Source organism: Labrus mixtus, chromosome 11 (assembly GCF_963584025.1).
Source record: "Labrus mixtus chromosome 11, fLabMix1.1, whole genome shotgun sequence".
In the NCBI taxonomy this organism is placed as follows: Eukaryota; Metazoa; Chordata; class Actinopteri; order Labriformes; family Labridae; genus Labrus; species Labrus mixtus.
The window spans coordinates 10,267,976-10,412,154 of NC_083622.1; the positions used below are offsets into that span (position 1 = coordinate 10,267,976).

At 41.4% G+C, this 144,179-nt stretch overlaps 4 protein-coding genes across 14 annotated transcripts in view; 3 read left to right on the forward strand and 1 right to left on the reverse strand.

The window, feature by feature from the left end:
- Positions 1-26,285, forward strand: part of syngap1b (synaptic Ras GTPase activating protein 1b) — a 181,138-nt gene extending 154,853 nt beyond the window's left edge. For 7 of the 10 annotated variants that reach the window (XM_061049940.1, XM_061049930.1, XM_061049931.1 and 4 more), the window contains 4 exons: positions 1,115-1,326; positions 7,149-7,221; positions 15,308-15,369; positions 23,654-26,285. In XM_061049940.1, coding sequence (XP_060905923.1) covers positions 1,115-1,326; positions 7,149-7,221; positions 15,308-15,369; positions 23,654-23,771 — 465 coding nt within the window. In that variant the 3' untranslated portion in view covers positions 23,772-26,285. Of the gene's footprint in view, positions 1-1,114; positions 1,327-2,423; positions 6,001-7,148; positions 7,222-15,307; positions 15,370-20,703; positions 20,877-23,653 lie in introns of those variants that run through there. The other 3 variants (XM_061049934.1, XM_061049935.1, XM_061049936.1) reach the window with 3 other exon arrangements.
- A 3,808-nt stretch (positions 26,286-30,093) lies between these two features.
- On the forward strand, positions 30,094-51,861 carry smg5 (SMG5 nonsense mediated mRNA decay factor). Its single transcript, XM_061049907.1, has 22 exons — positions 30,094-30,518; positions 31,876-31,974; positions 33,696-33,819; positions 34,732-34,888; positions 36,762-36,851; positions 37,253-37,342; positions 39,364-39,442; positions 39,536-39,661; positions 40,426-40,494; positions 40,765-40,991; positions 41,802-41,939; positions 42,358-43,269; positions 44,133-44,302; positions 44,386-44,461; positions 45,604-45,779; positions 47,335-47,493; positions 47,711-47,770; positions 48,070-48,229; positions 49,174-49,264; positions 49,402-49,476; positions 49,563-49,701; positions 50,429-51,861. The coding sequence occupies exons 1-22, from the start codon at positions 30,454-30,456 to the stop codon at positions 50,510-50,512; spliced, it is 3,366 nt and encodes a 1,121-aa protein (XP_060905890.1). The 5' UTR covers positions 30,094-30,453; the 3' UTR covers positions 50,513-51,861.
- Positions 51,862-53,922: 2,061 nt separating this feature from the next.
- Positions 53,923-79,541, forward strand: paqr6 (progestin and adipoQ receptor family member VI). Of its 2 annotated transcripts, none has more exons than XM_061049943.1 (8): positions 53,923-54,150; positions 67,096-67,367; positions 70,698-70,825; positions 71,400-71,605; positions 73,818-73,944; positions 74,771-74,867; positions 75,409-75,553; positions 76,231-79,541. In XM_061049943.1, exons 1-8 carry the CDS (start codon positions 54,090-54,092, stop codon positions 76,506-76,508), a joined length of 1,314 nt encoding a protein of 437 aa, XP_060905926.1. In that variant the 5' UTR covers positions 53,923-54,089; the 3' UTR covers positions 76,509-79,541. The 2 variants fall into 2 exon arrangements, with proteins under 2 accessions (XP_060905926.1, XP_060905927.1); XM_061049944.1 differs by lacking the exon at positions 53,923-54,150 and adding an exon at positions 57,985-58,086.
- A 2,952-nt stretch (positions 79,542-82,493) lies between these two features.
- Positions 82,494-113,522, reverse strand: ntrk1 (neurotrophic tyrosine kinase, receptor, type 1). The gene is made up of 17 exons (XM_061049941.1): positions 112,806-113,522; positions 106,611-106,685; positions 105,634-105,705; positions 101,518-101,586; positions 100,068-100,222; positions 99,407-99,552; positions 97,985-98,123; positions 95,497-95,823; positions 95,149-95,166; positions 94,997-95,055; positions 94,795-94,897; positions 92,937-93,092; positions 92,490-92,620; positions 90,650-90,822; positions 87,616-87,856; positions 86,479-86,637; positions 82,494-83,859 (listed from the first exon to the last, which is right to left on the reverse strand). Exons 1-17 carry the CDS (start codon positions 113,000-113,002, stop codon positions 83,674-83,676), a joined length of 2,406 nt encoding a protein of 801 aa, XP_060905924.1. The 5' UTR covers positions 113,003-113,522; the 3' UTR covers positions 82,494-83,673.
- Positions 113,523-144,179: the final 30,657 nt, after the last annotated feature.

Consider the following 144,179-nt stretch of genomic DNA (forward strand, 5'->3'; position numbering starts at 1 on the left):
TCTGTCTGTCTGTCTGTCTGTGTGTCTGTCTGTGTGTCTGTGTGTCTGTCTGTGTGTCTGTCTGTCTGTCTGTCTGTCTGTCTGTCTTGTCTGTCTGTCTGTCTGTGTGTCTGTCTGTCTGTCTGTCTGTCTGTCTTGTCTGTCTGTGTGTCTGTCTGTCTGTCTGTCTGTCTGTCTGTCTGTCTGTCTGTCTGTCTTGTCTGTCTTGTCTGTCTGTCTGTCTGTCTTGTCTGTCTGTCTGTCTGTCTGTCTGTCTGTCTGTCTGTCTGTCTTGTCTGTCTGTCTGTCTGTCTGTCTGTCTGTCTGTCTGTCTGTCTGTCTGTCTGTCTTGTCTGTCTGTCTGTCTGTCTGTCTGTCTGTCTGTCTTGTCTGTCTGTCTGTCTGTCTTGTCTGTCTGTCTGTCTGTCTGTCTCTGTCTGCAGTAGAAATTGTTGTCTACAATGATGCTGTGTAAATGAATTAAAATAAAACCTGTAACAGCGACATCATTGCTTAGAAAACCTACATAAACTTTAGTTAGTTCAGAGAACCTCCACGATATGACCTCACAACGAGCAAAAAACAACACAGCTGTATTTCTGTTGTAGATGAAACTTTCTTTAACATATTTGCATTCATTTCATGAGAATCCGCTTTTCAGGGGTGCTAGTTGGCCTAGCGGTTAGATTGTGCACCACATGTACAGAGGCTGTAGCCCCTGAGCAGCGTGTGTGACTCTCTCTCTCTCTCTCTCTGATCCCCTGCTCTGTTAAATGTCCTAACTACGTAATTAAGGCATGAAAAGCCAAAACATCAAAATCTTTATAAACAGAAAAGTTTTTCCATGTTTCAACATCCAAAATTGTTTTGCACAAACTGATTTTTGTTTTTTATCTGACAGATGACTACTCAAATGAAAAGTGTCAATTTGAAAACATTTTATTTGACAGAGTAAAATACTTCATCAGCTGTTCTGTTTAATTGACTCATATAACCTTTATGCTCAGGTTGTACGGATTCTCGGGATATGAAGAAATTAATTCCCAATATGCATAACACCAATATCTGAACTGGCAGACACTCTTCAAAGGGTCAAACATTTCTAATTGGCGTTCTCTCCCTATCTCCGGCGCAGGTGAAGGAATACGAGGAGGAGATCAACTCCCTGAAGGCACGTCTGATGATGTCCCACAAAAAGCTGGAGGAGTACGAGCGCAGGCTCCTCACGCAGGAGCAGCAGACCAATAAGATCCTCCTTCAGTACCAGAACCGCCTCGATGACAGTGAGAGGAGGCTACAGCGACAGCAAGTGGAGAAAGACTCCCAAATTAAAGGAATAATTAGCAGGTAAATGGAGTCTGTTGTTTGGATGAAGGGCAAAAGACAGCTAAGACGTCACATGCTCTTTTATAGGGAAGCCTTTGGCTGGCCACAGACTTTGCTTTTGTTTATTGTGACGTCTTTGCTGCAGAATAGACTAAATGAGTTTCCTTCTAAACTGTGTGGGGACAAAAGTGGCTTGTTCTCTCAGAGCTTAAAATGCATTATCCTCCTTCTGAGGAGTGAGGGGAAGGCAGAGACGCTTGTCTAATACCTCACAACATTTAGCACATTGGTCCCTTTTTTAACTGGACTAAACTATAAACTCGAAGCAGTAATGTTTTCTCAAGATTCACTTATTGCATATTTGAAAAAGAGTCTATTTACAGGGGTTGTAGTCCAGCAGAGAATATTGCAGGGTAGGAGGTTGTTTGAGTTTTATTATGTACTCCAGCTCCGGGAAAAAGGCAGCGAGCTGAACTGTATATTGAAAGCCAAAGCTGCAGACATGTAATGAGTGACACATGAAATGAGACTATTATAAGAAAGATACGGATCTATATAATCTTTATAAGCATGCAGGGCATGTTCCCATGGCGGTTCGTTCTTTTGAACTGAGTGCAGCAGGACAAAGGAGACTGTGATTGTCCTCCGAGCTCATGTGCTGTAATAACCTCACAACATGGTTTGTTATTCAAGAGCTTCATATTTGTACGACTGCAGAGGAGAACTCCCGCTGAGTCCTAATTTATCGAGTGCTTGTGTGAAATCGTAATGGCTCAGTTCTCGAGCGCAGTCTCTAGTTTTTATCGATTGACCACAAAATTAAGTAGTTGATGGGAACAGAGAAAAGAAACATCGACCGTTTCTCAGTCGTATTCAGGCACAAAAAAAAACAACAAATGTTTGCTGTGGACTCCTTGAACTTGTTTGAATAGGACGGCCCATTACCAATGCTGCACTAATTCAGTCTGATTTACGTGGCTGTCACTGAGATAGAAACGAGGCTCGCTGAGGAAGAGAGGACAGTGTTTTCTTGTTTACGTCTTGTGATAGTCTGTGGTTCTGCAGGTGAAGGGTGGATATCTGTGACAGAGAATATTGCCACTTTTAATCCACTCCAGGAAAGAAGACATGGAATGAAGACAGAGACAGTCCTGCTCGTCTTCAAGTGGGAAATCATCTTTATCTCCCCAACCTTGTATATAAAAACCTCCTCCTAATCTTTGTGCTGATGCACTTGTCAGCTCTTTTTACGAACACAGCTTTTAACTGGATCTCGGGATCGTTTCACATGGTTCTGCTCAGCTTAGTATCTAATTGACTCTCCTATGAGATTGCAATGTAAAAAAAAAAAGGAACAAGACGATTGCATATTTAAGATAACTTCAGACTCATGTCGGCACTTTTTAAAGCATCACAGAGCAGTGTTTTGGACCTTCAGGCACAGGACGATGGAAGACCATGGTTAAATATCAGCTCTTCCATGTTCGCTGACGGACTGCTGATGTATCATGAACATGGGCGCTGAAACCTCTCCCCCCCCCTTTCGACATTCAGACGATGCTATGGTGTGACTTAAAGAGGGGCGAGAGTAACAGACAATAATGGAGATGGAGCATATGGGCACAAAAGGAAATATGCCACAATAATAGAGGAACTTTTTCCAGAGCACTTAAAGCCTAACCGTTGATTATTGCTCCCCTGGAGTAGAAGCTCAGCGTGAATGCAGTAAATCTGCTGCACACATGAAGATATGTGTGCAGGAGACGGATTCTCTCCGAGTCTTACTCTGGTTACTTGTGTGTCTTTTTATTATCTGACCACACAAGGGTGAAAAATAAGTAGCAGATCTGGATGCTTCCGAGTCAGTTTCACTCACAAATTCACTGAGCCAGATCATGTCATCAAATGAATTGCAAAGACGCATTTTGATTTTTAGTTGTAATGCATATATGAGCATTTTAATGAGTGCATAGCGTGTGTATGCCAAGAAGACATGGTCCCTGGCCATTGTTTCGGACAGATTGGGATACAAAGTCTTTGTGAAACTGCAAGTAAAACCATAGCCTTATGTTATATTTCAACTGAAGGGAACTCTATGTTCAATTTTATGTTCAGTTTTCCCATTTCAACACATTATGTTGATGCAAATGCAAGCTCAGGTTCTGCTATAGGGAGCGTCTGTGATCCTGAGCTCGTGGCTCCTGTGCAGGCTTGAAAATATCTCTTTTTATCTGCAGAACTGAAAACACTCAGCATCGCGATTGAAGTGTCAGAGAGGGTTTTTATTTCTTTCAGAGAAGCCTTAACGCTCTGTGCATACACTTTACACTTCAGCTCAGAGCAAATCTAACATCTGTCATCAGCGCAGATATTCTTTTATTTTCAACAATCTTATTTAAACCAAAGGAAAATGTGGATTTTTAGGTCATGCTAAGTTGAAATCCACTGAGTCCACTTTACCTGTAGCACCTTTAACTATATTTATTTTCCTTTAGGGTTAGAGTCCCATGAGTCGGCTACAGGCTGCCGTTTATTTTTGTCGAAAGATATGAATGAACTTTGCTCATTAGAATTATAATCTATTTATCTTCCTTAAAGGCAGGGTTGGTACATTTTTGGAAAAACTGGCATGACTTTGAAAGTAGCATTCCCTCAGTGCCCTGTCTGCACCCGCCCCCTCCCCTCTGCGCTCCCTCAAAAGCCACGCCCCCTCACTTACATGCAAGTGACCCACAGTATAAACTCTGTCGTCTGTGACGCTCTTTGAGTGTGGGCTAGTGCAGCAAGGGGTAGAGAGCGAGCAGGGAGACAGAAAGGCCTGATTGGTTCATCAGATTGGTACCTCGTGGCAGACATTTTTTACAGGCTCACAACTGCTACAGATGACAGATTTTCCTTATTCCTTTTTCAGAGCACATGAGTTATTCATTTCTGTCAGGACCTAAAGACAATTTCAACCAAAATCTTAAAAAGTGTATCTGGGGGAAAGTACCAACCCTACCTTTAAACTGCAAATGGAAAACAGATGAACAGTGGAGGGATGCAGCGAGGTCGCAGCAGGGTAAAGAGAACAGAATGGTATTTATTGTCATAATAATAAATATATATTTTTCACTATAATCCATAGCATATTAGAGAACATGATACAAGAGCCATAACGATAATAATATATGATATATATATATATATATATATAGAGAGAGAGAGAGAGATATGAATTTTATTGAGAGTGAGAGTTTAAATATTTTAACCTTGCAATAGCTAACTTTTTTAGCAGGAGAAGCGCAATAACAGATACAATAAGTCTCCGTGAGCCGTGTGTGCAGACGCACACTCAGGTTCCTGCTGACTGCTATTGTATGCATCTTGTGTACATAACGAAACAGTGACTTCCTGCCAAAAGCTTTTACCGGGTGCCATCCACAGTATATAAGACCTGGAATACTGTAAAGTGCAAAAAGAGCACAACAATGACAACAATGACAACAATGACAACAATGACGTGACTCTTTGACAAAAAGCGTATATTCTGCAGAGTGTGTGTTTTGACCTTCTGAATTTGTTTTTGGGCTTTTATCTTTATGGTGATTGTGAATTTATCTGCATTTTCAATGAACCGCTGCAATGCTTATTATTTATTTATTTATTTATTTATTAGAGCGCCAAATATCTCTTCTTCTTTCTGTATGATTTCGCTGTATATTCTTGGTGTGACTTTCTGACCTGCAGTCCGTCATCGGTGGTGTCCGCTGACATGGTGATCAGAGTAGTTCAAGAGAGTGAGACAGTACTGTCATTTACAATTATGCAGTTACAGTAAAATATTATGATTATTAAAAAAAAAGGGCAACCGTTTTTATTTTGTTTTCCTCAGAGATCATAGATACGACTCTGGTGTCAGTATATCCGCCTCTCTTTTGTAGCAGAGAATATACTGATAGGCTGTTTAAATCTTGCAAATGAATCTGTTAGTGGTGATGAGTTTTTGGCTTGATGTGTGTGTGTGATGCATATTGGTCTGATTGACATGGCTTGTAGCAACAGCCAAAGGTTTACAGCCACTTTTACACAGACCTGGGTCAAAGAGCTGCACATCATTCTCCGTTGGCATTTAATCAGATGGGAGGGGGTCAGCGGGGTCAGCATCAAACGCAGGTCGAGATGTACGCTTTCAGTCAGAGAGACGTACTCATGTTGCATTTGCCAAAACGGGAGAAAGTATTTGCAGCTGCTGTTTGATCCAGGTCTGTGGTTTCCTTCTTGTTTCCTTGCATCAACTTCTCATCTCGACTTTCTTTCTCTGTAGCAAAGTATTCCGACATCGTGACCTCATGTTGGTTAGATTTGACTACATGTACGACTTTGACCTCAAAAAGCAACAACACACTACTTGAAGTACAACTGGAGATATATAAAAAAAAACAACAAACAGCTTTTCTTTGGTTTCTTTGTAACATATCACCCACATGAATCATTGTCTGCCTCTTGAAGTCATGTCCGAATCTTGATGCTGTATGCCCATGTTACATTCCATTGTTTTTTGGGACAGTGCTTATATTTCTGTCTGTGCTTTGCAGTATGATTGATTCTTTTCTTTTCCCTTTTTGTACAAAAATAAATCAATAAATCAATAACACTCAACGCTGTACATTATTTATGGAATAAAACATCCAAACGCTTATGTTTGAAACTTCACCTGTGGATTTTTCGTTCTTTATTGTCCAACATGTGGCTCTCTGTGTTTTGAATAAAAATGATATAAATGTGCTGAACATCGTCTTGAGTGACACAGTACGACTTTCTTTTGGTGGTATATTCAATTCTGCATTGGAACAAGGTGGCAATTAAATGTTTCTGCAAATATTTGATTGGCTTAGTGCCCCGATGAACACACTATAGTGACAATCTTCCTGAATACTGGAGCCAGACCGATTTGCATAAACTTGCAAACTTACTCCATTCTGTGCATCATTATAAAGGGATTATATCGCAGCAGATGTATTTCATGTCATTAAATTGCCGGGGTGTTTACTCTTCTGACAAACGGATGGGAAGCCATGAAAAGTAATCTGATGAAATCTTTCAATCTAGAGAGACTTCTGACTTCAATTAGGCATTCATCACCACCACTACAATAGTCACAGTTCTGCCAGCGCGCTTTGTGTAACTGCAAGATAACCTTGTGTGTGTGTGTGTGTGTGTGTGTGTGTTTGTAATATCCTTGAATGACCCGATCTGGAGTAAATTCCCTGGCACTTGGATAATCGTGAGAGATGGGAAACCTGCACTGTGCGATGGCTCATGAAAACTGCAGCAAGTGAGCTCGCTCATATCTGCGAGCGCTGTCTTTGAAATGATTAGTCAAAGGATTTTCCTGCCCGTGCCTTGGTCAGTCCATGTTACATAAGACGGGCAATTCCCTGGGGATGTTCGGGGATGCGTTCGCCTCACGTAGCCCGGAGTAATTGTTCACATTTGGCCATAATTGCGCTTTTGAAAACACCTCAAATTGGGGAAAAAAAAAAAAAAGAAAAAAAGAAAAGCTTTGATGAATCCCACGAGGGGCAAGAAGAAAAAGAAAAAGCTCCACCAGTGAAAATTGGTTGCGCCTCAGAGAGCATGGCTCGGGTGTTTACTGCTGCTCAACATTTAAAAGAGTAAAGCTTCCCGTCAGGTTTGGGACACAGGTAACCAACATCTTATCACTGTGCTTCAGTTGGGACAGATGTGTGAGATGCATCTGCTCAACTTCTTGATAAGTATCACCTTGAATTCAATATAATCCTCCCTCTTTTTTGTGTCACCCTCCTGCCTTTCCCCTTCCCTCTATCTTTGTTTCCAAGACTCATGGCCGTGGAGGATGAGATAAGGGGAGGACCCTTGATTGAGCCAAAAACCAGGATTTTCGCTGATCAGGTCTGTGAGACTGCTTCTTCTCTCGTCGAGTCCGTGCGACGGCCCGAGCTGTCCTCTCTCTCTCTCCCCCCCCACCCTCCTCTTCCTCTCTTTTTACCCCTCCCTGCTACTCTTTTATTATTTTGTCTGCTTTGTGTGTGTGGTCCCTCTGATTGTCTTGCCCCGTCCCTGACCCGTCCCTGTGTTTTGGGTTTGAGTGCCATCTGTCCGCCAACATACCTGGGAGCTTTGAAGATCAAAGAGTGTTGCTGTTTGCATTCCTCGGCTCACCGCGCTCGAGATGTCTGACTCTAGCTGGGAGTTTGTGAGCATTTTCTCTGGCGTGTGGTGGTGATGACGGTGATGTGTCTGTCAAATGTTTCTGTCAAGCATGGCGATGGTCGGAAACCCGTTTTCACACATGATGCAGCACCGGACTTGCACTCAGGTTATGGAACAGCTGAGACCAGAGCTGTAGCGTGGTATTGATAGTGATGATGGTGCTGTTGTGTCTTCAGGCGCTTCTCTCTTTACTGCATTTCATTTCAAACTCTCAAACCCGCCCACTTTCTTATCCTGTCATATTGAACAAGCCATGCTGTAAAGATATCATTCTTATGAACACACGAACACACAAACATGAGAAAAAATAAGAAAACATAATAAGAATGGAATATGCAATGACTCATATCAAGTATGCAAAGAGATAAACGTCCAGATCTTGTAATTACACTAAGACACTTGCATGTAAAAAAATAAAACATCTGATATTCTAGAGGAGTGAGGAGTTGTTGATTATGTCCTGAGACTTTTTCTTAAGCAAAAGTAGAAAAATAAAAACATGGAAATAGTTTTACAAGGATGCAATAACATCAAAATGGACTTGTGAGAAATGACACATCATAATAATAAGTTGCAATATAATTCTGATCATTATATTGACTTCACTTCAATGTTGCAGCTGTCAAAGGTAAGACAATGTTTCATTTTTTTTAGACTGCTGGGTAGCTTCTGAACTTCCCCCTCGGAATACTTCACTATGACTATGAAAACCTTTATTGCCCCGCCTGGGTATTTGTCTTGCACCGAGAGCATGAAACCAAAACATTAGTGACCAACAACCTTACAAGGCAGCACATAAAAATGAATTTAAATAATCAGCTGTAAATATAAATGGACAGAGCCTGATTGACATCCGCCATATGTTCCTGCAGGGGGCTTTGGAGGTCTCCATGCTAGAAATGCTGACTCAGCTTAACTTTCAGTCAACCTAAAGACGGGCTGAGAGCTGGAGCTGAGGCGGGTTTTAAGCCTCTTGATCAGGGGTGGGCAACTTTGGTCACAGCAAGGGCCACATTCATTTAATTCTCACCGCCAGAGGGCCAAATTGTAGAATACAAAAACGATTACAGTCAATTATGTCTCAAATTTAACTAAACATATACCAGTGATCAAATATTATTATGGACATATTTCTGGTTTTCACGATATCATGGCAGATTTTGTCATGTTTTCGTCATGTTCCCAATTAATTGATATGTCAAAATTGACCTGAGGGCCACATTGAGGGTTGATGGGGGCCGCATGTGGCCCCTGGGCCGCCAGTTGCCCACCCCTGCTCTTGATAAACCGTTGTAAAAGCGCCCACCTGTTGATCAGGTCAGACAAATGCCTCTTATCCTTCAGAAAAATCAAAACTGATGAGTCATCAAAAAAATCACCCCCTGTACAGTGTGTACACATCATGATAATAACTAATCACACCAGTGTAGTTTTTGCACCAGGCTGCAAACATTTTAATTTCTGTTGTAAAAACAGGATTTTTAGAATGGGTGTGTATGTGGCTTCTGGTGCTTCTGCAGCCAGCCTCTAGTGGACACTGGAGGAACTGCAGGATGTTGCACTTCTGCACTGGCCTCCTTTTTCATCACCAGAGTTTGCCGCTTGATTAAAATACATAATTAAAAACATCCCATGATTAAATGTAAGGGGATTGATGAACTAAAACACGAGTCAAGCAAACAATGACCAAACTAACACACAGAGCTCTGGTGAGCCGCAGAGCAGCAGCTATAATAATTATTAATTAATATTAGTTAATTTTTTATTTGCGTAATACCCTAAATTTTCTAATTAAAGGGGTAAAGAGAACATCGCTTTACTTGTAGTGAAGTAAAAGTTGCACATTTTAAGATTGGATTAAGTGCTTGGTTCAAGTAGATATATATAAATAATTTCACCACTGGTCACCACTGTTGCCAGATTTGTGTGACATCAATTAGCCTTGTTGTATAAAAGCATCTTAGTCTGTTTGCATGATCAAACATGTACAGCATTAGAGTTTAGCCATTAGCTAATGCTACACTATAAGAAACAAACCATACGTTTTCAGTTTCCCCACAGACAAACTCAGATGCATCACTGAGAATACCACATAAAGGAATTATCAATGGATGATACCACACTCAGTCGCTGTGAGTTCATGAGACATATTAATGCTGATTGGAGCCTTCAAAGAGCTCATTTCTGTGTCAGAGGGTTCAAACGACAGCCTCACACGATGTCTTTCTACTTTCAACGGGTGCTGTTTGTGGATTATTGTCACTAAATTAATTGCATGAGAAATCAAAGAAACCCCTCACGGTAGAGTTCTCATTACCCATCCAAAAGGGAAGAGAGAAAAAATAATGAAACATGCCACGAGGGAAGAGCTGACAGATGCCTCTGAGCATAATGTGACATGTACTCTGAGAATCCCCACAAGGCTATGCATTTAGAAAAATATATAAATATATGCTCGGTGTAGCAAGTCCTTTCTTTTTTTTAAGTGAATGTTTTTAATGTAGCCCTTGATGTAGAGCTTTAATCAGTGTTTGGATTCATTCTAATTAATCTCTCTATCATATTGAGATCAGAGTTTTTGTATTATATACATATAGATATATTTATATGTACACACAACATGCATTTGTTGACAAGCTGAGGGGCGGTGTGAGAAGCTAAAGACCTACGTCGACTGACTAGAAGAGGACCCAAGTGCAGACTAGCACAGAATAATGTGTTTTACAAAAAGACCAAAAAGTCCAAGTTCAAAAAATCCAACAAAAAGTCCCAAAAACACAGAAAAAAGAAAAATCACAAAACAAGAAAGAGCAAAGAAGACTTTGAGACTGCTGTTCTAAGATTTCAAAGTTACATACTGTTGCTTTAGTCCCTAATGAGTAATGTAAACTGTTGTTTTAACGTACAAATATAGTCCAGTATCTCCCCAAATTCTGAGACATCAGGGTGTTTATTCCTGGTTATGGGTCGGCTAATTCTTGCTTGATAACTGTAAAGTTTGCTATGAGAAGATCCAGTTGCGATTCTAGAGTCTGTTGGGTCCCGAAGCAAGTCTGGCCCTCTTAGGGAAGTTTCTTACAGTCATTGCAAAATTATCAATTTTTTTGCTATGGTTTAAAGTTTGTCAGCCCTTGAGGGCCCCCTACTGGCCTGGGGCCCCAAGCAGTTGCCCTGCCTTGCCTGTTGACAAGCGGCGCCTCTGAGGAGATGAAACGCTTACGTTAGCTGCTCAGACGTAACTGAACCTAAGGAGTTATCAAACATGTTTTTACTTAAAACTCAGCCCCACGTCTCCTTTCTACTGTCACAACATAATTTTGTTCAAATCAGCAGTAATGAAAAGATAGCAAAGTGTCAATTTACTAAATACAATTTCAAACCTGGAACACAGCATTTAAGAACAAATATATAGTGAATTAGTCAAATAATCATCATATTAAACTAATCGTCACTCAACTATTTTACCAATCAGTGCAGCTCTCTGTCTAGGCTATTTGCATTTTCCTCTTTGCAAAATGTTCTGTTTTCTGTAAGCCCAGTTGGGTACCAGATGGATGAAGTTTGCAGCGTAGGTCGATAAACCGGGTGCCATAAAGTGTAGGCACTTTGGAAAAAATATGTCGGATCTGATTTAGTGCAGAATAGAACAGAAATGAATAGATAAACGCCAAGAGAGGCTCACGGCCCCTGTGAAGAAATTCAGCACTTTCAGAAGCCAAATGAATCATGACGAGTCTTTTTCATTGTCAGCAACTAAAGGTGTTGTACACTATTGTCGGAGCCTTCAGTGTTTAAGCAGACTCGGTATTATCAGCTTATTATTTATCTAAAGATGCGTCTGATTTTAGGTTGAAAGTATGTCATGTTTAAAATCCCCATTGTCCCAAAATAATCTGTAAACTGAAGAACTACTTTTGTTTATTATTCTATCTCCATGGCAACAGGTGCTGCTCTCTAAGATATAATTACAGATTTCCCTACATCCCTTACGTAACTTCATTTGTCTCCCTTTTATTCATGCCATTGTAGTAGATTCCTAATTTGATTACAGCCACACATTTAAAAAGATAATGCTTTCTATTCAGGCAACATCCATTATAACTAATATAAGAGTAAAACTGATGAATGAGGCAGAGAAGAGTCACATGGGGTTACACTGAGCAGCACATCTATGATTGAATTTTAGGGATTTATTTTGTGTAACTGCTGAAAACAAACTTTATTTACTCTGTTCAAAAGAAAAGAGTTGCTCTGAATGTGTTGCATCTTAATGTCTGTGTAGGTTCTCAGTCGTCCGGGTCATTGTAATTCATTTGAAAGCTTGATCCAAAGGCAACTGGACTGGTTGAAGATCTTGAAGACGTTTCAGATGTGAGTCATCCTCGATCATTAGCATGCTAATGATCCACAGAGGCTTACATTTCTAGCTCCGTCCACCAGATAGTTTAGAACTGAAGAAGCCTTTCGGAGGAGAGGCGACCATTTTTAGTCTAATTCATCAGTTGTTTAAAGTCTTTGAAGAACGTGAAAGGGTTACACCAGCGATTTCTTTTCTCTATTTCCTACCCTTTTCCCCTTCCTCAGCAGCAGCAACATATGGCTTTATATCCACCCGTGACAATTCAAACTCTCAAACTGCCTCGACAAAAATGTTTATTGGATTACAGAAGAGCACACAGCGCGCAGCAACCTGCTTAACATTCAAACTGAGCTGGAGGTAATCTTCAGTGTGGTGTTTAAAGGAGGAACGTGTTCCTAAATATCGGCACAACAAACCATAGAGAGTGAAAATCCCCTTAAAAACATGAATGTTTTATCTAAGGATAGGTTACGCCTCATGTGCTCCAGGGTTGTACGTTATTTTTTTCCTTTACCGAGGAAATCTGCACATATATATTGCACATTTAAGATCTTTAAGTGTGGAACAAACTATAAAGAAGGGCATCTATTTCTAAAGTTTAAGTATAATCAGACTGAGAATTCTTTAAAGTTTCATTTTTATGTCTTTGTTTACAGAAATTGGGGAGAGAGAAATTTGGGAATGTGGGAAAGGAGCCACAGGTCTGATTTGAACCCGGGTCGGACTATAGCCTCCGTAAACTCTCCGAGAGTTTTTTTTTTCAGGAAATGAGCAGTCAGAGAAAGAGCAAAGACATAAAAATCTTTGGACGAAAATGCAAAATGAAAAGTTCTCTAAAAATCTGACAGCGGAGGTGTTGTTAAAAAAATGAGTAGAAAAGCCCGTACAATTTCCAGTTTAACAACAGGAAAACAAGTCACACACAGAAATCATATAAAAGCTTTTTAAAAGCTTTATGTTGGCCCATATGTTAATTATTTAACCAGGAAAATATTCCCATTGATGTACAAAATCTATTTTTCAAGAGAGTCCTGGCCAAGACATACAATAAACAAATATTACATCGATCAACTAATAAGAATTATGCTCATTTTAGCTGGCATAAGGTTTACCATCTGTTAACATGTTAGCATGCTGCAGCAACGTTTTCTACTTCGCATTTAACACAGAAACAGCTGAGGCTGATGGGAAATGCCGTGAGAATTTTTGGTCTAAAGTCAAAATATTGGCGGAATTATATTTTGACTTGGTGCTATAAAATGTTAAGGGATTACCTGAGAGGGAACATTACACCACCTTTGTCAAACTTAAAATGTGTCTTATGTCACTTAAAAACCACAGTGATCGACCATATAGCTGCCTTTTGATGACAAAATGTAGATCCATCCATTAAAGCAACTTTTCCACCACACAAAGTCGATACATACAAATGATCTGCATGCAGCTAAGGTGCTTAATGCATTGATAGATGGTGCTTTACAGGCCAGTTTGGTGTAAAAGCTCCAGGGCCACAGAAACTGCAACATGTACAACAAGCAGGCAGTTCAGTCCAGTGTGATGAAGCTCTGCTTTATGTTGTGCGACTGGTGCACACGTGGGAGTGTAAATTAATGGGGAGTGAGAGGGGAGAGGCATGACGCCATTATTTCCTCAGGCCTCTGCTTCCTAACTTCTAAAACAACATCTCACACTTAATTAGACCTCACATTATACCACAGGTACAGGATGCCACAGTCTTTCCCACGGCTGTACCCTGATGCCTCCAAATGAAACATGCACTGCAAAAAACATTAATCTCTTCACACTGATACAGTTTGTATGCTGCACAAGTCACCGCTATATGATTTTTTAAAAGTGCACTTCAGCAACATTACTGCACGGTACGATACATTAAGTACATTTACATGGATTTGTGTATTTCGGTTCTGACCATAGTCAGGCGTTTACATGAAAATAAAAAACCTGGTTATTCACATCCATGTTTACATGATAAATACTACAGCAGTATCCCAGTTTCTGATTCCTGCATCTTACTTGAGGAGGAGTCTGTGATGTTATTTTTTTACAACACAAGAGAAGAATGGGACTATTTAGGCTTACTGGGGGCTTAGTACCCACATCATATTGCAGATGTGACGTTTCCACCTCATTTCCAGCAGTGAGAGAAGAGAGCTCCAGAAGTAAAACGCTCCTGTTGCCTTCGCCATGTTTCTTTTGCTGACTTAGCATCACTTAGCTAATGCCAGGATTGTGCAGGTAGTCAGTAGCTGTCAGAATCTGTATACATGCACAGATTCCTAATTTCTTTAGTAGTTCTCCAGGTAGCAAAATCGGGTCTCAAAAATCAAGATTTCTGAAATCGCGATATGATGTTTACATGCACAAAAGAAAAACAGACTACTTAAAAAAAATTATCAAAAGCGGGATATTTAAGTTCATGCAAACGCACTCATTGTCCCCTTTGGAAAATGTGTCTTGAAATGCTGCACACTTTTAGCTGCTTCCACAGTGGCATAGATAAAAAACACATGTAAACAAAAAAACACATAGCAATGAAAACAACAAACAATTGATATAAAACTTAAGATGTCTCTAAAAACAGAGTGTGTTCAGTTACATTAGAAATTACATTTTCAGTATTTTGAGTAGGATGAAGGTGCCCAGATCTTGCATTGACATTAATCATATACATGTTTCATTCATATACGATTTGCATACTTTTCACTTATTCATAAATGTCTGTTCTTTTTGAGTGTGTGTGGTGGAGTGTCTATTACAGTCAATGGCACAAATACTCCTCTGTCATTTCTCTGTTGTTCTTTGGATCAAGTGTATTAACGTATTATTGCTCTTTTTAAGGATGTGTATATATATATATATATATGTATCTCTGTGGATTAGAGGATTGCATGTTTGATATAAGCATGTCCTTAACTTTTCAAGGAAACTTTCAAGAGTCAGCTTCCCAAAGGATATTCGACTAATCAGCTGCTTGCAGATACAGATGTTGTTGTTTGGGCGACTTTTCTCTGCTTTTGGTCCGAAGCATGATTTCTCTTAATGATAAACAGCATGGCACGCTGCTTTATTGCTTTCAGGCTGTTGGGATGTCTGATAGCGTCGTGCGTGTATGACTGCCATTATGTCAAGAATGTGAGTGTGAATTAAAATGCATTTTTTTATGTATATTTATATGTCCTTTTTTCTGTTCATTTTTGTTGTGCATTTTGTCTCTATCGTTTTGGTGGCTGTTTTCCTCAACCCTCACTGCCCTTCTTATCCCAGATCACTGCACACAAGCCTTTCCCTCCCTCCCTCCCTTCCTACTTTGCTGTCAGCTTCCTCCTCCTGCCTCCTTTCCTCTCCTTTCCTCCTATGTTGATGAGATACGGTGATTTCTCTTAGGGGAGGCGTCAGTCCATCCTAGTGCAGCCCCGTCTCGCGCCCGTCCCACCCCGAGTATCCAGGTAATAAACAAACCGGCAAACTCTCACTCTCCATCCATAATCTGCTGCCTCTTTTCCACTTCTGCTGTTCTCTATGTGCGTCCCTGTCCATACGCAGCACCCTGTGAACTCACTGCAAGCCAACACACTGACAGGCCCACTGCCATTAATCTTCTCAGAAAAAAAAGACCTGTCACAGAAAGTTTGGGACAGAGGTTACTGATGGTTCTGAACGGCACGCCTCTGTGATGAATGAGTGACAACAACACATTTCAAAGATTTAAAGCTGCGCTAAAAAACTTGGCAGGGAGAGGTGTCCCTCTGAAATATATCTGGACTTTAGTACACATAAATCATGCAATGCAATATCAATAAATTTTACATTGCACCAGGCTGACCTGGGATCACTTTTTACTCAAGGATTTCAGATGTTCAAGGAAAAGCCTGTACTGTTAAAATGAGCAAATAAAAGTTGCTGCCGTTAAAAATGATCTTTTAGAGACTGTGTTCAACTTAGACAGCATTTTCAGCTTGACCTTGTTAGTGTGCTGTCGTTTAAGCAGGCACAGTGGCTGGCTATTTTTTTTCTAAGTTAGCTATCTTTTTAGCCTCACAATGATAACCGATGAATGTGGCAATGTGACTTAAAAAAGGGGTTCTGATTTGGCACTTCTGGTTAAAGAAGTAAGTCATTCATTTCTCACACAGACAACGAAACTTGACTCAAAGTTGGTGCATCTCTAAAGCTTGGATTGGCATCTTTTCAGTGCAAAAATGAAGCTAAATATTGTGTATTATGGAAACTTTTGGGTATCAATTATTTATCCCTTTCTAACCTCTCCAATCATATCTCCTTTATAGCACAAGATAATAGGAGCATTAGCTTAATGTTTAATGACACGAAAATGAAGATGTATGCAAACTTCTACACAGTTTAACTTGCAATGTTTTGGCAAATAGCCAATCAAAGTGTGGGATTTTTGGGGTGGCACCCTGGGGTGTCCATGGTAGGCAGAGGCCCCCTCGAAATCTGATTGGCCACCCCAGGGTGCCTCCCCAAAAACACCCCTCTGGACACGCCCCTGGTTAAAAGGCATATTTTTCAAAACACAAATAAAAAAAACATCTGATATGAACTCTCTCAGTGATTGAGGCAAGAAAAAAGGATGAAGATGAAAAAATGATCAGTCTAGTCATTTTCCAAAAATCACTGAATTTCAATCATCCTCATCTGTTATATTTAATAAATCTGAAAACTGTTGCAGGGGGGGAAATGTCAGATGGATATATTGACTGTCTAAACAGCCTTTGTTGACATTTTCCCCTGCAAAGATTGGTGATGAGTCAGTCATATGTCTGATTGTTAAAAGAAAGCAGGATGAGATTATTTGTTGAAGAACACTACTTAAACTTGAGCAGGATAAAAATCAGCAAAGAGATAAGTCTAACCGCTCTGTGGGCGCCAAAATCAACACAAACTAAAAGTTCCTCACAGGAGCTTTAAATATAATGTTTTGGGCCTGTTTACATGTTAAAGCCACAGTGAGCAGTTTTTAACTTGCTATGAAACTGACTGAAATTAATTGTGATGCCTTTTTATGACCTACAGAGGCAAAAGAGACCATCAGCGATAAGACTGATTATTTCTATATTCTATCATTTAATGCCTTTAACCACTGCCAGGGGGTAGGTGTCCGACAAAATGACTTACAGCATGTAAAAAAAACAGCCTTTGTTTTACACTTTCCACTGCAAATATTCACAACAATAAGTGATACCTTTCACTGTTAAAAGAAAGCCAGAAAAGATTTTTGGTCAGAAAAATACTACCTTTACCTCAAAAGGACAAAATCAGATAATAAAATGACGTGCCACTTTGTCCACAGGGGGCGCCAAAGTTCATCACAGGAGCTTTTAATACCTGAAAACCGGCCCTATTTCTAAATAGATTCTTATTAATCTACCTTTGTGAAAGTCTCTGGAATATTGTGTGGATTCCCTTTTATTAGAGATTTTAATTATTCCGCACTCAAACCCACATTTCCATTCACTTTGTCATCCCTCTCAGCACACCCTCAGACACACAACGGGAATTATGGGAAATCTCCGTATCTGACCCGATCCCTCCCTGAGGAACACTGATTAATGTACACATGTGGTTTTTTTTGTGTGTGTTTTCTGTGTTTTTCAGTGAGTCAGTGTTTCTGATACTTCTGTGTTTGTGTGTGTTTTTGTGCACCTGGACACATTATTTTGGTTGAATGATGGTGGAAGCCAGATGTTTCGGAGCGTCTGATGATGTGTGACATGCATACTAAGTTTTTTTTTTTCGTTTGTTTTGCATCAGAGTAAAAGGCTTTTCACCTGGCAAATTAGACATCTCAATCCACGTAGGGGTTCTTTTAATTTAACTGCATATATAAAATGATTTAAAGAGCAGGTTTTTATCCCTCATGAGGAGTTGGGAAATATTTCAAATTGATTGGAGATTGGAGGAGATGGGTAAGAACCTATGTGTACAATACTCTTATTTTGCATCATTATTATACATCTAACATTTTAGTATACTCCACTAAGTGTTTTGTGTTTCTGTCTCCAGTAAAAATAATCTCATAAACATTAAAAAAAACACTCATGTAAAGCTGTAATTGAATGCACCAAGTAATCAAACACTACAGCCCACAGAGAGTGAAGCGAGTTTGGTAAGTTAAAAAAAAGGATGTCAGTAAACATTGTTGCCCTGTCTTTGTTGAGCTGCTTGATTTCTGACTTTAATAGACATGTGTTTTGGTCTACACATGGATATTAAACGACACTGTTGGTTGTGTTTCAGAGAAACGAAACAAGTGTTAGTGGAGTCATGTTACTGGCATCCTGTAACTGTCTGTTACCATAACAACTGTAGCTGTTCGTAGCACCAGTTAGCAGCTGATGTATTCACTCATTTTGGTTCTGATTGAGAAGAGAAAAGGCCCGCTAATTCACATCAAATCTTGGGGTAATTTCCTTTTTTTTTTGTTCTTCTTTTCGCCTTTTTTTTTTTAAGTGAAACGGAAACACCCCACTCCACTCACAATGGACACACCCATCAGATACAGTTTATCCAGTGATAACTTGCTTCTTGATTCATTTTCTCTGCTGGATGCAGACCAAACTACCCCTCCTACTTCCTGTCCTCTCCCTCTACGGCACGTCATTTCATCCATATTACAATATTTCACACTTCTTCTATGCAAACATTAAATTGGTATTCAATGCCATACATTTTCCTAGGTGTGACGAAGGGAAAAAGCCTATTTCCAAGCTATCTTAGGGGCCTGTACGCTCTTTTACATCACGAGTGTAAGGTGTAATCATGTCTAGACACCACACAGATAATGTGCCAGGCAATATATATTAAGTGCAATTATTTCAAGAGGTTCTACCTTGGTCTGATGGTACAATTGTGATTTTCCAGCTTGCAAAAATGCTTCTATTCAAACCATCTTGCAGCAGCTCTCAGATGCTTTAAGCACCATCATGAATAGAGTCCTCCTAGTTGTCTATTGGCACAATAACCCGATTGTTTTCTCTTCCCACTGCTCCCACACAGATGTCAGTGAACAAGACTGGGAGTGAAGGCTTGCAAACAGACCTTGATATTAACTTATAATGAATTTAGTTTTTGCATTACTGTTATTCTGCGCCAATGTAAGTAAGATAGCAGAACCCATCCCTGACTTAGTCACTGATCGAAAGCTCCAACCCAGGATGTATGCCAATGAAGCAACTCATTGCTACGTGATCAATGGGTTTGGGTTAGAGCTTTTTGTTGATGAATTTGACAGAGGTTTGGTTTCCTGTGATGCTTTAAGATGCAATTACGTCTTGCTTTTTTTTAAATTTGGCACTCAGCTCTTTGTGTTCTTGCATGTTTAAGAAGCGAGCAGCTGCTACAGTATGGGCTGTTAAGATTCTTAAGGAAGCCATAATTCTCAGGGCCTGTGTCCACATAGTGTTTATTTCTCCTACGGGGCAGCTTTTTATCAAATTGACCCACTAAGGAAGAAAATGGTGCAGCAGCATGCAGCCACCTGAAGGTAAAGCGTAGCACCAACGTGCTTTTTGTGCTACCGCTTCTTCCACCACTTCTGCATCGTTCTTTTTTAGTCCTGTGATTCCTCCTGAGACCCCTTCTCGATAGGGATAGTCTCCCGCTGTGAGGTGCATGCTTGTGAGGTGGCAGTCCTCCTAAAACTTTCTAGAAACTTTTCAGCAGTTCATATGTGAAAACATATCGAGAAAGAAAACAAAACTTGTATGAGTTTCTACCAGAAAAAAGAGCTCTGATGTCTTCGATTAATCAATTGAATTTATATAGCCCCAAATTACTACAATAGTCACACTTTATATACAGAGCCAAATGAGTCGGTCTTGGGAAGGCAATTGGCAACAGTGGCAAAGTAGAAACTTCCTTAACAGGCAGAAACCTCGAGCAGAACCAGACTCATTGGTGGACAACCATCTGCTGCAACCAGAGACAGACAGAGCCCTCCTTAACGCTCTGCTAGAAGAAATTACATGTGGACACAAGCCCTTAGTTTAGAGTTATTTTAGCTACTTAAGCTTGCATATTTAAATACAGTAGAGTACAGTTTTACAAAGACGATTTGACAATCATTTCTACTCATTGGCAAAGAATGACTTACTTGACTTCCTGCCTTTTCCTGACACCTGTCACCCGACAAACACCCCTACTGCTACTCAGCCAAAGAGGATCAGGACCTTTTGACCTCAAGAGTTTTAATCCCCCTTCATCCCCTCTTTCCCCATGTCCCCTTTCCTGTGCTGCCATTTCTATTGGTGTATGTCATGCATCAACTTTGTGACTCATTTTTCTCTCTCTCTCTCTCTCTCTCTCTCTCTCTCTCCGCTCCCTGTCTTTCTTTCTATCTCTCTATATGTGTGATTCTTCAAATCCCTCATCACTTGTCCTTTACTTTCTGATTTCCTTCCTTTCTTTGCTTCTGCCATTGCTTTTTACATGTTCTCATCCCAACCGGTTCTTTGTATTTGTCCATGTTGACGTTTCCCACACGATTCACTCACATCTTTTTCTGGTGATTTTTTTCCTGCCTGTTCTCCTCTCATCTGTATCTCACTATGCTTACCTCCTCCCACACACTCACTCCTCTTCCAACATGTGATTTCTTCTTCTACATGTCACGTTATCTGCCTTGAATGGACACATCCTTTACAACAACTCCTCACATCCCTCCCCATCGCTCACTGAATGGCCTCTCTCCTACGACCATCTCTCCCCCCACTCCTCCCACTCCTCTTTCCCCTCCCCTCTCTCTCTCTCTATCTCGCCAGGAGACCCAGCTTTCCTCCCTGGGTTACGCAGACCCCGGTGTGAAAACTGAAGGTGGAGGGGGAGGAGGAGGAGGAGGAGGAGGAGGAGGAGGACAAGGAGGAGCGGTAACCAACGATCAAGGCCTCAGAGTCACTTCCTTGGGCATTTTCTCCGACAGCTCGCCCCACAATGGAGTCCTCCCCCAAACTGTAGACCCTCCCTCTCTGCCCACTCCTCATCAACATCCAAGTCAGAATGGAGAGCTCTGTGGCAACCAAACATCCTCCCCCATGACAACCTCACAGGCAACCGGCACCACAGCAACAGCAACTACAGGCATAGCAGAAGAAGGGGGAGTAGGTCAAACACAACACTGAGCCAAATCAGAGAGAGAGAGAGAGAGGCAACACAAAACTGTCCACGTTTTCGCCATTTAGCGAGACGATTATTTGAAAAGAATTCGCCTTAGATATTCTATTTCCCCTGGCGAGAGAGAGAAGAAAAAGTGTGTGGGAGACAATAGAAATCATTCAGCTACTGTACAGTGCATTACGTATGAACACACAACACAAAGGGCTCTTCAACGGACATTTGTTCTCTTGATGCTCACATGGAGTTTCAGTTAGTATCAGTCTTGCAGGACAAGATAATGATACCTTATGTTATACTGTTTGAATCAGTCAAACAAGCTGATATGTGAACATGTGCTCTGTGGCTTCATGAGAAATAAAACATGTGAAGAAAAAAGCACTATAAGACATCTTGCACCCCAAAGACTTCATAGTAGCCATTAGCAGGTGCTATAAGCTAGCTAGCTATAGCATCCTTTGACTCCCATGGATGTAGGTGCATTTAATACACCTATCCTGATCACGCCAGGCTGCAAATAGTTTAGGTAGGGATTTGCAGATGTAGTCTGGCTTTCTTAGTGCCTTTGAGTGTTTTTCAACAGGGTTTTCCAATAGAGTTAGCGCTGCTAGCAAGAGAAACGATCTGTGGGCAGAAAACAGAGATTCAAAGACACAAGATCAAGCGTTGTTGTAGAGTTTAAAAAGGAGAAATGGAAGATGTTTTTTGGGAACTTTTCTCTTCTTTTTTCAATCTAAGGGACTTCTTGTTTTTTTTTTTGGACTGAGCTCGTGCAATTTTTCTCTTCTCAATCTCAGAACCGATATGTGATAAACTGGTGCTAAACAGAAACAAATGGTGCCATTTTTTTCCAAGTCAAATGTCTGTGTCTGCCATAGCACTGCCTCTTTCATGATTCACTCACTGTCTTTTCTCTCTCTCTCTCTCCTGTAATTTGTCTCTGACAGGACTTTTCCCCTCCCCGATGTGTTTTCTCTGTGTCCTTTGTCGTTGTTTTATGTGCATCCTGTTGTTCTTATAGGGTTGTTGGGGTCTTCATATCTGTGTTTTAGAAGCGGTCTCCTCCAATCTCTGGTTTATTTACAGAAGAAAATGAGCTCCTTGGCTCAAAATAATTTGTGGATCTTTTTTTGAACAGGTTATATCAAAAAGCCTCAAAGTGCTATTTTCAGTTTACAGAGAGCCCCATTATTTAAACCTTGAACGAAGCTACTTTGACTTAAATTGATGGTTTTAAACCAATTTAAAAGTTATGTTTCTTTATCTTAAAAGGTGTCGGTCTGTTGTGTCCATGCACAAAAGATTAGTGTTGACATTATAAGTAATACAAATGCTGTAATGTCTTTTCTCTTTCCAATTTGACCAACATTTACATACTAAGTGCAGACAAATCTTAATAATTGAGACGTGTTTGTCTTTTGTTTTTTTAATTTGGGGCCCTTATCACATTTTACCATATTTTATCATGTCAGTAAAACAGTACTAATCAGTAATCAGTACTTATCATCTTTTCAATAATATATGTGAAAGACCATTTGAACCATTTAGTTTTGCTTAGCCTGCCATTAAGTGCCTGAAATTAAAATAGGCTATTCAGTATCTTGTGGACAGTAGTAGACTATAGTCATCAACCACCTGCATATTATGATGCCTTGCTTAGGCTGTGTCCATTTACAGAATATTTATTAGGTTATGACACACTTCCTCATGTTGATTTGAAAATTTGAAGCTTGATTTAAAATGAAAAATTTGCCAGTCTGAAAATGTTTGACATTTAAACAGATTTGAAGGATTTCCAAGTTAACTGTTTTAATCAATGGTCAATTTGAGAAAAATCGCAGGATGTATATTCTTGTGTCCAAAGCTGAACAACACAAGTCTTTGAAATGTTTGTAATGTGTTTCCATATTCCTTCATTTTGTGTCTGAACTGTTTCTTTGTAAGGTCTGTCTGGATGTAGGTTTGTTTTTTGTCTCTGTAGCCTCCACACACTGGTGTCGCTCTGAAACAACTCAGCTTGTCTAAACGTGTAGGTTTAACCAAGAAGCGTTGAGGAGTTTCTCATCAGCTTTGTGTCGGCCATCTTGCATTTCAAAGTGAAAAAAAACAACATTTACTTTGCAGTTAAAAGGTCAACATGGCCAATGCTAGTTTTTTTGTAGGCTAGTGCTAGCATATTAGCTAATCCTTCCAGTGAATGTTTAACTGTAATACCACCAAATGTTAATAATGCTCACAGTCTTACACAGGGTAAGATGTCTTATTTAGACAGCTTGTAGGGCTACCTTCTTTCTTGTTAAATAACTTCTATGGGAAGAAATGTTGGATCTAAAGTGAACGTGGTTTGAAAAATCAGTGTCTTTTTCAAAGATGATCCGTGATTGAGAAATTAACATTGCTGTGAAAATACCTCAGTGACTCAGGTAAACAAGCAGTTGCCTCAGAGCTGAACACAAAAACTATAAAAACTGAGATGAGTCCAGCTTTGGAAAGACTGCCACCATGCAGATACTCGCTCTCTAGCTATGCTTCAATAGCACCTGATCAAGCACCCTCCCCCGTTTCTTCTCTCTCTCTGTCTCCTTTTTTTTCTCCCCCTAGCCACTCTCAAAGCTTCATCGAGGACAATGTGGAACCTAATTGGCTGATGCACCATCGGCACTCCGCAGGGTGGCACGGCCAAATGTCCAGAGCCCTCTCTCGTGACGCGATTGGCTGACAAAGGGAGAACTTGGGGCATTGGTCCCATTCTCTTTGCCCAAGGGATGGTGCAGAGCCCCAGCGGACCATGTAAGGAAATGCTGGGATTTTTTTTTTTTTTTAATCTCACTTGGGCCCTCTCTTTCTGATTTGATAACAGGATATTTTTTTTAAATGTGTCTGACACCTGATTGGATCTACATTTAACTTTTAGGAGGTAGGCTGGACAGATATTGGCATTTGTTAGCCTGCCGAGCATGCAATGAACAGCTATGCAGTCTGATTACGGAGGAACACAAAGGCCAAGGAAGGCGTGATGCTCAAATTGAGAGAGAGGGGAAGTGTATTGTGGGTAAGATGTATTTCAAAGGTGCTTGACTTCTCTTGAAATTTCGGTCAAAGCTGATTTCCTTTCAATGCATTTATTTCCCTCTTTCTCTCTCTCTATCTCTAGTAGTCTTTTTAAAATTTAGCCTTTTTGATTCCTCGTCATCTATTCACTCTTTATCTCTCTAGGAAAGCATTATTTAACCACTTCATTTTAACTCCATTTTAGACACACTCGATCCCTTTCTCTATCTATAGTTTGAGCTCTTCTCTAAGACTTTGACTTTAAAGGAAACTAAATATGCACAGCCTAATACGACAAGTGAATCTGCTTCAGAACAACACTCTTGCTTCAACAAAGACTTTGAATAACCGGACAGAATGTTATTATTTATATTTCTATGATACTGCTTATTCTTACACTAGTATTTAACAGAAAACTATTCATCAGAAATCTTCCGGAGCAGATGTTTATTTATTGATATAGATAGAGGCCTCTATCTAATGGAAGTTCATGAATAAATAATCCATTTTATATGAACCAAGTTTTCTTACCGAGACAATCTTGTGGAGAGACTGTGACGAAAAAAAAAAAAAAAGGGACAAACTTGTGTTGTACCTACTCCCCTGACAGCAGTTTGCACGTTGCTGTGACCGGTGCCCTCTTTCCTTTTAGTTAAAATCACTTAAAACTAAAACGAACACAAAAAAGTGGACGGATGTTTCTTGCCCAACAATCGCCATGGAGCTCTCCATATGCGGACGATGTGACGCTATTGGGATGAGGACATTCTCGCAGATGTTTTTTCTTTTTTACTCCACTTCGACTATGTGTCTGTAGTTTTAACCAAGCAGAGGATGAACTCTTGGTTTCAGTGTGGCCACATTTCTGCAGTCTTTAATGCAGTAAACCCCCCCCCCCCCCCCGTTGATTTCTACGGATGGACTCCACTGACACCAGGCCGAGTTTAAATCCCTGCTCATGACTGAAACAGAGAGAGATATGTTAGAGGTCCTGCTGAAACGAGTGAATGTGTTTGTATATAAGTGTGTTTACTGGCTAAATCTATGTGTATATACTGGATAAATGTGTATATATGGTATGTCTATGTGTATATACAGTTTGTTTGTATATGCAGAGTGTACAGTTATTTTTTCCTCTAATGTTTCTCTCTCTTTCTATGAATAGGTCTTCTCAAGTTACCGATACTGAGGCATGGAAAGGTTTTTAAAACTTACCGAGCTATCAGAGGCACTTTGTGTGCAGACTTAGAATATCAGCCGGGTCTGTCACGTTCAGTACAGCTGCCTTCTTGAAGCTCACACACACACACGAAGACACTCGCATAATCTTAAGCTTGCACTCATTTTCTGACCAACTAAAAATGCTTTTCTAAGTAGATCTGGGTGACCAAGCAATGTTTGTACATATATAGACTAAGACCTTTTTTTGTTTTTCTCTTCAGAAACCTCCATCTGCATTTATTTGAAAAACTCTCGACCTGTTTTGAGTTCTTGCGTATCTGACTTTCACTTTAGGTTCCTATGGTAAATGTTTGCAACGGTTGTCGCTCAGAGTTATATATTTATTCAGACAACCCATATATATATTTCTTGAAATTTTGTTCCCCAAATTCTGCCTCTCATGGAGCCGTCTGACCTTTTTTTGTAACGAAACGGTTGGACCGGCAAATTCTTCCATGAAAGTATAACGTCATTATAACATTGCTTGTTTTTGTATAGGTCCTTACTAAATAAGTGTGCCTCCCCTCTTATACTTATACTCTTACTAACCTTAGATCCATTTACTCTGCTGGTCACTCATCTTCATACCCCCTTGACAAGCCATAGCCCCACCCCCCTTCCCAGAACTCCTCTATTGTTGTTTTACCAGGACAGACATTTGGGGATTTTGTGTATATTAATGGAAGAGTGGTGTTGAAGAGTGTATTGCAGTTGTATATGGATTTGTTATGAATGTGGATATTCTGATCATTGAATTATTATTGTAATAATGATAATAATTATTGCCACTTTTGTTGATTAATTCCTTTGATGCGGTTGATGAAGATGCCATTGTTCCTTTTTTTTTTTCTTTTGGAATACACCGGAATTTATATTTTTCGGGTGGGTGAATCTGGAGATAGAAATACGTAAATAAATTAATAAATAAACAAATAATTAAATTCTTAACAAGGTGTTGAAATGTGTGTTCTGTTTTTTACTGAGTCAACCTCCTGAAAACGTTCTCACTGGATTCTGTCAATGTATTCATTCATTTCAAATTAAGGGGTGACACTGATTATATCTCTTTCTCTTACCAACGTATCTCAAGAACCCCAAAGTGTTCCTAAAACTATTAAATACCTGACATCAACCTCAACCAATCTTTATTTGTATAGCGTCAATTCATAACAAGTGTTATCTCAAGACACTTTACAAAAACAGGTAAAAGACCTTACTCTTTGTTATGTTACAAAAGCAGGTAAAAGACCTTACTCTTTGTTATGTTACAAAAGCAGGTAAAAGACCCAGCTTAATCCATCATGAGTGTAACACTTTAGCAACATTTAGCAAAAGTTACAGTGGCAAGAGTAAACGTCCTTTTAACAGGCAGCAATCTTGGGCAAATCCAGGCTCATGACAAAACAGCCATCTGCCGAAACTGCGCAGGGTTTGAAAATGGGATAGGGGGGACATGGGATAAGATGCAGGAAGAGGGATAGAGAACATGCTTTACCATGAACTCAAAAGACCGCAGATAAAACATCTGGCTGCCAACATTTTTTTTTCAATGCAGCATCAAATATGTATTAATATACGCTGCTTCAATTAGTTCCCTATGAATGCACAAGAAAAAAAAAAAACGAAAGGTTTATGTTTGTGACATGTTTTCAAGAATTTACATCTCTAACATTCTTGAAAGTGTTATGTGCAGACTAAAGACTGGTGTTAGCCCACCTGGACTTGTAAATGGTAAATGGACTTGAGTTTGTTTAGCTGTACTAGCTTTTTTAGTCTTGTGACTACTCAAGGCACTTTCACACCTACACATTCACACACTGATGGCAGACGTTGTTGTGTAATGTGACCATCAGAAGTAACTAATCCCATTTATACGCAGACGGCAATGTAGCAGGAGCAAGGAGCTTTGGGTTAAGTGTGACACATCGTGTGACACATGTGGCTCCAGTTAGGGATCAAACCCCTGACCTTCCGGTTGAGAGACGACCAACTCTACCAACAGAGCCACAGCCGCCCCATGTTGTATCTAGATCGTGTAAGAATAAGAATATAAACATCAAACCCTTCTCTCAGGCTGCTGTTCGTGTTTTTTTATCATTTACTGAAACTGTCCACATACTTTTAATGCCGATAGCTACTAATATGCGACAATTCAGATGTAAAAATGGTGTCTAGTTGGTTAGATTTATATATCAAAAACTACCATTAATGTTTTCTGTTAGAGTCTGGTGTAGGCTGAAATAATAAGTCACCTTGATGGTCGGTTTCTCATGAGACTCATCCGATATTGCCTGGGTTAAGAGTTCTGTAGTTAACCCTTTCATCGACCCCTGCTCTGAAATGAAATTTGCCAAACTTTACAGCTACAACTTATCAACTCAGAGAATAAAGAAACAACATGAAGCAACTGGCAATGCTCACGAAATCCATGGTTACGAACGATCTGTTAACCGAATCTCTCAGTAGTAGGAAACTATAATTTGGTTAATGCATTATAGTCTTTAAGACCACAACTATAATTCAATTAGTGATATATTTTTGTATGTAAAATGTCAGAAACAACATAAAAAATGTCCTTCCAACCAAAACAGTATCTTTGGTTTATCCGATTAAGTTCACCAAAGCGTAAAGTATTTTATTTAGAATCAAGTGAGAAGCAGAAAATCTCACATGTGAGAAGGTGGTATGATGAAGATAACTATTGCTAATTGAATATCTTGTCAATGAAGCTTCAGCCAACAGCTCATTGGATAATCAGCTATTTCTCCTTCAATGTCAGGACTAGAATACAAGGACTACTTTATTTATGAGCTCACATTGTGCATGCACCTGAAACAAAGGTAAGGACGTTCATGAACTTTGAAGGTTGTACCTTTCACTGCTAGCAGGAGAAGAATCAAGCATATTTACTCTTATTATGTGTCTGAACCTGTGAAAAGATCACAGTTTAGTTTCTGCAGCTCAAGGTTGCATCACAGTGTTGTCCTTCTGCGTCTCAGGTCGATCATTCTTCTCGGTGAGCAGAGCGTTTCCTCTCTCTCTGTCAGGCTTAGTTGCCGAAAAGTGTGGATACCAGGCAGAGATCTGGGAGCTCGGGACCTGACTGAGTAGAGCAAGATTGTAATTATCCTCATCCTCCTACACTTAATCGCCTGCAGTTCCTCGGTGGGTTGGCAACTTCTGAGCCTGGACAGAGAAGGGAAACATTTAACACAGATAGAGGAGCAGCAGAGGAATCAGGAAGTGTGTGTGTGTGAGAATAAACAGAGCTGAGGGAAACAACCTCAGCATGCTCCACACCCAGGCATTCATTACATCCATGTAAATATTCTGCCTGATTAAACTCAGAACATCTTGTCACAATAAAAGAGTACCAATTACATTTACATTTTCATCTGCAGCAATGTAATGACGTGCCAAAAATGCAGAGAATATGACATTTACTTCCTAGAAGACATCATCACCCATACACAATTGCAACCAACTTCACCATTAATGAATCAGCACTAAAATAATACTTACAACATCCACCATGGTACCAATGTCCACATAGAAGAGTCAGTACATTTTAGGGAGGAAACATGACATTTCCTTTTTTTTTTCTATCACTGTTAATGCATTTAAAAGGGTGTAAAAAAATCTGTTATCTTTATCGACCTCTATTGGTCAACAGAAGGAATTACAATGACTATAATTTGCTTTCTGATGTACCTTGAGGGCACACGCTTCATAGAGCAAACATCATTCTGCCATCACAATTTCTTTACATTAACCCCATGTCCTTTGTAAGGAGGAATGAAAAGTAAGACGTGGAAATGATGGAAGGCACTGACATCTTCCAAAGTACATATAGAAAGGCAAATGTGCATATGGAAAAGAGTAAGGGTAAAAGGACAAAAAAATAATAAAAATAATAATGAAATTAAATAAATTAGTTGAAGAGTTGGGGTTTTTCTTGTAATCTGTATTCTTCTATTATACTGAAACGCTTCCTTTCATTTAAGGGCTTTATGTGGGACAGAAACTCATTAACAACTACAGAACTTGGGGTTTACCTTCATGTACCTGGGTTTGTGCATATATCATTTTCCAAGAATGAGAATAATGTTCACCGAAAAATCATTATTCTCATTGTTCATAATAATAAATCAATAAGTCCACATGAGTTTAATTGTTCTTGCCAGAAGGCTTCAGAGTACTTCCCAACCTTGGGGTCACGACCCCATGTGGGGTTGCCTGAAATGTTTCTTTTATTGAGCAATAAAAAAGACATTGTACATTAAAACATATTGAACACAGGCTACTCTGGGCCATAGCCAATGCCAAAACAAGAAACTAAAAGAGTCTCTGGCTGTGTCCGAAATCACTCACTCATTCCCTACTCCCTATTCACTATGTAGTGGATAGGGAGTGATTTCGGACACAGCCTCTGTCTGCCATCCAATGTGGAGAAATGTGAACACCCCTGCCTTTCTTCCTGTGTCCACAAGAGTATACACGAAAAAGCCTAAATGTAGTCTAAAATGAATGTTTATTTGCAACACAGTAAAACAAACTATAACACGATTGAAAACACATTAATTTGAACAAAAAGACAAAAATGTCTTTTGGAGTCTGGTCTGGGGTCGCCAGAGTTTTTTGTGAAGTCAAATGGGGTTCAGGAATCGAAAAAAGTTTCGGAACAACTGATTTAGGGGGATCTGTATAACTACCTGGCAACTGCTGATTAAAGCGTGTGACTACGTTCTGTATTCTCGCGATATCCAGGCGGTCACTGCCTGATAGGAATAATGGCCGCCTTCCTAGCAATGGCTGGAACAGGGAACAACACAAGAAGCATATTAGAGCGTTATAGCTGACCAGGAATAGCACAAATCACCGGCCCCCCCTCCAATCCGATTTTCAGAACGGATGGGTAGAGGGGGTACAGCCAAAGGACACGAGAAACGAAAGAGACTCGGAGGGAGAGGGAGGAAAGCTAACAGAGCTAGCGCTAGCTGGCTATCAACACGGTTGTCACTGCCGGGGGAACAAACCCGAGTAGCCCTGACAACTGTGTGTCGGGACGGCTGAAGGAAGCGGTGACCAGGCGCCGGAGCGTGTGATCAAACCCCGGTCCTGTAGCTAATATGAGTGGACCAGGGCAGGACAGCGAGCCAGAGGCGAAAGTCCTGCTCATAAAGAGGCTTTACAGGTAAGTTGGCGAGGCCGTTTCGCGTTGCTAGCCAACGGGCTAATCGAACGTTGTAGTGCTAGCCAATCAGTGTTCGCTAACAGGAAGAGTACAGCTATCTTCAACTCAGTGACCTGTCACGACCAGGAGAAACCCACAATCTCCACATTAAAGAAACACACAATCTCCACATTAAAGTCACTGTTATATCGGCTAAAACAAACCCGAGTGTGGGTTGTTATATCTTATCAAATGATGATTTAACTAGCTGTGTTTCTTACAATATATATATATATATATATATATATAGTATATAATATATTTATAATATTTATATATTTACATTTAATCTTTCATATTTAATTTACTACCATTTATGACTCTGTTCTTGCACATTTACATTTAATCTTTCATGTTTAATTTACTACCATTTATGACTCTGTTTTTGCACATTTACATTTAATCTTTCATATTTAATTTACTACCATTTATGACTCTGTTCTTGCACATTTACATTTAATCTTTCATATTTAATCTTCCTATTTAAGACTAGTAATGCTTAGTTAAATCCTGGTTGTATATATTCACATTCTTAATTTTGATATTTTTAGTACTTATTTACTTATATTTAATATTATATTGTGTTTAGATTTGCTAACATTGTGTTTTTTTACTCATATTGTGTGTTGGATAACCTGCTGCTGTAACGCCACAATTTCCCAGTTTGGGATCAATAAAGTAATTCTATTCTGTTCTATAACCGCTTGTTTTACAGAGAAATGAAACAGATAGTGATGTCACAGTCGTGAACGAGTTGAATTCATAAGTACCATATGTCACTTGTTATTTTTTTGTTAAATTAATACAAAGCATACTCAAAGGGTCATCATACAATGTAAGATGGATTGCAACAAACAAAAACTGCAAATTAGTGCTGCGCAATCCACCACATATGATAATAAATACATAATAAACACATCACAGGAAGTCTGACTCTATCGTCATACTTTATTTTCTTTTGCAAACAAGCGACGCTTTCTCACTGAGCATGCATACATTTGAAGTACTGGATGGAAACCTTGGGCATCATGTCCATGCGTTCAAACCATTTTTGATAGAGTGAAATTTTAGAAGCTCAGTCTGTGGGGACTTGGGTTGGGAACTGGAGTGTTGCCGGCTCCAGTCCCAGTATGGACTAAGTCTGTAGCTGGTCTGGTAGCTGGAAAAGGTGTCATATAATAAAGGATATCTTCTAAACATGCTGAATTGACTTACTTTAAAATTTGAGAAGATGAAGTAATTGTAGATAGTTTCTTTTTAGCTCACAGTTTTCAAATTGTCATTATTCTAATCCTTGCTTTTTTCAAACGGTACCCAGGGCTGTGGTGGAATCTGTGCACAAGCTGGATGTCATCATCGGCACCAAATCATCCTACAGAGAGGTCTTCAAGCCAGAGAACATCAGCCTTCGCAACAAGTAGGTCTACTTACATCAGCAGTTTGTGTGTGAAAGAAGACAGGAGTGTAACTTTGACTACACCTCACAGTATCTCTTGACAGACATGCTATCTACTTTTTGATGTCTGTCTAAATCTGGTTTACACTTGGCATACATCTAGAAGAAATTGGGTTCTTTGCAAGATAAAAATGATTAAACTGATAGGGCTTTCTCACTTGTAAAAACCTAATTTGCAGGAGAACTCATCTGACTTTATCTGGAGTTTCTCCTGCCAGCCTTCTAGCATTTTTTCCACATAAAGTCTGAGTGAGCTGATGTGAGAAAGCAGCAGGATATTATACTGGGAGAGGGTGGTGATATTTACATCATGGGATCACTGTACTGTGTATAGACTGTATGCATGTGACCGCTATGATCTCTGTGGACGTGATAAATCATCTTCATTATATTTTATGTTCCCCAGTATGTTCTTATCCGCTCTTTTGTTGACATTGTAATTCTGCTGGAGTATGCATAGCATTGCCATAAAGGCAAATATTCCCATTATAGCATCGACTCTAATGCTTTGTCTGCTACTTCTGCATCGCTTTGTTTGCGTTATGTCTTACCTAAGCAGACCCCCCCACCCCTGTCTTTCAGGGATAGTCTCCCACTGTGAGGTGCATATGTGAACAATGTCAGGAGAATTTCAGTAGCAGTCCTCCTGAATTGTAGATATTATCAGGGTGCAAATGTGAAAAGGGCTTAAGTAACTTTCTCAGTCTTACAGCCTGTGAATATGAGTGCATTTGCTATTTTCAAACTGGATATAATGAACCGGAAGCTCAGAAAAAGAAAGAGGAAGTTGGATGCAAATGTTAGAAAGAGGCTTGACTGCATGTCTACACAGACAGGAGGAGATTGTATCTCATCCAGCTCAGTGACTGTCAGCCAACATGTGTTCTTAAAAATTGTCTACATAGCCCTTTGTTGTTGTCAGGGCCTCGTATAGAACACGTAGTTTAATCAGTAAGAATATTAGTCTGAAGAATCTTTCATTTGATCTTATTTAACCAAATATATCAAACCTGTGCAGTTTCCAGCTTCTCACAGTGGGGAAATACTGATGTTTTGTTATATGCAATTTTGTAGCTCCGGTATTTAGATGCTTTCCCGAATAAAAAGTTCTCTCAAGAAGGCATGGTATATGTAGGAGCTGAAGTCATATATTTTAATTAAATGCAAATGTGATCATTTAGCACCTCAAAATTAGCATCATGTTATCGTTAAGTATTATATTATCCTCTTATGCTGTGAAGAATGGAAGAGGCAAGCAGTGAATCTGCTCAAAGAGGACAGAATATGTTGTGTACTTGACTATCAGTATTAACATAATCTTGCCTTTGGCTGCACACACAAAGTGGGGACTGAGATTTCACAATACTCCAGTGAACATCTCTGACTACTGAAACATTTCACACAGCCCCTATGAGTCACAGAATGACAGAAAAACTGTTATCACTGATGCAAAAAAGGATTTCTCTTTGTCCCATACTACCAGAATTTTCAGTTGTAGTAGAGTTGCAACTTCAGGCCATTGAATTGTGGTTATTGCACATCAATAATGTGCATTTTTGTGTTCGCCTCCCACTTGTTCATGCTAAACTAGGTTGACTCATTGGTCCACTTGTCAAACTGGTTATCCAACAACTTTTCCTTAATTCATGCATGTTTGTCTGTTTTGCTTTCTATGTTTTCAGGCTGAGGGAGCTCTGTGTGAAGCTGATGTTTCTCCACCCTGTTGATTACGGCCGTAAGGCTGAGGAGCTGCTCTGGAGGAAGGTTTACTATGAGGTCATCCAGGTTATCAAGACCAACAAGAAGGTAACTTAACCTGCTACAACTGTGGGGAAAAAAACCTGTTGGCAAGCACTTTGTCTGCTGTTAGCAGGCTTGACATTCTGGCCTTAACAAAGGTCAACTCTACAATGACATTTAGTATTTTGTGGTCACTGGCTCGTAGCGTAACTCATTGAGTTCCAAAAGTGTACACATGTTATGCATGGGTGGTCCCAGTGGAAATCAAACCCATGAAAATGTCACTACGGCTATTGGACCAACAAGGGAAGACCATCAAATGTTGCTTTAAATGATTCAAGTTTACCCGGCCAATTTTTAAAAGTATTTACCGGTAAGTCAAGAAGTCGCTTCATTGAGCATTTCACTGATTCTTTGCATTTAATGCATAAAATGAGCAACTGTGACTCATCATAGCTCTGGTTCCTTCTTGACGGTCATTAGTTTGACAGTTTAAATCTTGCTTCCTGGGGTTTTACTTCTCACCCACTGTTTTGCATTTACAGTTTCTGCTTTTTGTGCTAAATTGTCATGTAGGTATGTTTATTTTTGTTCCACCACTGTTAACAGAATCATGTGTGTGATGTAAGGACAGGAAGACCAATCAGTATTTTCAATGACGATTTTAGCTTCAAATATATTTTTTCTTATTATGTCTGGTGTTCTTATAACAGTGTATCCCTTTCCTTTAAATTGGTGAGTTTTCGAGTCTCACTGTAAACCTAAAATCTGTATTCACATTGCTCAGACAGATGAGACCAAAACAAACTTTTGAAAGTCCAAAAGAATCTCGGGATGATTAAAACGAGCTTCTTGTTCTGGTCTGATGTCTCCTGACTGCCTGAATCCATGTTCATGCAGCACCTTAATATATACCTTTATTAAGAGGGATGATTTCACTCCTCTCTCTTTTTTTTCTGACTCTTTCCTCCATGGTAGCACATCCACAGTCGCAGCGCTCTGGAGTGTGCCTACCGCACACACCTGATTGCCGGAGTTGGTTTCTACCAGCACCTGCTGCTCTACATCCAGTCACACTACCAGCTGGAGCTGCAGGACTGCATCGACTGGACCCACGTCACAGACCCACTGATTGGTAAGCCAAACAAAAAAAAACTCACGGACAAAGATACAGAAACAATATCTAATCTCCTAAGAATCTAACGCCTGCTGAGTGTTTGTCAGAGGTATCTGTGACATGCACACCAGCTGTCTGCTGAGATGATCATTTCTCTTAAAAATCTTGATCACTCATGGGCATTTTTCACTGAAGACATTTTAAGGGTCACACAGAAAAAAGCCTTGGTGTGATAATCAAACTAATAATTTCTCAATGCTGTTGTATTGTCCTGTTTTTAATACACTCTATTCAAGGGTGAAATTAACCTTAATCCGCTGACCATGGCTTCTGCATCCTTCGAAAGCATTTCTTGTGAAATGGGTGTAAATCCTGTTATATAAGGTATTATGAGTGTTTTGAAACTTGTTGATTCAATAATAAAACTGCACAGACTCACAGACCTCATTTGCTGCAGGTATTATTTGTACACTCTCCTAACACTTGAATCGTGTGATAACAGCAGGTGCACAAGTGGGGATCAGATGTCAGTGTTACCATGCATGATGCGAAGCAGACAAATGGGTTGAGAACTGCCAAGTAAAGCTATTGTCAGCGAGGACACACGGACAGGTGCAGGGTCACCCTGAAAGGTTTTTATTTATGACCTCTGCAGCCTGTTTTTAAGAGGGATGGGAATCATCCAGATAAATACGGAATTCTGGATTATAACACGTGAATCATCATGGATATACCTAAAATCACTTTTTGAAAGAAAGAGGGGTAATCAGCTGTTAAGTGAAATAAGGACAATTCGGAGCATATATACTAGAGGTGTGGGGGGGAATCGATACAGCATATCGCTATATTTTGTGTGGCGATACTATTCAGGGGCCCCCACGTATCTATATTTTTATTATATTAACAGCAAATGCGCTTTTTAATTTTTAAGTGCTGAAGGGGTTGCACTATTCATTTTGAACAAGTTGCATTGTTAAAAATTCCCGCAGTTGTTCAGTTGTCGATACATCTTTGTGTCCAGTGAAGTTCGACTAGACTGAAACACTAACAGTTCAGATTGAGAGGTGCATGCAGCCTGTAACAGGGTTTTACTTTGATCACAGTGTTGGTCAGTGTGTGGTTAGACTCCCATTGTGTAGAAATGAAAAGACAGAAGTGAGATGAATGGACTGAGATCAGAAACAGCTCTTGATTTAGTTTAATTTTGTGGACATAGCATGCAATGAAGAAAGTTGAATCACAATATACTGTATCCCAACTCTCAGTTTATCGCAAAATGTTTCAATGGCAATATTGTGAATTCTGAATCAAGTATTGTAATAATATATCGTGGAGCCTCCGATGATTCCCCCCCTAATACAGACTAAAATGTATGATGATGATGCCTAACATAAGGCCTGTGTTTAATTTAATTTTTAATTGCTCGATGACAAGTTCATACATTTTTTTTGTGACTCCAATAACATCCCTGATTCATCCTGTGCCTCTGACAAACTTTAGATGTGTGGTTTTATCTGTCGGCATTATATTGAACATGCTCCACAGATTAAATGTAGAGATTCAGATGACCCTCCACTGGGGTTTATACTTAGGGAGGAAATGGGGTGAAGGATCCCATCTTTCTGCAGGGAATGAAAATGTATCTTATAGAGGGATGTAGCCAGTAAAAAAATTCTTCTTTGCCTCCTGAAACATAAAACCTTTTAGACACTAACACCTCAGGGACGGAGAACCAGCGCTTCAAACAATCTGAGTGAAGGTTCTGACATTTGGACTCTACTTTTGCTTGATTTCAAGCTTGCTCTCATTTCTGTGACATTTTTATTTTTGGGTGAAGTGCACGAGATAAATGCTTGAAATGAGAAGAGCATTGTGTAATTGTTTCCCTCAGGCCGGAAGAAACCAGTGTCAGCCACCCCCAAGGAGATGGAGTGGGCACAGATGGCCTGTCATCGCTGTCTGGTCTACCTCGGAGATCTAGGTAATAACATGATTATAGAATATGCAGCGTTGCTCGCACAAGTGAGAGACGGCATGTGTAAGAAATGCAGCGTGGGAAATGTTGGCTTAAATACAGAATGTAATTGGCATGAGGCTGTTTGCTTGGTGAAGACTTATTTGATAATCAGATAGATGATAGGATTTGCATTGTTTTTACGTCTTTATACAGAAGCAGATTAAATTATTTCTGCACAGTTTTCTGTTTGTATTTCTCAAAAACAGACAATTGAAAAGATTTATTTCATACTTTTGTTTTTGACTTTTATGTAAAGGATTATGACGTATCTGTCGTTGTAGATATACTCATTTATTTATAAAAGCAAAGTAGCTGTATCTTGTTGTGAACATGAATGATTTACTTCATGATTGTTCACTTTTCAGCCCGTTATCAGAATGAACTTGCTGGCGTGGAGGCTGAGCAGCTGGCAGAAAGGTTTTACCACCAGGCCCTGTCCGTCATGCCACATGTCGGTAAGTGCCTGTAATTTAAGATCTCATGATACAGACCTTTGTTGTTCACTGGCTGAGGAAGAACTTGTGTTTCCTTCCAAGAACAGCAGGATGCCCCAGAACTTAAAGTCCAAGGAACTACTGTTTAAGAAAATAGGTTCCCTTTAGGCTAATTTATGCTTCATTACATATGAAAATAGATGTGCATGTTTTAAACACATCCCGACATTTAGTCTATATTCAGATGAAACAATTGAAGTATAATGGGTTATTTAAGAGCTTTAAATATGCTTATAGGTGGAAGGTGAAAAGTGAACTGAAGTTGAAAGTTGTTTTAAAAAGTGAGCATCACATCTCCTCTGCTGAAGCTCTTTTGTGGTCTCAAGTCTTGGCTTGTAGCAGTACAACAAACTAAATATAAATTGAGCAGAAAACATCTCAGGCTGTGCACAAAATCAAACGCTCATTCCCTCCTCCCTACTCACTATAAAGTGAGTTATATGTAGTGGACTACCATATATGGCGCACTCTTTGGCATAATTAAAAAATACTTTGGACACTACTCGCCCACTCGTCTGCTGCTGACTGTGACGTCATTGTAATCACGCAGCTCAAACGTGCAGCTTAACTCCGGCCGAGGATTAATAATAACTGTAAATAACTGCATGAATTTCAGTGATAACCTTTATCATACTGAGTTTATTTTCAAAAAAACAGTTCAAACAAATACATTCATTAAATATACTGAATTTTGAATAAATAATTAAACATACCAAAACTAATTTATTTGTGTTTACAGACTCTGGTCTCGTGTCTGTGATCAACATTAGGACAAACTACCGTTACTAACGCTGATGATCTTTTACTCTTTATCTGAACAGATCATAGATTAGATTCAGTTACATTACTCTAAATATGAATATTGTCTTTCTGTTTTTCACGCTGGTCGTTCGTCTGGGAGCAGTCGAGTGGAACGCCTCTCTCTGCTCATAAAAATCTTTGAACTGCAATGCATGATGGTATATATTGGATAGTGACCATCGGTAGTACACTACTTTTCACAATGCATTGTGGGATACAATGAGTGGACTTAATAAGATAAGCACTACAACATGGTCTATTCACTATACATATATATATATATATATTAGGGCTGGGCAACAATTAAAAGTTTTAATTGCGTTAATCGCATGAGTTCCTGTGATTAATCACGATTAATCGCATTGTTATACGCAAAATCCAATAATGAATTCAAAAGTAGTGTATAGCGCACTTTTATTGTAAATGTACTTCTCAACTTAAACAATGTAATCAAAGCAAATGAATACAAAACTAAAGCTTATTGCCACTGCAAGGGCATAATGTCATCCTGTTTGTTATATAAAAAAAAAACTGCCCAGAAAGGTTTTAGGCTAAGAGGTATAATGAAAATGTCGGGACGCCATTTTTAAAGTGGGGGAGAGTGTGACAGGTCAATTGAGAACATTGATGTTTATTGTTTGGTTATCGGGGACCCCACAAACAAATTTTTGTTGTACTTGTCATTTTGAAATTCTTTAGTTTATAATCTTTTTGAATTCATCTTCAAAGTTGCTAATGTTAATGTATTTTTCTGAACTGCAACATTATTCAAGCAGTTGATGTTGACATGTTATTAATTAAATGCGCTGCATAATGTACACCACAAGGTGGAGTCTGTGAGTGAGAAACAGTGACATGCAGGAGTTCAGTTAAAGTGAAGACAAGTGAAACTACCTTTCAGCGTCCGCCTGAGTTTCTGGCTGCAACATATTTTGGAGTACATATCAAGTACTCCGGTGATAAGAAAATTCAACTTTGCAGTTTCCTCTTTCCTGTGAGCGCTGCAGCAGTAAGCAACATACTAGGCTCGCTCACATATATATATATATATATATATATATGTATATATATAGTGCACTGAATAGGGAGAGATTTCGGACACAGCCCCTGTCATGGTTAAGCAGTCTTAAAATGAAAAATGTACCTGTTATTCACAAATATCTTCATCAATGTCTCTACAGGAATGCCTTTTAACCAACTGGGCACACTGGCAGGGAGCAAGTTCTACAATGTTGAAGCAACCTACTACTACCTACGCTGGTGAGGAGTTCATACACAAACCTGTTTGAGTTTTAAGTATTGAACCACTGGTTAATACGTGCAGAGTCTAAACAGATATTTCATCTGTTCCAGCATTCAATCAGAAGCCCCCTTTGAAGGGGCCTACGGCAACCTGAAGCGCCTGTTTGACAAAGCTGCTAAGATGTACCATCAAGTGAAGAAGCAGGAAATGAAGAAGTTGTCTCCATCACGACAAAGGTGAGGAAGGTTTAGGGGAGTCTGTACACCTTGGACTGGACACACATGATAATAAATTGGATTCCAGGGTAATCCAGATCAGTCCCGGTACGAGTTCTTACAGTGTATGACCTTAAATTTTAGGCAAAAGCAGTTTAAATTCATTCTCTCATACCAACATGCTCTCCACAAGTTCCTCTGAGGCCTCGTTAGGATATGAACCCTCTCTGGACGGCAGTGGGATAATAATTGTTGTTCTTTCTTTTCCTTGCTTGCCGCCTGGTTAATCTAAACACAATAAGTTGCCTTCTTTGTGCTGGCCTTCCCAGGGTAATTTTAAACTATAATCTTATCTTTAATCACACAATTACCAACTAGCTTGCCCTCCGTTAGAATCACAAAGGAACTCTGGAAGGAAGTGGTGGGATGAAGCAGCATCTGTCTGCAGACGGTTTTAGATAACGGATGATCCCTGTGGGGGAAATTAGAAAGTTGCAGCAACAAAAGTACCAAAAATCAGAAGGAGTACAAGACTACTTTGGACACAAATAAAGAAGTGTTGTGTAGAAACAGAAACCCATCTGGGTTTTTGGTGCTGGTATGATCAATACCAGCACCAAAAACCCAGATGGGTTTCTGTTTCTTCTTCTTATCCATTATGATCAGCTTTAGAAGTTCTGATTGGGTTTGCATGTTAAGATGCATTCATGCCAGTAATGTTTGATGGTATATTTGCACAATTAATTTATCATCATCAGTCATTTAACCATGACTTTTCTCTGCAGATCAAAAGACATTAAGCGTCTCCTGGTGAGCTTCATGTACCTTCAGAGCCTGCTGCAACCCAAGAACAGGTAAGTGCTCAAACAGTCACTCATCTCCCGGCTAGCATCAAGCATGTTCTTCTACTGTTTGAAATAAACCTTTGGCTTTACTGTATCTTAATCTTTGACTTTTTATTGGCATGTTTGGTTTTGGACCTCTTGCCTGCACTAGTGATATCTTAATCAAATAATTAATGATGTGAAGTTTGAATACAGCAGATAGAACAGAAATTACTGGCAAAGTGTTTCCTGTTCGTAATAATGGAGACTGTAGAAATAAGCATGTTTGTCTGCTCGTAGTTTAATGGAGACAGAGCTGACGTCACTCTGCCAGTCGGTGCTGGAGGATTTCAACCTGGTGCTGTTCTACCTGCCGCCGCCCCCGCAAGGTGCTGCTCACCACCCCCCCAGCGAGGAGGAGGAGGAGCCGCAGCACACCGAAAGCGCATGTCCGGTGTTGCCCGACACGCTCGTCTTCAAAATGGTGGTGACATGTCTGATGGTGGTGCACAGCCTGAAGAGGGGAGGTCAGTGTTTGTTTGATCTCAACTTTATTTTGATTGTTGCTGTACAGGATATAAAGACAATTACATTCTGTCCTTAAATGGCCTTAAACTCCCAAACAGCTTCTATGACAAGTCAAAAGTAATACGCACCCTGTCACATCAAACATTTCCCATCATGTTTACCGTTCACTTTAGCTATTTTCATTTACTTTTCAATCTGTTGCAAGTTCCCTTTTTTGGCAATTGTTAAGTTTAAAAGTTTTCAAAACATAAATATAACATTTGAGAATAATACTCCCAAGACAAACATGTTTATTGAAACGTTATTCTAGACTAACCAGAGCAATGTCAGTATTTCAGAGATGATCATTGTCGTTGAGGTTCCCTTGAAGTTATCGTTAAAAGAATCAAACAGGAAATGTACGTGGAATGACATTTCTCAGTTTAAAAAAAGTTTTAAAATCTCTATACACCTGAATGTATGACAGGTGCGTCAGAGGAGGGTAAAACTTAAAGGAACTGAGACAGGCTCCTGCACACTGGCTCGCTCTATGCTGACATATTTATTAGATCGTACAACACTTCAGTCTAACAGACCTACCTGATGAAAGTCGGTTAGACTGAAATGTTGTATGATCAGAGCGATATAACAAGTCTTTAACATAACAAATATTTGTGCAACAAGCTCACACTGACCCATTTATGAGTTTATCAGGATCATCATATGACGTGCTATAGGGAATGATATGATTAAGAAACTTTTGCACACATTACACATTTTTTTAATGATTTCTTTGGTCTTCTAACTAACTGTTGTAATTGTGTTTTCAGGATCAAAGCAGTACAGTGCATCCATCGCTTTCACTCTGGCGTTGTTCTCCCATCTGGTGAACCATGTCAACATCCGACTGCAGGCTGAACTGGAGGAAGCGGAGAGCCAGGTGCCTCCACTTCACACAGACGCTGCAGGTGAGAGAGGACACCCTCCATCTCTGTATGAGGAGAGAGGGAAATAAATGCTTACTGCAAGTTAGTTCAACACTTAAAAGAGAAATTCCTGATAAGTCAGCACAAAAGAGGAAATTTCTCAGCCGGTCACTGACACATGGATCAATGCAGCAACCTCAGTTTATCCTCATCAGCAACATCCTCTAAGATTAAAGTTGAAAAAGCTCTTTGTGGTTTAAAGGACAGTCTTTGGGGAGAACTACGAAGCTTTTTGATGAATTGACAAGTCAATAACAATTCAGAGTTTTGAATATTTATTGATAAGCTCTTTCATTAACGACCTGTCTGAAACAAAATGATGTTGTAATGTGATATATGCAGTTTTAAAGCAGCTTTAATGAAAGCATAAATCTAATTAAAATGTTCCTCTCTTGTCTAGATGACTTGGAGACGATGGATCCGGCGGCTCCATCAGCAGATCGATCTGAAGAGAAGCCTCTGCAGAACGGCTCCCTGGAGCAAGAAGATGAGGATGAGAAGGACGAAGATGGCTGTGAAAGAGTCGGTGCCAAAAAGCAAAGCAGTGTGGAAGAACAGCGAAAGATTGAAGAGGACAAGCAGAGACAGAAGAAGAAGTACACCCGCCTCTCTAGACTCCGCCGGCGCCGCTGTGCCCGCAAGGACACCCGAGGAGATGACGAAAGCGACCTGAGCGAAGGCTTTGAGAGCGAAGAAGATGAAGACGAGGATGAAGAGAGGAGGGGCCACACTGATTCAACAGGTGGCAACATGGCTGGAACACCCCCCAATCCTCCAACCATCAGGAAGGGGACTAAAAGAGACCCCCTGGCTGAGGAGGGCAGCTGGGGGAGTGGGTCAGAGGAAGAGGAGGAAGGAGGAACGGCGTTTGATGTAGAGACCGACTCAGACATGAACAGCCAGGAGTCTCGATCCGACCTGGAAGACATGGAGGACGCCGAAAACTCAGAAAACACAGAGAATCAGACAAAGGAGCACCAGGAGGAAGAGGAAGACGAAGAGCAACCCAAGGAAGAAGGAGGGGACAGAGACGGTGATACGCCTCCGACCACTAACGGGCCCCTCCTGCCCGGAGACTCTAGCATCAGCAGCAACCTCCAGGCCATGTCCTCCCAGCTCTTCCAGTCCAAGCGTTGTTTCAGACTGGCGCCGACCTTCAGCAACATGCTCCTGAAGCCTCAAGCTACGTCTCCCTCTGGTGTTCCCACCCCTATTGACTCGTCTGCTCCCCCCTCCCAAGAGACACCTCCTCCACCTGGGGATTCATTGTGCGATATGAACCCTGGAACCGCCAATGGAACAAATGAAAATGGTAACTATGTCGCATCCAGTCAACCTTTTTTGTGTCCCTCTTCCACGGTTTGTGATGATGGAAAATTTTTAAGAACTAGAAGTTGACACTCAGGCAGAAAAGTTTATTTTCAGTTTAATTCAAATTTCATGTTTTCACATGTGGACAAAACCAACAGAGTATGGAGATATCGATTTTGTTTCATACAAGTGTTTAGTTGGGGTGGGAATGCGTCTTTTGTCAGTGTTTAACAAATAGATTTTTTACATTATATTAAAGAAACAATCTGTAAGATATCTACTGAATCAGTTCCTAAAATGACCTTACTATATGATCAGACATTAAAGATGGCTTCTCTGACAACAATGCAGCAGCCAGTATGTCCTCCTTCTAACTTTAGATTCTGGTCCTGATTGATCTTGTTTGTTTAGATCAGAGAAGTAAGCTATTTTAATCCACCTCCACACAGCGGTTCTGGACGCCCCTCGGTTACATCAAAGCGTGTGTGTAGGATCTGTGATTTAAGACTCTCCAGGCTCATGGCTAAATATATACATTGGGACAACAGCTTACATTTCCTTAAAAGGAAATCTAAACCTGAAGTTTTGAGAGGTTTGACTCCCTACGAGCCATGAGAGCCGGGCTGAATCTGAAAGGCTAGCATCAAGCCTTATATTTATTGAAACAATATTTAGAATGTGTAAAATTAGAAATGATAGGATTAAGATTATATAGAAAGCAAAACAATATAAGCTGTTTCAGGTCACTTCTTCGGGAGGTTTTCTTGTTCAACTGTTTCTTTTAAATTGGATTTGTAAAGAAGTCAGTTTTACTTTGTTAAAATCAATCGTGTCTTGCCTTCTTTTATTTTTCTCCTCCTCTAGACCTGGACTCTGATTCTGAAGGTAGCCAACACAGTACTCCGTCAGTCCACAGTGAGAAAACCCTCTTAGAGAAGCTGGAGATCCTGACCAATCAGGGCTTGATCCAGGTGGTGAAGGTCTTTATTGATTGGCTTAGGACAAACACCGACATTATCCTCATGTGTGCACAGGTGAGGCGAACATAGTCCTGCATAAGTCTTTGTTACATTAACATTTAGAGGTCTTTAGTAACCAAACTGTTCTCTCTCTGCAGAGCTCTCAAAGCTTGTGGAACCGACTGTCCGTGCTGCTCAACCTGCTTCCAGATGGCAGCAAGATGCTCGAGGCTGGTGAGTTTCTGATAGACTGCAGTGCAGAGATATTTATACCCGAGTATCGCTCAGTCGTCACAGGACGGCGCAGCAGTGTCTCGTTTTTTATCCCCATTGGGTCCAAGAATGCCCGATGTGGAGACAGAACTAAACCATTAATATAAAGGAGAACTAGTCTCAAATGCTCTGAGCGTAATTTTTACTTTACCTTTTATTGAACCTTATTCCTTGTCTGAAAATATATTGATATATCTTAAAAACTCGATACATCACCCAGCCCCGTTCTGAACTTTTAATACTGATTGGCGGATTTTTTAAATCTGGGACCCAGAGCCAGATTAGCTGTTTCTCTCCATTTCCCGTCTTTATGCCCAGCTGGACTCAACAACATGCTGGTTAGAACTTCATGTTCAGCATCCAGATGCAAAGTGGGACATCAATCCGTAATGCGACTCCTTGGCGCAAAATCTAGTTTTTATTTACCAGCTTTTGCAAAACAGCATCTGAAAGAAATATGAGAGTAGTTATGTTAAAGTATGTTTGCCAACATGTATTTTTTGTCATTAGTTCTCTCATGTTTGATGTAATCTTATCTTTTATATCTGAATTCTGTTCACAGCTGCATGCTCTGATTTTGTCCCTGCACTTTAATTTAAAGGAGACATATTAAGAACCTGAGTAACTACCGACCCATGCTCTCTGTCACAGTGGGATTCTCTTAAAAAAAATCCCCTCCCCTCCCCTGGTATCTCCACCCATGGACTCCACCCCCAGACTAGAGCAAACTTTTGAGCAGGTCTGCTATTTTTATTCTCGCTACAGAGGAGTGATGTCTACGGGAAAACTGGGGGCGAGCTCATTGCATTTAAAGAGACACACACACCAAAACAGAGCGTTCTGAGAGAGCTGGTTTATACAGGGTCACAAACCTCCTCTGCTGCTTGATTCATGTTATATTTTGACCAAAGCACAGCACAGATGTTTCATTTAGACCACAGGGGACTGTTTGAAAAGGTGGAGAAGTGGGATAGTATGTCCTCTTTCACAAACAGTGCTGATGCTCCGCTTTCTCCCTGGATATTTGTCTCCGTGTGATTTCTTTACACGGTTACGACTTTGTCTACTGCCCGTTCATGTATTTATCTGTTTCTGTTCTGCAGAGCTCGGTCTAAACACAGAAGTGACAGAGCTCATTAATGAATGTGAGCATCCCGGTTTGGTCCAAAGTCTTCTGCTGCCCGAGGATTTGGCTCTGCGACACCTGCCTGCTCTCAGCGTAGCTCATCGCCGCCTCGATTTCAGCCGACGCAACCCCTCGCTCAGCCCCTTACAGGAGGTACACACACACACACCTACAACTCACACACATACTCACAACAAACAGGCAGGATACAGCTTAATAGCTTTTCAGTGTTGGTAAGACAAAACTCTGATAGGCAAACTTTCGCAGAACCACAACAATTTTGAATAAGTTAGCAAAGATAACAGTTTGTTTATCTTCACCATCCTGGAAGTCGACTAGTGCCAAGATTATAAAGGCCTTAAAGCAGATTTAATGAAACAAGCCTGAAACACTTAGACTGTGGTGATAATGATGATGAGTGTTTGAAATGATTATTGGCTCAACAGAGAACAAACTGCCAGCTGTTTCTTCACTTTCACGTTTGTCTAATGTGAAAGTGAACTATATATTTTGGATGTCAGGCTTTTCCTCTGACATAACAAGCTATTTGATGTAACCACCTTCGGCTGTTAGGAATTGTGATTACCGTCCTTGACCATTGTAAAGAACCGGCAGGTTTAAAACATGTTTCTGCAGCTTGACACCACCTGCAGATCTGTCTGTACCCATCCTGTTTTTAACTTCAACTCAGCAATTATTGGATAAATCAAATAAACTCTTTCCAGATGAGTTGATCATAAAAAGTATTTTTATGAAACCAACTCTTCCTCTAAGATTTATGTTTTTTTCTTTTGCTGACTAATCAAAAAATACTTCACCATCTGCAGTGTGATAATGTGAACTACTCAGCGTGGGTTAAGGGAGGGTCTCTCTTTCTCTTTCATTAAACGTTACGTTTGAAACATCATGTTGAAAGTTAACATATCTTAGATAGTTGTTTTCCTGGGGCGTCAATAGCCTAGTGGTTATGTTTCACGCCCCATGTACAGAGGCTAAAAGTCCTCGTCGCAGCGGAAATGGGTTCGGGATCCAACTTCGGCCCTTGCTGCATGTCACCCCAGACTCTCTCCTCATAATATTTTCTGTCTCTCTTCAGTTGTCCTCCACAGGCCAGAGGCCCAACAATATAACAAATATAAAGTTGTTGTAGTTAATAAGTGGCTAAAGAGTAACAACCAGAGTATTATTTTTGTCATTATTCTGACCTTTTAAGGATTAAGATTCTTCTAATCCCCAACTTCAACTTCATGTTCATTTTTTATGTGTTTATTGGGCAGGCAGCATGCACTAGGTTTATCAAAGCTTTTTCACTGATAGGATTTGACTCAACTGAATAAAGAAGCAAGCGTATAGAAACAAAACAACAAAGCTTGAGATGTAAAATCAAAACAATAACTTGAAAGAGGCTTAAACGTTTGTTTTTTTTAAGAGATGAAAACTGCTGAATTGATTGATAGCTCTCAGGATCATCCATATGTGCTTCAACTTTCACCTTACTTTAAGTCATTGGCTTTTTTCATGTAGAAAAATCATTTAAAGCAGCTTTAAACCTCCTTCTGTTTTTAGCTCAACTCAACTTTAACAGACAGTTTTAGACACTAAGACATATTCAGATTTATTTTCCCTTGGCTACTTGTTGGAGCTAAAAACTTACTCACACACAAATATGAAAGCATTAACATGATTTTCTTCCTCCTCTCTCCTTCAGTGTGTGGTGCGAGTGTGTTGCATCCGCAGCTTTGGCCATTTCCTTACAAATCTCCAGGGCAACGTGCTGCACTTCAACCCGGAGGCGGGCATCTTCACCAGCATCAGCCAGTCTGAACAGGACAATCTGGTGCAGCAGGCCAAGGCCCAGTTCCGAATGGTGAGTGACATCTGAACAATGACCGGACGAAAACCACCAGGGGGGTCTGGATCCAGTGAAGTCTCGTTAAGACTGTGTGTAGTTGTGTAACTGCTGACTCACTGAAATGTGCAGAAGGGAAGAATATTTATCTAATGATGTGCAACCAAAGGTTTTTGATCATGTGATCTCTTCTGATGATGACTTTTTTTTGTCCTCATCTTCATCTTTTGTCCAGGCCGAAGAAGAGGCTCGACGAAATCGCTTAATGAGGGATATGGCCCAGCTCCGACTACAGGTTAAGAATATGATTTTTTCCCATATTGAGCTCAGACAGCTCCTTGTTTTAAAGAGAGAGAAAATGTTTCAAGTTTGTTTTTGGAAATAGTTAGAAATGATGGATGTTTGGTAGAGAAGAATACATTCTAGGTTTAGGTGACATTAAAATGAACCAGTATGGATGAAAGCTTACTAAAATCATCAGATTGTGATTCTGTAAAAAAAAAAAAAAAGAGGTTTTATTTTATTTCTGTGAATTCTTTTTTTAACCCTCACATCATTTTCTTGTGTCTCTATTTTCCGGTTTGTTCCTTGCAGTTGGAGGTGTCGCAGCTAGAGGGCAGCCTTCAGCAGCCCAAGGCCCAGTCGTCCATGTCTCCCTACCTGGTGCCAGACACAGCTGCTCTCTGTCAGCATCTGAACCTCATCAGACAACTGGCGGGCAGCGGCTGCTTCATCATCATCATCCCACGGACGGGTCAGTGCAAAGCCTTCATCTTTTTAACAAGAAAATAAAAAACATCAATATTTGTTGTTTTCAGCCTCGGTTGTATTTAAGCAGTTTACCTTGGAAACACTTTACCTTGGAATATTAGACTGGCAGTTTTCTTTTTTTTTTACAAAAAGTCATTTAATAGACTACTCACAAACCAGTTTATGCTTCCTTAAACATGTAACTGGATGTATGCTTCCTTTAAAGACAAACTTCCTTTTAGCCTCAATATCCTCTCTTCACTAAAGTCGGGCGTCCACTGTGTGATTTCAGGACGATTTAGACCCGATGTTTGGGTCGTACGACTCTTTTGAAGTGGGTCCACATTTCAGCCCAATCGCCTGGCATCAGTTGTGCAGTGCACACTGCGGCACAACGGTCGATAACAGCCTGATCAGCTGCTTCCGACCGGTCGGATGATTTTCTGGCATGTTTGATATTTTGGTCGTCCGGCTGCACTCATTCGCACAGTGAGAGCAGAGCCATGAGCCGATTCCCAGGCTCCGGGACTTTTCCCCCCTGATTTCTTTACCTGCTTAAACTGACAGAAATCATCTAAAATCACCATGGCAACAGGAGGCATGCCTGTTTAATCTGTCTCCCCCCCCACCCCTCTCTTGTGTGTGTGAGTGTTTCTTAGGATGTTTGTAGCCGCACATGCATATGAGACATCTGAAAAAAAAAACCTCCATCAGTTTCCAGTGAAACTTGTGAACGCTTCGTACAGATTTGACTCGTACAGTGTGAGCGCTCAGGTTTACCCGACAATCAGGTCGTACAGTGAGAGCGGACATTCCACCGCGACTATTACACAATCATACGTCGAACTTCAGTTGAACTCTGATTCAGGTTTAGTCAATCTGAGTCAGTCTGTACCCCCGATGTGATCGTTTTCTCGGGTATTAATGTGGACTTACTCTGTGTTGTAGTGATCGATGGACTTGACCGGTTGAAAAAGGAAAACGCTGGTGCGAGGGACGGCATTCGCTTCCTGGAGTCTGAATTCCGTAAAGGCAACAGGTGGGTGTTTGTATGAACTGTTCATTGCTTTCTTTTTAGAAAAGGAAGTAGTGTCCATGTCTTATTTGACATTTTCAACACAAAACTAACTCCTCTTCCATCAAACTAAACGTTGACTTTCTTACATCCTCCTGTAGGTACATACGCTGCCAGAAGGAATCAGGTCGAAGTTTTGAACGAGATAAACTGAAGCGTCAAGACATCGAAGCCTGGTAAGATTTCTTCCCCTTCTACAATAAGATCTGTTTGTTTCCTGTCTAAATGATTCAATTAGTCTGACTCTTACAAAATGTTTTAGGCATTTATACAAGATGGTGGACAGTTGCCGCCAGCTGACCGTCTCCCAAAGCAACGGAGATGAAGACACGGCCGGCATGGTGACCATTCTCACCGGCCATCAAGTGGAAGAGCTTTGCACTCAGTCTGCAGCCATGAAGGTCAGAACCTGCACGGATCCTATTTACTGTCAACAAAGAACAAACCATCACTTTGGTTTGTTAGATTATAAAACAATAAACAATCAGGAGGTTGATATTTAGCTGACAAGTTTTAAAAAAGAATGAATTTCAGGTTCTTGTCTATGTTTACTACGTCGTCGTCTTCACTGGTTTATGTTTCCCACTGCTCTTTAACAAACACACATTTTGTCATGGTTAATATTACTACAAGAATCCATTTTTTTACGTCATACGAGACCACCGCCGTTCCGTCAGATTGGGAAAATCTCCCGCTGTGAAGAATATGAAAATAACTTATGACTGGAAACATGAGAGAGAGGTCTGTATGAGAAACAATTCCTAACAGTAGATTGTTTGCTGCATACAGACATGATTTAAAAGCTAACTCGTCCTAAGGTGAGAGGCGACTGGGATTGCGTTTCAGCTAAAAGTGTTCCCCTTCCATTTTGCTCTCCGCATAAACTGTTTAGCTCTCAACAGATGAAGCCCTTTAAAACTGCGGAATACTACTCAATCTACAAATGGAAACCAGAAACCTTGAGACACACAAATTAAATCACCGACATTTAGATTCTGCATCTTCCTACAGGATCTCTAATCTAAAAACAATATATATGTAGAAGCACAGGGTATAAATTGAGGACAGATTTTTTAAATCCTTGTTCTTTATTTATTTGAGTCTTATGTTTCTTCTCTGTCCTGTCAGACGGCGATCCAGGCGGTGGGCTCGGCGGGCATGGAGCTGAAGAACATCGTGGCGTTCTACCGGCAGTGGAAGGAGATCGGCTGAAGGGTCAAAGAGGGGGCAGCAGTCGGCGCTGCAAACAGCTGATCGATCACAACACTCGCTCCCTCTTTCTCTCTCCCACTCTTTTGCTCTGTGTGTATCTGCATCTCCAAAGGCATAAAAAAAACAACTCAAAAGAAAGCTGAATCGGAGGAAGGAGTTAAAAGCTTAGAGGGGTGGAAAAAGATATAACAGTGGAGTGAAAAAAAAAAGGAAAAGAGAAACACGGGCGGAAAACGGCGCTATAAGAAACAGCAGATGTCCCCACCTCCCACTCCCAATTCTAAACATATAGAGTGACCTCTAGTGGTCGGAGTGAGGAAAACGGTGGGGGAAGGCTCCACACAAGTTTTAAGTGCCCCTGGTTCACTACCTAACCAGGAATACACTGTATATGTTAGCAAACGAGTACCTATGTGTCGAGAGAGAAACAGCACACCGACATAAACACATTCATGCTCAGAAGAATCCATATAGATATTTAGAGCTGTGGTTTCTGTTCCCTCCTCCCCTCTCCCTTCAGTCTGTATTTGAGAAACAGGGTTAAGACGGGTCATATAGGGCTGCGTGTCAAAAGGTCGAGGGTGTATGACGACAACTTAGAGACAGAGAAAACACTCTCTGTTAACCTGACACCCGAGACTTCCCGCCTTACAAATCAAAGCAGGCGTCTCACAGCAGCTCGTAAACCTCCAGGAAGGTTTGAGGAGGACAAATGTACTCCTCTCCCGGACCGGTTTCTTTCCTCTGTGGCTTTTTAATTTTTTTTTTTATTTCATTTGGTTTTCTCTATTTGCGGTGTACTTTTTGTGACCAGTGACTTAAGTATTGTGCTATCTCTGTATGAGAAAAGAAAAAAAGATAAAACACTCGACAGGTGTTTCCCTGTTAAAGGTTTTAATTTGAATTTTATTTTTGTACCCAAATGTTTATTTTGCTTTCTGTAAGCTGAAACTGAATGAAATATGCAGGAATGTTTAAGGGAAAGGGTTGTTGTTGTGTCTTTATCCACTAAACAAGTAAACAAGTCTTTCAGTTCTGAAAGTTAAAAAACATGTAATCCAGAATTTATTTAACGTGTCGTGTTAGATGGAGGAGGGAGGTAGCAGCTGATTAGCCTCATGTTGTAGCTAGTGATCGGTGAGGCTCAGAAGAGAGGGGGGAGGGGGAGGGGGGCAGGCTGTCTCTCCCAGAGGAATGTGGGTTGTGTTTGGACCCCTGTAAACTCCTAAAATGTATCCCATCTACACTTCATCTCCATAGTGACTGTCCCATCATGCACAGTGCAAAAGAAAACCAGTATATGTGTGTGGCCATGCATTGAACAATAAAAAGAAACTCGTATAAGATGATCACTAGTTTCTCCCTGAGCTGTTGTCATTCTTTGTGTCCGCCAATGTGAAGAAAAAAAAAGGATGCCTCTACGTTGTGCTGCTTAAACAGAACAAAATTAAAAACATTGAAATGAAAACTTAAAAAGGTGAAGTCATCCAAAGCCCAGGAGCAGGGGCGAGGTGATAATGGCCCCACTACCACCCGACGTCCCTGACCCCCAGCCTCCACCATCGGACTGTGTCGTCCCCACTACCACCGCCGTCCTCATTCATGCACGACCTGCTCCGACCGCCACCTCAGCGGCAAGGAAGTGTGGACAACAGGAACACAAAGGAGAAATCCTTCCTGCATATCATCCCATCTCCCTCTATCCCATTTGTCTTAACAATGAATATGATCACCAAATGAGAGTTCCTCACAGGGGCTTTACACAACACATTCATAACATCCTATTTCCTGTTTTTAAAACTGGCTCCCTGCACATAAAGATACTCACAAGACACTAGATCAAGAGCAACAACCAGGGTGATCTACTGATACAAATGATTCATTACAGGTGAATCATAAAGAGTATTTCAGGAGGTTAATGCAAGATGAAAATACACCTTTAGTTGTCATTATCAAGAAATTAGCATTCATCTCAACCAGGTTAGATCACTGCAATGCTCTGGAAGCCGGGCAGTGGTGATTCTAGAGTCTGCGGGGGCCCCTCCAGCCAGCGTTCATCACCATTATGTCTGCCAGTGTCTTGTTGCTTTCTTGTCTGTCTTCTTTCCTCTTTCTTTTTTTCACTCCAACACAGATAATTTGTCTTTATTTTCCTTCAATTTCATGGACAAACTATATGCATGTGATGTTTAGCAGGGCATGGAGAGGGAGTGCTGTTTCTGACCGTCATTGCTAAAATGTGCACACTTTGAGCCCCTGCTGTGGTTTGAGTCCCCCCCCCCCCCCTCCTACTTGCCCGAGGTCCAGAGCAGTTGCCTGCCTTGCCTGTTGACAAGCAGTGCCTCTGAAGCCAGGCTATCCAAACAACCTGTGGGAACACTTCAGCTTATTCCAAGTTCAGACTCCTGCCTCTTACTAGAAAATGTGAACACATCACTGTGGTCCTCAAAACACCCCATTGGCTCCTCACTGTTAAAAACCTTTTATTAGTCCATAAAGCTCTCAATGGTTCAGCTCCTGAGTACACTTCTGACCTGCTCACAGACTACAACCCGAGGTTGGAGGTCTTTTAGCCGTACCCAGAATTTAATCAAAGTCCAGAAAGGGTGGCTTTAGTTACTGTGGTCCTTCTCTCTGGAACAAACTCCCTGCCGACCTGAGGTCCATCACAACGGTCTCTATTTTTAAAGCAAAACTCCAGACCTATCTGTTCTCCAAAGCATATAAATAGTAACTGTATTTTTTGTTTGTGTGAGAGTGTGATCCCTTGTGTAGTTATCGATGTTTACTTTGCGGGTGTGTCTTTATTGATTTGATTTCTGTGTCTTATTCATGACTGTGGAAACATTTTTTGTTGTTGTAAGCTGTGTTTTTCACCTCAGTGTAAAGCACATTGAGCTTACCTGTAGTGAAATGTGCTTCACACTTAATAGAATTTGAAACTTTTCTCGGTTTGATGTGATTGTTGATTTTTAGTTTCTGTTCTGTTGGTTGTACAAAACAAGCATTTTGGATTTGTCCTCCCGGGTCCACTTCACCATTTGGAGACAAAAAGGACTAACTGAGCATATTAACATTAAGAAAATAAATTAATAACCAAACTTGCCCTGAATCTAAATTCTATCCCTAAATAACCTGACCTCTCATCTCTGCGTGTGATGGGATCCGATCACATGCCTCGTCTCCCTAACTAGGTCTCCTGCTCCATTCTGTCTCTTTTTTTTTTGTTTTCTTCCGTCCCTTGTGTCCCTCTCTGTCCCGGGCCCCCTGCCCACCACTGACCGAGCACACACAGAATAACCAATCCCCTGGCAGCCTGGTCAGTGCCACCCCAACAGAAGACGCCTGGCATCGGTGCCGCTGGCCCAGTTTCTGCTGGGTAAGGGGGTTGTGAAAACCTCGCTGACCCAAGGCAGTCCTCTCTCTCTCTCTCTGTGAGCCTGTGAGGCTGTGGAGCTGCAGGGACTTCAGAGAGGACGGATCGGGCTGCAGGGACAGGATGAAACGTTTAAACATACAAAAAACCCATTAGTCAGATTAATAGCTCTTTGAGAAGCGTCTGTGGTCTGTCTGGGAGATGTCCATGCAGAGGTCTGTGCTCGCTGTGGGGAAATGTCTCGCCTGCCTGGAGTTCATGCGTGAGTAACATCTCAGTAATTGTCTTTTGGTGGCAGTTTGGACTTCATGTGCACCTTATTCATCATTTTTCTTGTCAAAAATCTTTTGAAAATCGTTTTTCATTTGGTTCAGAATGAATGCCACCCATGTTTGCTCTCATGTAAATGATGCTGCCACTCTTCCCCTTTCTGCTCTTGTGGTCTGAAAGTGAAAAAATAGTCTTTTTTTTGCCACATCCAATGGAAAAAAGTCTCAGCCCTGAGGGTGGGATTTCAACATTGGGGGTGCAGCAGTGTTTGTACTTGGCTGCTGCAGGAATGTGCAGAGGAAAAGAGGAGGAGGGGGCTGCTCTGTACAATAGGGACGAGGCCTTCCAGGGAAAAAATGAGGGAACCATAAGTTTTGTGTTCCTGGAAAGATTGATTTCTTCTTTATTTTGTCTCCTCTGCGCGCTGGAATCCATCTGAGCCAACTCACAAAGCTGAAAGGTCAGACCAGTTTTCTGAGTCCATACCGGAACCTGTGATAGTTTGACAGCAGCTTTTTTTCATCATAGCAGCACTGTGACTCAATGTTAATTTGTCTTTCTAGGAACTGTCGTAGTGTTTCAGTTAACTCACTCCCCTTCCTGTTACAAAGAGATCCTCGAGGTTTTTACGCGTAGCTCACTCCCATTCACAGGAACACAATGTGCCCTCGCCAAAAGTTACTCTGGAACGCTCAGGGGTATTAAAGGCGTGCTCCTAACTCTACAATAACAAACCCTGGCAGATAATACTGAAGCATGTCATAACTCTGGTGTGTTGTCACCAGTTGAGCACATTATCTTTGTTTGAGGGGAGCGTCCTGAGCCAACAATAATAACAATAATAATAATAATATAATAGATTAATACTCCAGAGGTAGCCATGTTCTTTTGAATGATGCCTTATGTAATGAGTTTAATCTGCTTTGCCAGGCTGCAAACTTAAGTAACTTATTTCATTTGTGCCTGAGCACTTTACAACATTAGCTACTGGTAGCATACTTTAATGCTAAATAAATAATACTGCTCAATATTGTGATAACTATATGACATGTGCTAAAAAAACTACTGTTGAAGAATACCTATTGGCATTTATTTATAGCTTTTTTTTCCACACGTTTCTACTGAATCCAAAAAGGGTTTTTTTACAACTAAATGGAGACCAATTATTTTTGAGATCAGCTGATAAATAGCATGAGCTTCATTCGACTGTTTTTGAAACTGTATTATAGCATGACTGTAATACAGAAGCCTCCATTCACCAGATGAAATGAACACATGCACATTTTATTGTGATAGATTCGGACATTTATGATGCATTTATTTATTTATGTTGTTTTTTTTTACTGTTTATTTTTTGGGGCTTTTTCAGCCTTTATTTAGAGATAGGACAGTGGGAGAGAGTGGGGAATGACATGCAGGAAACGAGCCACAGATCGGATTCGAACCTGGGCCGCCTGCATGGAGGACTACAGCCTATACGTACATGGGGCGCACACTACCCACTCTGCTAGTGTCCCCCTTGTGATGTGTTTATTGCAAATGCTCATATTGTGATTAGGATAAAATTGCAATTTATTGTGCAGCTCTGTGTTCGTCTAGATTACTCCATGTGTGTGTAAATAATGCTGATCTGAGATATGAAACACAACCAGTAGTCAATGTGCAAGCTGCCAGTCGAAAGGTGAATTTAAGCTTCTCTATAAATGAGTTCATGAATTTATAAATCTGACTCGAACCTCACCGCACGTCACTGGTCTGGAAGGATCCTGATCTGAACAGAACCACTGAACAGTAACACTAACATGACGATATCAGAGGAGCGTTGAGGATCATGTGAAGAGGACATGCAGAGACATTTAAGCAAAACATCGACGAGTACAAAGGTCATAAGAAGGTCTGAGAATTATGAGATTGTTTTCTTATTCTTCCATGCAGCCGAGCTTTCCCTTGAAACGTTCCCACTGAGACAATAAAGGTTTTATTTTCTCACTCTGCTATTTAAAGAACACTGAGTAGAAGATGCAGGCAGACTGATTTGGTTCTGGGAGTTATTAGTGGGCGTGTCATTGGTTTGGGACGCTAATTAAATTCTTGACCCAGAAGATGATCGTGATATCATCTGATATGTTGAGAAAATAACGGTGAAAATGAACGCCTTTTAAAAAGAAGTGCAGCCTGGAAGTATGAAGGAGTTGGAAGAAGGGGTTGGGGGGTCATTGAACTTCAACCAAATAGTTTGAATAGTTTTGTGAAGCGCTGCTTTTGTCGGGGCTTGTTTAGAACGAGTCAAAGTGAAATATCTTTTGGGTCCCTGAAGTGTTTAATGTCACGCTGCTCTGGGTTTGTATCGGCTTAAATGACAAGAAAAACACAACCTTTGTAGAGTTAAATGATCGGATAGACAGCTGTGCGTGTGACAGAATGGATGTTTGTGCTGTGCAGACGATAAAAAAACCCAAAAAAAACAGGAAGTCCTCCCCGGTGGTTAAGACAAAGGAATATCCTCATAAATTCACATGACGGCTTACGTCCACCGCAGTCTTGTGACGGTAGGAGAGAGTCAAAGGCAAACGCACTTCCAGTAACCTTAAGGAGATTTCCGAGAGGCCGGATCACTTTTGCTGAGTGATGTTGAGTAACTTCCTGTATTGAACCATCATGTCTGAGTGACATCACTGTTGGACTGCGATGAAGAAAGGGTCATTGCAGCATGTCTTTAGCATGTCAGCATTACAGCCGCGTCGGTTCAAGGCTAAAACAGCGACTTGATGGATCGCCAGGATGTCTTTGACAGACATCGATTGCAAACACAGATCGTCAGGGGAGAGATGACTTGTTTGTAGCAACTATAGGCTGAAATGTTAGCATGTTTTGGCCAGAATAATTGTTGTGAGAGTTAGCATGAAGGAGGGTTGGCTTTGGGACGCCTGAGCTGACTGCTGAGCTTTGCGGGCCTAACTTGATGAAACACCTGTGAATGGAGGTGTCCACTTGTTAACCCTGGTGATGTGTTGGCTCTTGCTGCCAATCTATAGTTTCACGGTTGAGTTGTGTGGACCATTAGTGTCCATGTGGTAGGGTAGAGAGTATCGTCAATACCCGGAGGGACTCATTGGCTGGGGTAAACACATCTTCTCCGAGAAACATCAACCAAACATCAAAATAAAGATAAAAGGGGGGCGCCAGAGGCCGGGTGGTTGGTTTGACACATCTCATGAACAGCTAGGGGCATGGTCCTTGAGGTGGGGCGGCCCCGGGTTTAAATCTGTCCTCCTATGGCTCCTTGCCTGCATGTTGTTCCCCACTCTCTGTCCTGTCTCTCTTCGATGGAGGCATGGACATGGTCTCCAGACACAGTCGCCACCACACGCGAGATGGAGCATTACCTTTGTACAAGTCCATATTTTATTTTTTTTATTACTCAAGGCCTATACCTATAAACATGCGATCAGCACTATACACCAATGATTGCCATCTCTGCCATGCAGGGAACAAGCTGACAAGACAAGCTAGATGAGCATCATGAAATACAAACAAAGCTCAAAGACGAGACATGAGCGTAAATATCTGAGACCTTTATAGTAAATGAAGCCAACTTGAGTGTTGGAAATGACAAACTACACATTGTTGTGTTTAAAACATCGGGACATCTTTCTTGTCAGTAGTTCGCGCGCACACATGGCTCGTGTTGTTGTTGCTCCAGCGGTCCACGTGAGCGCCGAGCAGCGCTTCTTACTGGCTCGCGCGGGGACGAGAGAAAAGGAGGCTGTTAGTGGAGACTGTCGACCCACACACACAATTACAAAACCGAAGGAGAGGAGGAAAGAAAAGACGGAAAGCGAGCCACACAATAAGCGCTGTTTCTCTTTCTAAACGGAGAAGTGTCCCGGAGAGGAATACTTCAACCTCCGCATGCCGGAGGGTCGCGGTAAGTCGGGAAAAACTTCAAATCTTAGCGTGACAAAAAACACGAAGGTGATGTTTTCCTCCCATTGTTGAAGCGAAGTTTTGAGTCGTTTCTGTGGAGGATGTTTTTTGTTGTTGTTGTTGTTGTTGTCTTGAGCTGTGACATAAAGCGTGTTTTGTTTTTGAAGGGTTGTACTAAATGAATTCCTGATAAGTCGTGTTTAACGTAAAGCGGTAAAAGAAGTGGCGATGAAAACACACATGGGGCTGAAGGAGACATTCCGGGTCATTCTGAGAATTGGCTGCATGTGACCATCGTGTTTTCCTCAAGGATTGCTCTGGAGATGTGTCCATTTGAAAAATAGCCCACACTTAGTTTTTTTTTTCCCTACTTGGAGATGTTTGGATTTCTTCCACATTGCTAGCATTTGACACATGGGCTTTGAAGGTTTTCTCCCCCCCCAGGGCTTACAGTTCATGGACGGGGAAAGTGCATCTTCTTCTTAATCAGGGCTGCACAATAAAACGCAATTTGAGCTTCTACATTAGACAACATGTTGATGAAGCATGGCTATTTTGATGAAGCTCCCTCTATCTATCAGCTATACCCTCAGATTAATTTGTACCAATTCATGGGTAAAAATGAAGAAAGAAAAGATATCACAGGCTCTTCCAATATCGTGCAGCCCTATTTTAAATTGTACACATCTATAATTTCTGTGTTTGTCACTCTCCAAAATTTGCATCCATATAGGCTAGATGAAAACTGCAGAAAGTAGGGAACTATTTGAATAAGCAAGTCTGAGAGAGAGCATGTTGGCTTGATACAGGAGCTCCTTGGGGTGCTGATCCTGTTCGCTTCTTTTTAACTATTTTAATAATGACTTAATATTTCTGTCAGAGCTCAACCAATATACTGAACAGATTATATTATAGGGCAGCTTTGGGCCTGCTGTATGTTTATCTTTATTTGCATGTTTTCTGATCGTAAGTGTTGATATGAAAACTTGAATATCAGCCGACCTAACCAAGAGCTGGAGCCAGGGCGGGTCTGAAGCCTCCTGAGTCCTGACAAACAGCTACAGCACACCTGCCCGTCAGTCAGGTCAGCACACAAGCCTTAGTATGAATACCTTTAAAAAAATCACCCCCCCGTACAGTGTGTGCTGAGGAGACATGAGCTAATCAGACCAATTACATATTTTGAATCCGGCTGTAAACATGTTTATTTCTGCTGTAAAAAAAAAAGGGAATTTTGAATGGGTGTGTATGTGACATCCCGGGCTTCAGCAGTCAGCCTCATGTGGGCACTGGCGGAACTGCAGGTTTTTGCACTTCTGCATTGGCTTCATTTTTTTAACGTCAGAGGTTGCCGCTCGTGTCATGGTCGTGGACTGAGAATCATTGGCCTTCATAGAAACTGATCGGTTAATCAAGAAATTACTCTGCAGGTTCATTGACAGATTATTATTTTGTTTCTTTTAGGATTTATTTTTTGGCTTGTTGCTTGCCTTTAAATGAAGAGAGTGGATAGAGTTGGAAATCAGTGAGAGAGAGAGAGAGAGTGGGGAATGACATGCAGGAAAGGAGCCAGCCAATGGTTGGATTTGAGCCCAAGCCGCCCGCTAACCTCCGTACATGGGGCGCACACACTAACCACTCCACCACCATGCGCCCCATTGACAGATTCTTTTTAATACACCTCGAAATAAAGCCTATTGAGAAACTACTGTTGATCGTACAGTTCAGACAAAACAGGATTTTCTTACGTATGAACGGGGATATTGTTTGTTGACTTTCAGGTGCATGTGCTGTAGTAAAGGAATGAAGCAGGGCGGTGGGGGTCGACGATAAACATGCCAAGGGCGTCATTCAGCAGCTTAAGTCATTGCTCTCACGTTTATATATGCATGACCTAAAAACTCTGTTGGCAACAAGTCTAACCTGGTTTCCATTTCACATATTGTTCCCTTCTATTTGCTCAAAGAAAACCAACAGTCCATGAACACCGCAGCCACAGGAGCACGCTGAGCGTTTGTTTGAAATGAGACGTGGGTTACATCTCAAAAAAAGAACAGAAGAATAGAAATGAATATGCTTTCTTAACAGAAAATCATTGTGTTCTTTGATGTGGAGGACGTGACAGTTCGGCTTCCTCTCATCTATTGTGATCCGTATAAGAACACGTAGTGGCCGTGTTACATAACCGTGTGCAGTCATTTGATGTTAGATGTAGACTCTTATTAGGAGAGGGGAAAGACGGAGGAGGACCACCTTTTTGAAAAACATTCCAGCATTACTTAATTCTGAACAGTGAAAAGAAAAAAAAGGAAGTTATGTAAAACAGGTCTTGTGAGAAGGTTTAGTAGATGTTCCTGTGTGCAGGGCGACCCTGATGAAGAGAGAGATACTAAAGTCACCTCAAATAATTCAAATTTAACCTTTTTGATAGCTTAATCAAATCCAGGACAGAAAATATGGCAGAGATGCCTTATCAGCAAACCCAGCCCAAACCAACTTGACAACTCAATCTAATTCAATATTCAATCCCTGAATTTAATAATTTGGTATATTTTTCTCTCACCAGAGCTAAAACCTCAGCATAGTTTTTCAATTTAGCCAAAATATTTTCCTAAGCCTTACAACCCCCTCCTACACCAAGAGGAAATATGTATTCAGTGAGGACACAAAATGCATGCATGCACTTAGACATAAATACTCAAAAGGTAAGCGCTTAACACTATTAACTTCAACCAGGATGTTAGCTAACCAAGTACACAAAGACGTAGGTCTTATGTTGCATACAACATGCTTCACAAAAGAAAAACTAAGGGATTTTCTTATGTTAGTTATTTTCTAACCACATGAATAATCTTCCAGCTGTGCCTCCTATGGATGGCCCTAGCATTTGCCTTTACTGCCTATATGCCGCGGGCCGGCCCTGCTTATCAGTGTACTTTCTTTTTCTTGCCAATCTATAAAACGATTTAATAAAAAAAAAGAACACAAGAGCAGCTGATCATTTTTTTCTATTTATAAACACTCACTTCAGCTCTACAGGATCTCTGCAGCCCTTTCAGAAGAGCATCAACCTTATCATAAATGCTCTGCTAAGCCCGGGCGTGGATGATTGTATAGCAGTCGTGGTGGAATCTCAGCTCACATAGTACGACTGAATCGTTTACGACCCACAACAACTGCTCACTATTTATGTGCTCACACTGTACGATCCGGCATCAAACAGGCTGTTGTTGCATCGGTGCTTTCAAATTCTGTGTGACACTTTGCGCAGTGGCAATCAGATGAAGAAGAAGCCCTGAAGACGGTGAAGTGGTGAAGTGGCTCTGCTCTCACTGTGGGACAGTGTGCAGTAGTACCACCAAAATATCAAACATGCCAGAAAATCATCCAACCAGTTGGGAGCTGCAGATCGGCAGTCATCGGCCGTCCTGCTCTCATGTAAATTGTACAACTAGTGAAGCGAGCGGGCTGAAATTTGTCCCCAATGGCAAAATCGGTTCGAAAAGGGGCTTTAAAGATCCAGGAATTAATTTGTACTCTTGTTACTTTTTTGTTTGTTGTTGTCTCTCTTGACTAACGGTCGGTAGTCTGACAGTTACTTCACAGACAATACTGGTCTGTAACTCAGCCAGAAGCATCTCACACGATGACTAATCCTTTTATTTATCTACCTTGAAGAACAGGCTCTCTTAATTGCCCTTCTTCTTGTTCTGTCTTTGCCAACAGGAAGGGTAACCAGGTAGATGTATCATGTTAAGGCATGTCCTCTCCAACTGTCTCTCTTTAGGGATCCTGGGAAAAACACTGGTGAAACACAGATTATGCAGATAGAATTAGTCACTGAACATGAGAGGTGACGGTTTGGTTTGGACTTCTGATTTGGGGATTCATGGTTTGGTACGAGTTCAGATCAAAAAGTCTCATATAGTCCCATAGTCTCCTGATGTGTGTATCTTCTGATTTGAGAATATAAAATGTACAAGACAATAAAACATGTGCCGTAAGAAGCAATGTGTTTATGATTTATGAAGTGTGCAGTCACATATGTTAGTGAACAGAGGGTGCAGAGGGTTCAGAGGGTTCATGCTCGATCACCGCACGTGTACACCAGTAAAGGTGGACGGACCGGCTTCTGTGCCCACAGGGATGGGACATTGCAACGAGACATGAGCACGTTTTAATACACACTCCAAGCTGCAGTCCTCCTCTACTCCTGAATCGTTTTCAGCTTAGGCTGTCGTGAACAAGTTCAGCAGGACTGTATTTGGCTGTGAAGCTTGATTTGCATATAGTACATACAAGCAGTAAAGAGAACTTGTGTCCATCTGTGTGGGATACATGTGTGCTCTCTGCATAGTCTTTCCATTGTCAGCCTGAGGCCAATAAAGACGTCCATTGAGAACGGTCACATGCAGACACCACGAGTTGAGTGGTTGGAAGAATTTCACAAAAAAGGAAGGAAGTGTTGTGTGTAGGTACTCCAGAATTTCTGCAAGGCTCACAGGTAACAACAGCCGTCTGGAAGTGAAAGAGAGATACAGATGTTCAGATCACAAGGACAGTCAGAGAAAATATCGTGCATGTCATTAGACTACTTTTCCTTCCTTGTCTGTTGAGTAAACACTCTAAAACGCATTATATCCACAATGCAAACATCCAGAACACAAAAAAGTGTCCTGTCAAGCTCGACTGAGTGCACACATTAAAGTCTTTAAACAGACACAAGATGTTTAAGGCTACAATTAACTGCTAAGTTCAATCACATATGTGTTTGGTCTGTCTCTGCTTCCCCATTGCAGCTCATAGGTTTCACTTTGATCAATGTGTGCACCTCCACTGGTCTGCTGCGCTGCGTCTCAGCTCCGTCCCAGCAGAGCGGATCAATTTGTTTCAGAGCAGATTGACCCTCGGTCTCACGATTTCAGCCATCCGGCGGTGCTGCTCGGATGCCTGTGCTCTGAAAGCAGCCTGTGGGTGTTGACGGACAAGGGAGCACAGAGCTGTACCCGAGCAGGGCGGACATGCAAGGCTCAGGCACCAGGGAACTTGGTTTAGGGTTAAGATCATGCTAGGCAAGCCATACCATGTCCAAGTTTGACCCCCCTAGTCCAGTCCATTTGAAGAGTGTGAGTACAGGTAACACTTCCTTGGCCCCGGCATGAGAGGGAGTTTGAACTTTTGAAGGGCAGGGGGGGTTCTTGGTGGGAGTAATGTTAAACTGTAGATGAACAGCGAGTTCAACCTGGACTCTGACAGCGGGGACGGCGAACGCAAGTTGGGTCAGGCTGTGAAATCCAAAATGCAAATATACTCATTGAACTTCCAGAGAGGTGAAGATAAACCATGAAAATTCACATTTCAAAAAACTGAGATGAATGAGAGAATTGAGCATTTTCTGAACAAAATACCACAACAGATTAATCAATAATCCAATAAATTGGTGATTAATTTGTTGGTTTACGACTATCATATGAGTGTTTGGAGCACCTTTTTTAAAGTCATATCCTGCTCAGTAACATGTGTTGTGAATTCTGGGAATAGTTCCTGCAGATCTCAGGGGAGAGAAAGCAGAGCTGAGGCTGGATGAATCAGTTATTCCATCAAGTTAGGAGGATGACTTCAGAAAAAGGGTGGGGATGAAAAGGAGCATATTTATGTCTGTGAATGATTGTATGATGCTTCCTGTCAACACTGACTGTAAAATCTTCAGTTTAATAACCTGTTTGTTTTGACAATCACAGGCTTCATTTGTTCTTAACTGGTGTGTTTTGTCTTGTGATGTTGAGCCTCGTCTAAAATAAATGAAGAGTGTTTTCGGTGACTTATTTTTGTGTGGTTGTGTTAAACTAGTTTGGTGTTAGTTGCATAGTCTGTAGAAAAAAGTTGGACGAAATGACAGGCTCACAACATTTGGAGCTCTTGCGCCGTGTGCAGCGGATCCGCAGAGTAGAGGAGGAAACACTAACTCAAGAGTCGCTTAACTTTCTATAACTTCTTTAAGCTAAAACGAGAATCTGTTCTGCTGTAGATTGTGCGCGACCAGAGTGATCTTGACCATTTTATCAGCCAGTTAAATGTGTGTTTTTGGTTAGCAGAAGGAACAGGATGTCAAAATCTGTCGCACAACTCTGGCTCCAAAAGATGTCACTTCACTTTTGTACAACCAGAGGAGGTGGAGACACGTTGTCTACATTTATATACAGCCAATGGACCGAGCCTTGAAACACTGATTAAGTTATGTTTGTGTTTTGTAGCTTTAGTTGAAGATTAAAAACACAGTGTTCATCCCTTCAGACTCTTTTATGTTTATTTATGTGTTTGTGTTTCAAGGGGAGTCTTCAGGCTTGTATTCCAACATAGAGCTTGTATAAGTTTGTGTTATGATTTCTACACTTATTGTTAGACAGCAGGTCATGAGAGGACACACTGACATACCTACCGGGTCAACGGAGGAGCCTCAGCGGATAAGCGTATCCTGATGTCACTTCAATGCACAGAACATTATTTTCTTGTTCATGTCAGACACGATTGAGTTAGCTGTTAAAAATCACTTCTTTCAATGTTCTGGCTCCTTGAAGGATGCAGTTGGCTTCATAGTCTTCCTCTTTTTCACCTTACAACCCTCATAGAGAGTTTTCATTTAATCTTCTCAAACTTTACTCACATAGACGTTACCGTTCAAATAAGTTTAACAACATGTAAAGAAACAAACAACTAAATATTAAAACCATTGGTGCCACATGATGCTAATGATCTGAATTCCAATGAGCATTTTTCCCTCACACTGCAGTGAACCCTGTGGCCTTTCTCAACTATTGTCATCCATGCAAGCTGTGGTCTTGTGTGTCGCTGTGTTTGTGCTCCTGCTTCTCCGTTCTCCGTGATGAATGCAGGATTTGTACCAGTGTGCATGCATGTCAGAGCTCTGGGTATTTGTGCTTGCTCCCCATGGCTACTTACTGCGTGTGTTTGTGTGTGTCAAAGTGTGTGGAGCCTCATTTCCATCCAGAGCAGCGTGTAACAGTCATCATTTGGCCCCCGTAGTCTGAAGGCTTCAGCCTCCACAAAGCTCACTTTGTCACAGTGAGCGGGCCGGGGGCCTGCAGCTGGGCCGCAGTAAGCCACCGTCAACCTCTTGTTGCTCGTACACTGCTGAAGGAGCCTCTCGCCTTGAGCAACGAGCTGTAATGACAGGAGAGACTCAGGGAAACGTCTGAACCTGCAGGTCTGGGAGAAATATTCAAACTCAGACAGGTCAGCAACACTGTGAAGCTTAAAGTCTAATGACAGCTCTGACTTTTTATTTAGGAATGTTATCTTCAAAGGAGGGAGAGATCTAGAAGAATTTAATGTCCGAAAATTGCACAAAATGTTCTGAAGTATGTTTGGATTAGGGGTGTGAATCCCCAGGTAACTCAAATTACGATAACCGAGATGTGGCCCATGATAACGATGATATGATACAGTGATAATAGATATATTACATCACATAATGACACATCACAATGTCTGATTAACTGAAGAATACAAAATGGCCAAAGAAGGTAATGTACAGAATTCATGTATGTATTCGTATTTATAATTAATTTTATGTTTGTGTCAGTTCTACCTCTTATCATGCTCAGTCTCTTCATATGAAAATCAAATTCTGTTTTTTCAGCAGCTCTTTATTTCTCAGAGGGAGCAGTTCTTGTCCAAGCCAGCCATGTTTTTTTTTTTACAGAAGCAGAGAGAAAAAGAAAAACTAACACCAGCTGTAGCTTCTCTAACACACATCTACTCTCACACCTCAAAGCCACTCAATCGTATTTAATGCTCCCCGAGTGTAAGAGGTCAACTCTTCTCTAATCTTCAATTGCATTACCAGCATTTATTTCGTTTTCCTTACCGTTGTGTTGACAGAAAAAAAAATCGTCGTTGGTGTAGTTTCTGTTTCGACATCATCCAGATTTCAACCAACTGTTTTTACGAAGGTGCTGGCGGGAAAAGGTCTGACACCCGCACCTGCTGAACTCTTCAGGAGTTTAGTGCATGTGTGAATGAGGCTAGTGTGTAAACGGGATGAATGCAGAGCTCGCTGTTTGAGTGTCTGGGTAGTGAGGCTGACCTCAGTTTGTTTTTGAAGAGAGACGTGCTGATATCTCTGTTTGGATGTGGTTCATTGTTTTCTTATTTATATGAAATGTATTTATATAAATACACACACACCTAATATTATGATGCCTGCTACTTTAAACACAGACTGCTTTTCTGAACTGTTACTGTGCACGCTTTTTAAACTTGATATAAAAAGTCATTATTTAGTATTTTTCTCTGTTAGATGTCGTGATGGTCCAGCAGTGGAGTTAAAACGTGTTCAGTGTCATTTTCACAGAGAAGGAATGATCTGTGAAAATATCTTCTGACACAAACATGTTCTTATTACACACATGCTTTCAGTCACTTCGCCCCTGCAATGTGACAATAGTGTGCATTCTTCAAATCGATGTCTGTGTCTGTCTCCAGCAGCCACAATAAGAGATTGTTCTCAGTGTCGGCTCCAGCTAACAAAGACATCGCACTCATGGAGCCTGTCATACAAACTCTGTCACTGATAGACCATTTATCAGAATCAGAAATACTTTTTTTAATCCCAGGGGAAAATTCAGTGTCCTGTGGATGTCATTTTTAGGACTAGGAGTAAATTATGGAGTATTTTGACTTTGTTGAGTTTTTACTTTAACCCTGCTGACTGTCAGAGTCCGGACAGAGAGAGGATTTTCACTTTGAACAGACAGACCTGTAGTCGTAGAAGACATAGAAGACCTCAGACCAGACTCTAACACCTAACCAGTCAAAGCAGAGCTGCAACAATTAAGAGAAAATAAATCGCTTATCGCTTAATTGTTTGGTGATTGTTCTAGCAAAACTGTCAAGTATTTGCTCGTCATTGCTTCCATACTTTAATGATTTCCTTGATTTCATTCTGTTTTTTCTGTTCTCATTGTGTGTTTGTTGTGTGTCTCTGCAGTGTTTCCAGTGTGGCGGGGGATCGGGGCCAGTGGTGGCATTGCAGGCGGGTGGAGCGAGGGCTGGGCACGCAGCTTGCGATGGGAGCCGGACATTCTGGGACAGAGGGTCCGGATCCCGGTGTTTGACTACCCCGTCTGGGTTGTCCTCTGTCGTGGTGGACAAGCGAGGCTGAGGGAGGTTTGTGAGAGAGGGAGGGGGGCCATCAGACTGCCCGCAGACATGCTGAGCATCAAGCTCCCCGAGCTCTTTCACATCCACCAGATCCCCAAGGTAAGAAAAGAAGGAGAACCTTTAAACAAGGTTTACAAAGTCCTCTGTCTGCCCTTCAGTGTTTAAACATAAACTGAGTAAAACATTGACCTAGTCTCAGTGACGTCACCCATTGGTGTCTGAAGCCAAACGATAACAGTCACCAAATGTGGAAATTCTAACTCTAAGTAACTTTGGATCAATCTAGAAACAGGCAAAGAGTTAAAGTTAAGGTGAGGCTTTGGCGTCCTGGAGCACAGCTACATCACATCCACCACTCAGTCATCTGAAGTCAAAGGACTAATTATGCAAATCTTTGAACTAGGCTGCAAACATGTTCATTCCTGCTCAAAAAAACATATTTTTTTCATGGGACCTAATTGGGATTCCATGGCTTTTGCAGGCCGCCTCAAGTGGGTACTCGAGACACTGCAGTTTTTGCACCGCTGCACTGACTCCAGGTCTGGTTTATAGGCATGATCAAATACATGATCAGAGTGGATTTAAAACAAGGAACTTCACAGACATGTTTTGAGGAGCTCTGAGGCTTATTTAAATTAGTTGAAAAGAAGGATAATATGTGACCTTTAATACTTCACTATGTTCGACGTTTACAGTTTCTTACAATCAGAGCGTTCATTGTCTGAAACGGCTTCCTGTTTCTCTTGTAAACATCATTAATGAGAGCAGTGAGAGTTAATGCAAGCTGTAAAGTTGTAGATCGTAAAAACAACACAATGAACGAAGAAGACAAACAAGAGGTGTAGAGGTGAGAGGAAAGGCAGAGAAACAATACACACAATACTTTTTACAGATTAATTATTAAGATTTCATATTCAAGACTTTCTGCTCTTTCTACTTGTTTTATTTCCTTTTCCTGATCGTACTTTAGGCCATAAATGTTTTTATAATCCCTTTACATCTTACACATGCGAGCCCTCGTATGTAATGCCAGGAATCTGTCAGGTTAGCCTGCCTGGATATGATGAGACATGAGGTGACAACATCTGAACATGTCGACCGGAGCATCTCATATAGGAACACATAAGTCATAAACATTATAGTTTTTATAGCTCTAGTTTTTAAATATCAATCAAAGTGTCTTCATATTTATGATACTGTAACGATGTTAATCATAACAGATTGCGACTTGCCATCTCATGTTTAGAAGATTTGCCAGGCGCGGGAAGTCGTCTAACACAAGTTATGTCTCAGTCTGTATACAAACAAATAAATAAATCAATATCATGCCATAAAGTGGTCTCTCACCGTGTCGATCTTCATGTTAGCTTTATATCTCAACTAGCATGTATTTACCCTCTTGTATGAAGCCATTTACCCACGGCCTATAATCACCATGGCAACAGTGGAACACATACACATATTCTGCATGCAAACGGTTTGCAAACAACCGGCTGAAGACTCTAGCAGAGTCATATTTGCACAAATTCCAGAAATATTTCTGCACCTTGTCAGTCGAGATGGTTGTTTGGCTTCTCACAACGTCTTTGTAAGAAGCCACCCTCTGCTTGTCAACAAATGCACGTTGTCTAAGAGAGGGATAGGTGTAACAACAGTGTGTCTTATGGCATTGCAATCGCACTCAGAGACCAAAAGTAAATGCTAACGTGCAGCTAACCAAATTCCTACATATTAGTCATATTCTATTGTTGCTTTAAACCATAACATGGAAAGGAACATTGTCTTGAAACGATGTGATTATCAAACTTTTATGGCATCCAGTAAGTGTACCGGCCTGTCGTCTTTCTCTTCCTCTTCTCATCTCTCAGTAGTAGTTGATTATAAACTGACACTGTCCTATGAGACTAAACATTCAGGCTGAAGCAGGAGAGATAGTGACTGTGATCCAGTAGCTGATGGGGTCGTCCTTCAACAGGAGGCAGAGTCCTGCAGTTCAGACATCTGTGTTGGCAGACGTCCACGTCTGTGTCCGCTGCACTGTCTCGATCTGTTATGATAATAAACAGTCGTTGTTGTAATAGTGTGATACCGCAGTCTCCAGTCAACAATTATGTGACCTTGATTTTGTGTCACTGGTGTTAAAATATTGGAGGTTTCATAGATTAGTGTGTATTTCAAACAAACTGTTTCACATGAGCTGACAGGATTTCTCTCTGCATCATCAGGCACCAACAACAAATACACAAGCTTAAGCAAAACAGGACGGATAAAATACAGATCTATCAGTTAATGATACATATATTAAATATATTGAGATTGTGGAGAACTACAAATATCTCTGCCCCTACCCCCATCACGCATGCTCTTCTTCTTGTCTTTTTATTTCCCCTTGTGGAACCATAAAGTAGGAACATGTATTTCTTTTAGAAAGTTGCTTAGAGGGTTACTATTAGATTTTTGCCTCTTTCCAAAATAAGTTCAATCATGTTTAGACGTTCAGTTTTGAAATGAGATATTAAAAAGACTGTTATTGTACATAGGGAATACAATGCATCGTATAAAATGTTCAAATCAAACGGTTGACATCAGATCGGTGAATTTGGACAAATATTGACATTGTCATCATCTTTGTTTATCTTCACATCGTCCTTCTCTGCACATTGAAGTACAACCCACCTGAGATGTTTTTGTGCAAAGGAAACCGGTTTCACTGCCTCATTCAAGTAAATGTCAGCAATGTGTGTGAATCTTATTAAGATCAGCTGTCGACCACACAGATAAGCATGTTGATCTCAGTCTGGGTGTTAGGGTCGTTTCAAGAGGTCAACAGAGAGTTCTCAGGGACTTTCATGAAGTTTAAAAAGTGTTATAGTTTCTTTTCTTGCAAAATGTTGGATTTTAAGTTATTTCTAAACCATAAATGGTGGACGATTTTAAAACTCCAAAAAGGAACCTGTGCCCAGAGGCTGCCGGTAGACCTTGTTTCATTTTGAGCTGTCACAGGCAAAAACAAAACCAAAAAATGTTTTGAAGGAGGCACCAGTTTAGCCAAGGTGCAGATGCTACAGTTCTTGCGGCCATACCAAGTACGAGTCTGACCCCGGCGATTGCTGCGTGTCGTCCCCCACTTTTTTCTCCCTACATTTCCTGCCACTCTTTACTTTCATATTACTTAGTTTGACTTCATTTAAAGGCAAAAAATGTCCGATAGATATCTTAAAATAGACTTCAGAATCACTTCTTATAAACAGTGTAAGCACAGATAATTTGTTTTAATCACAGTCCCAGTCTTCAGTGATGCTAAAAAGTTATAAAATCTACTCTACAAGCTACAGGTTTGCTGTCCTCTGACTGAACCCCCCCTCCCCCCCATAACTTGGACTCTATACAGTTTAGTTTCTCACCTGGACTCTCTTGTTTGTTCCTCAGGTGTTCAGAGAGGACAGCATCATCTCTGGATACCGTCACCCGCGGAGCTCAGCGCTGGACTGCGTCCTCAGCAGCTTCCAGATGAACAACGAGACCGTCAACATCTGGACCCACTTTCTGCCAACATGGTGAGTGCTACAACGTGGAAAATCTGTTAGTTTGTTTTTTACACTTTTTCAGCAGTTTCATCAAGTCCCAAATGCACAAAAACATTTGAAATTAAACACAGACAACTGGATCTACTGTCAAAAAATAAAGTTCTTGAAAGAAATGTATATAAAGTAAATCACAGACATAGTTTACATTTTTGCATACTTTTTTTTACAAACAAACTTTTAGTAAAGAACAGCTAACGTGTCAGGTGGTGTCAGTCATAACTAGCAGAAAAATGAACTTAGTTTTGTCCCTCCAGCTGGAGAAACATGACAGAGTTTGTAGAGATCAGTGGAGGTATTAGGGTCTTTGTTTAGTTTCTGAGGTGTGAAATAAGCTGGTGGGTTAAACAAATTTAAAGGTTTTAAAAAAGGCGGGAAAAACTTCAGTCTGAATCCTTAAAACATACGATGAGCCTGAATCATTTTAAGTTCAGGGTGTCAGAAAAGTCAGAGTACTACGCTGCTGAGAAGCGTGGGACGGGAAGAGTCTGATACACAAGAGTGTTGTCATTCAAATGCTGGAATATGACCGAAAGGTGCTTTGCAGGTACTTTCTGTGGCGTTTCTTCGTCCTCTGCTCCACCCTGAACTTCCTGACCGACAGCTACACCTGGCCCCTGCTGGTGTACATGCTGCTCATCTGCATCTACCCCTTCACCTCCAGCTGTGCTCACACCTTCAGCACCATGTCCCCCGAGTCCCGACACATCTGCTACTTCTTCGACTACGGAGCGCTCAGCCTCTACAGTCTGGGTGAGGAAAAGATACATCATGAGCTCAGAGAGGTTAAAGGTTCAATTCTCAGAGCGTGTAGTTAAAGTTTCACTTCCAGCAAAAGGATGACAACAAAAACTGCTTGAAGCTTCCTCTAGCATATTTTGAAATAATCTCTCCTTTTTTTTAAGTACAACAAGAATAGAAAGTTAATATTACAGAAATCCTGAAGGACATTTTTATTAGTGCAAACCTGTTTTATTTTTTTATTTCTCTTGAAGGAGTTTCAGTCGGACGCTGCAGTTATTCTGCATGTTCTCCTGCACTTCATCTTTTCACCTCTCATAAGTTGTTTACTGCTCAACTGTTTTAAAAGTCAAATAGATGCAACGGCGCTTTGAATGTCGTGTTATCAGTTTGATGTGAAGAGGGCATATCATTTCCATATCGCCTCCAACCGTGAGTACATATCTCTGCTCACACGTACACACTGAGAAATAATTTGCCTTGTGGTTTATTTCTTAGGAAATTTCCTTTTAAGAAACATCTCCCTGTCCATGTTGCCTTTTGTGAGCATTTACCTCCACATTTTGACAAAGAATTCTGACTTACAGGAATGAAGAGCTTAATGCAAACATGTTTTGCAATCCAGTTTTACATTTATTTTTTTAGATCTATATTGTCTGCCTTCTGTCTTTTCAAAGGTTATTTTTGGGGGGCTTTTTCCCTTTATTCAGAGATAGGACAGTGGATAGAGTCAGAAATCGGGATGACATGCGGGAAAGGAGCCACGGGCCGGATATGAACCCCGTCCGTCAGCTTGGAGGACCATAGTCTCCGTACATGGGGCGCACGCACTAACCGCTAGGCTACCAGCACCCCCCTGCCCTCGGTCTTTAAAAATGAAAGTCATTTTATTTAAAGGGAAACTCTTGCGCTTAAGCCCCTCAACTGATGGAGGTCGGTGCTCTCAGAGAAGAACCCGAGATGTAAGAGAATGACTCAATGGACTCCCTCACATAGGCAGTATCCAAAGAAAATACTGGAGCACATTAATCTCTTAAAATATATCGTCTTCCTCGGAGTCAAACAGTACAGGTACCGCTTGTAAAAAAATGGGTTAGGGTTAGGGGTTACCCTCCTACTCACAAAGAGTTGTCTCAGGTTGCTAAAAGTGGGAGGCACGCAGGCGTTTAAGTGAGCCGTACTTAATATAATGTTACTGTGTTTATAAACGTTAGTGTTTGCATTTCAGATTGTTAAGTATTCTGTTTGTCTTCATAGGTGTGTTTATGAGGTCTATACCACATATAGGATCTAACCTGCAGACCAGCAGACAAACATTAACCAACATGAACTTATGTTCCCGTCACAAACTGTGTGGTCCCCGACAGACTGATCCCTAATCTACCCCAAAGCTGCTTAGTGACTAAACGTTGCCTGTTTCAAATGTTCAGAAGTCTGTTTGAGGGATAAATAGCAGCAGGAGGGTTTCCTCACTGCAGGACCTTAACTAACATCAGAAACCTTAAAGTCAGAGTCTGCAGATCATCTCTCATCAACACTATGAGCTTCTTTTTATTACATTTCTTTGAATTGTTCCAGTACTAAAACTATACTTTAGAGGACATAGTCGTGCTTAACATTGAATGCAAACAGATGTATCAATTTAAATGAATTCTAAAAATTTTTTTCCTGCAAGGGCGACCCCAAGTGGTCATTTGAGGAAATACACCTAACTGCTCTTCTACTGCTCTTCTGCCTCGAGAACAACAATCTAAACCCTTTAAATACTTTAATAGTGGAGTGTTGATATGCTTATGCAAAACTTTAATTTGAGTGTATTTTAAATGTAAGGAAATTGTGATAAGAGGGTTGGGAATGACATGAAGGAAAGGAGCCACAGGTCGGAATCAAACTTGGGCCGTCCGCTTGGATGACTATAGCCACTGTACATTGGGCGCAACCTAAACGGCGCCAGGACATCTGCGCTCCATTTCAGTACCGTATTTAAGAAAACTTAGATGACAAAATATATGACAGGAAAAATGTTCTTTGATTTGATTAAAAGTCACAAAATGCAAAACAATGCATAGAAATACAATTAGTAGATTGGATGTAGATACATTCTACATACATTCATTCACACACAAAGACACCATGACCTTCATTTACTTGAATTTTAAGTCGGCAAAAACTTGTGCAAGAGAGGAAGAAATCTAAAAATGAACCTCTCTGTGTTTGTGTTCAGGTTGTGCCATAAGCTACGGATACTACGTCGTACCAGACAGCTGGGTGAACAGCTGGCTCCATCAGCATTTTGTCCCCATCGCCGTGGGAAACACGCTTTTCTGCACCAGTCTGTCCTGTTACTCCAGGTGAGAGGCTGCAGCATACATTATCTCTGCGTGGTTTGAAGGAATCGTACTTTCAGAAGTTGATGTAAAGTCAAATTATTCTGTAGGAGTTAAACAAGTTGTTTTCTCTGTAACATTAAGCCTCGAGGTTCAAACCATTGTAAACAGATGTCAGGGAAATTACTTGATACTTCACTGCTGATTATCTCCAGGCAGCAGGGTTTGATTCCTTTAATATGCCTGGAATAAAGGTTTCTCTCGGACTTCTTGTCAGACTTAAAAGTTGTCTGAAACTGCATTTACAGTGTCCTAAACATGTGCCTCCTAAACTCTCCTGTGAAACTCAGACAAGTTAAATTCTGTCAGGCTCAGCTGCTCTCAATCACACAGGGACTCACTGCAAGATTTTCCCTTCATGACATCACAAAGGGCAGTAACCCCTCCCCCAGGTGGGTGACACTCCCACAGCTAGGTGTTTGTTCTGCCCTCTGAGTCTGCCTTCTCACCGTAAACAATAGGACATGGAGCGAGAAAGCCAAAGTACACCCAAGCTCTTCCAGAGAGGGGGCATGGTCAGACACAGCTCATTTAGATTTAAAGGTACAGACACAGAAACAGCCTGTTCTGAGCAGGGCTGAAATAGAGGGGTTTATAGACATGATCAAATACAGGATCAGAGTGGATTTAGAACAAGACACTTCACACACATGTCTTAGAGAGCTGTGAGACTTATTTAAATTGGTGGAAAGGGAGTTTAATACGTTACCTTTAATGTAATAAAAACAGTACAAATGTTAAATGTCTCTAAAAATGTTTGCTGATCACTGCCCTCTGTGTGTCCTCACAGGTTTCTGGAGCTGCAGTTTCCTCAGAGAAGTAAAGTTCTGAGGACTGGAGCGTTTGTCGTTCCTTTTATATTCGACACTGTTCCTCTCTTCTACAGGGTGAGTGTTAATATCTCACATTTCTACTGTTGTAAACCTTTAAAATCACTGCAGGTGAACACTCTTCTCTGCTGCATTTGAAGCCTTAATTTCTCTTTGAACCTCTGTGTTTTCTTAAATCAAAATACGTTTGATATTTTCTGTGTGTTTGTGTTTGTTATGTAAGCGCTCGGAGCTGATTAGTGCCCGGCTTTAATTCTCTGAGCAGGACTTTGGCTCACTAACCCAGAAACTGATTTCCCTTCGTAATCTAATACAAATATATCGCTGCCATCAATTAATTCCCCTAATCAGTGTGATCATTAGTGTGTGCAATACAAAAAGCCATTTGTTTTCCCCTAACTAGGTCACAAATGTAGCTAACAATGCTGTATCCATCAGTGTGAATAACTCATTAGGATCAGGAGGAGTCCTCCAGGATAATCTTGAATTAGGCGTCCCTTCACATCTTAAAACTGTGTTCGTCCTCCTGTGTTGATTTAAGATAGATCTAATGTTTTGTGACTGATTGATGTGACATCTCCTCTTTGTTTTGGTGTAGATCCTCCTGTGCTGCGGGGGAAGCTGCAGCCCGAGCGACGCCTTATCCAGTCACTGCTACCACCTGCTCTTCGCCTTCCTCACCTGTTTCCTGTTTACAGCCCACCTCCCGGAGAGGTTGGCCCCGGGGCGCTTCGACTACTTTGGTATGTCCTTCATGATTGTTGATAAAAGTAACTAACGGTTCGGGCTTTGAATAATACTTCAAATGAAGGCACACTGACAGTGAATGCATCGCACTCGGGCTGTGTCCTAAACCGCATACTTTCATACCACACGTACTCCATGTGGCATCACGGAGTTTGATCCGAAATCATAGTATTTGATTTTTGTGTGTGAGAAATATCAGGATGTTTACTGGATCGGCCAGAATTTTAAAGTATGAAACCGGAACACACTGGCCCCACAATGCACTGCGGCTCTCAGACTGTCCAATCCCAGAGCTCGCCATCAAGCAAGCTAGCAATTAAAAAAATAATTTTACATGTTGAAAAATGACGTTGCTGGACCCGTGTTTTAGTATGTTTGTAACGGCATAATGACAGTCGGGTTAGTATGCACAAACTCGATATTTTGAGTATTTATTAGGCAGTATGGTTAGGCAGAGGTTTTTCACTTCTCAGCTTCTCTCTTACAGAAAAGTAATTCTGGTGGCTGACAGCGTTTGATCATTCCTGTTGTAAGGAACAGATGTCTCTGTCCTGCCATTCCCAACGTGTACATGTATTTAAGTTATTAAAACATTTGAGTTTTCTCTGCTGGCTTGTGCACCTTCTGATGACCACGGATACATTTTAAAACCAAGTGTTTTGTCCCCCACTAGGCCACAGCCATCAGCTCTTCCATGTCAGCGCCGTGGTGGGCACCCACTTCCAGATGGAGGGCGTGATAGCAGACATGATGTCACGGAGGGCGTTGCTTGTAGCCCATGGAGCCACGCCCTCCTTCCTGGGCACCATCGGAGCGCTGGTAGTCAGCCTCGTGTTGAACCTGGGCATCATCGGCATTTTCAGCGCCCCGCTGCTCTGGAAACCCTGCCACTCTAACTCCAACCAGCCGCACACGTCGACGATGACGACGTGTGACCGCAAGGAGCAGTGACAGCAGGTTTTTTTTTTGTCCTTCAATATGGCTGCTTCACTTTCCAAAGGAAAGGTTGGGTCTGCTCGTTTGGGACGACTTCACAGCTCAGAGAAGTTCTTCTTTAACTCCTACAGTTTTATAATCCAGAGGTAAAGATTTTTGAAACCGTGCTAAAGTTTGTTTCTAACGGCATTACACGCCTGAAGTATTCCTTCATGTGTCTGCACAGAGGCTGAGGACCCAGATGTTACATGCAGTCGATCTCATTTGTGGGATTCTGAAAACTTATATCTTGTAAAAAAAAAATAAAATAAGTGTTTAATTTATTTGAAAGTTTCCTCAGTTGTGCATTTAAAGAAGCTCTGGGTTGAAGGAAGCCTGCTGTCGCGACACAACTCTTCCAGAAAGTGCCTTTTTTTTTAAAGGTTCACTTTCTTTACAATGTTTACAGAGGATCACTACAAGGACTCGTTTAAATCTCAAACTGGAAATGTCTGTTATCACAGTTTGCAGGGATTCTATTTTGAATGAATGATTCTTCTTTATGGAAACACTAGACCAGGATCTCCTTCACTGTGTTCAGAAGGCCTTTTGAGTATAATCTTTCTAACTGGACTGCCTTGTTACTGCGGTGGTGCGTGTGTTTGTACAGCTACACTCATTCAACCCTACGTAATATCATGCAAATTGTGTTGCGGGCTCTTAAATATCCAACCTATTGATTCCACTCTGCACACACTGCGATTGATTTGCAGGCCAGTGGGCTTCTGTTTCCTTTTTTTTTTTTCTGATTGCCTGCCTTATTATGAACACAACAATCTGCCCTGAACAGGAGGAAGAGAAAAAAAAAAGAAAGAAACGTTAGAGCGCTGCGGTGGTGATTAGAAGACAGGTACCATTTTTGTAACAGAGCGTTTCCACGGCAACACTATAGTGGCCTCATGTCCCCTGAAGGTCTTGAGCAATTTTTTACATTTCTGAGCAAATGGCACCGTTTTTCTCTTGTTCGTCCGTCACATCTGAAGTCTTTTCTAGACATTTGAATTACTTGTAGCGCTTATAGCCCCCCGTAACTCATACAAATGTATCCCCTTTAGTAGCATGTGTATATTTCCATGCATGTTAGAGTTCCAACACTTGTGGTTCATGACAAGTTTTTGGTTGATTTAAAAAAGATATTGAGAAAAAAAAGTCACAATTAGCGGCTCTCCTCATGTACTGTACTTTATCTAATGACCCATTTATCACTGAAGTAATAACAGGCCACTTTATTTATAGTATCTGTTATTTTTATAACATCGGCGCTCCAATAATGCCTCTCTGTTTTTCAGGTGAAAGTCTGTTGCATTATGATGCACATTTTCTTATTTACTGACATTTATTTCTATAGAAAATGTCTGATTATCTGAGAATCAGGTTCAAATCATCTCAGATTTCTTCACTTGTGTTAAGAGGATCAAACGTTACAGACTGGATAGCGGCCAAATGACTCCATAAGATGCTGACATGACATCACTCACGATCATATCTTTAAAGTAGTTTTTTTCAGAGTCTGGAGGGAGACACGGGGAGAGGGGGGGGGGGTCTCACTCAACCAAACATCTCCAGTGTAGCACTGACATACTGTAGGTACAGATTTCAACCATTTCTGTTTCTTAATATGACAAATATTTGGAAGGCTCAAACTGTATAAAACCAGTTTAACAGCACTTACGGCACAAATGTTCACTTAATTCTACCTGTTTTAAAAAACACACTCCACGGGGGGGGGCACTGCACACACTCTCACTCACACACACACTCACACTCACTCACTCACACAATCACTCGCTCGCTCACACACTCACTCACACACACACACACTCTCTTACACACTCACTCACACACTCACTCACTCACCCAATCGCTCGCTCGCTCACACACTCACTCACACACTCGCTCGCTCACACACTCACTCACACACTCACTCACACACTCACTCACACACACACACACACATACACACACTCACTCACACACTCACTCACACACTCACTCACTCACACACTCACTCACACAAACGTCTTTTAGCGCGCGGGTTTAAAGTTGTTTAAGAGGGAAATCGTATGTGATATGAAGGGAATGAGGAGTGTTGGAAGTCGGACAAAGAGAGGAAGTGTAGAATCACAAAGAGCACACACACACACACACACACACACACTTTGTGTTAGAGCAGAGGAGTCGTTTAAGATGTTTTCAAGGTTAGCGTGCAGAGTAGAGGAGTCACTCCGTCTTTTTTATACGTCGCAGATAAAAACAGAGAAGTATTAACCCACGGTGTGGTTTCCGCCTGACTCTGTTTCTGTTTCAGCATCGATCTTTTTTCAAATTTCTCCACAGTCGTCACCACAACGATTTCTGAGTTTGACCACGTCGGTTCTTGAGATTGCACCATCACTCGATTGTGATGCAGGTTTTTTTCCATCGAAATGAAATAGTTTGGAGCTGGTTTATTTCTCAGCTGCTGCTTCAGACGTCGCCTCCCTCGCTGTGTGCCTGGGACTGTTTCAGCAGGGTGACGTCATGTAGACGGGTTCTGATAGAGTTTTTCTCTGAAATACATTTTAACCAGATTATCTTTGCCTAGATGAAAAAAAAAAGAAAACACCAGACCGGATCACTGTTACTGTGAAGGTGTGCAAACCTTCATCTGTGTTTCTCCTCAGTCAATACGATGCAGATGCAGGTTTTCATTTTCAGGAATTAAACGGACACATATCTTGTGAAAACTTCTTTAAAAACAAATGTTTGAAAACGTGAGAGGAGAGTAAAGATGAAGGCGGGATGAAAAAAACAATTGTTCAAAATAAACAGGGTTTATAAGAATAACTGGTGCCTTTTTTAAAAAATGTTTTATACAACCTTTTTTTGATATAATGCTCCATTCATTCCAACAACAAACTACTCGTTCAAATGTATAAATACGTGTTTGTTCTTTGCTGTGTATAATTTGTGATTTGCTACGTTGTTGTACTAGACTTGTGTAATAAATTAAGCCTTTTATAAATGTAACAGTTGTCGCTGGAGTCATTCCAAATGTCTTTGATTAGATTTTCACAGAAGCCCGATGAGGACACGCATCCATACATTTTTAATTGCACTTTCTTCTTCTGCTTGTTTTCTCTAGATCTCTCTACTCATGTATCTCGTATCCTCAGAGTTGTAACTTCACAAAACAAACTTGTCGCTGCCTGGACTATCACAGTCATCAGACCTGTTCTGATTTCTGGAATCACCGAAAACTGGAAAACCAGCGTTGTCATCACCGTGATAATGACAACAATAAGTTCAGATATCATCATGAGAAGATGGATGATGCAGCAGCAAAGGGCCGGCAAACAGAGAAAACGATTAAAGCGTGTTTAGGTTGTTCTTATTAGAAAATCTGTTCACTCCTCTGTATTCTAATAACAACCTTTACAAGACTCCTGTCTGTATTTAGATTGTTCTCTGTGTGCCGCTCCTGTCCTGCTGCACCTTTAGCTTGTTCTTGACCACGGCACCAGAGAAGAAGATTCATGCAGGACTGTGTTTTTTTTTTTTAAAAGGCGCAGCTGTGATCCGTCTGGAGAAATTAAGCTTATTGACCACTTCCATCCTTTCACTCATCATGCACATTGGTCGGTGAAATTCTGCAAGAAAATCCCACTCTGAAAAGAAGTAAATGAAATGTGCGGAGGAATGTCATTTAGGGATTCTACAATGTGTCATTCATGTCATGTGTTCATCCATTTCTTCGGATTGTAGGCATCTTTATTTTAGCTGAAATACACTTAAAGACTAACTGCAAGTGACCTAAAACGACTGTGTTAAAGAAAACCCTGAAGTCTTTCAGTTTTTTCTTATAAATGAAAAATGGCAAATATTAGCATGCAGCTTATCAATAAGTCCATTGCGTTAACTGTGCATAATACAGAGAAGAAATATCTTTAAAAGAATACATTTAAAACTTGGTTGGGGGGGGGGGGGAGGACAAAAAACAGACAGACTGTACAATCCAAACCCTCCCTCTGTGATCTACAGCTGACGAGTTTAAAAGCAGTCTGAGCGGCGCAGTGTGCGTGAGCGGCCAGCAGAGGGCAGAGCTGCACAGTGTGAGCTCTCACTTCAGGTTGAGCAGGTTCGCTCCTCTCTGCTGATCAGATTGTATTAGCGCATGAAAAAAAAGGGGGCTGCCAAGGTGCTGTTTTAAAACGTTCTGAGTCTCATCTTCATTAGCAGAAAGTCACACTGTTGGTGAGCAGCAGGTGGGGAAAATAGATTTTTGAATCGTTTGCAACAGAGGTGAGATGCTGGTGAAAAGCAAACCAGAGCTGATCCCATGTTTGAATTGTATCCTACATTTCTAACATTGGTTCATATCATTTCTGACCTGTCATATTGTGGAGAATGTATTTCAATGTATCCTCATATAGTGTAATGTGGTTTAATGTTAATGAATGTTGTACATTTTTTTCACTCTTTACACAAAAGGCCCAATGAGGGACAAGAGTCGGGAATAGCTATAAACTGTCTGTAGCTTCATGTTTTGTGTTGAAAGTATGTTTAATGGCGTCATCCCTATTAAATACAAACATTTAAATTCAAATGAACAAGAGGTGCGGTCAGAAAATCAGCCAAAACATTTGATCTCTTCTTAAAGGGATGACTGACTGCTGGTGTGAGAGTTCTTGTGTGGTAACATTTTTCTTTCAAACGCCACGGATACGAGGCTCAAACTTTGAGTTAAAACAAAAATGAATCTTTCTCCTCACGTCACATGTGATGATGATCGTAGCCTCGTAGTTTAAATTAGCTGCTAAACATGCCCCCCCCCCCCCCCCCCCCCCCCACAATTCATATCTTGAAAATGGGCTTCTTGTAGAAGCTGAACTTGTAAGCTGCAGGCTGCACACACCTGAGCTCAAATGATGTAAACTACACACACACACACACACACACACACACACACACACACACACACACACACACACAGCAGCCTTCATCTTAAGTTTCCTCCCTATCACTCTCTTATTTCTGCGAGGATTCGATCTTTGTGTACTCTGATTGAACTCTGTTTCAACATTTTGTGCAGGACTTCTCTCCTCCATTTTCTCAGTTTTCTCCGCTGCCCAACAGGATCTTTATTAGAGCACATAGAGTGGTTTATTATTAGCAGTGGACGCAGGCCAAAAATGAATCGGCCACTGCCATTACCATAGAAGACATAATTACCATAAGAAATCAATACCCTGCATGCATGCATTATTGGACGAGGTGGAAGATTAAAAAGGAAAGTTTCCCGCTGCAGACCTCTAATAGGAGTTCCATTTTAAAAAAAACCTCAGCCTCATTTTCCAGCTCTTATTATAGTCATATTCCATATCTAACCAGGCTGGGGACTCGAGTGCTTATTATGAAAAAAGGGCTCATTCTGAAAACCACAAATGGGAGCCCTGAAGGATAGCAGTGACAAACACTACACAGTGTACTAATCCTATCTGGCCCCCCGAATCTGCTTGTAGACACTAGAAGAAACAATGAGCCAGACACGAGTCCTCCAAGTGTTTTCATCCCTCCCCCCGGTACACCAGAGGAGGTGGAGGGACAGAGAAAAGGGATGATAGCATTACTCACAATCCATTACCACTCCCTGGAGACGCTCTGCATACAGAGAGGTGGAGGCAGGGAGGGTGGAGGCCGAGAGAGAAAAGAGAGAGAGAGAGAGTGACTGAGAGAAATCTGGTTTTAGAGGGTGTTTGTTTGCTGGAGGGGGCCGGCGGTAAGGCAATATGAAACTTGATTATTCCTTTTCAATAACCGTCTCCAGAGCATCCCGTGGAGACGGCGCAGGTTGCTGATTAGTTCGTCAAAATAATAGAAGGCTCTTGAATAGCCTTGTTAAGATGTCTAACTTTAAGTACAGGCGGCGGCCGAATCATTGTTCGCTCTGAAGCGCGCGATAATGACGGATTGACTGATGCAGAGGGATGTTCCTGCTTCTTTTTTTTTTCTAATCAAGACTGTTTATTTCATAAAGGCAGACAATATACAAAGTGCTGGAGTAACAATACATGAAGATATATACTTTTTAGACATTAATACAGAGTATGTACATATACCATTTACACGTATAGGCATCAGGATGATTTTTTTTTTTTAAACCCTTAAAACTCTTCACGGTGGTGGCCTCTCCTGTCTCAGTTTCAGCTCCATCTGTCCCCCTCCTCCTGGAGTTTCACCCACTTGAATCCATCTGTTGCCTCTAAAAACATCCCACAGAGGCACCTCCCCACCATCTTGCCCCCTTACTGCAGGGCTTTGATTGTGAAGGCCGCATGTTAAACATCCTGAGTGTCGCGGGCAAGGTCACAGGTCGAACATTTGTTCTTTGGACGTATGTTTTTGTTTTTTCTTTCTTCTTCATATTCGACAGCAAGAACAGACTTAAATGTAAACACTCACTTTCACTGCTAATATGTGACATTTGGTTCTTGCTTTTGAAAAATACTCATATGATACAGGCGTCAGAAACAAACAAGCTTTCCCAGGTTTGATTGTACAACTTTGATATCTTATATACATTCAGTAAAAGCCTTTAAATTACCTCCCTTATCAAAACGTACCCAAAATCATTGATTTCACTGTACAAATGACGGTCTGACGTACCCAAATCTGGAAAATGTTCCACTTTTGACTCATGATATGAAGATTCTTCTCTTGTAACCACCTGTAACATTTTCTCATTTCCTCTCAACACGTGTGTCGGCTGTTGAGTCGTATAAAATGAACATCATAAACCTTCACAGGGACATGATAGTCCATCTCACGCCAAGCTACCTGAAGCCCATATACAGTTATTTCTGATCCATGCATGTCCCTCTTCACTGCAGATAAACATGAAACACTTTGGTAAACATTTGACAGGTTTCCAGAGGGCGACGGGGCAGAAATCAGGGGTCGGGGGACGAGTTGGGATATGAGGCAAAACTGCTGTGAAATCAGTAAATGGGAAAACTTGAGACACAAAACCAAGAGGAACCCGTTTGAATGAATAAGCTGTGGTCGGGGAAACGGAATAAAAGACAATAAATGTTAAGTCTCAAATGAAAACCTCGACCTCCCCAACCTCTGGACTCTGCTCCCTGGTCTGCTCTGGGCTCCTTTAGCCCAGGATGTCCAGGTAAACCGGCGGGTTCTTGACCAGAGCCAGCAGGCGGCTGTGGATGTCCTTGATGACCATCCTCTGCTGAGGCTCTCTCTGCCAGCAGCCCTGCATCAGCATGTACACCTCTTTAGGACAGGTTCGAGGCCTCTCCAGTTCCCGACCCTGCGTGATGCATTCAATGGCCTGTTGGGGAGGGCGTGTAAAATAATATATTAGTGGTGTACATTGAGTGTCTATCCATAAAAACTCCACAATATTACAAAACTTCAGACTAAAACATCGGTATCAGTTATTTGTTGTTTCAAAAATTAGCCTCGTGGTAAGTGCATGTGCCCCTTGTACGGAGGCTGTAGTCCTCCAAGCGGGCGGCCCGGGTTCATATCCGACCTGTGGCTCCTTTCCCGCATGTCATTCCCCTCCCTCTCTCCCTCTCTCTCTCTCTCTCCATGATTTCTGACTCTATCCACTGTCCTGTTTCTACAATAAAGGCTTAAATCTTAATACATATTTTTAATTATTGGACCTGAATTTCACAATGGGTGCATCTTTGTTTGTTAGTGTTTCAGTCCTTTTTCAAATTAAGACTTGTGAACTCTTTTCAAGAGTTCATTTGTACTGTGACTAAAAATTGGGTTTTTGTTCTATTGATTTATTACTTTTGGCGTTTTCAACAAAACAACCCGCTTGATAGCGACTTTTCTCCAACCCCAAATTGCATCATGTGGTTTTCAGGACTGACATTTAAAAACATTTTTGCAGGAGAGAGATGCTGCTAGATATTTCATAAAGTCTTTCGAGGTCGAAAGCTTTCAAAAAAAATTGCCAAAGAAATGTTAATGTCCAGATCCTTCGCAAATAAGATCAAAATTAAAACATTCTCAGTGAGTGAGCTAACATGTCCTCAGATAGAACTAAATGCTGCATCAAGGACAAACATTTGATTTAAAAACTTCACATTTGTTGGCACAACAACCTCATTATCTTCAGGCTGGCAGCTCAGCAGAGACCCTGGGCACCAATGAGAGCAGCTCAGCTCTAAATGAGCTTACTATGACCGAGTTTACACGCTCTGCTGCTCAGTGAATAAATCACTGTCGAGGGTGAGAGAGGATTTCACCGCGCTCGTCTTTTGTGACTCACTCAGTCTCTTTCCCGTCGTTAACCTTGGCTCGATTCCGCTGAACACAAGAGTCCAGTCACTCCTGAGCGGCTTCACGCTAAAACACTCAAACTAGTCGCCTTCAAATGGCCACTGTCAGTATTTTGGGATGATTTATCTCTGCCACTGAGTGTTTAGGCAACATGATAATTTCACCTGTCCGTCACAGGCCGAGACAGATTAGATTAACGAAGTTAAAGCTCGTTGGCCCGGGGTAAAAATGAGAGCCCAATCAGATTAGAATTGAGTGGGTGAGAAAAGTGATCTACCCTTCTGTTGAAAGGAGAGAGGGTTTGGGCCTTTAATAGCACCGCTGTGGTCACAATGGAGTCCCACTTCTTGGTGCTCGAGCTCCAAAGGCTAGACTGCTCCGGCCTTAATTACTATGAATGTATTGATTCGTTTAAGAGTGCGGAGCGGAGGGGAAAAAAACTTCTGCAACGTATGCTGCTCTGAAGAATCTACGACAACAAGGACGATGTTTTGTTCTGCAAGTTAAAGATATTTGAAACATTTCAGGCCAGCGTTTACAAAATGACCTGGAAAGGGTTAAAACAGACAAAACATACAAAAAGTGTATGAAACTTCCAACAGCCACTCGGATAGTTTAACATGTCGTTTATTAGAAAGTTTGAAGACTGAATTTCCCCCGGGACTAACAAAGTGTGTCTGATTCTGAAGTGCCACCAAGGAAACTACGTCACACTTTAGCACCTGTCTCTTATACTAAAACACACTCCCTCGCCGTATGGCCCCCCCCCTCCTCCCCCACCCGTCCCTTATTGTTCCAACCGAGTGCAGACGTTTGTAGATCTGATCTCCATGCAGATATGCAGCCCAAAGTTGATTCTGTCCTTATTTAAAAAAAAAAAACAAATTCTTTCATTAGTTTGGAAAGTCTCTGCCATCATGCCTCTACTCACAGCGTCCCTGAGCGTGTGGTGGCAGGGTTAGCAGTTTGACATGGAGGGTTTAACGCGGGAAAAAAACATGTATGAAACAAGTGTTAGCCTCTGAGTGAAACATAAACAAGCTGAGTGATGCAGATTTGTACAATCCTGCAGTTCTTCTAGTGTCCCCTTGAGACTGGCTGCAAGAGCCCCGGAAGTCACTTACACAACACAGCCAAAAAGGTCTATGGTGTGAACACAGAGCACAGAACAACAAACCCAAAGGGAGTTTGACTTCAAACTTTTATCAGACGATAAAACGATACATGCAGAAAGCTCGGGTTTAATTTGCCGAGCTTTGAGGGGGAACACTATCCTACTGAAGACTGGTGACAGTGTTTTCAAGGTTTTATATGTTTTTTGACACTGGAACAGAAATGATTTTCAGAAAGAAAACGATAATATCGCAACAACTGAACAAATCACTTCTTTCTGATTAGCCTGCTTAAGTCTTCTGACTACTCACACTGCAGGTCACACCCGTTCATACTCTGATGGCAGAGGTTGCTATGTAAAGTGACCATCAGTGTTACACATTCATACATTCATATGCTGCCGCCCAAGCAGCGGGAGCAACTCCACAGAGACGACCGACTCTACCACTAAGCCACGGCCACCCCCCGGGTTTTTTTTTTGTGTAATAGCATGCCGTTATCATAAAGCGTTACCGATCAACTTCCCGTCCTAACCCACCTCACTGTTGGACAGCTGGTACCAGGGCTGCTTGCCGTACGTGAAGATCTCCCACAGCACCACGCCGAAGCTCCAGATGTCGCTCTCCGTGGTGAACTTTCTGTACATGATGCTCTCTGGTGGCATCCAGCGGATCGGCAGCATCGTGCGTCCACCCACCTGTGTGTGAAGACGAGGCCCTGAAAGCTTAGATTTAGTTTGACTTGCAGCTGAATGTAAAGCATGAATGCAGTCTTGCATAATGAAAGATTTAAGGTCAAGATTTTGCTACTTGAGTTTTTTTTGTTTTCCAGTGACTCATATACAGTGGAAACACAAACAGATGCTTATTCCTGTTCAACCTTGAACTACCAGTGTTGAGCTTGAAGAGAAGCTCAAAATCAATACCAAGCAGACAATATTGACAATATGAGTTTTATCATCCTAAAGTGCTTCAGCTCAGAGTTTATTAATTCACTTTGAGAAGAGAATAGACTCCATGCAAAAATTTCTTGGCCTGTTTTGGATACACTTAAGAGTTTTTCATCGATGTGGCCTTAATGAGTGGAGTGCATGGAAAACATAACTTCTGAGGGGGAGGACAAACCTCCTCAGTTCAACTCTCAAACTGTGCAGAAACCCAGATGATTAACTTCTCAACGGCCGAAAAAAATGGAATCAAGTGCAGATATATTCATCGCTTGGGTTAAAAATATGCATCAAAAGGATGATGTAGCACCTACAATAAAGAAGTCCACAGCCTACATAAATAACAGATCTACTTCCTTTATGAAGAAGCTGTGTGAGGCAAAATCCGGAAAAAGGTTCCTACTTTCAAGGGTTATTTAGGAGCAATGATGAGGCTTAAAAAGAATATAAAAAAATTGAGTTTATGTGGAAAGCAGTTCCACTAAATGAAAGAAAGCCCTGGTTTCCCTGGACTCATTGCTTTTACCACGAAAAAAATACACATTCTCATCCATTTGTGTGGCAGAAATTTCCCATTAAAATACCATCAAACATGGGCACATTAAAAAGTACAGCTATTCTTAAGGTCAGGGTTTTTTTGTGAGTTTGCTGCAGTGAACCTTTAAACTTTAAAAATGTTCAGTAAAATTAAAGTTATAGCATAACCCATACTTTCCGGCCGCCACTCACCCGATAGTAATCTGTGCTGTAGATGTCTCTGGACATGCCGAAGTCGCCGATTTTGACCACCAGCCCCTCGCCCACCAGACAGTTTCTCGTAGCAAGGTCGCGGTGGACGAAGTGAAGCGATGCCAGGTAGACCATCCCCGAGGCGATCTGCGCTGCGATCTGCAGCATCTGAGGCAGAGTGAGCTGACCCAGCGGGGGCATCTTGGTCTCCTCCAGGATACGGGCGTCAGGACCGTGAGCCCTACGGGTGACACGCAGTGAACATTTGTGTGGGTTTTAGATCAAGGCCGCTTGATTATATTCATCTCTTTGATGATCTAAATGGTATTTCTGCTTTGAAAAGAAGAAGAAGTGAAGTGCAACGTTGTTATGTAGCATCCAGAAAGTGTAGTAAGATCTGTTTAGATCCTTTAAGTGCGAGAAAGAAACGAATACACTTTTGTCAAAAATAAATGTTGCATGGAAATAAAGATTATGAAGTCAAAATCCAACTTAAAGCTCCTGTGGTGGAGTCTTTAGCAGGTAATGAAACTGTATAGCTATATGCGCTACATCCTGGTTCTTTTTAAACAACATCTGCACAGCTGCCCCTTTGAAAGTTTATACACCTCTATTTTCCCCCCCTTGTTTACAGTACTTTGTACTTATTGTTTTTTCTTCACTACAAAGGACAAATGTCATGTTACCGAGGTGAAGTGACAATAAAGTTGACTCTGATTCTGATTCGGAGGTGGAAAAAACTCAAGTAGGGCACGAGTCGTTTCAAGTATTACCGAGTTGTATTTGAAGCTTGAAATCTACAAAAGTAATACTGTCGCTTTTAACGATTTCTAGCTTTTATAAAAATAATAAGTGAAATTTCTCTTCAGTCTCAATCGTTTTGATTCAAACATGTTTGAAGTGGTCTGACTTTTCATGCTAATTTTTGCTAATTGTAACCATCGGATGAGGAAACATTAAAGTTTAATATCGAGCCATGTTTGTGGATCAAGACTCTGCACAATAAATAGTTTTTTATTTCCTGCACTGGAGCTGAACTCCTGACCGCTGTGAAGGGTTACGGCGGCTGTCCTCCGACTACACATTTTGTAAGGAACAGAACATGCTGCCCTCTGCTTGTTCATCTTCGTTGCTATTGGATGTTCAGGTAAAGTACACACTCTGCGATCTGGCTCTCGGTATGTTGGTAACTATGGCATCAACCTTGGTTGACCTGAAGGACGATGACCTCAGCACGCAATCTGCAGAGTGAACATTTCTGACATATATGAGCTCTTGACCACGCCATAATAAAGCCATTTAACGATGAATAGAAAACATGAGGCTTGTAATACGCCTACAATTGATTTGCAATAATGCGATTGAGAGATGCAGAGCTCATCGACTCTCAGATGTTCTCGTGGATCATAAACACCCACTCTCACGTCTCGCTGCGGCCTAAATGAGCAAATCACAGCTGATGTGTCTCCATCCATCCTAATATCTCTCCTCTGCACTTTGTCCCCTCCTCACAAAGGAAGTTGTCTCTGCAATCACTATTAGTTTATCAGGCAGGTGGCAGGGTGGGAAAGCAGCTGCATTGTGGGGGCTGTCGGACGTTTCTCCCCCGTCCTGTCTGCTGGAAATGCGATTTTCCATCCATTGGTGAACATACATCTCAGGCAGAGTTTGTGTGCTGCATGCATGTGTGTGATTTCATCCCCAATCTGTCTCCTGCCAGGGGAGGGGGGCGGGGGGCACCTGGCAGACAGCATCAACTGCGTCTGCTCTGAGAGTTTGTCAGATGGTTTTCCAGGTGCCAAGTGAGCTCTGATAGGTCAACACTCCCGGTCTTCATAACTCCTCCAGCTCCCTCCCTCCCTCACTCCCTCAATTTTCAGTTTCTAAACTTGTTTTCTGATTTAAATGATTGAGAATAAGTATATTTGAGCACATGTTTCAGTCCAGTTGTTATTATGAGCCCATTCATGTATGGTGTCTGTTTGACATATCCGTATTCATATTCAATCTGTGTACGAGGTCAAGGGAACTGTTTCCTGCTCCTGGGCCGAGTTATTAGCTGTGTCTGATATTCAGATAAAAAAACTGAGTTGAACTCTGTTTGCTTTTATTAAAAGGAGCACATCTTGTAATAATATATTCAGGCTGAGCCTTGACATGTCGCTTTATACTCTCATTCTCAACAAAGCAAAGTAAAAAGGAAATAGTGGTGGAAATGATGGACATAAAAAAAGCCACTAGATGATATAAAAAATATAAAAGTGCGGACATGCATTCCTAAGAGATGAGTGTTTACATGTTACTAGTGTCGTCACTATGCATGGAATTAACACCTTGATAAGATTTTGTTTTTAAAAAAAAACAGTATCAAAACCTCTTTTTGTACCACAGTAACAATGAAAATGATTTCCTGGGTAATGTATCTGATTTTAATCACCAACATGGCAGACAGAGCTCGGTGCATTTCTTCTTAAACACACAGCGATCAAAGAAACGCTGAGCGACCACTGAACGACACAGAGGTCAGCCGAGTGGGTTTAACCCTTTAAGTACAGATGAGGTTTGACTTCCACATCTTCCTGCAGCAGCTCAGTATGGCTTTAGAGAATTGTGGTCAACTACCACAGTGTGTTAGAAGGTCTCGTTTGTTTTACAGTTATAAAAGTATCAACATCTAAAAACACTCACACAGTCGAGCAGAGGAGAAAACCACAGTCACTGAACTGAGTCACATTATTTATACAGTTGTTTGTCTTTTTATATTATTGTCTTGTTTTTCTAATTGGTTCAAATCCAACCTGTGGCTCCTTTCCCACATGTCATTCCCCACTCTCTCTCTCTCTCTCTCTGATTCCCAACTCTATCCACTGTCCTATCCCTCCAATAAAGGCACAAAAAGCCCAAAAACAAATCTTTAAAAAAAACTTCAGATTTCAGTATTGCTGAACTATTCATTCATCAAAGCATTTCTGTTAAGTTCACTGTTTTAAAAAATTGAACACATGACTTGAACGCATCATACCATCATTCATACCTGAGAAACCGGTTGAGGTCTCCGTGCCTCATGTACTCAAACACCATGGCAAGCGGCTCTCCATCAGTGCAGACGCCGTAGAAGCGCACGATGTGCTGGTGTTGAAGCACCGTCAGAAGCTCCGCCTCCCTCTGGAAGTCCTGCCGGGTCGACTCGTTGGCGTCCTTTAGAGTCTGGAGACACACAAGGCAAGTGTGCAATGACAAAAAGATCATTTTTTACTGGACTCAAAGTCAAAATAATTACCTTAAATCGAGATGATTTAAAGCAGCCATGAGCAAGAATTAAAAGAAAATGAGTTGTGTTAGAGAAAAATACAAATAAAGATTCTGTTATAGAGGATATGTGTGTATTATTACAGAGGCAGGAATCCTTTTCTAACGATGAGTGATGATGTGTTGTCATTAATGGTACATCTGATTAATGGGATGATAAATCTGAGCAGAGTCAGATTCATGGGCTTGTTTTATTCACTGTGGTTATTCACATTAACCTGCTGTAACCTGAGCTCAGTATTAAACCACCTGGCAGTCCTCTCACTCTAAAACCACAGGATGGTGTATCAGTATATAAATGACTTAAGTATAAGTGCAGTGTACTTACTTTGACACTTGTTGGTGAAGTATCAAGTGCTTAAATTGACATATTTATCACTGGGATATTTTTATCTGAATAAGATAGTGGATCAGCGGAGAGCTCAAACTCAAGTAGGGCAACAAAGGTCCTGAGCAGGGATTGCCCCCTGAAATCTTCCTGATTTTCTTGTTCACACATGCACCTCACAGCAGGAGGCTTATAACTCACTCCACACTGAATGCCAATTTCTACATAGTCCGTCAGCGCCACACACTGTAGTCAACGCTCCTGTTTCCACAGCAAGCGCAGAGGTTCATCTCCGCAGTGCTGCCAGCAGCACCACTACGCTCTGCTCTGTTTCAGTCTGTTTGTGGATGGAGCTCGCTGCAAGCGCGCGCCAAGCTGGACAGAATAGATCAACCCGGACAGGAAGTCGGACAAGGAAAAGCTCAGATCGTCCAGTCAATTTCAAAATAAAACACAATAAAAGGACTCGATTTTCCATCACTTCATCAACATTTAGTCAAATAAGGCACGTGTGTACAGCACTAATGGCTGCGCTAACTCTCCAGAAATATGACCCAGTGTGGCAACGCAAAACTGTGACGCTGACTGAATTCAGCGCGCACAGAACATGAGCAAATTGGCAGTTACGGCTTAAATGATGGCTTCACTAAAGCCTTGTTCAGACCTGCAAAAAAACTCCTTGAAAAGCGCCAGAAGTTTCCGGGGTGAGCTGCATGTGTGAATTCAAACAGTTGAATTTTTCTCTCAGACTTTTTCTGGAGTTTCTCCTGCCAGGCAGTCACCTCGTATTTTACCCGCAGAAGTCCGAATGAGCTGATTTGAAAACGCAGCAGGATATAATTCACCCCAAGTGAGTAGGAGGGGGTTGTTGACGTTTATTCCAGCTATAAGTCTCATGGGCGGTTCTAGGTGGGGGCCAACAGGGGCCAGTGCCCCTGTAGCACTGAGCTTGGTCCCCCCTGTGGCCACCCCTCCAAAAGGAAGAGCCCCCCTAATAACACATACACAGTATTTGACTCAACAACCGGACTCACAATCTAGTATTAAATACTGTCACTGAAACAAATATCAATCATGGTATTTTATGTTGCGGTATTTAATGACGTGCCATTTCAGAGAAATTCCCCCTGAAATTCTCTAATAGTTTTCAGAAGTGCATATATGTGAAAACTCGCCAAAAGTTTTGTGGGGATAAAACCACATGAACAGGGAAAGCTAGCTGTGTCATTTCACTCACCTTGATGGCCACCAGCATCTTGTCGCTGTCTGGGCTCAGGTTTGCACACTCTGCCAGGTAGACTTTGCCAAACGCACCTTCACCCAGCTCCCACTTCAACACAATGTCCTGACGTTTGATATTCTGCACAACTGAACATGAGATACAAAAAGAAAACTCTATGAAATGTCTTCTTACATGTATCTTCTTATCATATTTGCTATAAATATCTCTTGTGTAGTTTCTGTTGTTTAAAATCCTTTTTTGTGCCTTTTGTGATTACTAGATTGTTAAAATTTACTGTTAAAAACATGGACTTGAGTGACCAGAAAAATGCCTTTCCCAAATTCTAAGTCCAACTTTAATCCACTGACATTTCATAAAAGTGTGGGGACTAAGGATGAGTATATTTAGTAACAAACCACATCACCCCAGCAGAGTGTAAACAGGTTTAGCAGCAGCACTCACACATGTCTTTCTCCTTGATGATGCCGCAGAAGTACTGTGGATTCTCTACAAAGCTGGATAAACCAGAGTCTTCATCTGAGGAAGGCGGACTCGTTCCAAAGTTCATGAAACGGAGCGACACAGCCAGGTCGTCCTCAGTGCCCAAAACTGATGAACCTAATGAGAAGTGAAGGCACAAAAACAAGCCAGTGTGAGATATGTAACACCTAATCAGCCTCCAAACAGTTGTGATTGCAGCGGCCATCAACAGAAGCAATTCAGAACCCATTTTTTCCCCCCAATAAATCGTTGTTCTCCGCTGCAAACTCGGTTGCACATTTGTTGGTGCCATGGTGACAGATGATGACGAGCTCTAATAATCACCATCATCAACCATGCAGCAATCAGGCCTCAATGAACAGAAAAATGAAACTTGGAGGAAGAATGGTTTGCCACCCCTGACCATGGTGCATATTAAAGGCCAAACAAGCGGGGCCCAAATTGTAAAACCCCACTCAGCAAGGCAAACCACAGAACCCCCAGAGTCCAACACGGTGGAAAATGGAACAACAAAGAGAGCACGATGGAGGGAAGGAAAAAGGGAGCAGGGTCCACTTAGGCAATCAGGCCCACTTAGGCACTTTGAGAGTGAGAAGGGCAGATGAGTGTGTACGCGTGTGTGTTGGGGGGGGGGGGGGGGGTCTGAGTGAAGCTATACCACGTCTAGCTGTTCCTCCATCTATCCATCCATCCATCTTCTTTAATGGCCCTTACCATGTGGTGAAGGCCAAGGGAGGTTTCTGCCGCCATTCTCCATTCTCCTCAGTAATCAAGGCACAGCGGCTGCCTGTGTGCAAACTTACAGCTCGGTGGAAGTCCTATATTAATGAGTCCCTCATGTACATTACTTTCCGGAAGTCTGACAGAACCTTCTGAGATTTGAAGGAATAACTTGGCAGAACCTTTGATTATGGCTTCTTCCACTTCTCTTGTCTGTCAGCCGTTGGGGGCTGAGACGTCCGTTGAGTCATCCGCACTTGTACTTGCCATTTTGTGTACATAAATGCCTTCACACTGACATTTAAGATAAGATGTGAAGCATTTAAACATATCATGCCAGTGATAATCTTCCGCATGGATGAAATTCACTATTTAAAATAAGAAGAAGAAATGTCAAATGTGATCGTAAAGTACACAAAGGCCTTTTTCGATTGGCTGACGCGATGTACTACATTTACCTGTTCTAACGGAAGTATCCAAATTGAGACGGAAATGTCATCTGCTTGGCTTCATTCACGGATGCACAGCGATAAATCAAAGACAAACGGAAGTTGAATTATCTGAATGACATGGAAAACCAAATTGTATTTCTGGCAAATTCCCCATTTTCAAACGATGAATAATTTCCTCTGAGGTCACTTTTTGTTAAGGAAGCCAAACTTCTGTTTCACGGTCTTACTGCATTGTTGCAGGTTTTCAAAACATGGACAAAGAGAATCTGAAAAACTGAAAAAGTTTCAACACTTCACAATTAATCCGTAATTGAAGGGACATAACGGACATCGTTTTAGGGGGAAAAAATTGTATCAGAAACTAATCATCACTCAACCAATCATTATTTGTATATACCAATTCATAACACGTGTTATCTGGAGATGCTTTACAGCACCCTGCAAGTCTCAGTTAAGGAAAAAAAAGCCCTTTGCAATCTGCTTTGCTGAGCTTAGTTATTGGCCTCATATATAACATCCACACAAGATAGGGGTATATATCCTCCTAGGTAACTTCAACAAAGCTTAGCATACATCCAAAACTTCATAATATGTCTCTCACAGCTTTATTATCCATGCACTAATTCAGAGAGTGTGCACTGACTTACGGTGAATACCAAACTTCGTATTCTGGCCACACTTGTTAATCACCAGAATCATGATGAGGAGGAAAGTGCAGGCAAACACAGCCAGACCCACAGCGACAGACACCTGTTCAAAGTAGAAAAAAAAGACACATTTTCAAATTATCTTACTGACATTATTGGTTAAATTGGTTAAATTTGTACTGGGAATGACATGCAAACGTACCACAAACACTCGACTCTCGGGGTTCTCTGTGACGTCCATGTTTGATTTGTTTGTTGGAACTGAGACGCAGAAATGACACATGTTAAAGAAAATATAGTGTTTAGAAGCCATGCTGAGATTTTAAGTGAAGTAAAAATCGTTCAAAGACTTACTTGGAACAACGTCAGGGACTGGCATATGGGAGGAAAGAAAAAACACAATCTGTAATCTGTGCTATACTCAAGGATGTTCTGACCGGTTATTGACTCATCAGACAGTCACACAAAGACTTTTTCAAAAGTCAACTTTGAGCTGATGCAGTCTGAATGAATACTAAGTATGCTACAATGATTTCACTGTAATGTTTCTAGATCTGATCTGATCTTTTTTTAAACACACCTTATATAAATTCAGCCACCAGGGGGCTCTTAATCAAAATATGACGTTGAGGCTGGCGAGGAATCATGGGAGTGATTCTCTCTGCAACCCAACTCCACAACAAAAGAATCTCAGAAACTCACCTGGAATTATCCCCTCAGGATCTTCGAAGGGGTTGATCATAAACATCCCATTGGCTGTGGCCTCCGCCCGTCCCAGTTTGTTCTCCACGATCAGAGTGTATTTGCCGTTGTTGAAGTGTGTGGGCTTGTTGAGGAAGAGACAACCGTGCTTCACTGATCCGTCAGCTGTGTCCGGGATGAGCTGAGTGTACGTGTACCTGCTCTCCTTTAGTTCTTTGCCGTTCCAGAGCCACATGATGGTCGGTTCAGGGTTGCCATCCACCGCAAAGGGAAAACACCAGTGATGCTGCGGCACAGCATCCCACAGGAAGAGGATTTTGACTGGAACTGCAGGAAGAAGAGAGATTTGAGGGTTAAGGGGTGTTGACTTTGACAGGTATAAGATATACTTTATCAATCCTGTGAGGGGGGAAATTCAGTTTTACACTCTGTTATCGAGACATGCTTCTCACACATAGGCTGAAATACACACACATGCACAAACAGGATCCTATGGACATGCACTAACGGAGAGATGTCAGAGTGCATCTCTTTCCAAACCCAACATGGTCGCAGTAGAGTCTGAGTCCGCTCAAGGGGTCTGCCTGTTAAAAGGAAGTTTTTCCTTGCCACTGTTACTTTGGCCCTGTGATTGACTGGCGACCAGTCCAGGGTGTAAGCCCGCCTCTTGCCCAATGACAGCTGGGATCAGCTGTAGCCCCCCGTGGCCCCAACGGGAAAAGCGACATGGATAATGGATGGATGGAAGGTTACCCCAGTTGGGCCACCCCAGTAAAAAAGTGTCTGGACGCACCCCTGTGTAAAGAGGCTATTGGATCCATTGGGCACATACACATTCCCCTAAACGTCTACATTAAATGCTACGATTACATGCTGAATGTGCACCTTGATCATGTGTAACGCTCGGTGAAGTTTCCCTCTGAGTTTCCATGAATCAATGTTCTCCATCTGTACTGCAAACCTGTGCTGACCTGCTATGAATAATGAATCCTGGTCGTCTTCGTGCCCCCGACCACAAAAAGCTACCTGGAAGCTCCTCCGGACATCGAGTAACAGGAAATGGCCTCGTCTAGATCGAACAGAGCAGAGACCCCTCGCGCTGCTCTTAACCCATGACCCAGCCTCACAAAGTGCTGCGCTAAGGGGGACACCGAGGCATTTGTCTCGCCTTGCTGAAGTCTGTTACACTGAGTGAAAATAAGCGCTGTTTATCACATTTAACAAATTATCCATTAACAGCCCCCACTAATCTTACACAAGCTTTTTCTCTGCAGGGTTTAAAAGGAAGGCTGGAATTATGTTTAATGAGCCGGCCAGTTTTTTAGACCTCACGGCAGACAAAAAAACATTTTGGAAAAAAGGAAAAAAAGTGTATTCACAAATTGATTCCTGGCTTCAATACAAAATATTAACGTCTTTTATGATGGGTATTCATAAAGATACTAATTTTCCTTTTAACCCGAAAGATAAAAAAAAAATGACTTTGCAAAAAAAACACCAAGTAGAAAGGCTCTTTTATGAGAGGGAACCCACACGAGTGCCACGAATCAATGGCACAGAGAGCCACTCAGCAGTAAACACCCACTGTTCTGGGAGGTAATTAAGAGTAATTAAAGGGCTAGCGGTTAACGAGTGTCCGTCCACCAGGGGGGCTGATGTTGATAGATTAGCTGCACTAACGCATTTACAGACTGCCAATCACTGCGGATGAAGCGATTTTCCGGAGTAGGAGGGAAAAGTCCATTAGCACAGGCTCAAATCAGATCTTCACGCGGGTTATCAGCCCCATTTTCCTGACGTTCATTATCTGTCCCTTGATGCTTGTGCATTTGGCTCCAGCTGATTGGCGGCCCTGCTCTTTTTGGCTTTATTTTCTAATGAGTGTCACTGAGTTGCTGATATATGAGATTGTTTGGGCAGTATTTCTCTTCAGTAATGTATCACTAATGCATCTGACTCCGTTTTCTGTGGGACCGCTGGGTGCTGTCATTCTTTCGGTTTGCGCCAGCCTCCCGATGCACTAATGCATCCGAGAGGAGACAACAACAGCAAACCTCCAGGGTCAAGCTGCAACTGTAATTCAGGAGTGCAGTGTATGTGAGGTGAAGGAGTTCTTTAAGAGCGAGGCGAGGAAAGTTCACTCTCTCTTTTTGTCCCCTCATTGTATCCCTGCGTTTAATGGCGAGCCATACCTGCAGCACTTCACTCGTGATTTTAACACTTCTCACCGGCCGCCAGAGTGAGTGGCAGATGACAAAGAGCACCATTAGAAGCATGGTGGGTACATGCTCGTATTTGGAGAGGGGGCATTTAGAAGAGATCAGTGCAGAGCATTTTCCTTTTTCTCTGCCTGTCCACCCTGCCTGCACTCGAGAAATGGCCCCGGTGTGCTCTCGCCCTAACCTCCATTAAGCCCCGACGACTAGTATTGAGCCTGTGAGCTTTCAAGAGTGTGTTTTTTTTTTTTTTTTTTTTTTAAGGCACTTACACTCAATGTCCAATTGCTCCATATCCTCCCCTGGCCCGGCTTGGTTCTCGGCCTCGCAGGTAAGGTTGTGCAGGTTGTCGCTGGAGGAAACATTGGTGAGGAAGAGGTCCACATGTAATTTGAAGCCGTTGACTCTCTCCTGCAGTAGCAGACAGCGCACACAAAGAGCAAAAGGAGGTTAATGCAGATGTGTCACAGCTTCATATGGATCACTTAGAGGTATTTGCAGGTTATAGGATGAAAATAAGATCAGATTTACTATTCTACAGATCAATAGAGCCAAACACCAAACTTTATTTACACAGCTTAAAGCGCAGCTAGAGTGCAGGAAGAAGAGCAGATAGAAAAGGACAGGTTAATTAAAATAAAAGTTTTTTGAAAATCTACACACAGACAAAAAGTCCCTGTAGAGGTTTGCCCTCGGACAAATGCAGCTATACGAGCAACAACACTCAGACACTGTTAAAAGCCAGTGAGAGTGAAAGTGCATTTTAAAGTTGAAAGCATCAATAAAGAGAGATCAAATAGAGCGAGGGGGGGTTTCATGTTTTTTTTGGGAGGCTATTGAGCAAATTCTGACATCCTGGACGACGAGGGGGATGAGAGATCTCAGGCTTCACAGTGATGTGCTGGAGATACACAGAGCCATTGGACAAATGAGAATTTAAACTCAATTTGACAGCCAAGAGGAAATGAAGGCAGGTTCGAATTGTATTTCTTTCATTCTCTTGTCATTTTTCAGGTATGACTGTGTAGGCCTTGCTTTTTTTTTCTCTTTTTGAACGTCAAGTTGTTTGTGTCATTGAAGAGTTTTGTTCGTCTGTCTGCCTGACCCTCTCTGCAATAAGCAATTATATTTGTTACAACTGAAGACTTCAGATCCTGGATGACAATTAAGATCCAAGGTGAGATCAGATAAATCAGGATTTTAGCTTCACCAGCAGAAACAATCTAGGGTTGGTTTTTGTTTTATTTTTCACAGTACAAGTTGATGAAAATATCGACTTTCACCTGCAGATCTTTAGTTTTTCAGAGATTTTGTACAGAGAATGAAAGGTTGGATGTTTTTTATTTTTTCAAGTTTAGAGGAAAAACAAAGCAAATCTCCTGGGTTTGCAAAAAAATGTAACGTTTGTTCAAGCTGGGTTTTAGGTGTGGAGTCAATTTAATTTACCTGCATGCTCATCACAAATGTGTCTCCATGTGGCTTTACAATCTGTGCAATATATAACAACCTATATCCTTAAATTCTCAAGTTTTGTTACAGGAAAAACTCAAAATCTTGAAAAGAGGGAATTGGAAAAGAAAGCACAAAGCAGGGATTGCTCTTTCAAGATGGACAGATGACGTGCGTACAGAATAAAGAACATTATCTTTGAATTATCTAAATGTCATGAACGTTTACTGTAATTTTGACTCTACCTGTGTTAAGAAGCGGGAGCGGAGTTTCTCGGTTCTCCATCTCACATTGGGAGTTGGGCTTCCCGTCACGATACACTCAAAAGTCAGGTTTCCTCCTTCTTGAATCTTGTCTTTGGATCTGGAGTAGATCTTCACCTCGGGCAGACCTGAGAGCAGCAGAGGAGACAGCATAGAGCTCAGGTCACTGATTTGATGGTAACACTAATACTAGAGCTGAGTTGTTTTTTTTTGATTAGTAGTACGAGTGGTTCTAAGAAACAACGCTCCAGGTCTCTCATATGTTTCCTGGCAACAAGATGTTCCAACATGTTCCTACTGTATATGATTAAAGCAACAATGCTGAGCGGATTTCTGCCCTGCCTTTCTCTCCTTTTTCTTTTTTAAGCTTTATTAAGAATGTTTTTCTTTTTCCTTTTCCAGCAGATTGGATAAAACATTTTTATATCTCATTCAGCAGAGGCTTTGAAAACAACTTTAAAGTGACAAAATGAAGGTTAAACATCGGAGTAAAGTAACAATAAGCAGAAATATTTTGTCATTAGATTTGATCATATTTTGAATGCTTTGCACATCTTACTGGAAACATGCATGACTGATAGATAAATAAATTAGAGTATTATACAGTGCATTCTACAGATATCAAAACGAAAGGCCAACTCACTGCAGTTTTCTATCACCAAAGAGTTGAGTGGTACTTCCAATTCGTTGGAGAAACAAGACAACATCTGAGTATCCACGTCACCGCGTTCACTACGCTGCCACTCCTGGAGCCAGTGAAGGTCACACGAGCAAACGAGAGGGTTGTCCCTCAAAACCCTGAAGAGAGAAAGAGAGGAACATCAGCTCTCCCCTGGCTGGTAACATTGACAGTTTTCACACGTGGTAAAGAAAAGTGAATCCACAAGAAGTTAATCAATAATAAACGATTCGAAAAGAACATGACAGTGAGCAGAAAAGAGAATCTCACATCAAGTTTTCCTCAATACTACCAGCTGTGTTCTGCCCTGCCAGCCAATGTTAGGCTAAAGTCGGGCTATAAAATTCGACTGCTTGCGTTCACACATGCAGCTAACCCCCAAAATATCATTTTCTGAAGCTCTGTGCATGTGTGAAAACACCATTATTTGCCTTTTAAACATTGCAATATCCTCCCCCCCCCCCCCCCCCCCCCCCCCGCCTCCAGTCTCTTCAATAGCAGGAAAAACAACAAGCAGAAGTAATTTTTCAGATTATGTATTCAATTTAATACCAAATTGAACGCCTTTTAACTAATCAAATACTGAGGCGTGGCTCTAAACTTTAAACTTCGACGCTGAAGGTACACCTCTAATGTTGGATTTGCATCTGCAAGGTACCAGTGTCCAACAATAAATATGGGTCATGTTGCTAAACTCACAAAAGAAAAAGCTCCACGAAAAATATTACAAATTTTAGAACGCTTGTCCATCAATTTGGCCGCAGCCTAGTCAGAGTTCAGCACCAAAACTACCAGATTTGGGAAGTGAAAATTGAAGAGTGTGAAGTTATGGACAACATTTTTACGTCTTATTCTTATAAGGAGGCAGTCTAGAGCTTTGTTGTCACTTGGGTGAAAGTCCTGTACCAGACAAAATCCAGGGATGCCTCTCTTGTATTTGACCTATGGATTTTATTGGCGCCGGAAACAATATGAAGTAAAGAATGTCCAGTATGTTGCTAAAAGGGAACCCAGTTTGAAGCCTTTGACCACTGACCGAGCATATTTGATAAGTTGGCAGCAAGAACCAGCTGATACATTTGACATCTTCATTTGAAAGAGTTTCATATCATCCATAAATGCAAATCTTACAGTGTCCAAATGTTTGAAAATGAAAGGTCAAGTTCCTAAAAATATTGTTGGCAACCGACAACTTTGAATGAAGACTAAATGTACCGATATTACCACTGATACTGAACAAGTGAGCTGGTCACAGGCAGTGGCAGATTGAGGTGCTTTTTGTGCCCCTTCTGTCGCCGTGGAGCCCAGTCAGTCAGATTATTTCCTCTTTTAAAGCCAACTTGACCTCCTGGGTATTAGAAAACGTATTTGAGTGATTGAGAGTGGTCTCATTATGAATGTGAAGTCACTTAACAGGTTGAGCAGCGGGAGAAAATGAAACACCCTCCAGGAGATGTGTTCGAGGAAGTTGGATGCCAGGTTCCTACGAGACAGAAGAAAGAAGAGAAAAAGAAACAGGAAATATTAACAACATTTGATTAACTGTTCAATGGATAAACAGAATGTTACAACCTGTGGTTTGAAAAAGCTAAATGTGGTATCAAGCTTATCTTTACTGTATTAGATGCTAGTGTTGTACAACTCGGTCTTGTTCTCAAGTGACCAGTCTTGAGTCCACTTTTTGAAGTACTCGATCTACTGTTTACTCGGAACTGAAAGCATTTTTACTCTTACTTGTCTCGATCTCAGACTGGGCGTACTCAACTTTATATCAAGCCCGATCAAAACCACCACTGAAAGACTATTTGTCCACATCATTACTGTGATTAGAAGGAAAATGGCTCTTAGAACTAAAGTTACAAATAACTTTAGTTCATTTGTGGTTAGATTTTTATCCCATTTATGGCCGCAACCTTGCCAGCGTTACGGTGAGTGACACGCCCCATGCACACAAGTTGATTATTTTTCAAAGATATTTATGGTCTTGGTCTTGTCTTAGTCTCGCCCTGTCTTGGTCTTGGTCTTGGGCTTGACTCGGTCTTGATCCCTAAATATCTTGGTCTGGTCTCGGGTATGTCTTGGTCTCGGTTACTGTGGTCTTGACTACAACACTACTAGATGCACAAATAGCTGTTTTTTTAAGCCTTTGTAATGTGAGTATATGACTTTTGCAAACCAACATCTCCTCATATGTTCCTTTAAGGCCGATGATATATCTTACATGATAAAATATAAAACTATTGGCAGCCTAAATGGAAGAAAAACCAAAGTAAAAATGTTCTTTTCATTGTTGTAATCTCGTGCTGTTGTGCCGTTGAGTCACACTGCGGTTTGATTGCTCACTTTCGGAGCAATGCTTACCTGCTTTGAATTATTCTCGGTGGAAAACGTTAATGCATCCAAATGGGTTCTGATCAATTACCTGGCAAGTATTTCTCACCAGGCAGGAGCAGCATTCACAAACGGCTCCAGCACACCTCTCTCTCTCTCTCTCTCTCTCTCTCTCTCTCTCTCTCTCTCTCTCTCTCTCTCTCTCTCTCTCTCTGTTCGCGTAGTGTTCAGTACATTAGGTGATTAGTCCAGAGACACAAACAGTTCTCATGAAGGACGCTGCTCAGCTTCACAGACTGAACAACTCAGAGTTTCATCTAAGGGGAAAAGTTTTAATTTTCTGTCTTCAGAAAGAGAGGAGTTCTTCTAAAAAAAAAAAAAACCAAGAGGCAATGTTTGTCCTTCTGGCAGTCCATCACTGGAAACAATCAGAATCAAAGAACTTCTGGTAACAGCTTTGCCAACAATTATTGTGGAAGATAAATGAATCTGACTTGTCTTTCTCGATGGTATCGATCTCAAGGTCTAGAGCTGCTGCTAATGCCAGAACAGGATTACACATTGTTTACACGTTTTCTTGGTTGTATTTTCTTGAATAAAGGAAAGTAAGCATACTAACATATAACATATATAACATATAACTAACAAAAATATCAAATGGTCACTACTGAGGGAAGTGGGAGTACACTTTGGTAACCTAGCAACAGTAAGCAGGTGAGAAACGCTCTGAAGCAGAGGTTGTGGGCGCCCCCCAGCGCAAAAAAACAACGTCAGTGGACACAGGTTTTATGTTAATTGTCTCAACAAATTTTGGATTAATTGCAATCAAACTTGGTACAAACACCATTTGTTTTTGAGCCTGTGTTTTTGTGCCTAACCTCAGCCTTCAGAGGCAACTGGAAATGCAGCAGCCTATTATCGTTGTTTAATGTTAAAAAAATAGGTAAATCTAACATTTTAAACAACATAATCCTACATCTAAAAAATTATAAATGCCAAGCCTTCAAAATCCTGTGATTGATGAATGCTGCATATCCTTTTGTCAATCCTCTCAGGCTGATAAAATATCATCACAGAGGTTCTCAAATGATCCTAAGACAGCCAAGAAACCAGACTGTAAATAAAAACCTCCCTCAGAAGATGACACAAAGCCACACTGGGGAGCGAATGCATGGAAGCCAATACATATTCACTCCGGCAGGGCCAAGGGTTCAATTATTTGTTTTCCTTGCTCCCAAAAGTTCATGTCAGATGGGTTAGCCATTGGGGCTTATCCATTACCAGCTCGATTCCTGCTCGGATCCACAAGGGGGAGGGGGGGCGGGAGAGAAGAGGAGAGGAGAATCAGGGACAGCAGCTCATTTTCTGTTTGCCGTCTTTAAACTGAAAGTAATTTTGTAAAGACGATTCGTTTCAGGGAGGATTGTGGGTAAAGAAAATGACAAATGGAGAAAAGCTAAAGTGGGGTCCCCTGTCTAGTTTGGTTATATTCTGTCCTTCTTCATCTTAGAAACACATCAATCACATCAATCCCCCCCCCCCCCCCTAGCCCACCCTCTCCCTCCACAGTGAAGTATTGATTAAGTGATAATGGACCCTTAGTGGAGTGTATTTATTATGCATCAGTTGTCGATAATCCGCCAAAGTGAGCGAGTAAAAGGTGACTGGTGGATGTCTTCTCCAATTTCTCGAGCTCACCCCGCCTACAACCACGAAACTCAAGTCCTCAAAAGCCGCCTCCTGTCTCTCAGATAAACAACATCGGACATGTCGCACACGCTCAGTAAAACGACGAGGACAAGATGGTTGCGATAAAGGTCTGCTGCTGTTGACTAGACAGATTTAAAGCCTCCAGTCAATCAGTCTTAAGAGAACGTTTTTCATTGTTGGGCCTGGATTCTAAAATGAAACCGTTTTTTAGACAAATGAAACACCAAAGCTTTAAATATTTGTTTACATTTTAAACAGTAAAACAACGATTGGAAGATTGGAAAAAGGCTGCTAGCTAATTTTTTTTTAGATAATAAAGGGGAGACCTTTTTCCGTAGTAGGTTTGCAACAAATGTTTCATGTCATGTACGTCTTTGTAACCTGCTACTGGATGCTTTTAATTTCCCTCGAGATCAATAAAGTATCTATCTATCTATCTATCTATCTATCACACAACATCATAATTTGACGTTTTATTACGTTTGTATTGCAGGAAAAAGGGAGATAAAACTTGTTTTTGGAATGTCAGAATTTGATCAATTTAAAGCTTAAACAAAGGATCCCTTTATTGCTACAGTATATCTGCATTAATCTTTAAATTACAAAATTACGTTCAGTTAAAAGATGCTGTCCCTGATTCCCCCCGCCTCTCCTGCCCCCCTCCCCCTTGTGGACCCGAGCAGGAATCGAGCTGGTAATGGATAAGCCCCAATGGCTAACCCATCTGACATGAACTTTTGGGAGCAAGGAAAACAAATAATTGAACCCTTGGCCCTGCCAGAGTGAATATGTATTGGCTTCCATGCATTCGCTCCCCAGTGTGGCTTTGTGTCATCTTCTGAGGGAGGTGGTTGTCAACTCGTCTAGTCTCAGGACCCAGAACAAGCTCCTCCGTTTAAAAAATGGTGACCCAAATTTCTGATATTTTTCCACCAATCAGATTTATTCACAGAAAAATTGTGCAGTTTGGACCTCAGTCGGTACACAACATGTGACAGGCGCAAGAAACGGAACAAAACAAACATGTAAGTGCTTCACAGACTTTTTTACACACGTTTTTTTCCAGGGACACATGGTTGACCCACTGAAAATGGCTCCGCGACCCGTCTCTGGGTCCCGACCCACCAGTTGGGAACCACTGCTTTAGTACTTAGGTGAAGCCCGTAGTTAATACTGGGGTCCAAAGCAACTGCATATTTCAAACAGCTTTACCTCACCTTGAGAGACGATGTAATGAAGGTCATTTATTCTTCCATTATCTCAAATGAGCTCACATATTTACCGGATGTGTGGATGAGTTATAACCTACTCGAACGAGGAGTGAGTCACTGTGATGTTTGAGAAATGAAGCTCTCCCTTCATCTGTGACATGTGCAGTGGTAAACGGCCATCAGAGCTCTGAGTGACACGAACAAATAGGTTGATCCACACACAGGTCAAAACATGACACGAGGCGAGACAATCCTTTTGTATCGACAAGGACACTTACACATATTGCAGCTTGAGGTTGTGTTGGAAGGCATTGGCGGAGATGAGCCTCAGCTTACATGACGTGACCGTGCTGAAGAGGGAGGGGAGGAAGCACAATAAAACATCAGAACAAATACACAGGGGCATGAAGTTAGGAGTTCATGTGACAGGAATAAAAGTCAGTTCAGTGTTATCTTCATCTTCAACCTGATCAATGTCTTTGAAAATAATCTACGTTTACTTTTTTAAAAGGTAGAATCAGTTGCTTTAACCTTAAAAAAATAAAATATAGACTTATACAAATGTAATGCCGCTCAATCATCACTTATGGGCCTCCATGTGAGGTTGGATTTTCATGTTTTGCTTTTTTTTTGGGTCGACTTGGAACGTTTCTGGGTGGGGAGTCGGTGTGTATCCTGCAGTCAGTGTGGCTTGGAGGACTGTCGCCTTGGTGTATGGGGTGCAACCTAACAGCCAGGCCATCAGCTCCCTCGGGCAGCTGTGGTCTCAGTTAGTAGAGTCGGTCAGAAGGTCGGGGGTTCGATCACCAGCCCCTGCAGCAACATGTCCGACGTGTCCTTGGGTTAGACGCTTAACCCCAAGTTGCTCCTGCTGCTTCATCAGTGGCGTATGAATGTGTATGAATGGGATTAGTTACTTCTGATGATCACTTTACAGAGCAGCCTCTGCCATCAGCGTGTGAATGTGTAGGTGTGACCTGCGGTGTAAAAGAGCTTTGAGTAGTCAGAAGACTAGAAAAGTGCTCTACAAGCTCAAGACCATTATCCAATTTGTGTTGCAAAGTTGTGGCTTATAAACTGAATTTAAACTCTTATTTATACAGAATATTAAACAGAGAATTTCTTCAACAAACTTTACCGTTAACAGTGTAACAGAACAATAACATGTTTGCCTGATATAAGGAGTAATAATTGGTTGAACATTTGTCGTTGTCTTACAGTAGCTACGTTGTAGTATAAGAAAAACATGACTTACAGGTTCTTCAGCTCTCTGTAGTTTACGAGATCGATCTCTGTTATGTTCTCCAGGCCCGCTTGGTTCTCTATGTAGCTGGTTCAGAAAAGAAAGAGAGAGAGAGAGAGAGAAGAGGGAGAGGCGAAGGTGAGTTCCTCTCGCTGTGACCTTCAGTTTTTTGTTGCGATGATGATCAACTAAGTCCATGCTGAATGAAATAATCAGCAACAGCTGGGGGGGGGGAAACACTTGAAAATGGCACACATAGTCCCTGAGTTCATTGACCAGGGTCAAACCAAAGAATGAAATAGGAGGATTTAAAATTGTTTGTGTTCATTATGAAAATGGTTCGATCTGGATGTAAGCCATTTGGTGAAGCCAAGCCGTATTGTCAAATAAAGTAAAAAGTCATATAGAAGAGAAATAGCAGCCTTTTAGGGATGATAAGTCACACTTAGCACTTATAGTAAAAGAAAAGGCTGAAATTAGTTTACGTCACCTGTTTAACCTTCCTGTCAACACTCAGCATGATGCATTTGTTAAATAGTGATTTGTCGCTGAATTTCTGTAGTTAATCCTCGTTAATCTCACAAATGTTCATGTTTGAAATTCCACTATTTCTGTCTCAAGCTAAGGAAACTTCACTTCCTGTCTGGATACAGACCTGCTTTTATTTTGAAAATAATTAACTCCCGGTAAAATTAAGGTTACAACATCAACTTAACCGCGGAAACAGGAACTCTTTAAAGATTCGATAAGTCAATGAAAAATGCTAAAAGGAACGGTCACAAAGTGAAATGTTTGATGTAAGGAGGTGGATATTACTTTTGACTCGTCTTGGAGTTTGTTTGTTTTTAAGTGAAAGTGACATATTCAAAGGCGTAGCGGTGTCGTTCCTTTCCATCACTGTGACTACAGAGAGAAGCTGCGGTGGTTGACCTTTAGTACAGTGCGCCTTTACGTGATAAATGTGATTTAAAGAGAATAAACTTTAACTTCGGAACTTAATCACATTGTGATTAGTACATTAACACTGGCAGCCATATTAATTATTTAAACAATTAACCAATTTTACAGAAGCTGGAAGAAAAAAAACCCAGAAAAAATAGAGATTGGAAGAAAATCAAACAACCGTGTGAATGGCTGAAGTTTGAAAACATGTGCACTGAAAACTAGAAGGACAGTATCCTCCACATTCTGGCCCACGATGACGTGTCAGACCTCCTTGACCTCCACTGAACAAACTAACAACATATAACAAAACCAGCCGAGAAGGTCCATGGACCCACAAACCGCAAAGCTCATATAACATCTTAATCTTCTGCTCATGGAAAATAATAATACCTTAAGAGATGCCGGGTAGACGAGGCTGATGGGAAGCTATTTTCCAGACACAGCCTATACCTCACAATTACGAGTGAGCTGTGGATCAATTCAGCACTCATTACAAGGACAGCGAGCTCCTTTCATGAGATGTTTGAATAGACAGCTGGATCGGACCTACCAAGGATCCTGCAGGAGCAAACTGTCTGACCCTTTCTCTGCCATCTTGTCCGCTCTCTACAGCCACTCATCAGCAACATATGTGTTTTCCATTTTCTCACTTCAGCAACACAGTGAATGAAAGATTTTCTAAAGCTCTTAATGAGGCTCTTTACTCTTCTCCGAACTCATAATAACTCTCTTGGGAAAGCCTTCCTAAAACTTCATGAAGACAACACCAAGACATATTCATATTTCAAGCAGAGTGCATTGTGGTTGCTACAATGGAAGACGATTGGAAAAAATAAGAACAAGCAGTTACAGGTAGCTCTTTTTTTTTTTACACAAACTTTACAAGTAAAAACTACTGACATGTTTTATCTAAACCATAGCTGATTCAAAAAAAAATCCTTTGATATGTGGATGAAGAAAACTGTAGTTGAATCACAGACTGTATGAAAAATGGACGGCATCTTAACGACGTCACCCATTTTGTTTTTAAAGAGGCTTTTTGAAGCTGAATGACGGCGGACGCCATATTGGTAATGCTTACTTTGATAAACCTAGTAAGAGAAGAAGAGATAATGTTGAGGCTGGTCAAATCAGCCACACCCCTAATTATGCAAACAACTGTGCATAACTCTTAACTTTAGACCTTAAGCCTCCTGGTATACAGCTGCAACATGCCCAACTTGTTAGTCAGCCATGCCACAAATTCTGAACATTTATGAGACTTAATAAAATCAATAAAGATGAGTTTTTTGAACCAGGCTGTAAACATGTTTCTTTCTGCTAAAACAATGGGCCTAATGATCTGGGACCTAATGAGGAGACCTTGGCTTTTGCAGCCAGCCTCAAGTGGACACTCAAGGAACTGCAGATTTTTGCATGTTTGCATTGGGACGCTGTTTACCAAAAACATGAAAATGATACATTTTAAAAAGAATATAAGAAGGCTTTAAAAAAAAACTTTACATGTTTGCAGTTTAAAAGTTTAACTTCTGGACACAAGATGACTACTTAGATGAAAAGTTCATCCTTAGTGTACGTGCACATTTCTATACCAAACTTAAGAAAGTTACATATTGAACATCAATCAGCTTCTTAACTAGTAAGGATGACAAAAAATCATCCTGTGCTGCATGTGGACGAGGCAAGCCGGTGAAAGTAAAAAGATCTTTAGTCAAACATTTAAATCTTTCTGCACAGTAAAGGTCAAGACAAGCAATACACAATTTAATGTGGATGAGGACTATAAATATGCAATGTATTTAAAAGCAGATTAGGCTCGATTTACCTCCTCCAGTGATACCCCATGGGGGAAAGTGGCCATCCAAACAAACATACGTACAGTATGTAAATGAGTAAGAACATGGGGGGGAGGGGGGAACCAAGATTTCCAGGACTTTATATATGCAAAAGCCAGTTTTCTTTTTAAATATGGTCACAGTGTACTTGTAAGCGGACCAAGAAAGACTCAGAAACTGGTGCTGAAGACAGGAGAGATCTGATTTCGTTTGCTATTTGGTCATTTAAGAGTCTACATTGGGGCTACGGCATTTTTGACAGCGTCTGCGGGGGATTTCATTTGAAAAATCAGTCAACTGCTCCTCCTGATATGCTGTTTTTTAATAGTTAGATTTTTATAGTGATAAAGATTTTATTTAAAGGTTTTTTCCACTTACAATCTCTAATGCTATCAACAGGGATGGATGGATGGATGGATGGATCATTAGATGATGGATAGATAGACATTGCACATATTGATCCATTGGGAGACATGTCTATCATACAGATTGATTTGAATATAGATTTTTTTTCCCTACAGTATAAAAGTGTGTCGAGTATACACTGAAAAAATACCTGCAGTAATTTGTAGTTAATGGCAGCCTCTTTCAGCATGTGGCACTGTTTCAACTGTCCACTTCTCTGTTTGTCAGCTGCAGCACACAAACCTTTTTATTCATGTCTGATTGACCCACACAGCAATAATGTGATTACAGGGCAGGTGGGCCCAGGATCACCCATCGCCTTTACTTATTGGATTGAGCCAAGTGGGTTGTATATCATCTATTGTTCCCCGGGTGGGGGCATTGACTGGCAATTCACAAAATTGAATTTATAACTCAGCGTATGATGAATTTCGGGCCCTGTTCCACGGTTAATGGCCCCTTGTTTGTTCCACGTATCGGCTTTATTTCCTCGCACCGACAATACAGCAAAGTGTTGTTGTTTGCTGGCATGTAGAGCAGCGCAGTAAACAGAGGCAGAGAAAGGCCCGCTCGCTTATTGATCGAAACGGTTCAGACAGAATGTCGAGCCTCACCCTGAGCTCTGCCAAACATGTCGAGCCGTAGGTACAAGGAAATACCTCCAAGGTACGAGAGCGAGGAGGAAAGGAGAGAAAGAGGAGGAGAGAGGGGGGTATAGGTGAATAGAGGCAGACAAGCAGCGGTAAATTGACTTGCTCCACTGAAATAACGTTTGAACAAATGTAGTTCCTTCTTAACAAGTGCTAATTGCTCAGATCCGGAGCCAGGAACAAAGAGAGAACAGCGTGGTGGAGCGGAGAGTGACATTTACTTTTCCATGTTGGAGCTGATGGTGGGTTGCATAATAATACAGCAGCCCTCTTTAAATCACAGGTGGTCAGTTTCTACTTCTTTTTTCCATGCAAAGTTTCGAAAAAGCCAGCCTTAAATAACAGTCATCTGCTGCCGACGTGCTGCAGCTGAGCGGGAAGTCTCACTTCTTCTGAGCAAAAGCCTCGCAGGTTTTTATTCAAACACTTTCCCTCAGGGGTTTGAATGTCTATAAATGGGTTTTAATCAAAAATCTGACATGCATGACTGTAAGAAAGCCTCCAAACCTCAGCAGCAGATTAGGTTAAACTTACCAAATTTCACTTTATATACTTTTTGTGGTCATACGTCCTTATTAATGGTGCTTTTACACTCGCACAAAACTCCTGAAAACGTCCTTAAAATGTCTTGGTGAGCTGCGAGTGTGAACGCAAACAGATTCATTTTTCACTCTAACTTCAAGAGGAACTTTTCCTGTCATCCCCCTAGTACATATTTCAGGTGAAGTCGGAGTGAGCTGATGTGAGAACGCAGCAGGAAATAAATAATCAGGAAAAATCACAGTGTGCAAGTGGCAGGGTGTGATGACGTTTATATCCTGCGACCAGCGCACAACCGAAGAATATATGCAGGGGAATGGTGCGAGCTCCTTGCATCTAATAAAACTTCTTCTTTATGGTTTCTGGTCACAAGTATTTTCTTCTTCCCTCTTTTGTTGATACTTGATGTAGCATTGATGTAAAAGCAAAAATTATCATTATAGCTTGGACTTGACCGATATGAAATTTTTGGGGCCGATACCAATATTGAAATTTGGGGGGGGGGGAAAATCCGATAACTATATATCGGCCAATATCTTTCTTAGATCTATGTTCGATCTGTAGCGATAGATATAGATTTACACATTAACGTTGATCCCTCAAAAATGAGCCGATACCGATAGTCACTGGAGATGCTAATATCGGCCGATATTATCGGCTGGCTGATTAATCAGTCGGGCTCTTTCAGCATATCCTGCCCCCTGATGTCCTAATGTCACCACAGTGTTAAGAGCTGTGTTTAAATAGTTTTAATAACACACGATTCAGATCTTGAAGTCAGCTATATGTAAACAGAGTATGTCTTTATTATACACAAAAACACTACAAGGGGTGACTGGCTCTGAGATCTTTCAAAGACCCTGACGCCACAGTTTGAGGCTCACTAGACGATCGGACTCCAATTCCCATCACTATCTCCCAGTTATTGTCAGCATCAATCCATAATTGATTTCTAGTGACCAAAGTGACTAAATCCCTGCCATGCTTATGAGTCTCAGATAGAAGCAGATTTACTTTAAAGCAAGCAGCATCTGAAGCTGGCTAACACTAATAAAAAAAAACCCCTCTGATTCAAAAACAGAGGAGAATCTAAATAAATCAAACTCCAAGAACTACAACAAGCATTGCAGATACGTTGTGGTTTCTCATTGTGATTTTGAGTGATTTCACACAGATGCTCTCCAGTTTTTAGTTCTAGTCGTTTGTCATTATTTCTCACACTGTGCTAGCATCAGACTTCTACCTAGAACAGACCAAAAATCTAATATTTTTGGCACAAGTAATGCAACAATTAAACAAAGGCATATTTGGGCCACAACATCAGACTGAAAAGGTGACACCTGTCACCAAATAGCATTCGGAAAATCACCTGTTGTTCCAAGGCAAAGCAATCAAAAACAACTTCACTGCATCACCTCAACGATTCGATCAATTCAACAGCTCCACATTTGTCAAGTGGATACTTTTCCTTCTGTTTTGCACCATGGGAAAGCCTCATCAATGACTGAAGAGTAATTTCTGTATCGATATTTTAACAAATGGAGCACATCGACAGACTCTCCAGACTTAAAAGTCATTGGACAGAAGATGTGATACATGTATTTTCCTAACCTGAAAACTCAAAGATCACATTTGAAACCAGCCGTAAATACTCCCACTGAAGATCACAACTGTGCCATTGAGGCGCTCCAAACTTATTTAACATCAACCAATAGTGCTTAACTTAATACAAGCAGAGAAAAACAAGCTTAGAGAGCCACCAAGCTCAAGACATCTGACATATTTTGACACATTTAGAAGCACATGCAGAGCAGGTGTCTCTTCATACTCACATCTCTGTCACGTTCTCGCTCTCCTGCAGTGCCAGTGTCGGGATGCTGGTGATACCATCGGGCTCCAGGCACTGCAGCATGGCGAAAGAGCACCGGCAGGCAGATGGGCAGCCTCCCAAAGTGGGCAGCGGTGCCAGGCTGAGCAAGGTGAGCACCAGGGGCAGGGTGAGCGCCGGGGCCCGGGGTGCCACAGCCATGATTACAGAAGACCAGAGGAGAGGTTTTTTTGGCAGCTGGAGTTGGAGTTGAGTGTCTGTGTGGTTCACCTAATGAAGAGAAACTCTTCTCGTGGATCCTCTGGCAGGGTTGAGATCCCAGCTGGTGTCAGGGTCTGGTGCTGAGCCACAGCTGTACTGAGCAGCAGGAGGGGCAGGCAGTCAGGCAGGCAGGCAGGCAGGCAAGGGGCCTCTGGGGACATAGTGGTAGTGGGCTGCAGCCTCTCTCTCTCTCTCTCTCTTCCTCTCCTCCACGATGAAGGGAGGGGCAAGATAACAGGGGCTAGAGTCACCAGACACCTCTGGGGGGGGGGGGGGGGGGGGGGGGGGAAGGAGGGGTTGGGGGTTAAGGGTGTGTGTTGATGATGATGAGGAGGAGGAGATGGTGATGGAGATCTGATCGGCCCTCTGTCCTGCCGACAGCTCGAGGTGTAACAGAGCCAAGAAAGTCAAGGCTCCTGCGTGCCAGGATGTGTGCAGCAGGGACGCTCTAACAGGACTGCAGAAACATCCCGCTGTATGCATGGATGGACGGCTCTCTGCTCAGGGGGGGAATTGATTGTTGGAAGGTTCCTTAATGCTGAGACTTGAGCAATAAGGTTGCTTGATGGTTGCGGGGAAGTAAGGCGGGTGTGGAGGCTTTAAATGTGCAACACCACGTTTCATTAAAGGAAATGAAAGCAAAGCACTAAAGGTCTCTGAGATTGTTTTTTATCACCATTGTTATGTGCTGTAGTGTTGTGTATATGTACGTTTTCTCTCCCTCTCCCTCTCTCTCTCTCTCTCTCTCTCTCCTGCGTGCTCACCAGGGGTTGCCCCTCAGCCTGAGTGTGCCCAGCCACACATGTGGCACGTTGGCAATCAGAGGCTGAGCTATAAAGAGCAGGAGAGCGGAGGCAGCAGTTGCCAGTGGGTCAGTCGGCTGTATGTGTGTGCTTGTCTTTGACGTCGAGAAACTTTTGTGTAATCTTTCTGTGGAAGGAGTGTGTTTCCGATCGAGGCCTTATTGTATGGAGTTAGATCAGTCTCAATATTCACAAATGCACACAGAAGGATTCACAAATGTATTTCAATGCACACACAAATATATTTCATTCTATATAAATGTAAAACAAATCCACAAATAAAAAAATAAGATTCACAAATGTATTTCTGATTGAACACACAAATATTTATAGTTTTGTATACATGTAATAGAAATCCACAAATATATAAAGTGTTCAGTCTGCATTTACAAACTGTTTGTCATTTGTGAACCTCACTGCATTTGTGTGCGGGACTTTTGAGACTCCCCTGCCGTGGTTAGATTCACAAATGCATTTTTTTCAGCAGGGCAATGTCTGTAGCCAATCAGATGTCTCCTTCCTATTCAGCCAACCACAGTAGCGTAGATTCAAGGGTATGATTTAATGTGATCACTTTAGCGTTGCATCTGCGCAGACAGCGATTAGCCTAGCTATCAGACAATCTGATTAAGTCATCTTTATTCTAACCAGCACAAATAGTCTCTGTGACTGTCGTACTATATATGGAAAGTTGTTTGTCGTGGTTATGACATTGCTATATGACTGCGTGTGGTTATGTATCAACACACATTCAACGTCATTCTGATGACAGACTAGCGGTCACTGTCACAAGTTAACATGGCCAGGTGTCACTCCACGGTACTTTCAGGCTTTCTCACATCGTTCAGACTGTTTGTGTCCAGTAACGTTAGGCCTACTAGTGTTAACTTTTCCTGCTTCAGCATCTGGAGCGTGGTCAGACTTATTGATCTGCTCCAGCTCCAGGGCCGAAGCTGTAGGCTAGCTCTCAACTCCGGGACCCCGTTCCTTTTACTGAACCGCAGCTACTAGTAAGCAGACACGGAGAGTACCGGCTTGTTTCTTGAGAGTCGGGCCGTTTATTACACACACAGAGCTCAAACTGCACATACACTTCAGATACTGACTCGTTTCTCTGCTGTGACACACTGCCCCGGTCCCCGGCATCAACTACGTGACTCGCGCGCACACACCGATCGAACACACACTCTCACTCTCCCTCTCCTCACTCGCTTCACCACCCACATACGCGCTCTGAGCTATACACAGACAAACGCTACTCGGTAAGAGTTTGCGGAGTCACAAAGTAAGTTGAAACCATAGACTGTAAACCGACGAATGTCAGACGGAAAATATAGCTGACTTTGCAGATGTCTGGTCTGGTTGTAAACGTGATAACGATAGTAAACAATGGGTCCTTCAAAAGCCGCGGCCCCAACACATCGGCCGGAATATCACCAGTTTATTCAACACAAACAACTTTCCATATATAGTACGACAGTCACAGAGACTATTTGTGCTGGTTAGAATAAAGATGACTTAATCAGATTGTCTGATAGCTAGGCTAATCGCTGTCTGCGCAGATGCAACGCTAAAGTGATCTCATTGAATCATACCCTTGAATCTACGCTACTGTGGTTGGCTGAATAGGAAGGAGACATCTGATTGGCTACAGACATTTCCCTGCTGAAAAAAATGCATTTGTGAATCTAACCACGGCAGGGGAGTCTCAAAAATCCCACACACAAATGCAGCAATTACATATATACAAAACTATAAATATTTGTGTGTTCAATCAGAAATACATTTGTGAATCTTATTTTTTTATTTGTGGATTTGTTTTACATTTATATAGAATGAAATATATTTGTGTGCGCATTGAAATACATTTGTGAATCCTTCTGTGTGCATTTGTGAATATTGAGACTGATCTAACTCCATATTATTGTTCACGTCGTATCTTGCTTATTGGTTCTTGACTTTTATTTGAGATAATAAGATTGGCTTCTCTTTTGTTTTGTGTTTTGTAGAAGAATCTTTGTTCTGTGTTGAACATTTGTGTTTAAATCCTTTTAAACTTTGCTTATATTTAGTTCCTACTTCTTTCCCCTGCATGGTTTTATTTTATTGTTACTCCCCTCATCCCCTAGCCATCTTGTTGAACATCACATCCATCATCATATTCAGAGTTGTAAGCCGTGCAATAGTTGTACAATTGGGCAACAGGTTTCTGCCTGTTAAATTTTTTTTTTTTTCTTGTCACTGCTCCCAGCTGCTTGCTCACAGTGGATTTATGTTGGGTCTGTGTGAATAATATTACAAAGTGTGCCGACCGGCTCTGTACGTAAAGTGTCATAGGATAGTTGATATACATTTTACAGCTTTAAGTAGAAAGTAAGAAGTGAATGAATCTGTATATATGAAAGGAAGTATGAGATGTGTTCTGTATTATGATTGAATGTTATTTATTCTGGTAGTTTCTTTCTAAATATTATGCTTGGATAAAGAATCAAGTTTAAGAAAAAGCTGTTTTTTGAGTAACTATCACAAGAAGCAGTAATCCCCTTTGACCTACTCAAAGTGTGTGAAATGTGTCGACAAGGAACTGAAAGAGCTGGGGGAAATTTCCCAGGAAGCCAATTGGACATTGACCCCGAAGAAAATAGGAAGTATTTTAACCAAAAGAGGAGACTGGATGTTAGAATATGTTGATTGGTTCATGACCTGAGATGTACAGTAAATGTGACCTGATGTAGGACAACTCAAGAGAAATAAGGATAAAGTATGTGTCACTTAGCCTTTAAAACAGAGCTGATAAGACTATCTGCAGCACAATGTTACCTTGTGTGTTTGTGGTAAATTAATGGAAAATATCCACATGTGGATAGTAAGAAAGAACACTTTGAATACTTAAAGACAGCGTTGGTAATTTTCTCCAGATACACTTTTACAATACAATACAAAGTTTGTATTTAATCAGGATCAAAGTGTCGTTTCCCTGACAGTTAAAATATGCTTTGACTTGAAGTTACAGTAAGACATTATTGGATATTTTTCTAGATTGAAATGAAACCGTTCTCAAACCACAAACCAGAACAAAGTGAGCTTTTAAGCCGAATGGAACCGTCCCTGCAGGTGAGCTCTCAGAGACTCCTGTAACTGCCAACATGAAGTCGCTGCAGAGACCCCGCCGCTGTCCATCACTTATATGTTCTTTACATGAGTGGAGCCGCTTTCTCCCCCCTGGGACTCATACTGTGCCCCACCCCCCTCCCTCTTAGTCACTCTGCACACGAGTAAGGTCAAAGTGTCCCGACCACAATTACACTGCCATAAGCTGAATCGCCATTTCTGCTGCTGTCGTCAGGATTATCTGGTGCCTTAATTACTCTTCCTTTTACATCCCTCTTTCTTGGTCTGAGCTCAGCAAAAAACAGAGCGAGGGACGAGACACCCACAGAAAAAAAGTGTTTGAGCTCAGGCAGACCAGTTAGAAGATGAAAAGCTCAGTGTGACTGTTTGACTGGGACGGGGAATTACAGACATTTACATAAATACAAACCACATTAGAGTGACTTTAAAAAAACAGTTTGTAATGTTTTCTGAGAAGTTTGAAGCCAAAACATGTTCTTCAGGGCTCTCCATCACAAATCTATAAAACACAATAAGTCCTCTTAAAAACAATAACCAATCAAGTTATTCACACCCATCGTTGATGCAGCTTCCTCAAGAGGTCCATGTTGACTTCATGACGGCTTCAATAAATCATCCATTGTGTTGTGTCTTCTTCAAACAATAGATGAGTATCAGACAGTGTATGGCGTTAGAGAGATATCCAACAGGTGGGGGGGGGGGGGGGGGGGGAACACGATGATTACAAACAATACACAGACAATTTCTAGTTTCTTATTAACAAAAAACTATGCCTGATTTTCCTAAAACCTCCCGAGAATAAACAAAAATATATTACTGTGGAAACTGCTGCAACATGGCGTGATTGCATTTGTCTTTTGTCGAACTTCATTTTCAAACTGGACTCACTTCTGCCCCTTTTTTAAAATCTCAATCTGCACAATACATAACAAAGCTTTTTCTGGCAGGCCAATTTTCTTCTTCTTTTCTTTAATTTGTGAGCAGCAGACATTTGACGGGTAATTATGGCCTCATTTCTCTCTGGGTCTTTAATTGGATTAGTGTTTTTATGCATTATGTTGATGGATGGTCATAGAAGGGGTTAATTGCGACACTTGGCTTTTTAATCAATCTCCCCCTGTCACATTACAGATAAATACACGGGTAAGATCTCCATTCAGAGGAACAGACACGGCGGTTGTTTGCATCCTGTGATATAGACTTGACCATGTTAGCAGCCGTATCTGCATCACGTGCGTCTTACTTCCTGTCTATATCTACAGTATGAGGCACAAGGGGAAACAAACATGCAAGTGTAGAGTGCATTCCCAAATTAAATCAACTTATACACTGGGAAAAGACAAGAAGGGACGAAAAGACCAAAACTATCAGTAAACTTATCATACCAGCAAATATAGCCTGTGTACCCTGATTTGTCCTTGTTCCCTTTTGCTATAGAGCTCTATTGTCATCCAAAAAACACAACTTAATTGCACTGGTGAAGCTGTTTCTTTTTTTTCATATTATAATAGACATTAACTTTATATTACATTGACTCCCTACTGGCAGATCTACATGCACTATCAAGCCTCTGCAGATGATCCAAAAACACAGCAGCAGGACTGGTCTTCAACCTACTCACAAGAGCACATGTCACTCCGCTGTTCATCTCCCTCCACTGGCTCCGAGTTACTGCCCACATCAAATTTAAAAGTCTGCCGCTCGCTTACATAACAGCGACAAAAACGGCTCCTCCTTACCTAAACTCTATAATCCAGGTCTACACTCCCCACGCTCACTATGCTCTGCCAATGAAAGGTGTCTGATCCAACCTTTACAACAGGGTCCTAAGACGCTGACTAGACTCGTCTCCTCTGTCACCCCCCCGGTGGTAGAACGAACGTCCAAACTCCATTCGTTCCGCAGAGTCCCTTTGCACCTTTAAGAAAAAGCTGAAGACCCAGCTCTTTTAATGAACACCTACGACCTTGATGATATTATGGATGGCGATAATGATGATGATGGTTTTGTTTGATGATGACGATTTAAGGACGGTTTTGATGCTGATTAGAACTCTGAAGAGCGGCTGTCGGTGTCGTGCTTTGCCTCTGGCCACTTCCTGTCAGCTCCTGTGTGTCCGATCAGACTTAAAGCTGTTTGTTTGCACTTACTGACGCTGTTTCCCCCTCTCTCGATCTCGCTTGTGTTGTACTTACTCTCTGATGTAAGTCTCTTTGGATAAAAGATAAAGAGACTAGATTGTAGAATTTACTGGACACTACATTTGTATTAATCTGCTGCTGAAAATAGTTCCCAACAGATGTCCAGCTTCTCACATTCGGGTGAGAAACTGATGGGTCCAGAGCTTGTATGGAATAAATGTACGCACACAGTGAAGTGAGTGCACATGTTGGGGGTTAAACACTTGCTGTAAAGAAGAGCCAAGACAGGCTGCACTTCTGTCAGACCCTTAAACAATAATCAATCAATTTTATATATATAAGCCAAGCATCCTAGAACCACAAAGAGAGAGAGAGAGAGAGTGGGGGTACGGAGAGTAAATAAAGAGAGGGAGAGTACACGAACAGAATGAGCTGGTGAGTAAAAGCTCTTTTGGACCAAGTACAAGGAAAGGCTCTTACACCCTAAGTGGTAAATGCAAAGAGCAGCCATGTTAGTATGAAGGCTGCGTTTCTTCTGGGTGCTCTACATCGACTGGCATGTGCAGAACATGATATTAGTCCATCTAAAAGGATCTACTTTATCTGTGCGCTGTGCACGGCTGATCGTCATAGGTTCATATTATGTGTTTTTGGCGAAGGTTTATTTTAATTACATACGTCTGTGTTGGAAATAAAACAGCAGCCATAAATATCTGAGTATAAATAATTCCTTTAAAGGGCGTTATCACAGATTTATTTCAAGCTGTGTAAAACGTAAAAGCCCCTGGAAACCCAAGTACAAAGAAAGCTTCTAACTATGTTATTGATGATTATATGCACATGATATCCATTCATTATCTTGTCCCTTTCGGGGTCACAGGGGGCTGGAGCTGATCCCAGCTGTCATTGGGCGAGAGGCGGGGTACACCCTGGACTGTTCGCGAGCCAATCACAGGGCGGACATATAGACAGACAACCAGCCACACTCACAATCACACCTACAGGCAATTAAGAGTCACCAATTAACCTAACGAGCATGACTTTGGACTGTGGGAGGAAGCTCGAGTACCCAGAGAGAACCCACGCATACACCGGGAGAACATGCAAACTCCACAAAGAGAGGCCCTTGTACGACGGGGATTCGAACTAGGAACCTCCTCGCTGTGAGGCAAAAGCAAAAAAGATGGAGAGACCGTTTTTCAGATTTTCTCATTTAAGCTTTTGAACATTTTTGGATGTTTGGTGTTAAGTGGGCAGTGTTAGGGCGCGGTCACACTGGCCATCCATACTCGGTGCTCAGGCACGGTACACTTCCTTGGCTTTGGCACACTTCGGAGAGGTGTGCTTCCGCACGGTATACTTCATGCACGAGCACAAGCACGTGGGTACACAACGTTGACAGCCTTCATTATGGAGAAATCCAGAGTTTCATGGCTGTATCGGACTAAAATGACTCAATATAAAGTCAGTAAAGTACCTGTCATTCTCTGTGTTGTTCTCCGATGTGCGGCCGCGGACTCACCCGCGGACTCGGCTGCGCATCTATTTTATTTTTTTATTTATTTATGGCTGTGTCTGATTAAAATGGCTTAAAATAAGCTGAAAAGTCAGTAAAGTAGCCGTCATGCTCTCTGTGTTGTTCTCCGATGTGCAGACACGGACTGCACGTCCCTTTTTTTCTCTCTCTCTCTCTCTCTCGAGTCCGCCTGTTTGTAAACTGAGCACGCTTCATAATAACATAAAGCATGCATGTAGTCCCCACATTTTATAACATTTTAAAAATAAATCTTTGGAGCACCTGTTTAATGTTGTCTTTTCTGTTTTTGGAAAAGAGGATTTTGAAGTATAACCACATCAGCGGTTCTCTACAAACTTTCAAGTACACGCTTCCGAAAGTAATGACCCTGTCTCTGTTGGTTTAAGTAGTTTTTTGTTCTAGCTGTGCTTCAAAGGTCTGTGACCCTGCTGAATAATCTGAACAGATAACTTAAATACAATTATGTGTCCTCAGTGCTCATTTGTAAAAAATATATTTCAATTAACATCCAAGTATACTCAGCACACTGAAGTTTTATTTGGAATACTTTGACCTGCTCAAGGTACATCTCATTCCAAATAAAAATAATGATCTTCAGTAAAAGACAAAAATCCTTTCCCTAACTTTGTCTCTTACTATTTATCTTCTTTATCATGTTGGATGTGGGAAGTCTCCAGTCGATGCCTTTTTAAATCCATTATATTAATGCAAGGTTTCTTTCTTAAAACGCACTGAAAGAGACACATCACATTTCTCTCTCTCGTGACAAATTTTCTGTTTCAAATAGGATGTATTGAAAGGTGTTGATTCACAGGGTTAATGTTAGAACAGAATGTTTTTGTGTTTGTAACGAGCAAAATAGTGTGAAAAGGCGTACTAACCCGACCATTAGAATCCCACAAATCGAGTAGCCTTCATATCCTGGCATTTCTCACATACTCAGGAATGCATACTATGTTTTCAGATCATGTGGTGCATTCATGTGGTGTCGGACACATCGGAAAAACGAGTTTCCAAGTTGTAAAATGGACATTGTTCAATGCCTGCTCAAGTCGCAACAACAACTCAGAAACTCGGGAAAGAATTAGGAGCCCGACTTGCCGACTTGCCGTCATAATCGTCATCAACATGAGGAGCAAAATATGTTTTATTAATTGTAACATACTTTTTATCAATTCATGATTGCACATCAGTTTTTTGCTGACATATAACTCATAACAGAGACATTCATCTTCTACAAAAGCGTCCACGCTGTTTTCTGTAGTTGTTACAACATTCAAACTTTCCGAGCTGAAATCACGGGAACACACTGAAATGACTTTTCAACGAATTCCCAACTCGGAAACTGGGACCATCCGAGGAGGGCAATACCACATGCTCACTCTGACATCACATTATTGATGAGAGAATCAACTCACTTCAGTCAGGTGTGTGTGACTGATTTGGCTTTGATTAAACCAGGTGAGGGGAGCTTTTATTTACTCTGGGTCTGGCCTTTTTCCTTTTTGTTAAGTGTTTTCTGGGTCTCCTGGACCATTTAGTTTTGAGTCAGTTTCTTGGCAGCAGTGGTTTAGTTCATCATTTTTGGTGCATTATTTAGTTTAGGTAGCTTGGTTTGGCTCTGTACAATTTCTTAGTATTTTCCCGCTCAAGTAAATCCCTTGTGATTTTTGTGGTTATCCTTCTTGGGTATCTTTTAGACGCCCCTGGGTCAGCGCCTTCGTCCCACTCCTCCCTCTCCTGACAATGAATAAAGTGAAAGTATGCATATTCAGACACACACCCACCCATTTAGATTTATTCAAATGTCTCCTTTTACCTCAAACGAGCCTGTTTCATTTGAAAGAAAGTTAGTCTATATAGAGTAAACCATCATGCAACACGTATACAGACAGTTTCAAAGTGACCGGGGGGCCTCAGTAAACTGAACGCCATACGGTGTCCACATGTCGTGTGTCTCTTATCAGATGAGGTGACGAACAGAACACGCTGATGGAACAAGATACAGAGAGGGGACTCTGTGTAAGCCCTCACACGCTACAGTTTCTTTATCTACAGATCTGAACATCACAGCCTCAAACCCACCCCTCGTCAGACAAAATCCTCTCCTCCCTGATCGATAACCCACCAAGCAAAACATCGGTGTTGGGTGTAGCCGTCTCAATTTCTTCATCACATCTACTCTTGGCTTTTTCTTTTTTTTTTTTTTAACATTACCCAACCCTTCCCCATCAAATGTTTTTTTTTCCATTTTCATCGACACTCAGCCAGTAATGCACAGACCTGTGTGTGTGAGATTACTAGGCGTGTGTGTGATTATTTGTGGATTTGTTTGTCATGTGTTTTGCTCGCGAGACGATGGCTTCAGTACGCTCACTGTAAGCTAATGCACTGCCATTTTTGGAGCAGGTATACGTGTATGTATGCTCGTGAGGCTGGGCCTGTGTGCGAATCTTTGCTCGTAAATGTACATGTGATCGTAAATGTACATGTGATCGTCTGTGTGTGTGTGTGTGTGTGTGTGTGTGTGTGTGTGTGTGTGAATCACAGGGGTAAACCCAAATCAATGGGCTAGAAATGGTGAGAGTAGAAGATTTAATGTGCGTGTGTGTGTAACCGGATCAGCCCGTCTCAGCCCCTCATTAGTAACCGGGCTGTGGACACCAGAGGCCTTGGAGAGGCTCATGCAGATGAGCAGAAACCTGAGGAGAAGCTGTGGTAGGAGTAGGGGGGGCGAGACAGAAGCAGTTAGCTTAGGAGCTAATAAACACTATTATCTGCTCTCTTTCTCTTTGTCTTCTCACCTTCTTTTTTTGGGTCTTCTTTTGTTTTCTTCTTTTAACAAAATGACGAAGATACCCTTTTTTTTTTAGCTAGGACTTAAGACAACTCTAATGACTGTTTACGACATCTCAATCCACCGAAATGTTGTGTCCATTTTCTAGATGATTGCTCGGAAAAATTTGCTTTTGTGAGTCAGAATAGTGACAGGTACATCAATGGAAAAAGGAACACAAGAAGGTGAGATGGAAACACATTTCGCTAACAAATTAAGCTAACGCTAAAAAGGGTGTTTTTAACAAAGCTTTTAGAAGTAAAAATTGATGATAAGGAAATTAATCCCCAGACATTTTAAAAATCTTTTCTCTGGTTCTCAAGAGAAGATGTCAAAGATTGTCTGGTTATTTGTATTTCAATCAAGGATAATCAAGTCAGTACAGTAGGTTCCTCCTTTTTTTCTCATCATCATTCAAACTGATGGCCCTGGCCTATTCACCAACATATAACATTCAAATACATTCTAAATTATATTATATTGTATATTCAAATTGAATTCATAACTATTCAAATGTCAGAATAGAAAATAACAGGTTGAGAAAGTCTTTCGTTTTTCTTTTCTCTCGTTTAGATTCCCTCGCTCTGTCTCCCCCCTCCCTCCCAGCAGCCACATCTCCACCTCATATCCATGTTTATAAAGAGCTGCCCTCCATTATCCTAATTGAAAAATGAGAGTAAAGTGCCACTTTATACACAATACATGGCCATAACCTCTCTATTCATCTCATGCACTGCAGCTCAGCCTGCAGGAGCAGAAACAACGCGGCCTACTGTTACTGTATAACTGCTAAGAAATGACAAAGACACACTATAGGGAAGTCTTTCTGTCAATAAAACACACATTGCTACTTATTTAATTTTTGTTTATTTAACATTGTTGTATGATCACTTGGTCAAAATCAGCTATAAGACGTGCTAATCCTCCACAACCAGCAGCAAACATGTGAAAAACAGCACAAACATCCATCCAAAAAACATGAATACAACAGACACATGCACAGAGTGAAGTCTGGATGATTCATCGGGTCATTAGTATTTACCACGGCCCTCAAACCACACACACTCTCAGATAATTCCCAGAACACGCCGAGTTGTAAGTACAAGTTATTTCAGGCATCCTGTGACTCATACATTCTCTACATCTACATTTTTTTCAGTTTTTTTTTTTCTTTCATGTTTGAATTATTTGCTCATTTCAGTGTATGGTTCCAACGCAATAACACACAACATGAAATATTTTCTCATAATACTAACACACTGTCCATGAGCAAACAGGAGCAGCAAAAAGATTACTTATAATACCTGCAACTTTCTTAATAACACAAGATACTGTTGAAACAGAACAAGATGGCTAACCTGTTGTGGTTTTTGTCTTCTTTTTGTTCTTTCACAAATCAAAAATAAATCAACAACACCTACAGAAACAATCAAATACAGTCATCACAGAGTAACTCAATAAATTCATAATCTCCCATAACCTTTTCTTTATATTATCTTTTAAATTGAATAATAGTTGAGCGGCATTTTAAGTGATTATCTAGAGAATTCCATAACTGAACTCCATTTACTTAAATACCCATTTGTTTTAATGTAGAGCGTGCAAATGGACTTTTATAATTAAATGTCCGTCTCTGATCCTCCTCGTTAGAACTAATGTTCATTCATGATCAAAAATGTGAAGTTATTTTTGTCTTTTACAGGAAAATCCGTTTGCGTCAAAAGCACATAAAACATGGACGAACAAGAGGACAAACTGGTAAGTATGTATGCACAGTATGTTCGTCCTGTGATAAACCACATCTGTGATGAAATCTGTCAGATTTGACTTGAGAAAAAAATCATCTCCACAAACAATAATGTGCTACATTTTAATCAGCTTCACATGCATTTGTTGGGGGGATTTTTACATCTTTATTTAGAGATAGGACAGTGGATATTAGAAATCAGAGAGAGAGAGAGGGGAATTACATGAAGGAAAGGTGCCACAAGTGGGATTTGAACCCTGGCAGACTGCTTGGAGGACTACAGCCCTCGTACTTGGGGTGCACACACTAACCACCACACTACATGCGCCCCTTCACATGCATTTTCCATGTGAAGTCTTTCAGTAAAATTACCTGTCGTGCCCTCATTCAATGTTTGTGTTTCCAAACAGCAGCCCCGCTCCAAATACACGCTGGTACTGTTTTCAACATAACCACCAAAATTCCATCTTATGGGGGTTGCTATTAGCACTTCAAACCTCGCTTTCTGAAGCAACTAGAGTTTTAAGTGCAGAATAAATGCCCGCTCAAGATTGACTTTCGAGGGCGACCCATGGACTAGTGTTTAGTTTGCACGCCCCGAGTACAGAGGATGTAGTCCTCGAGGTGGGAAGCCCCGGTTCAAATCCATGGTAGCTGCAAAGGTTTCCTATTTAAACTGAAGGTAATTAGTTCAATGAAATATATTTGAGGTGCATAGTAGGAATGACAGTTCAGCATCAAATCACAATGATGTTGAAGCTGTAACTGATGAATTTAGTGTTTGGCAGTTTTTGAGTATCACCAAAAGCAACTAATATAAAATCTCCGGCTCTGAATCTTTACTTACAAACAACACCGAGAGCTTAAATATAGACTGTATCAATTCCACTTACGGTAAGACAAACAAAACAAAAAAAAAAGAGAGAAAGGAGAGCAACATAAAAATGCTCTCAGACACAAGAAAGCTGCCTCTGATGCCACACAGGCCTCATGATGGCTGGTTTGCTGATTGAATAATAAAAATAAATACACCCTGGGAACATTATAATCGTGTACTGCTCTAACTCTGTGGTGCCACGAGTTATTAGTGGATACAGCGTAACATAAAGCACGTCAGAGAACAACAACAGCCTACTGAAGGTATAGAGGACTTTCAACATCATGTACGCAATGTTATTGTGAGAACCTCATTTACGGTATGGTATCTCATGTTGACTTTAACAGGAAAGAAGCCTGATAATCACTGATGTATGTGTGATGTGAACTGTAAGTACAACATGTTTTTCTTTCTGAGAAACCATTTGCAACATGTTCACTTTAACAACGGCGTGATTTCACCATTACTTTGACTTTCCGCTTCCACCGCTTGCACAACAACCATTCAGCAAACCAGAAAAAGCTTTCTGCTCTAATCACTGAGTCTTTCCTGGTGATCATGTTTTCCGGGAAACAACAAATATGAACCACTGTAATGCAACTTCCATGAGCACAGGTGCTGCCTGTAAGTCCCTTCGAGCAGTTACATTGAGATTCAGCTGCAGCACCAAGACAAATAAACTACACCTTTGTACTTTTGCAGCGGTTTAATATTGGTGTCTCAGGCTGTAATTAAGTTGTGGAAGCACAATAGCTTGGCATGTAAACAAAGACTGCGCACATAAGTCATGTGGCAACCTTCGGTGAAGTGTAATGCATTGCCGAAAATCCTGCATCTTCACCTGAGGCTGACTGCAGAAGCACCGGAAGTCAGATACACAGGATAAGTGTTATTCACAATAAGGCGAGTAGCGGACCTGATGAACAGGCGGGCGCGATGTAACGGTTTGTCAAGAGCCTTAAAAACCCGCCTCAGCTCCAGCGCTCAGTCTGTGGTAAGGTTGACTGAAAGTTAGAGAGGGGCAGCATTTCCAGCTTTGGAGTCCATCGATGGGACTCAAGCCTGGTCTATGACATAAACACACACTCATACACACAAACTACACTGTTCAGACCTGCTGGCTACACACGAGACCATTTCAAGATTTTAACCTGAAAAAACGTGGAAGACCCAGAGGTGCTGCTTGTCAACAGGCAAGGCAGGCAACCGCTTGGGGCCCCCGGGCAAGTAGGGCACCTCTCCAATGGGGGCCCCATCTGACAGCACGCGCATGCAAGAAAGACACTAAAGGAGAATGAAGTAGAGTTATCTGTCTGGGAGTGAGAAAAGGAAGAGGGAATAAAGGGTGAGAGGAGTTGGAAGCGTTGGGTCACTGGCAGATGTTATGATGATGAACACTGGTTGGAGGGGCCCCAAAGGAATTTTTGCCTAGGGCCCCAACAGAATCGTCACTGGGAAGACATTAGGGCGGGTTTCCACAGATTTTAAACGTTGTAATCTTCCTAACGCACACACTAGACAATTTGGCCAGGCTGCATGACGACACACCTGCTGTTTGAAGTAACGATATCACAGTGGTGATTCCGCAGACACAAGATGATAGAAGAAAAACAAATATGGGGGACGATCTTGGTCATCACTAGTTATATCTTGCGTCTGACATCTTAACGGCACTCGTGCTGTTACCATAATACCACAAGCTGGTCTTCTTTTTTTTAAACTTCCACTTGGCTCTGAGCACAGTTCTGTTAATGTTCGCTGTCATGTTTGTGAGCTGCAAAAAAAAAGTATGCATCATCCGGATGGTGATTACTGGTCTTCTTGCTCTAGGTATTCACAATTCACAATCTGAATGGGAGATGGGGGAGGGTCCGACTGGATCGGAAGCAGTACAATAATCTTGCTGACACCACATACTTGAGGACTTTTTTGGGCCTAAAATTGGCTAGTGTTTAGCCAGCCTTACTGTGACACAGTTTTGACACTCTAGAGCTGATGTTACTACATCCAAGGCCCGCTCAGTGACAGAACAACTTCCCCCCATTACGCCCCTTAATGAAGAGGTATAACGGACAAGTGCTCATTCTTTTCAACAAATGTTTTATTAACTCGACTGCTCGCGTACATTCTTCACATCACACATTTCACTCTGACTTCACTTGCTGCAAATGTCAGATTTGGTCTATCTTAGTCTGCAGACAAAAACTGCATATTTGTTTAGTCCCATTTTAATAATTTTACCCTTTTGGTTTTTATTTTTGTTGCCTATAAATTCTGTACAAATAATAAATTAAAGTTCATGCAAAATAAATCTGTATGCGCTCCAAACCTCCTATTGATCTCTCAGAAATGTGGTCTTAATAGTGACACCACACTGCGATTTAGACCACAGCACAGTTTAAATGCGCTTCAGTTCAAACATGATTACACATGTGGGAGCAGATTCCCTGTATTACACTGTGCCACTTGTCAGCTTTGCAGTGAGTGTGAATGGGAGGCTGCCAGGAGACTTCTTAGCAGGATCGCCTGCCTCTCTGTGTGATGAGAATAAGAGATCAGCTGTTAGAGGCACCAGAAGGAGTCAGTGCAGCTCTTTCCAAGTCATGCAGAACCCTGCAGAGACATACTGTGGCTGTACCAGAAACCTGTGTGTGTCAGTGTGTTTGTCAGACAAAAAAAAGAAAACCTGTGATTCAGATGTAGATGACTACGTGTCCGCATGGGATACATGTTTGCGTTCTCTCCTTGTCCCTACTGAGTGCATATTTGTAAAAGTGTGTATGACATTGATTATACTGATGAATAGCTTGGAGCTGTCAGTGTCATAGCTATGTGCTTTTCAATTAATAAAAGCTGACCTGCGGTTGAATAGATTTGTGTCAGTCGTTTTAAGCCTCGCAGAAGAAGAGGGCCATTGACATGTTGAAGGGCAGAAAAACTCAGGTTCAACAGTTGCTTTGCATATGAAAGGTTTATGAAGTGTGACCTCAAAGTGTTTCAAACACACCTATAATAAAAAAAAAAGAAAGACATGAGTGCCAGGAGGGCAGATTTGAGCTTCAACATGTCCAGAGATTTGCTTTTCCATGGCAGCAATCTCAACCAGAATCGTATCAAAACATTTTGTATGTTTGGGGAAGACATAATTCCTCTCCTGTCATCAGAGGCGATCAGTTGCCGGAGAAAGACGAGGAGGCAACGTGACCATATAATCACAGTAAGCCGGGTACAGCCTATTTACAGTCTAGGGCTCTGAATGAAGCTTGTTGTTTCTGTTTCAGGTCCATGTCAGGCTGCCTCATTCAATTGCTGTGATGTTGCTCTCTAGTCACTTACACTAGTGAGTGAGGAGTGAGGGCAGGAGGAATAATTGAACAAGAACAAGAGACTACCACCAACCAAATCTCAAAGTTACCATGCACACAATCACAATGCTAACATACTTCAAAGTTTGACCCAATGAGAGCACCAGAACAAAAGTGAAGGAAATATCATCATTTGTATAATTCATCATCAGGGGCACATCATTCCTATTTTCAGATTCTGCATAAAAAAGCAAAATCTGGGGCTAGATTTAGGTATCAGAGGGGTTTTGGTTTATGTTTGTTGTGTGATTAGTTTTGTCCATTATTGTTTCAGTGGGCATGGGCTTTATTCTAGAATTGTACATGTTGCTAGTTGGACTGTGAGCAAAGGTAAAGTACGGAAAAGAAGGGCTCGGACCGAAGTTCCTTAACACTAACCGCTGGCTACACCAGAAGCCCTGAGAGGTTGTTCTGAGATTTGGGGCACATGAGAGTCTCTTCATTATGTCATGGTAATCCACCTGATGCTTATTGGGAAATCTCACCAAAGACCACATGCTGGGGTGCTGGTTTAGCTTGGTCTGTAGAGCGGGCGCCTCATACACAGAGGCTACAATCCTCTATGGATCAGCCGCAGGTTTGACTCCCCGTCTTGGTTTCCCTTTCTCCCCTATAGGCTGGACCAAAATAGACCAACAGGCTGACAGGCTGACATTGACATCCAGCCCAACCCCTCTGGCATGGCATAGGATGAGAGAAAACATCTAATAAAAATCAAAATACTACACACTACAATGAGAACTCTTTTCAAACACAGTAATTAGCAATATCCTGACTTGGTTAGGTGGAGCGAGATGGACTCTGATCAGCAAAGTGAATGACTGCAGGGTAATGATTTAATTAATGGGTGTACTGACCAATAACATGACCAACAGGCCTTGAGCGACGTCTTAGTTTTATCAACCAGATGTATCCTCTTTGTTGGCCCCGGTTGAGGAAGAGACTTTCCCCCATCCCATTGGCCAGGCGAGGACTGTCCTGGAGGGAAGCAATAAAGCTGCCAGTTTGTCAGGATGGATGGGGATCAGTCACCAGGCGGGGAGAGGTGGTCCACTGGACACCGGGCAGTAATTACAGTTAATTGATGGTAGATGGTTTCTATGTTAAACATCCAAGTTAATCCTACAACATGGGTAAGGGAGTGTGAATACGTATTGATGAACCCTAGAATCAAATGTTCAATCAAGCTTGTAATGATAATACTAATATCTTTATTTGTGAGGCACTTTTAAAAATGAGGGTTTAAAGGTAAACTCCTGCAGGTTTCTGGATAACCGAAACGTTGCCAACAAATGTTTGTTGGCAAGTTAGACAGTGTGCAAGAGTTTTTGATGGACACATTGCTCTCCTCCACATCCGTCTTGCGAAATGGATGCAAGTGCTTTGACACATGCAGAAGCATAAAAAACAACACAGCACAAGAACACAAACATCAACAAAACACCACTGCAACAAAGCGAACCCACTGAAGAGACAGCCGACAGAAACCCGACCAACAATCAGAACCCAAAAATCACAAGAATTCAGGCAACACAGGTACCCAGGCAACTTGGGTTGATACCAAGAGGATAAGAACATAAATAAACAATTAAACGAGATAATGTAATAAGAGTAATTCTCAGTGACAGAACATGAGGTTAATATAAGCAAACATCCAAACCAGTTGGACAACACTTACGGGGAATTTCAGCTTTTTAAGTCAGAACAGGACTCATCCGTTGTTATCCAAGATTGGTTGTTAGATTTGGGCCAAACACTGAAAGTCATTATTTGAAACATAGCCTAAAAAATTCTTGTTTCTGGTATTAGTGTCAAATATTTGGCAAAACGACGGCGAGAAAGGCATCATATTCTGCTTGAGAAAACTTGAGCAGCGAGGGTTCTTATCTCTCCGGGTGTCACCTTTTCATGTTTACTCGAAGCTTATTAACCTCTGGCGGTATCTGTCCAAACTGTGGCTGTGACCCGTGTGACCCGGGCGGCCTCTGTGGGTCAGAACAGAGCAGGCCGAGTCCCTGAGCCTCAGCCAGACGGATCAATGACGAGCTCAGGGCAGCATTGATCAGGGGAAGATAGCATCATCGCTCAACGAGCAGCAGCTACAGATATGGATGATTTGTATGCAAGCTGGGGAAAAAGTGGCATCCACGTCCAACACCTATACATCTCTATAATACTTAAATGTGCAGTAAGTAGGACTTTCAGCATCCTAATTGGTGATAAGATGTGTGCGGGGGGGTTTGTAAGGTTGTCGATCAATACCAGTGACTCAGTGGCTGCGAAAAAAAAAGCTCCTTTCTCTCCTCCGAACAAAACCTCCTCATCCTCACCTACATCTGCTATTTCAGTCCAGTCTCCTGAAATGTTCTCAAAAGAGCATGCTGTCTTTAAAAGCAAATCCATTTCTGCACCACAAAAGAGGAGTGAGGGGTAAACAGCACCGCACAAACAGCTGATACAAAAATATTGTGCTGATGGAGGAATATGAATCTGTCCTCTTCTAATTTGCAGCTTGTACCACAAGCACAAGTTCGGACATTTGCTCATTAGATGTTATTAAAAATGATTCATCAAAGGGATTAGGGATTAGAAAGCCAATCTTTTTTCCTATACCTTCTGCTAGAAAAAAGGCCGGCACAATATGCAATGTGCAATGACATTGTTCAGTGTTGTGACAATGATATAAATAATGATAAAGAATATTGACGAATGTAAAGTTTAAACTCAAAGTCTACCTGCGTTTGTTCATGTTCTACACGAGCTGAAAATTGAAGGGGCGCTTTTTACCGCTTAACTGAAGGGGCAGATTGCCAACTTGAGCGTCTTCTGACTGCATCAAACTAGTGTGACGTTTGAAGGCTCCTTCAAAGGGATTAAATGTATACCTGCTGAGAAAGGAAGAAGTGCTTGTTTGCATCAAATCATTTTTATTATTTATTTTTTATATGTCCTAAATTCAGACTTTTACGATGACTGTGCTCAGAGCATTCTTTGCAAGAACTGTAGCTCACAACCAAGCGAGTAACAGCTTTTCTCCCTCGATATGTCAAGAATCTCCCATATAAAGAAAACAGTGGTCTGTCGTTTAGTTAACACACCTTATGGCGAGGCAGGTTTTATTGAGAAGAGTCCTGAATTCAAGACAAGATAGTGGCAGGGCTGGGCGGGGCTTCTCTAGGTCATTTTAATTTGTACAGTGTGTCCACTCTGTAATATGAAGCATTTCTTTCCTATGAGACATTTGTGGTTATCTTCCATCTTTACACTGGGTCATATGTGTGATGTGATTATTGTTGAACAGCAGAAAAGGGAACACACTTAAACGTTAAGAAACCTTCAGGTGCAGAACCAAAAAAGCAGAAAATTCAGCATACTGGATGTCATTTCAGTTTTACAGTCTCGGTAGAGCAGCAGCAGCGTTTAGATCAACAATGGATGGGTTTCAGCATTAAGCCTGCTGTTTATCGTCAAATGCGTGCGTTCAGAGGATTTTAATGTGAAGATCGGATGAAAATGTCCTCTTGTCTGTGGTCTCCCACGTTTTTAAAATCGGTTTAGATTTGAAAATCGTTTAGTGTGTAGCCAGCATAATCCATTCATCAAAGGTAAGACGATAAAGGTAGGTGTCAGCAACACGTTTTGAGCTTTGGTTCATTCATTCATGAATATGAGACATGTGGATAGGTGGCTTTTTTACTCTGAAATGTGCTCAAAATGACATGATATTTTGAGATCTTGATAAATGTGACAGCGAGTATCGCCTGTCTTTCATTTTGTTGTAGTGTGAGCTCCACCAAAGAGCATTAGGGAACTCAGAGTGGGAGTGAGAATATAAAGACAGAGCTGTGGGAGAGCAGAAAGCATGAGGGGATTGTGATGAAGAGCATTAGGAATAAAAGGAAGCTGTTAGAAAGAGGGAAGGCTGAAGAGGCAACAGAGGAATGGAGGACAGTCGAATAGTGTTTGTGCGAGTGAAAGGGACAAAATAGAGAAGTGGAGCGAGGCGAGAAAGAAAGAGTCTAACAGGGAGGGAAACTCAGGAGGAGGGTGAGCAGTGGGGAGATGATGATTTGTGGCTCTCTCCAGCGTGCTAGCGTTACAGGAATGGCCCTCCAGGGCAGCATGAAAAGCCTCTTGATTGTTAGGAGTGGTAACTGGAGCCCCCAGCCTCTTGCCCTGATAGATTTATTTACATTTCAGCGCCTGGACCCCACTCAGAAAAAAATGATACGAGGCGGCCAGGGCATCAATATTTTGTAGTAGTGATGATCCTGCTTTGTCCAACCCCCCCCCCATGTTGTTCTTTTGTTTCATGACAATGACTTAATGCTGCTGGTGATCGTGCATGCTGCATTGGTCAGTCATTGGCTGATTTGTGCACAAGTGGTTCACCAGCCATTGGAGACATCTTTCAATGGCCGAGGAGTCTGAGAGTCTATTTGTCTGAATTGACTTAATCTAACACTTTATCAATGGCTATATCATGAGCGTGATTGCATTATCACATCTGAGTGAGCCCAGCACAGAGCTCCTCACGATGTGACTTTGAAGTCGTTTCAAAATGCCCACAGCTGTCGCTTTATTTTGAAAGGCCGGGAGACATTAGTGCATAACTCCTGTCGTGCCTAATATCGAAGCAAATGTGCAATCTAACATTATTAATGGCCCTCAACAGTTAATTTCATCCTACTATGTAATTACTTCAAATTAACAAGTGAATGCCACATTTTCTCTCAACCTTTTAACGGAATCTGTCTGTGTATGAATGAATTGCTGCTCGGATTTACAGAAAAGGAAGGAAATACATTTTTTCAGCATCATCTGTGGTGAGTTTCACCACATGAACATCCTTTGCTGCCATATTTAGGAGCCCCAGCAGGGTCTCTAAAGCGGGAGCAGATCAATTCTCACTCGCTGATATATTCCAGACAGTCTAGGGAAACAGTCCCCATCGCAGGCAAACCTCTAAACCTCTGGGCTGGACAAAGGTTAGCATCAGGCACTGGCGCATTGACCGAGCTTGTAAAGAAATGAAGGTGGAGTAATTAGAGGAGATGGGGCATTTTCAAGCAAAAACCCAAAGGGATGTGACAAGATCTGGTGCCATATTTTACTAAACTAATACTAACTACATTAGAATAGTACACACAGAATGTCAAATCAGTTTATAGTTGAATTGGTAGATTAAACTGTCCCAACTAGATTCATCTGCACTGAGCAGCAACCTCAGTGTTAAAAAAAGAAGCAAATGCAAAAGTGCAAAAAAAAAAAAACTGCAGTTCCTTGAGTGTCCACTAGAGCTGGCTCTAGAAGCCCCAGAAGTCATATACGCACCCATACTAAAATGCACATTTTGACGGCAGGATTAAACATGTTTACAGGCTGGTACAAAATAACATCTTGGTCTGAATAGATCTTGTCTTTATTTGCACAAACTGTACAGGAAGTGAATTTTGGTATAACTCATCAGTCTGGATTTTATGAATGATACGAGTTAGGTATTATTCGGGGCATGGCTGATATGACCGCAAGTGAGTGTGTTGAAGCTGTTTTCCAGGAGGCTAAAGACCCACCTCAGCTCCACCTCTTTGCCTTTTACTAGGTTGACTGAAAGTAAGGTTGAGATAGCATTCTCAACATGGCGACCTCCAGCGTTTGGCTTCATAACGCCCCTTCAGTAACAATGGGTGACGTCACTGAGACTACGTCCATGTTTGATACAGTTTAAGAGCTGGATTATTGAAATTCTGACCTGAAATTATTGTAGCTTTAAAGAAGAACCACAAATATATTTTACATCACGTAACCTTGACAGGAGTCATACTGTGGTATTCAGAGTTTGTTCAACATTGATCCTTTTTCTTTTGATAACAATTCAGTCTTTTTTTTATATATATTTCTTGAATGCAGATGAACCCTATTATCCAATGTATCCAATTTAATTTCAGATTGAGGTGTTCAAACTTTAAACCAATACAAGATTTAGACTTTGAGACTTTGTAATGTCACTGCTCAAGATGTAGCTTTAATGGTTTGGATTTGATTATCTAACTGAATTGTCTAATTCTGAGAGAATCTGAGATATTACTGAAACACAAATCCTTCTTTTATCATTATGCTGTCAGCTTATTAATGCTCAAGCTTGTGTCGTAGATTTTCCAAGAGGAGAGGGAACATAAAAAGGCAGCAGCCGCTCTGGACAGCCGCAGCAGATCTCCACACGCAGACGGCTCTCAGTCTTAAGTGGAAGAGCAGCAGCCTGTCTCCCATTTAGGATAGTGGGCTATTTAGCCTGACAGCCATTAAATATGAATTAAAAACCACACAGGCCTCTTTGCCATGGAAAATGTCATTACATATCTTCATGGCGGCCGTTTGTTGAATAAGCAGTTTGCAGTGGTCCCCTGGGGGTAGGGCTGGGGATGGGAGTAGAGTGGAGAGAAGTGGGTGGAGGGAGAGGGAGAGGAGGGGGGAGAGGAAGAAACCGGGGTGGTCAGATGAGTGCTGGGGCGGAGAGATGGCAGGATGGGATAGGGGGACAGATGGAAGAGGAATGAGAGGATGAGTGGAGAGAGGGTAGAATGAAAACAGAAAGAGGAAGAGGAGGGTGGATGGGGGGGGGGGGGGGGGGGGGGGGGTAGTGGGCACTTGTGGAGGATGGAGAGAGCTGCGGAGGAATAACGAACAGGCAGGTCTTCTGTAACGGATGAGGCCTAATAGCAGCTGAAATGGAATCTACATTACAGGTCCTAACTGAGTGCAGTACTTCAGGGGCCGGGCCCCGAAAGGAGCAAATAATAGCGCCGGCTTGAAGTGGTGCTTCAGTTTCTCTCCAGCAGACGAGGGAGATATGTAGGGGGGAAATGAGATTGAAGAGGAAGGGGGTCGTTCTTCAGACAGATACTGGACTTCTTAGTATTTTCAGGGTTGTTAGAAATGTCTCAAAAGGTCAGCGTGTGCCTGGCGACCTATTTCATTGCATGGTGTTTACAGGAAGTCTAAACGGATGAGCTGTAATTATCAAAACTGCTCCTCCAAATTGTGATGGCTTTTGTTAAAAACACCCTTTGTGGCCATAATACAGCTAATTTCACAGAAATGTATTGTATATACACCCAAACAATAGACATATAATGAGGTTATTTTCACTCATGCACTGGAGTTTATCCTACAAGATAATGCTTCAGATTGTCATGAAGATCATCAGATGAGCGAGGGGGAAAAATACCATGATGTATTCTTTCTGTGTTACATTGTTATTTTCAAGCAGTCAGACAACTCCAGGGAAAATTCAGGTGTGATTACGAAAGTACAAAACAGCACTAAAGTACAGTACGCTTGCAGATGTCCTCCCCAGAGGGATAATGCTGTTTTCAAGACCATTCTGTAATTGGGTTTCATTTTGCTTCTGAATTTGTGAAATTTCTTCCTGAAGGTGTTCCTGAAATGAAAAATGAAGTGAGTTAAGATAAAATGACGGGGAACTAGGACTTTGACAGCTAGTCCAGCCTGGACTCACCCATCGGGGATGAGACGGTTAGCTGAGTGGGGGTTCTCTCCAGGCAGACCCAAGATCCATAACTGAGCTCCAAATGACTTAAGTTTGACTTTAGAGAAGATTGAAGCAAGGTGGTATTGGGGCGGTTGTGGCTCGGTTGGTAGAGTCGGTCGTCTTCTAACTGGAAGGTCTGGGGTTCAGCTCCTGCAGCTACATGTCCGACGTGTCCTTGGGCAAGACAATTAACCCCAAGCTGCTCCTGCTGCTTTGTCAGCGGTGTATGAATGTGTATGAATGTGTTACTTCTGATGGTCACTTTAAATAGAAAACCACTGCCATCAGTGTGTGAAGCACTTGGAGTAGTCAGAAGACTAGAAAAGCTCAAGTCCATTTACCATTTATTGCCGGATTTGACTCCAGGCATCCTGCATAGCTGCTCCCCCGAGCCCTAAGGTCTCTGGAGACGGACACTATCACATGAGGGAGCAAGACGGGTAAGTGAATTCATATCGGACCACATAACAATAAACACCACCGGAGTGGAGTGTCTCAAGGGACCATTCCCCACTTTTGGCTAACGGTACTGTAGGCTCTAAATCCGACTTTGGTCCGCCGGGAGATTGAAGATCACCCGTCTTGTGTCTCCCTAAGGTGCCTTATATCTTAAATACATCTCCACCCTTCTGACGGTCCAAAGACTAAATGATCGTTTACGAGTAAAGGGGAGTAAATGTTGTTTCGGCCGTTGCAGGTCTGTCGCCCATGTTGGCCACTGTAGCTCAGGCTGTCAGCTGCCGTCAATCAAACAAAGACGAGGACATGCTCCCAGTGTAAAGATTCATGATTACTCAACGACCTATGACAAAATAAGGATGTCAAAATGTGATTTAGGTTGGACTGTTAAGCCATCTTCATGTCTTCAGCATCATTGTGAGGAATTGGGATTGAATTCCTCACAATTCAGAGCAAAACCTGCAAATGATTCCTATCCAAACCTTTTCATATCTAGATATATACATGTGCTTTATTGTTCATACAACTATATTTTTTGCTTCTTCTTCTGGTTGTCGTCACACTTGAAGCGATGACTTTACAGTAGTCTTCTTCTGTTAGCTGGTTGATTTGATTGACAGCTGTATCGATGGATGGATTTTTGTTGAGACATGGCAGTGGATAGATGGTTATACATAAGAACTGAGACATGGGAGAAGAAATGAACAGACAGACGGAGAAGCAGACAGACTGCCAGACGTGAGCACCCTCTGATTGTTGTTCTATTGACCATGTGATTGGTCAATACGCGGCTTCGTTTGAAACCCTATCTCCCACTATCAAGTTATCCTGAGCTGTCTACAAAAAAAAAAAAAAAGACCCCGCGACTTATTTTATTTAATACAGGCATGCAGCAACAGCTTTACAGTCGATACGTGCACATAGCTTTTCTACTTGTTCAGGACTCGCTTGTGTTCAAAGAAGAAGGAAAAAAAGAACAGATTCACTCCTGTTCAGCCTGACCCCTCCTTGTGCTCCGAACAGAAACGGCACACTGAGGTGCACAGCTTCACTTACTCCTTTTCCTTGCATCGCTCTATTTTGTGAGAGTGTGTGCCTATATGTGTATGTGTGTGTGTGTGTGTGTGTGTGTGTGTGTGTGTGTGTGTGTGTGTGTGTGCACGATTGTGTGCTTTCGCTGCTGTCAGTCCACTTAAGGGCCTTTGGTTTCAGAGGAGGCCATTGTGTTTTCCTCCATCGCCTAGCAACCATCACCAAGGCCAGCACTCCATTGTTGCGGAGGCTGAGCACCTGAATTGCCTGCTGCCTGTTTCTACTTTTCAAAATTGTACTGTAATTTCACAAAGTGGTGTTTCAGCATTAGAGAGAGAGCAAGAGAGAGAGAGACGGCCGGCAATGAAAATTGGGGGGGGGGAGCTTCATTTCACATCAGGAGACGAACATATTTGCAAAAGACACACAAACAGTGGAGACGTAAAGACTGTCAGATTGTGTTTGCATTCAGCTGGCGACGGTGAAATGAAAACAAACACTGAGTGATTTATATAGTGGAGTGTATTCAATCTATATATGTGTGTGTATGAGTGAGTGTATGTGTGTGTGTGTGTGTGTGATGAGGACAGGAACAGAGATAAAGAGCTCCAAGGATGCTTGTTAGGGTTTACAGCAGATGTGTGTTTATGCCTTCATAGTTTGTTGAGATTTACTTTATAGACCGAGTTCCTGATAAAGAGAGAAAGACACCCGACAAAGACGGACGGACAAAGGGGTGAAGAAAGAGAGAGAGAGAGAGCGAGAGAGAGAGAGAGGGAGAAAAGAAGGAGAAAATGAGAAAAATATGAAAAGAGCAACATGTAGTGGGGCGGGACTTGCGTGCTGAAAAGGTTTGTGGGCTAGATTTTTCCCTGTGACGTCACTTTTACACAGTTTCCTTGAATAGCACCTGTGTGCATGGGGGCTGTCTGTCCGTCAGTTCTGAGTAAAAACATAACCCGTGCCAGCAAAAACATATCTATCAGTGTTCTCCACTGGCCAATGGAGACAGATGTGTCTGATTTTTTTTCTCCCCTTCAGAGGCCAACATCGACTCTGATGTAGCGTTCGGGGTTTGAGACTTGGCCCCCCCTTTTAAAAACCTCCATTTTCAAAAAACCCAAAAGAATTCAGCATCCATTTTTTTCAACGTATGTTTTTATTTTTTTTAAACATCCCTTTTTTGTGAATTCAAGTGATTTTTTTTTTTTTTTTTTTTTTTTTTTAAAAGACTCCGCTTACTCTTTGTGCGGTGAAAATTGGTCTTTTTGTGCGCCTGCAATCAACGCCCTTCTGGATGACCCCAGGTGCCTGATTCAAAAATGGTAAGTACCAACAATTTAACCCTCCGCTTAATCCTTATACAACTCATTATAGTGTACACCTTAGTATTTGTTTTGACCAATTCATTATGAAAAAATCAGTTTTGACTGTTTTTAATGTGTTGAATGCAACAGTTCGTCCTCTGGTATTCCAGTTAAACATGTCTCTGTTAACATCACAACTGTTCTGATGTCTGCCACTGTTTCTTGTTTTGTTTTTTCGCATTGATTTTTCCATTTTGTGTCTGCTTCCCTGCACCCGTTTATCAATAAACAGATCAGAACAGATTCTGAGAAATCTGTTTTTTCCTATGAGGGTTATCATGAAGAAAAAAAAAAGATTTGGTTAAAAAAAAAACATAAAAAATGAGCTGTTATCTTCACACACCTTATACAGGCTCCACACTGACATTCTGTAGATGTATGCACACACACACACACACGCACTCATGCAGATCAGATTTCACTGTGTGTGTGCACTACACACTCACATACACACTAACAGGGTTGTCTGTGCAGAAGGTCCGGTGAGATGGCAGCGCTGTTGGCCGACATGCTATCAAGTTTCAGTAAATACTCACATCCTCCTCTGCATCCATGTTCAGGTTGTACAATCAGGAAGAATCAGCCCTACACAATTAAATGTTAGCGTTTTGCAGAGCTGAAAGCAGAAAAGAAAAGGTCGCTTTTCGCTTCTTTGGCGTGCGGCAGAAAACCTGATAAATTGGCTTTGAATGACTGAGAAAAGGAGAAAATATGTCTGATACTGACAGGAGAAGAAGAATAAGATCATAAGAGGCAAATAATGTTCATACAAAGGCGAAGGCAAACTCTTTCTGCTCTTAAGATATCATATATGTGACACTTTGTGACATAAATGCCGTTGATAAGATATCGATTTAACAACTGAAATTAAAGTGCTTTATATGATACAACAAAAAAAATAACAAGCATATAATGTGTCCGTGTAATCTGCTCAGTGTAATAAGTGTCCATCAGTATAATCTGTGTCCATCACTGTGTGTCCGGCTAAAGCATTAACAAAATGGCAAAGTGCCATCAGAGAGAAACAACTGACTGAACGTCTCCCCTCAGAAGCTGACATGTCCAAAACACTATTATTAATGTTAAATTATTGATCATGATTGATGCTCTGAAAGAACTCACATGGAGCGTGTACACCTATAGGAGTAAAGTTCATGTATGTAGAAGGAGCCACAACGTAAAGCAGCAGATTTTTTTCCTGATCTTAGGAGGACATATTAACCATTTTTGAACCTCATATTTGTGATGTTTTTGCAGCGGCCTGTGTCTCCTTAGAAAACCGAATCAAGTGAATCTGATGGAAATGTAAAAAAAATAATAATAATAATATATAATAATAAAAAAAGAATAATTCATCAGCCTTCTGTGTGCTCATATTGTTTAAATGTGTTTATATAATGACATAAAAGTTTCTCACATGCAGCTTTCTTCTTCTAACTAGGGCAGCGATTTCTTCCATCACTCGTGAATTTGCTGATTATTTCCTTCAATTAATTTGTCCTTTAAAAAAAACCTAAAAATGGCATTAATACCCTACAGATTATTCCAGAGTTGATGATGATGATGTCTGAAAATGTCCGATGTTGTCGAAGCAAGAATTAAAATCACAAAAAAATAGACATCTTAATGTGATGACAGACCAAGAAAAGCAGAACAATTCTAAGCATTGACATGCTTCCCCACAATATAATCAATGCAGCTATGATTAAGTTTTCACTTCACTGTTTGCGCAGCTTTAACTTGAACACTGTTTTATTACATCTAACATCATTAAAAGGTGTTTAAACCTAATCAGAAAAAGCTTTACTCCAAAGACAAACGACTGGCTGCTGAACACTGGATGAAGTTTCTTCTAAGTGTAAATATTATTTTTCATCTTTCCCCTTCCTCACTGACTGACAGCTGAATCAAAGTGACACTGAACTGACAGACACTGACGTCAGGAGGACAGAGAACCTAACGACATCTCGTCGTCACTGTGTGTTTTCTCTCTCTCAGGGTTTTTTTCACCGGCTGTTCTTGTTCAGATCCCCCCCCCCCCCCCCGACGTCAATCTCTGAACCTCCTTCAAAACATCGTGTACTTCCTCTACTAGAACATCTGGATCCACAACCCTGAATCTAAACCCTCCACGGGTTCACACAAAAAAATGTCAGTTCAAGGTAGTATCATTCATGTTTTGTGGACTTCGACATAAATAAAATCCAGGACAGACGGAAAGAAGATGATGAGCGTCTGATTATTCTTTTCAGATGTAGAAAATGCTCGACGACAGATGATTAAGTAGTTGTACAAAGATTATTGCAGTAATCTAAATAATAACTGGCGCAAGGGGAACTTGTCATCACTTGTTCTCTCTCTCTCTCTCTCTCTCTCTCTCTCTCTCTCTCTCTCTCTCTCTCGAGCATGACTTCAAACATTTTTACAGATTGTCACTTGACAGGCTGCCAACAAATTCATTTAATCTCCCCTTGCAAAAGGAGAAGGCCGCACTGGACGGCCTGTTCTGCCGCGACGCACACAGACCTCGGCCTTCAGCTGAGGGGGGAGAAAGTGCTGAGGGGGGTTTCGTTTGGATCGAGAGTCATGCAGGTTTGTAAAAAAAAAAAAAAAAAGAAGCTCTTGAGCCTTCCTTCATCTTCAAGACTCGGATGAAACGTTATAGCTCAAGGAGGCCACCTTGAGTACGGCTGGTATCTTGCTCTGAAAGCAGTAAAAATGAAGAGAATAAAAATGATTTTAAAGTTATGCGTTTTATTTCAAGGTGTTTCACAATCAGTTATGATTTCATTATTACATTTATAGTTGAAGAAAGCTCTATAATATGGATTTATTTATGGATATATTTTAGAAGAATGCTGCTCCGTTGATCACGAACAGGTACATTTTGTGGCCCTCGCTCTTTGGATGGGAGTCCACAGCAGCGTGGAAGACTAGTGATTTTGTTGTTTTTTTTGTGCTTAAACTGACAACAAGTCATTGTCTCCCTCACTGCTTTGAGACACAAAGCTGGAGCTCAGGCCGAACCTGCAGCGTTCCTCTCTCAGAGTCACACACCAGGCTCTCATTTTACATTCAGTATAGATCCGGAATAAAAGTCTTTTTTTTTTTTTTTTTTTACAAAACAAAAGTTCTTCTTTTGCCTTCCTCGGAATAAGAGCAGTAATCACACCCTGATGTCGGACTATTGTGCACAGCAGGCCGAACTGGGTCAAGTCCAGATTAATCTCCGTGGGGAAGACAGACAATTTTGGGGTGAAAATTGGCTTCAAAGGTTTTGGAGTAATACTTATTTAATAGTGGTGTTTTTTTTTCCCTATGAAATTACATTTTGCAGTAAAAAACTTGTTTCTCATAAAAAAGGATAAATGTAACTTCCCAGTGGAACCAGTTCATATGATTGAAGTCGTGGCCTACAGTAGTTATGGATAGTTATGACTGGGCGTCCTTTACATGCAGCTTTATGAATCATTGCATGTGTTTTTATTCTGTGGTGTTAGAGTGATTCTCTTCCTGCAGTTGTCAATAAATCGTTTCAGTTTCAATTGAAATGTCTTCAAGGTTTCTTCTGTGCAATAACTGCTTGTTTATTTATTTACTGTGCAATTACAGATTATTTATATTTTCTAGTGTGCGATAACTGCCAACATATTCTTTCATTTACTGTGAAATAAAGGCTGACTTTATCATTCTTATTTATCGACTTATTTACGGTTACATTCGTATCCGTATGAGACAGCAGCAAACGGGAAGTGGCTGAACCTGAGTGGTAAGAAACACATTTTCTGTGAGCTCATTTGTCTGAAGAAAAGAGACACATATACATTAAGATGACCTTAAAGTATAGCTAATAAAAAAGTTTGACTGTCCTGATTAAAAGAGAAAAAATGAAGTGTGGAGAGGCAGTCTTAAACTGAAAGTCCGAGGCACTCTGATACCACATAAAAATCCTTTATTTGTCAGGGATTTATTTGTTTTCTTTTCACCTATTTTTATTTGTATTTTTGAAAGCACTGTTTGAACCATGTTTCTCATTCTGTATCCTCATGAGTTGTTTAGTTAAAAATAAAATGTGTGTTTTTAGGTATTTCTGAGATTCAGATGGACCTGTTGAACATGCATGTTCATGTGTTTCCTATCTGATTATTTTCTTACATTCCTGTGGGATTTATTTATTTTCTTTCCAGGGATATAAAATGGTTGAGGTCAAACCTGTTGAGCTCGTACACTCACAGATTAGTTCTGCTTATCATTCTGAATGTGCGTCCG

Coding starts and splice junctions, on each gene's coding strand:
- smg5 (XM_061049907.1), top strand. CDS start 30,454: ATGAGTGGACCAGGGCAGGACAGCGAGCCAGAGGCGAAAGTCCTGCTC. Junction 43,270..44,132: donor CAATGGAACAAATGAAAATG/GTAACTATGTCG, acceptor CTCCTCCTCTAG/ACCTGGACTCTGATTCTGAA. Junction 44,303..44,385: donor TTATCCTCATGTGTGCACAG/GTGAGGCGAACA, acceptor CTCTCTCTGCAG/AGCTCTCAAAGCTTGTGGAA.
- paqr6 (XM_061049943.1), top strand. CDS start 54,090: ATGTCCATGCAGAGGTCTGTGCTCGCTGTGGGGAAATGTCTCGCCTGC. Junction 67,368..70,697: donor ACATCCACCAGATCCCCAAG/GTAAGAAAAGAA, acceptor TTTGTTCCTCAG/GTGTTCAGAGAGGACAGCAT. Junction 74,868..75,408: donor CTGTTCCTCTCTTCTACAGG/GTGAGTGTTAAT, acceptor GTTTTGGTGTAG/ATCCTCCTGTGCTGCGGGGG.
- ntrk1 (XM_061049941.1), bottom strand. CDS start 113,002: ATGGCTGTGGCACCCCGGGCCCCGGCGCTCACCCTGCCCCTGGTGCTC. Junction 100,223..101,517: donor TTTCTCCCGCTGCTCAACCT/GTTAAGTGACTT, acceptor TTCTCTCTTCAG/GGTTTTGAGGGACAACCCTC. Junction 87,857..90,649: donor GACCTCAACCGGTTTCTCAG/GTATGAATGATG, acceptor TGTCACCCGTAG/GGCTCACGGTCCTGACGCCC.